At 34.0% G+C, this 141860-nt stretch overlaps 15 protein-coding genes and 1 pseudogene across 24 annotated transcripts in view; 6 read left to right on the top strand and 10 right to left on the bottom strand.

The window, feature by feature from the left end:
* Positions 1–8170, bottom strand: part of LOC129883242 (uncharacterized) — a 10299-nt gene extending 2129 nt beyond the window's left edge. Inside the window, exons 1-7 of the mRNA XM_055957864.1 lie at positions 7884–8170; positions 6005–6085; positions 5831–5919; positions 5670–5744; positions 5379–5473; positions 4971–5066; positions 4540–4737 (exon numbers count right to left, since the gene is read on the bottom strand). Of these exons, the coding sequence (XP_055813839.1) occupies positions 4540–4737; positions 4971–5066; positions 5379–5473; positions 5670–5744; positions 5831–5919; positions 6005–6085; positions 7884–8006 (757 nt within the window). The 5' untranslated portion in view covers positions 8007–8170. The remainder of the gene's footprint in view (positions 1–4539; positions 4738–4970; positions 5067–5378; positions 5474–5669; positions 5745–5830; positions 5920–6004; positions 6086–7883) is intronic.
* Positions 8171–10513: 2343 nt separating this feature from the next.
* LOC129883240 (uncharacterized) lies at positions 10514–20431 on the top strand. Its single transcript, XM_055957861.1, has 13 exons — positions 10514–10850; positions 11318–11467; positions 11644–11814; positions 12647–12790; positions 13213–13318; positions 13534–13682; positions 13768–13893; positions 14426–14569; positions 14793–14880; positions 16784–17157; positions 18104–18427; positions 19152–19373; positions 20070–20431. The coding sequence occupies exons 1-13, from the start codon at positions 10629–10631 to the stop codon at positions 20211–20213; spliced, it is 2364 nt and encodes a 787-aa protein (XP_055813836.1). The 5' UTR covers positions 10514–10628; the 3' UTR covers positions 20214–20431.
* A 125-nt stretch (positions 20432–20556) lies between these two features.
* On the bottom strand, positions 20557–27815 carry LOC129883241 (uncharacterized). 2 transcript variants are annotated; one of them, XM_055957863.1, is made up of 10 exons: positions 27728–27815; positions 25739–25847; positions 25525–25621; positions 24997–25140; positions 24594–24652; positions 23282–23349; positions 23145–23196; positions 21863–22024; positions 21174–21773; positions 20557–20902 (listed from the first exon to the last, which is right to left on the bottom strand). In XM_055957863.1, the coding sequence occupies exons 1-10, from the start codon at positions 27733–27735 to the stop codon at positions 20687–20689; spliced, it is 1515 nt and encodes a 504-aa protein (XP_055813838.1). In that variant the 5' UTR covers positions 27736–27815; the 3' UTR covers positions 20557–20686. The 2 variants fall into 2 exon arrangements, with proteins under 2 accessions (XP_055813838.1, XP_055813837.1); XM_055957862.1 differs by having other exon boundaries at positions 25525–25624; positions 27728–27814.
* Positions 27816–28316: 501 nt separating this feature from the next.
* On the bottom strand, positions 28317–35535 carry LOC129883239 (uncharacterized). The gene is made up of 2 exons (XM_055957860.1): positions 32854–35535; positions 28317–28840 (listed from the first exon to the last, which is right to left on the bottom strand). Exons 1-2 carry the CDS (start codon positions 34468–34470, stop codon positions 28499–28501), a joined length of 1959 nt encoding a protein of 652 aa, XP_055813835.1. The 5' UTR covers positions 34471–35535; the 3' UTR covers positions 28317–28498.
* A 15356-nt stretch (positions 35536–50891) lies between these two features.
* LOC129883238 (S-adenosyl-L-methionine:benzoic acid/salicylic acid carboxyl methyltransferase 3-like) lies at positions 50892–53059 on the bottom strand. The gene is made up of 4 exons (XM_055957858.1): positions 52922–53059; positions 51995–52399; positions 51641–51895; positions 50892–51541 (listed from the first exon to the last, which is right to left on the bottom strand). Exons 1-4 carry the CDS (start codon positions 52994–52996, stop codon positions 51191–51193), a joined length of 1086 nt encoding a protein of 361 aa, XP_055813833.1. The 5' UTR covers positions 52997–53059; the 3' UTR covers positions 50892–51190.
* A 6523-nt stretch (positions 53060–59582) lies between these two features.
* LOC129881896 (S-adenosyl-L-methionine:benzoic acid/salicylic acid carboxyl methyltransferase 3-like) lies at positions 59583–61181 on the bottom strand. Its single transcript, XM_055956011.1, has 3 exons — positions 60804–61181; positions 60389–60643; positions 59583–60111 (listed from the first exon to the last, which is right to left on the bottom strand). Exons 1-3 carry the CDS (start codon positions 61140–61142, stop codon positions 59761–59763), a joined length of 945 nt encoding a protein of 314 aa, XP_055811986.1. The 5' UTR covers positions 61143–61181; the 3' UTR covers positions 59583–59760.
* Positions 61182–64270: 3089 nt separating this feature from the next.
* Positions 64271–67996, bottom strand: LOC129881895 (60S acidic ribosomal protein P0-like; annotated as a pseudogene).
* A 1823-nt stretch (positions 67997–69819) lies between these two features.
* Positions 69820–71752, bottom strand: LOC129883237 (chalcone synthase 1B). Its single transcript, XM_055957857.1, has 2 exons — positions 71454–71752; positions 69820–70978 (listed from the first exon to the last, which is right to left on the bottom strand). Exons 1-2 carry the CDS (start codon positions 71629–71631, stop codon positions 69987–69989), a joined length of 1170 nt encoding a protein of 389 aa, XP_055813832.1. The 5' UTR covers positions 71632–71752; the 3' UTR covers positions 69820–69986.
* Positions 71753–76926: 5174 nt separating this feature from the next.
* LOC129883236 (sm-like protein LSM5) lies at positions 76927–80467 on the top strand. The gene is made up of 4 exons (XM_055957856.1): positions 76927–77067; positions 77185–77308; positions 79965–80037; positions 80132–80467. The coding sequence occupies exons 1-4, from the start codon at positions 77031–77033 to the stop codon at positions 80162–80164; spliced, it is 267 nt and encodes an 88-aa protein (XP_055813831.1). The 5' UTR covers positions 76927–77030; the 3' UTR covers positions 80165–80467.
* Positions 80468–81814: 1347 nt separating this feature from the next.
* On the top strand, positions 81815–92160 carry LOC129883234 (lysine-specific demethylase JMJ29-like). Of its 5 annotated transcripts, none has more exons than XM_055957852.1 (16): positions 81815–82216; positions 83173–83272; positions 83360–83501; positions 84044–84107; positions 84440–85175; positions 85923–86252; positions 86369–86827; positions 87538–87610; positions 87718–87803; positions 88615–88734; positions 89466–89527; positions 90211–90274; positions 90354–90533; positions 90633–90788; positions 90898–91062; positions 91148–92160. In XM_055957852.1, exons 1-16 carry the CDS (start codon positions 81882–81884, stop codon positions 91856–91858), a joined length of 3783 nt encoding a protein of 1260 aa, XP_055813827.1. In that variant the 5' UTR covers positions 81815–81881; the 3' UTR covers positions 91859–92160. The 5 variants fall into 5 exon arrangements, with proteins under 5 accessions (XP_055813827.1, XP_055813826.1, XP_055813829.1 ...); XM_055957851.1 differs by having other exon boundaries at positions 90208–90274; XM_055957854.1 differs by having other exon boundaries at positions 90208–90274; positions 90364–90533; positions 91148–91312.
* Positions 92161–94426: 2266 nt separating this feature from the next.
* LOC129881894 (lysine-specific demethylase JMJ26-like) lies at positions 94427–99512 on the top strand. The gene is made up of 10 exons (XM_055956010.1): positions 94427–95173; positions 95320–95421; positions 95590–96030; positions 96164–96236; positions 96342–96427; positions 96848–96967; positions 97502–97563; positions 98094–98157; positions 98250–98414; positions 98508–99512. Exons 1-10 carry the CDS (start codon positions 94427–94429, stop codon positions 99216–99218), a joined length of 2571 nt encoding a protein of 856 aa, XP_055811985.1. The 3' UTR covers positions 99219–99512.
* Positions 99513–101150: 1638 nt separating this feature from the next.
* Positions 101151–111310, top strand: LOC129883232 (uncharacterized). Of its 5 annotated transcripts, none has more exons than XM_055957847.1 (11): positions 101151–101415; positions 101730–101868; positions 102111–103079; positions 104002–104656; positions 104766–104849; positions 108304–108501; positions 109526–109611; positions 110002–110101; positions 110300–110398; positions 110482–110563; positions 110879–111310. In XM_055957847.1, exons 2-10 carry the CDS (start codon positions 101828–101830, stop codon positions 110542–110544), a joined length of 2295 nt encoding a protein of 764 aa, XP_055813822.1. In that variant the 5' UTR covers positions 101151–101415; positions 101730–101827; the 3' UTR covers positions 110545–110563; positions 110879–111310. The 5 variants fall into 5 exon arrangements, 4 of the variants coding, with proteins under 4 accessions (XP_055813822.1, XP_055813820.1, XP_055813824.1 ...); XR_008765886.1 differs by having other exon boundaries at positions 101152–101415; positions 110482–110623; XM_055957845.1 differs by lacking the exon at positions 110879–111310 and having other exon boundaries at positions 101152–101415; positions 110482–110851.
* A 710-nt stretch (positions 111311–112020) lies between these two features.
* LOC129883233 (3-ketoacyl-CoA thiolase 2, peroxisomal) lies at positions 112021–117234 on the bottom strand. Its single transcript, XM_055957850.1, has 14 exons — positions 117020–117234; positions 115237–115313; positions 114974–115058; positions 114737–114863; positions 114558–114656; positions 114385–114452; positions 114156–114263; positions 113999–114076; positions 113778–113910; positions 113603–113699; positions 113073–113196; positions 112893–113001; positions 112502–112585; positions 112021–112386 (listed from the first exon to the last, which is right to left on the bottom strand). Exons 1-14 carry the CDS (start codon positions 117113–117115, stop codon positions 112274–112276), a joined length of 1398 nt encoding a protein of 465 aa, XP_055813825.1. The 5' UTR covers positions 117116–117234; the 3' UTR covers positions 112021–112273.
* A 1408-nt stretch (positions 117235–118642) lies between these two features.
* Positions 118643–127569, bottom strand: LOC129883231 (uncharacterized). Its single transcript, XM_055957844.1, has 8 exons — positions 124595–127569; positions 124432–124518; positions 123443–123595; positions 120679–120842; positions 120387–120543; positions 120054–120176; positions 119873–119960; positions 118643–119070 (listed from the first exon to the last, which is right to left on the bottom strand). Exons 1-8 carry the CDS (start codon positions 127346–127348, stop codon positions 118889–118891), a joined length of 3708 nt encoding a protein of 1235 aa, XP_055813819.1. The 5' UTR covers positions 127349–127569; the 3' UTR covers positions 118643–118888.
* Positions 127570–129530: 1961 nt separating this feature from the next.
* On the bottom strand, positions 129531–132220 carry LOC129881893 (uncharacterized). The gene is made up of 2 exons (XM_055956009.1): positions 131981–132220; positions 129531–129921 (listed from the first exon to the last, which is right to left on the bottom strand). Exons 1-2 carry the CDS (start codon positions 132147–132149, stop codon positions 129728–129730), a joined length of 363 nt encoding a protein of 120 aa, XP_055811984.1. The 5' UTR covers positions 132150–132220; the 3' UTR covers positions 129531–129727.
* A 4845-nt stretch (positions 132221–137065) lies between these two features.
* The window catches only part of LOC129883230 (histone deacetylase 19), a 7952-nt gene continuing 3157 nt past the window's right edge, over positions 137066–141860 (top strand). The window contains exons 1-3 of the mRNA XM_055957843.1: positions 137066–137170; positions 138454–139011; positions 140749–141189. Coding sequence (XP_055813818.1) covers positions 138484–139011; positions 140749–141189 — 969 coding nt within the window. The 5' untranslated portion in view covers positions 137066–137170; positions 138454–138483. The remainder of the gene's footprint in view (positions 137171–138453; positions 139012–140748; positions 141190–141860) is intronic.

The raw sequence follows: 141860 nt of genomic DNA, 5'->3' as shown, positions 1-141860 counted from the left end.
TTCTTCCAAAAGATCACCGAGAAAGGCATTGTGAACATCCATTTGATGGATGCACCAACCTTTAGATGCAGCAAGAGCAATAATAGATCTAACAGTAACCATCTTTGCAACAGGAAGAAAAGTCTCATCATAGTCCAAGCCTTCCTGCTGACTGAAACCTTTTGCCACAAGCCTAGCTTTAAATCTTTCCACCTCCCCTGAAGCCTTATATTTCACCTTGTACACCCACTTACAACTAATAGGTTTCTTACCAGGAGGCAAATCTACCACACTCCATGTATTGTTGTCCTACAAGACAACAATTTCCAATTCCATCACATGAACCCACTTGGGATCAAAAGTTGCATCCTTATATGACGTAGGTTCAGTAATAGCTGAAAAAGCAGCTAGAGCAGGACCATAAGATAGAGACAAATGAGCATATGAAAGATTATCTGAGATAGGAAAAGAATACGAGTTGCTCTTGGATTTAGTGACAAAGTCCTGAAGCCAAATAAGAGGTTTACTTAGCCTAGTAGACTTCCTGGAAAGGACAAGAGGATCATTTGTCTGAGGAACAACAAGAATTGCAGGAGAGAGAGAGACTGAGCAGTTGATGGAGAAGGATCAGCTGATGGACTTGAGGAGGTAGGTGCAGAAGAGGAAGTTGAAGGAAATGGACTAGGAGGTAGAGTAGTGAATGGAGAGGGACTAGAAGGTGAGTTAAAAGTAGCTTCATGATGTGGAAGCACCATGGTAAGAATAGGAAATTTAGGATTACTGCTTCGGCTCAAAGCGAATAGGCTGGCAGTCTAAAAGCAAATGAGAATTCTTTAACTGTTCGGTGTCGGCATTTTTTCCTACCTGTCTAAAATAATTCTCTTTTTTTTAAAGCAAATATTTGTCTTGTAGACCTTTTATTAATCAATTTAATGTCTGGGCCGAGTGTTTGTAGCCGAGGACAACAAATCCTCAAGCTACAAGCTACCCTCTTGGCCACCCTTCCTTTCAGGATTTTACCAAGAGGGACTATGTGCGACATCCTTTTCCGATTTATTTGTTTTGTATTGAAAAGTAATGGATATTGACTCTTCCCACTATGAGGGCATTCGTATGGCTTTGATGGATGAAAAATCCCCCATTTTTATGAAAATTTTTACATGGGAAAGTTTTCTCGCTGACAACAATGCTCTGCTCGAAAATGTAATTCATAAAAAGAGCTAAGCGCTTGGGGGAGAGAGGGTATTACATTTCGAAGAATAGTATAGAAAAGGCCTGTTACGCCGATTATTGATAGTGCTAGCACGGAACTAGCTTAGTAGAGATTTGTAGATCTTTGAAAGGAAACACTTTCTCTTTAAACACAATATTTCTATTGACAAACATGGATTTGGGTTGTGCAACATAACATAATGAATATAGCCTTTTTGAATAAGAGAATAACCCATCATGACTGCAGGAATAGCTCTAGGAGAAAACTTGTCAAGAATCTTGGGTTGTGCAACATAACATAAGCACCCAAAAATCCTAATGTGAGAGAAGGAAGAAGGGTGCGAGTATAACATTTCAAAAGGAGTTTTATAATGAAGAAGTTTAAAGGGAAGTCTATTTAGAAGATACACAGCAGTAGAGACACACCTCAAAACTTTAATGGAACAGAAGCCTGAAACCTGAGTGCTCTAGCCATGTCTAAGATGGTTCTATGCTTCCTTTCAGCTATACCATTTTGTAGAGGTGTTTACACACAAGTACTCTGATGAAGAATACCAAGAGAGAACACAAGAGATTGAAATGCAGTACTAAATTACTCACTACCATTATCAGTTCTGAAGATCTAACATTGGTAGAAAATAAATTGTGAACTTGTGTGAAAAATTGTCTCAATACCACTATAGCATCAGATTTAGAAGCAATATCCAAGTAAACATTGAGAAATCATCTACAATAGTCACAAAGTACTTCATTCCAGAATGAGTAGGAATCTTGTGAACCAATTCAAACACAGTTTTAAAAGTATGAGAGCTGACAGGGAAAGGTAGCTTAGTTTGTTTAGCTAAGGGACAAACAATACAAGGACCATGCATTGTAGTATCTACAACAGTATGGCCAAATGACCTCTTTATTATATCTAAAGGTGCATGTCCTAATCTCTTATGCCATATGGAGATAGAAGCAGTCTGAGTTGGTGATTCAACAGGGCTAGTAGCTGAGTAAGTTGAGTGAGCAGGAGCTAAGTTGGTTGGACTTTCCTTGAGGATGTAGAGACCTTGATCTTCTCTACCAATCCCCCTGACCTGTCCATTGGAGAGATTCGGAAAAATACAAAAGTCGAGAAAGAAAGCTATCATGCAATGAAGCTCTTTGGTAAGCTTTGCTACAGATAACAGATTGCACTTAAAGTCTGGAACAAATAGCACATTTGTAATAGTTTGATCACCAAGGACTTGAGTGTTGCCAATATGTGACACTGGTACTAAATTACCAGTAGGCAAATGAATTTGTCTTTTCTCAGAGTTTGGCACTGGTGTGACCCTTTCTAACACATCAAGTCTAGATGTTATGTGATTAGTGGCACCAGTATCAACAACCCAATCCTTATCAACATATTTGGAGACTAAGGCAGATAAAATACTACCTACAGTAGATGATTTGGTTGAATGCTCTCCTTCACTTTCACTTCCTTCAGACAACATCTGCATGATCTGATGATACTGATCTTGTGTGAAGAAAGTTGTTGAAGCTGGTGGATTCAGACTTGTAGTAGCATTACCACTATGTGCAGGCTGAGTAACTTCAACTTGATTTGCATAGGAACTAGAGTTAATGTTCCACCTTTCTTCTTTGACTTCCAGCCACTAGGATAGCCCTTAACTTTGAAGCACTGTTCCTTAGTGTGTCCTCTATAACCACACACTTCACACATAAGCAGAGGTTTCTTTGGCTTATACTGAGTATCATAATGTCCCCTTGCTGGATTACCATCACCTCCTGGTTGATGTCCAAAAATACCTCCACTATGAGCAGTAGCACCTCTTCCTTTCTGACTAAAAAAAGTTGTGCTTTCAACAACTCTAGAAAGAGAATTGTCTTGACTATTATGTACCAAATTCCTTTGACTATCATGGCCTATGATAAGGGAGAAGGCTTTTTTTAGGTTAGGAGTAGGAGTTTGTAGCAGGATTTGACCTCTAGCAGCTGAATATGACTCATTTAGAAACAAGCAATCTTTGATACTCGCAATGTTCCTTGAATTTTCTAGATTCATCACATGAGCACCCTGGACAAGGCATGATAGAATCGAATTCATTCCACAAACTTTTAAGAATAGTGTAGTAGTCTGTAACAGACATAGTTCCTTGACTAAGACTGTGAATTTCTTTGTGAAGTTGAAATACATTTGCACCATTAATTTTGTCAAATCTCTCCTTCAGATCACACCAAACTTTGTAAGCATCACCACCATATACTACATTACTAAGTAAACCTGGTCGTACAACATTCATAATTCAGGACAAAACTACAGCATCACACTACCTGGAATGTCACTAGGTTGTAGATACAACGGATGATTGTGGTCTATAACTGGAACTGTATAGGTGGTTATTCCAGTAGTTGTATATGTTGTATTCGAGTTTGAATTGCTAGTTTCCAACGATCCAGATTCAACTCCAGTTGTGTTTGCCATTGCTTCCAGCTTTGAACCTTGATCTTCTAATTGGATGCTTATTCACGATTTAGCTACTGCTCTGCTCTGAATCTAAGCACTCTTAGCACAACAGAACTCGAATTTCACAGTGTTTATCTAGCCTAAGATACAACAAGGCTCTGATACCATGATAACTCCATTAAAGGAGCTTGAAGAACACGAAATTAGTAGAGAAGAAAATGAGAGAAAGCTGAGAGATGTATTAGAGAGAGTAGTTACATGATTAGAATATCATAGCTCATCATTTACATGTGTACAGAGGAGTATTTATAAGCTGTGATGAACGACTCCTCTTTAACCAACTCTAACTACCTTCTAACAAACTCTAACAAACTTAGTTGGCTTCTCTAACCATGATAGCTTGCTTAACCATATTTCTTGGTTTAAGAGTTGAGGCCAAGTTTGAGTGTCTGTTTATGTATTACGACTTTTTTTGTCGGAGGTTATGGTAAAGGTAATGTGTTTTTTCTGCAACAAGGAATAGAATTACTTGTTGACAAATTAAAAGATGGAGAACAGACATAGGAACTAAACAAAGAGCCATTACTTTCGTGTTGGCCTTGACTATGAAGGGAAGAACTAAGCTAACTTCTAACATGAACTGATATAACAAGAAAACCTAGAGATCTGTGCTGTGTAATCTTTCTGAATTTCGCCTCCAACCCGATATAGCTGACAAACTTTGTTGTTTACAAAAAGTGCAATATTTGAGATGACTTTCATAAGCCTCAAAAATCAAAATCCACTGCAAAGTTGAATCATAATGTGACTTCTTTATAAAACAAAATGTACACTCTATTTTAACTTTTTCCCTTAATCTCAAGATATTATGGAAGCATAGAATATAAACTTACCACGGTATCCCCAACCTCTGCCCCGACCACCACCTCGACCTTGATTATAATATCCACCATTATCTGCAAATCCACCTCCTTGACCTTGATTATAATATCCACCATTATCTGCAAATCCACCACCTCGACCCGGGTTATAGTATCCACCATCATCTGCTAATCCACCACCTCGACCCGGGTTATAATATCCACCATCATCTGCCAATAGCATGTATTAGTTAGAGCACACGACTGGAAAAGAACCAAACATAAAAAATAAACAAATAAACAAAACATAAAATTGACTAAAACTTATATCCTGGTGGTACTGGTTGCATGGATTCAAATTTCAGTGTCCCCCTTCCCTTTTCTATTCCCAGTCCTCTATGCAAAAGAAAAAAAGAAAGGGAGGATTGAAATCAGCTACGTAGAAAACTTATACAGATTAATACCTTGGTAGTAGTTTCCATAACCACCCCTGCCGCGACCCCTTCCACGCCCTCTGCCTCTGCCCCTACCTCGGCCTCGACCACGGACACCGTAAGAATCTGAATATCATGTTTTGTAAGAAAAGAAATAACATTAAAACAGCGGCAAAGTATTTTTTTGCAATGTAATGCTGAAACGTAAACGAACAGCAACAACTATGCTTCAATCCCAACCATGAACATAAATGATAAACTTCACAATTGCTATGGACCATGCTTGAAAAATCTAATTGCTGAATGGCCATATGAAATGCCGATTATCCATGTGTAAAATCTCAACAATTTTTCAAAAACAATCAAAAAGAAAAATAGGAAAACAAGCAGCAAAATTATGGGTAATATGTAATCCAACTCATATATTAACAGATTCACCTTGATTAAAATCAGAAGGAACATAGGCTTGTTTTGCTTGCTGTAGTTGTTGATTCTCTGCTCCTGACTGATCAAAACGAGATGGAGCTTGGTAGCTAGATACACAGCATTTACCCCAGGTTAGAGAATATATATATATATACTCAGATCTTCCCATATTATATAAGAATGAGAGTCTTTCGACTAGATGTGCTCCTTTGGCTGGGTTTGAGAGAGTTAAATGTTTTCCTCAGAAAAAATGGAGGGAGGAACCGTCCTTCAAAATAAACATATAATGTTTGTAGAGCTTACCCGGGAGAGCTTTGATTCAACTCAGCAGTCGACAAAGTAATTGTTATCAGCGAGACCTGGCGAGTCATCTCCAAGCTACTCAAGCATACATAAGAGGTAAATCAACTGCCTGACTGAAGCACATACAAGTTGGACTAGAACCAAGAACAACATGCACTTACGGTTGTAGACCCTCTTCAAGGGGCTCATACGCATCAGTTATGGTAGTTGAGCTGATAGATGTATCTTGATGCAACCCAGGAATTCTCTTCTGTTTTACACATGCAAATCGTTCAAATAAAATCAGCTGTCACTCCTGTGCTTAGCAAATTAAAATGGCATAACAGTGATAATACCTTTATAATCTCTGCAATGGCAACTGTTTTACTGATAGCCTGTCCCATTGCCTTCAAAACAATTTCCTTTGTTCGTTGGTCCTGAACATGACGGTAGTGGTATATCAACAAATATCATGCAATGGAGAATAACATTTATTACATACCTCATAACATTGAGATAAGACAAACACTTTCAACAGCATTTAAATTTGAGGAAAAAGAAGGAAAAATGCTACCCAAAAAACACACAACTAAAATCCAACATCAAGTTGAAACTTTTCCAATTCCCAATAGGAAACTAGGCTCAAATCCAATTAGACACAAACATAGCAAGCCAAAAAAGTTTCTTATTATCTTCACCTCACTTGTGAAAAGGAATACGAGCAGTAATGAAACTACTACAAACTCAAATGCGAAAGGATTTCATTACTTCCCCAATTTTCAGAGCAGATACAACATCCCCAGGAAGCAGCCACAAAAACGGAAACAAAACATCAACAATTTGAAATCTTCCCAAAACCCCAGAACAAGAAAGAAACAACAACAGTAGCTACGCTCATATTCAATTAGCCATAAACATATCCAAAAAAAAGTTTCTTTTTACCATCTTCACATCACTTGTGAAAAGGAAAAAAATGAGTAATGATAACACTACAAGTTCAGAAGCCCAAAAATCTTCATTACTTTTCCTAATTTTTAGAGCAAAAACAACATCCCAACAGCCAAAAGACTGAACAAAACATCATCAAATTGAAATCTTTCCAAACCACAGATGAAAACACACTCAAACAAGCAAAAAAAAACATCAAAACTAGGCTCATACTCAATTAACCACAAACATAGCCAAACAAAAGTTTCTTTTAATCTTCTTCACCTCACTTCTGAAAAGGAAAAAGACAGAGCAATGATAACACTATAAATTCAAATACTATAATTATTCATTACTTTTCCCAATTGTTAGACCAAAACCAACATCCCAACAGCCAAAAGACTGAATAAAACATCATCAAATTGAAATCTCTCCAAAACCCCAGACGAAAATACACTCAAAACAAGCAAAAAAACATCAAAACTAGGCTCAAATCAATTAACCACAAACATAGCCAGACAAAAGTTTTTTTTAATCTTCTTCACCTCACTTCTGAAAAGGAAAAAGACAGAGCAATGATAACACTATGAATTCAAATACTTTTCATTACTTTTCCCAATTTTTAGACCAAAACAACATCCCAACAGCCAAAAGACTGAATAAAACATCATCAAATTGAAATCTTTCCAAAACCCCATATGAAAATACACTCAAAACAAGCAAAAAACAACAAAACTAGGCTCATATTCAATTAGCCACAAACACAGCAAAAAAAAAAGTTTCTTTCTATCTTCTTCCTCCTCACTTCTGTGAAAAGGAAAAAAGACAGAGCAACCATAACAGTACAAATTCAAATACTAAAAGGTTTCATTAATTTCCCCCAAATTTTGTAGCAAAAACAACATCACAACAAACAAACCCCCAAAACCAAAACCAAACATCATCAAGCTGAAATCTTTCCAAAACCCCACATGAAAATACACTCAAAACAAGCAAAAAACAACAAAACTATGCTTCATATTCAATTAGCCGCAAACATAACCAAAAAAAGTTTCTTTTTATCTTCTTCACCTCACTTGTGAAAAAGGAAACAAGACAGAGCAACCATAACACTATAAATTCAAATACTAAAATATTACATTACTTTCCCCCAAATTCTGTAGCAAAAACAACATCACAACAAACAAACCCCCCAAAACCAAACCAAAACATCATCAAGCTGAAATCTTTCCACAACCCCATATGCAAATACACTCAAAACAATCAATAAATGGAGAAATTAAGCAAAAAGAAGATAAAAGCAAGTACCTGAAGAAGAGTGGTGGCATAGCTAATGTAATTACGAATAAGACCTTGTGCAGTGACTCTGATCTCATTCTCCTTAATGGGTTCCTCTGGCCTTGGCTTCTCCACCTTCTGATACCTATCCATTCTCTTCTTCTCAACAAAATCACTCTCACTCTCTCTAGAGCTTTCTGTTTCTTTATTTAGGGCCAAATGTTACTGAAAGAGAACGTGGTAGAAATATAGGGAATTCAGAATTTTATATTTAATACTCCTGCAAAATATTTTTTTAATTTTATTTTAGGAATATTGGTAAATGTATGCATTAAAAGATTGTGCTATATGCTTGAAGTTTTGTACTTTGTTGTGTTTATTTAGAAAGTTTACCCTAGATTTATTTCTATTTCTAGCTGCTTGACTTAGGTTATAAAGAATGCGTGAGAGTAGCTTATGAGCTTAATAATAGGTATTAAGAAATTTTTAAATAAAATTTGTACTTATGTTTTCTAATGATGAGATAAAGCATTAAGCACTATGAAAAAATTATCAATTACACATTTAAATTATGTGAGAGTCTTATAGTTTTCTTAACCGTTTTTTGTTTGTATTATTTACTCCATTCACAAATAGAATTAGTTGAAGTGTAACTCTTTTTTTTTTTTTGCCTTTGATCTAGCCTTCTTTCGTAAAGTTCGGAATATAGAAGTTTTCATGTCTCATTTCGATAAGAAATCGTAATGTGAGTGAATTCGAAAACTTTCATTGAAGGCATTTTTGAACTCGCAAGTCTCACAGTCCCTTTCTTTATGAAAGGAAAGAAGATAGGTCTAAGCTCAATCAATAAGAAGATTCGAGCTTGTTCAAAACTCAATCCCTAATTTTCCATATTATTGAAATCAACAACAAGAAAAAAGGACCTGCAAGGTCTTGCTTATCAATAATTTCACTGAAGCGCGTATTCATGAAACATATTTAAATTATAATAAATTGTCAATTAAACACTTAAACTATGTAGATTGATTGATTTAACTAGCAAAAATATACACGAAACAATTAAATTCTACCCTTTTTATGTTTTATGCACTTTAAATTAATCGTGTATTGTAATTTACTTCAAAAAAAAAACTTTTTGATAATTCTGTTTATTCGATTGATTAATATCTTATTTATATCATAATTAGAATCCATAATATTTTAATACATCTTATTTACCACTAAAAATTCTCTAATATATTATACTGAATATTTCTCTCATGTATTAGAGTCTTCAAGAAATCAATAATCTTATAGTTTCTCTACTTAAAATAAGTTTTATTTCAGTAAAATAATCTCTATCTCAAAATAAGTGTAATCTTAAAAATTCAAGATAAAAAATAATATATTTTCAACTATATTCTTATACTTTATTTCCTTAAACTTTTTGAAAATTTCAATTTGTCATTTATTGAATAAGACCAATTTAGTAAACTATATATTGTATGCATTAATTTATTAATGGACGTAATTTATTGTAAGATGACATTTATCGTGGGACGAAAAAAGTAGTATACCAATTTTCAATTTTAGGTCTCTCTATATATACTAGATATAGCAGTCTGTACCAGCACGAACCCAATATATGTTACTTTCTATTTTCAATTTATGCGACATAGATGAAATTTGAAAAGTCCAACCAAGATTTTTAATTATTTTTTCAAATATTTTAAGTTGTCAATTTCTTTTATGAATTTTAAATATTTTTATTATTAATTATTGTAATTTAGAGTATATTTTACATAATTTTCAAATAATATATGTTATTTCATCTATTATGATTTATGTGACCCGATAGAGAGTCAACCATAATTTTTATATGTTTTTAAAAATATTTTAAGTTGTTAATTATTGTGATTATAAAAATTTTAGTGTAATCTTCAAATATATAATGTATTTTGAAATTTTAAGAGTTGTCTGCTTGTAGTATCTTATTAGATAGTGAAATATTTTATACTCTTAATTATTGCAATTTATAGTACTTTTAAAGCAATTTTTCAAGTATATAACAAAAAGATTAAATTGATAACTATTGTGATTTATAGTATTGTTAACGTAATTAATAAATCTATAGCTAATTAAAAAAATAAAATAAATTAAAACAGAAAAAAATTAAATTTTTCAAGTGAGCCCCTTTGAAAGTAAGCTCAAACAGATACGTCCATCATGAACTGCGAGCTTCAAGCCTTTTCTGTACAGTAGTAACTAGTAATATATATATATATATATATAATATCTTTTATAATATCTTTTATAATACTTTTAATCCTCGTATTTTCACATGATCAATAATGTGAGCAAGTACACACATGGAAAGTTATCAGAGAATTCTTTTATTTAAACAAAAAAAAAAGATAAAATAAAAATCGTCGTCCACAAGAAAGGATACAGCAAATAAAATAAAAAATAAAACCACAGAACCAAAATAACAACCAAAATGAAAATAAGGACCAAATAGCAATTTCTCCAAAAAACGAACGGCACATAGTTATGTATAGATCCCGCCAAATAAAATTTCATTGTAGTCCCTCAAGTCCAATAAATTTTACTTGTTCCACATTCTTCCACGTATCTTTTCAATTACCATATTACTCCTCATAATCTTCTTCTTCTTCTTCTTCACTCTTCACTGCAACTTCTCTGCAATTCGCTTCACTCTCAAACCTATAAATACACATAATTTTTGTATATTTTCTTATATATATATATTTTTTTTGAAGCTTTGATTTTGCTATAATGGACGCAGCTGCGCAGCTGGTATACTGTGGAATCGATCCTTTGTGTCGATCTTCACCGCCGTATCGTGGTATCTCTTCTTCTGCTTCGTTGAATAAATTGAAGATTCGGAGGAAAAGCGGCGTCGTTCGGGCAATTGCGACTGAACCTAAGCCGTCGGAGTCAAAGACAACTACTAAGTCGGTCAATGGCAATCGTAAACCAATCAATGGTTCTTCTACAGTAGGTTATGCTAAGTCAATTTTTGAAATTTTTGTTTGAATTGAAGTGTGATACTAATTTGTCATGCTGTTCAGTAAAAAAAAAGGAAATATTTTTAGTGTATTTTTATTGGTTATTAGATTAATTTGGCAGAAATTAAAGGAAAACAAGCTGCAAATTGATTATATAGTGTAATTTTATTAATCAGTAATTTCATTATTTATTTGATGAAGCAAATTTTCACATTTTTTCTGGTGAATTAGCAAATGTACCTTCGATTGGGTGAAATGAAATCAAGTTCTTTTTCTTCCATGGAAGTAAATTGACTAATTCAGCGAAAACTAAGAAGTAAAAAATGTCTCTTTTATTTATGAATTGAAACTCACTGAGTTCTATAATGTTGTTCTGGAAATAAGAAAGCATTTTGGCTCATTGCTGATTGAATTTCCGTTTGGCTGCTCAGGAAGCTTATATTTGTGGGTTTGCAGAGAATGCAGGATGTATCGCAAGAGATCAAGAGGGTGAGGGCACAAATGGAAGAAAATGAGGACTTAGCCATACTCATGAGGGGGCTTCGAGGTCAAAACTTGAAAGATTCCTTGTTTGCCGATGATAACATTAAGCTTCGCCTAGTAGAGGTCTGTTTGTTTGACTTTCTTATCAAAGTATATCATGATCTTTAGCTTTTGGCTTGGAAAAATATAAATGGATATTCTGTTGTATCTAAAAATCTTTTGCTTTTGGTTGGCTTGGGAACAGCTGTCCTTAGGCAAAGAATACATATTTTAATGTTTCCTATCTTTGAATTCTTCAGGTTGATGAGAGCAGTGAGTTCTTGCCCTTAGTTTATGATCCTGCTAGCATTTCTGCATATTGGGGTAAACGGCCGCGTGCTGTTGCTACCCGTATAGTCCAGCTAACATCTGTTGCTGGAGGTTTTCTTTCCCGTCTTGCCTGGGATGTGATAAATAAAAAGGTTAAAGAGGTAAGCTGCACTGGATGCTTATCCGCTTTTGCTGAAGTTAGTGAATTGCATGTAGAGCTACATATGATTAACTTTTGAAATCCTATGCCTGTCTGTGGGTGCTGTGTGGTTTGCAGTCCTGTAAGATGGATTTTTTGCCTTTCTGTAGTATTCCTGATTGAATGATCAATAAGGAGCTTCGAACTGGTTATCATTTTCTTCATTTCAAATTCAAGCATTTTAAGCTTCTTTTGGATTCTTTATTGATCTCTTCTCTGCGGAGCTTCATTCATTTGTTACCTTACGGTAAAATTTTACTACCTAAGAAGAACAAGGATAAGTTGATACTGAGACAATGGAGTTGTGAGGTATGAAATTCAATCAAGATAGAAGAGTAATAGGAGACGAAGAAGTGATGAAGTAAATGAAATTCAAAATGAATTCTGAGGTTAAAGTTAAACTATTAAATATAGTTATTCAGAATTTTAACATGTCACAAGGCCAGTGTGTAAAACAAAGTCTTTCCCTTGAAATGGTCACTAAGCAGTAACTATTTTGGGTTGAGCTTTCCTAATTTCTAAAAGGGACATTAACAAGTTTGCTTGCTCTGCACCAGGAATCAAGATGTGCTGGAACCCTGTAACCTTTAGTAGAACTAGTTAATTTCATGAAATTTCATTTGGAAATAGGTAAACTTCTTTATGTCATCAAAGAGAGTTCTATGAGTTGGAACAGTTGTGTGGTGAACATTGAAATAGAGCTTTGATGCATTCATTTATTATGATATATTCATAAACCACTCATCTTTAATTGTTTTTTCATCCCATAACTATTGATCTTTTCCAATCATTAGAATGAGGTTGCTCGAGCAATTGAGTTGAGGGAGATTGTAACATCACTGGGTCCAGCATACATAAAGCTAGGGCAAGCATTAAGCATTCGGCCAGATATACTATCACCTGCTGCGATGGTTGAGCTGCAGAAACTTTGTGATAAGGTCAGATTGAAGTCAGCAGCATGACTTATTTCTTGTAGTCAACTTTAATTTTCAGGAAGCCATTATATCTACAAACTTAAATCGTACAGTACTTTTTATCTTAGTTTAATTACGTTGATACCTGAATGGTGGATTGTGCAAAATTCTCTTGTTGCTTTTCCCTAATCATATATTTGTCTTGATGAGACCCAATTCATTTTAATGCCATCTACCTTTCTATGTGATTGTCCTTTAATTGGAGACTAACATTCTTGTGTACAGTCTGCACTGGAGACCTTGTGACTAATTCTGGCTAAGTAATTTTCTTTTTGGGGGCAGTTTTTGGGGGAAGGGGCTAAAAATAGACAAATGACAAAGTAGTGTAATTGAAAAAACTCTTTACTGTTGCCTTTTGAACTTTTAGCATTTCACGATTGCTTCAGGTTCCATCATTTCCAGATGATGTAGCTATGGCCCTTATAGAGGAGGAATTGGGAGAACCGTGGTCTAACATCTATTCTGAGCTTTCTCCGTCCCCAATTGCTGCTGGTAATCTTTCTTGTTATCTCTAGAACTCTCTTTTGAATAATATGATGTGAATTATTTCTTCATTTTCACCATCTATTTCCTTAATCTTCCTCGTTTTGTTGGGTTAGCTTAAACGTGAGTGCTTCTTTTTGCACATTTTTCTTCTGTAAAATGTAAAAAAAATAGCTAATTTCTAAAGAATCTTTTTCTCTTTGTCTTCATCATGGCATTGGCAGCATCCCTTGGGCAGGTGTATAAGGGCCGGCTGAAGGAGAATGGAGACTTGGTTGCTGTTAAAGTACAGAGGCCCTTTGTCCTTGAGACAGTGACAGTTGATTTATTCATCATACGGAACTTAGGGCTAGTTCTTCGCAAATTTCCTCAGGTATTGATTGTTCAGTTATATTTCCCCATGTTTTCTAATCGTTGTTAGTCTGGAAGAAATAATGCTTGTTGCTTCTGCTTTTAAGATTTCCATTGATGTGGTTGGATTGGTGGATGAATGGGCTGCCCGCTTCTTCGAAGAACTTGATTATGTGAATGAGGGAGAAAATGGAACACTTTTTGCTGAGATGATGAAAAAGGACCTTCCTCAGGTATCACCGATTCTGACGTCTACCTCACACCTCTGTCCCAAATGAATAAAAACTGAAAATGATTAGAAATTAAACAAAGCGAGAAATAGCACTTCTCTCTTTTCCCCCCAACCTCCAATCACTCCATGTAATAATAAAAAGTAATTTTGTCTCTAACCAGCAATGCGCCTTGTTTCAAAATAGGAGAAACCCTCCCTACGGAGTGTGCTCCAGTTTAGACAAGGACATAGAGATTTTGTTGCTGTAAATTTATTTCCTTAAAAGCTGGCTGCAATAGGCTAAGCTAGATTATGTAATTCTCTACCTTAGGGATTAATGAAATTGTTTAATTACCAAAAAAGAGAAAAGCAATGTGCAATTTATTAACTTTTTCAGAAAAAAGGTAAAGAGAAGTCTCTAAACTTACTCATTGAAGAGTACATATATGCCTATATTCTTATAGATGTGTTAAAAGTACAGATTTCTTAAACGGAAATTATGATGCTTGCCGTCTCTAACAATGTTGTGATCTGTCTTGGGAAACCTTTTTCAGGTTGTTGTCCCTAAGACGTACAGCAAATATACTTCAAGGAAGGTTCTTACAACAGGATGGATTGATGGAGAGAAGCTATCACAAAGCACAGAAAGTGATGTAGGTGATTTGGTAAATGTTGGAGTCATATGCTACCTTAAGCAGGTGCTTTGCTTAAACTCTTAACAATTTTTATGTTATAATATTAATTAAGCTTTTGAGTCTCATATCTTGTAAACATCATTAAGATCTTGTTTTCTTGATTTTTCTGTTTTATACTGCCTTATCCTTGTACTCCAGATTGATCTATGTGGTATTTTTTCAATCGACATCCTCTTGACAATTAAAATTTTGTCTCCATCGTATATTTTATCCTTTTGGTATGCAGTTGCTTGACACTGGTTTCTTCCATGCGGATCCACATCCCGGGAACTTAATACGTACGCCAGATGGAAAGCTAGCTGTACTTGACTTTGGTAAGGAGCCTTCATTTGGTGTCCTCTTTTTCTGATATTTTATGGAATAGTTCATGAAAGTAACTCTATGGAGAGAATTTCATCTGATGAAGAACTGTGTTGACAAACTACCTTCAGTTTATTTGAACTTAATTTGATTTGGCCCTTTGCAACTTGTTACAAGATCGTACATTCTCTAGATTCTGAACTTCTCACTGTTAGCCATCTGTGTCTGTGTATGAGCTACAGTTGTGAGATGCCGTTCAACGAGAACGACATGAAAGCATTTCAATGTTCTTGATTAAAAAAAATGAAAGCATTTCAATGTCATTGGCTCTTTAGTGCTTCTTGGCGCTTTAAGTTGTCGCTCATTGGGATGCAGTAATGGATGACTCGTAAAGAATGTCTAATTGCTTAGTAGTCGAGTCATTAGATTGAGAGTCCATGCTCATGTGCACAATACTACATGATGCTTAACCTGCCCTGATCAGCATATCGTTTTTGGAGTGCAATATACTTGTTTAGCATATGACCCTTTGGTTAGGTATAATCCAGATATTTCTCTCGCATGGAAAAGCTTAACTAGGGTTTGCAGAACTTGGAAGTTGACATTCATCCCGTCATTTCGTGACAAGTAGCTTATAGTTGATTCTTCTTATCATTACTTTGAAATTAATGATAATTCTATAAAATCATATGATAGTTTCGTTCTCTGCTAGTACACATTAGATCTACAATTTCCTCTAATACACTGCTGTTAATTGATGTGTTAAGCTGTCGTATCCATAACAACAACAACAACATACCCAGTGTAATCCCACAAGTGGGCTCTGGGGAGGGTAAGATGTATAAAGACCCCCCTACCTTTGTGGGGGTAGAAAGGCTGTCTCCAATAGACCTTCGGCTCAAAAAGAGAAGTTATTCGGATAAGGGTAGCAAGAAAAAGATGGCAGGAAAATATCAAGATACACAAAAATGAAGCAACAGATAGCAAAAAAATATATATTGAAGAATAAAAAACTACACGATTACTAAATACTACTACAAATAAGGAGAAGAGAATATGGGGCTAGCCACCTGCCTCTCCCACTTAATGGGCGACCACACTCGGCTACCTAATAACCTTTTACCCTAATTCTTAACTTTCATACCTTCCTATCTAGGGTCATATCCTCAATAAGTTGAAACTGTGTCATGTTCCGTCTGGTCACCTACCCTAGTTCTTTTTCAGCCTACCTCTACCTCTCCCAACTCTTGCTACAACCAACCTCTCACACCTCCTAACTGGTGCATCCGCGGACCTTCTCTTCACATGCCCAAACCATCTCAGCTTCGCTTCCCTCGACTTGTCCGCCATGGATACCACACCACCTTGCCCCGTATAACTTCTTTCTTGATCATGTCACCCTTAGTGTGTCCACACATCCATCTGAGCATCCTAATCTCTTCTACATTCATCTTCTGAACGTGCGCGTTCTTGATTGACCAACACTCTACCGCATACAACAATGTTGGTCTATAGTTGTTGTATCCATGACAACCTTAAATCTCTACCACCCGAGCAATAATTAGTTTCTTCATTTCTCCTGAAGTTTGATGTTTTTCAACTGTTGAATATCTACCTTGCGTTTCTTTGTGGTTATCCCTCATTTTTTGGGGAAGGGAGGGTGGCGGGTAGGGGAATGGAGAGGGGAGCAAAACGGGTTATGGTGCTTATTTCCTTTGTAGTTGATCAGTTTATTACTCTTTGCTTGCTACCTTGCGATTCTTTGTGATTATCCCTCATTTTTTGGGGCAGGGAGGGTGGCAGGTAGGGGAAGGGAGAGGGGAGCAAAACGGGTTAAGGTGCTTATTTCCTTTGTAATTGATCAGTTTATTACTCTTTGCTTGCTCTAAGTTGACTCGTGTTATTTTACTTTTGCAGGCTTGGTTACAAAATTAACAGATGATCAGAAATATGGTATGATTGAAGCCATAGCTCACCTTATTCATCGAGATTATGGTGCCATAGTCAAGGATTTTGTGAAATTAGGTTTCATTCCCGATGGGGTCAATTTGCAACCCATTTTGCCTGTACTTGCCAAGGTTTTTGACCAGGCACTTGAAGGTGGGGGAGCAAAAAATCTTAACTTCCAGGAGCTGGCATCAGACTTGGCACAAATAACATTTGATTATCCATTTAGAATACCACCGTATTTTGCTTTAATAATTCGAGCAATAGGCGTGCTGGAGGGGATTGCATTGGTGGGGAACTCTGATTTTGCCATAGTGGATGAAGCTTACCCATATATAGCACAGGTGCACTCATACGGTTCCACAGTTCATTTATTCTCTATATGTTTCATTTACATGGACCCAAATTGCTATAATTGCATGAAACAACAATTGCCATCTCTGTGAGCGTACTTTGGTGATCTATGTGACAATGTTAGCAGAGAGCATTGTTTCAAACTTGCAACCTACTAACCTTGGAGACTAAATATGGTTGTGCATTTGAGTCTTACCTGGGAGACTGAGACATGTCCTTAACCAATTTATACATTTCCTATTGAGGTTTTAATCTGGTTTTAAGAACAAATGAGGTTCTCTGCTGATAATCTCGTACAGAAACCAAATACTTAAGACATTATTTGACTTGCTCAACCTTTTTTGCCCTTGCTGTTTGATTGTGTTAGAATAAGGCAGAAGCTGATTTTTTTGGAGCACATAAGGTTCGTAGTGGCAGCTGCGTAAAACAATCCCTTCGCGTGTTAAGCCCACTGAGGCTCTCTGCTGATAACTTTTTGCAGATGTCAAACTCTAAGACATTAGAAATTAGAATTGCCCAACCTTCTTTTTGGCCCATGATTGCTTTTGTTCGAGAAAAGGGGAGAAGCTGTTTTTTTTCTCCTTAAGAGCACATAAGGTTGGCAGTGGCTGTGCACACACATCCACTCATGTGTGGGTTGGATATTTTGTGTATGGGCAGAGCATGAGGAAATATAACCTTTCTTTTCAAAGTAAAAGTAGGAAAAACTAAAATGAGAAACTATTATGGCTAGGGTAGTGGCATGGACCTCTGTCTACTACACCACTTGTGATAAATGACATTCCTATAACTCATCTGAAACTTAAACTTCAAGGGAGATTTTATTCATTGATTTGGTTCTGCAAAACTTAGTTCGTCCGTTGTCGTCCTTCAGGTGTCACTTTTAGATAATTTGAATTCTCATTGTTTACACTATGTGCATTTTCTTTTCCTCAGAGACTGCTGACGGATGAATCTCCGCGGTTACGGACTGCTTTACGCTACACAATATATGGGAAATCTGGTGTTTTTGATGCTGAAAGATTCATAGATGTTATGCAAGCATTTGAGAATTTCATAACTGCAGCTAAGAGTGGAGGTGGGGAGAGTTTGAATGGGAGAATGGCAGAGCTTGGCATTCTGCAAAGCCAAACAAATAGCATTATTCCTTTTCCATCTTCAAGTGCTTATCAAACAGAGCAACCAATTCAAACCAGAGCAGCATTAGCATTTCTGCTGTCTGATAAAGGGAATTTTTTCCGTGAATTCCTTTTGGATGAGGTATGTGGACAGATTTGGGAACAGTCACTATTTTATGATCTTGACAGATGCTGCTCTTTCTAGCTGTATACTTGATTTATATTCCATCATACTCCACCTAACCCATTTCTGGTGTCCTAGTTTGACTAGGCACAGGTTTTAGGGCAATAGTCAAAGTTTTGTTGTAGTATTTAATTAATAGTGGATCCAAAACTAGAGATGAAATTAACTTTTAGGAATTGGACGCTATTTTGCATAAAAGTGAGTACCATGAACAATTTTTTCAAGGAAAAGGTACTGAACAGCATAAAAAAAGTATTGAGCGGTATGTGGAAATTTTTCCCTTTCAGGAAAGTGAACATCTTCAGGATAGAATAGTAAGATACTGGTTCGTGACAGTCAAAGATTAATTGCATAGATTAGACTGCTATGAATAGCATCTGCTTTGCAAATGGACTTCAAATGATCTTCACCTTTTTGTAATGTATAGTAGATGTACTTGCTTTCTTGTCCTTTATGCCTGAGCCATTGTAAACTAAATATATTTCTTAGTCTGCTTTTCATGTAGCAGTTGATCTCATTTTCTCTCTCACACAATACAGAACCACTATTAGAAACCTCACTTTCAGTTATCACAAGAATATAAGAATGTGCTGTCGGAAATCCATTTGTTCTAATAAGGTCATACTTACTGGACCATACATGTGGCATTTCAACAACTTAATTCTCTTCTTAATGCACACAGATAGTGAAGGGCATTGATGCATTAACAAGGGAGCAGTTGGTCCAGATAATGGCATACCTTGGAATTGGAAACGCAATTCCAGTATTCAGTATGGTTCCTGCTGCTTTCGTACCTATTAGACCTGCTGCACTTGTACCATATGTAACTGAGGAGGACAAAATCATATTGAACAATGTTCAACAAATTATCCAATTCTTAACTGCTGGAACTGCATCTAACCAGGTATCCCAAGTTTATATTACTTCAAGTTTATCTCCAGAGGAGAACTACGTACTTCATTTTGCACACAACAAAAGAAAAAGAGGTTGCTCCTCTGTTTCCTCTGCCGGCAGATGAGTTGCAATTGCTCCTGTGCTAGTAGGCTTAGTTAAGCATCAAATCATGTTACCAATGTCTCGTTTCATCTTGAATTGATCATTGTTAACTTTGGTATCTACATGGAAAAGAATTATTTGTTTGTGGTTGAGGCCCTTGTGGGTGATAGTGGTATTGGGCAAGTCTCATCCTCTCAAGACTAGGAAATTTCTTGCTAACTGCCTCTGCATCATCAAAAAGCCAACGTCTTGAAAATCATCTGCTCATGGAAATTTCTGAGATTTCAAATTCCCATATATGTTCTAGATGTGTTTCCTGAAATCTTTAACTCCTCTGAGTGTGTGCTAGAGTCAACTTCTCATGGACACATTATTGGTAGAAATAACTGTAGGATGTCATAACATTTCACAAGCAGGTTAAAGAAAAGACATAATAATCTACATCTTAAAACACTTGCATACTTTTGCAAAATATACTCTCTGTCTGAATTCGAACACAAGGTGGACTTGGATTCTGAGTAGTTTGCCAGAAATTAGCTTGAGTAAACTAATTTGCATTTCCATTTTGCTGTTTAAAAGCATCATAACTATATTTCATTCTCAGGGTTTGGAGGGAGCAAGTGTCCCTAGAGTGATCCAGGAGCTTCTTCCAGTTCTTCCAGGCCTCTCAGCTAAGGTTCTTCCCGAGATTCTTAGTCGACTTACTTCTCGTGTGATGGCACGCTTGATACGAGATGCACTGTTGTAATTCCGATCCTTCTAACCTTACAGTTTCCACTTCTTGAATTGTGCATATATCATTCACAAACTTGGGAGCAAGTAGAAATAGAAAAAGTATATTTATTGTACCCTCTTGTGAGGCTTTACCAATTATACTGACTTATATAGTTTCTGTACTTTTATCAGAACAGATGTAAACTTCCATATATCAAAAGAAATATGATACTAACAGCAATTCCTTTACAATCTGTTCACTTCTCTGGATTCACATATTGCAAGCTACTCTATTAAATTATAACTCAGACGATTAGTATTTGTATTCTGTGGTATGCATATGGTGATGCGTACAATATAGGGAATCAAAGACACTGTTAAACGGTTAAGATCTCACCATGATTCTTATAGAGAGTGAAAACGATTGTTAAAATTATTTATTCATATCAACAAACAAAAGTTAAAAGACATTTCCACCAATATCATTGGAAAAATCCAACAGTCACATCATGTGAAAAGAGGAGGCAACTGGTTGCCTGAGGCATATGAAATGATCTTCCTTTTAAGTGGAGAAATATATTGTGCCCCATTGAATGCAAGAGCCCTGAGTACATTTATTGGCATGAAGTCAATAGAATATGCCTTCTGAAAACCATCTAGGATTGCCATCATTGTAATGTTTGCAGCTTTCCTCTCTGATTCATATCTCTGTAAAAGAGTTACCTGCGGAGAATGAAATTACCATTATAACATGTAACAGAGAGATAAAAAGAGCCAGCACTGTCGTAAAGGATGCCCAGAAGTTGTAAGCCAATGACACTATAATCAAATTCTTTCTTATTCTGACAATAATAACCATCAACGTTAGAAAGAATTTGTTGTAAAGGACATTAAATTTTATATTCCAAGTGATTCTAGATTTAACCAGAATAAAGAAGCTTTAGGCCATTACATTTTTGGCCTATATCTACAGAGAGAAGGATAAGGAACATACCTCCCCAATGTCAGATCCGACTGCAACGCCTTCAGCGAGGACTTTAGAAAGACAGAGCGCATCTGCAAATCCCATATTAACTCCTTGGCCAGCCAGCGGATGAACTGTATGTGCTGCATCACCAATAAGAACTAGACGTTTTGATGCATAGCTATTAGCATGCATTAAAGACAAAGGGAAGGCCATTCTATGAGAGGCTAGCTTAAGAACTTTTGGTGGCACTTCAAAGCCCTCATGTGTTGATGAAGTGCTGTCAGCTTTGAGCCAAGAAAATACATTTCCACCCTCAAATGATTTGGATTGTGGATGAGGACCATATCCACTGTCCAGTGCGTAGTTCACTGCTTTTACAAAGTCATCCTCTGACATTGAATTCCTGTCAACAGATTCCTTGGGGTCCATTGACCAGACAATATTGCTGAACTTTTCACCAATGGGCAGAAGTGCAATTGGACCATTAGGAAGAAATCTTTGCCAAGCACAGAAGTTCTCTACTGCATGTTCTACAGTACAGATGATCGCGCTTTGCGGGTACTTCCATCCAGTTGTTTGTATTCTTGCCAGTTCCCTAACACATGATTTTGACCCATCAGCTCCAACCTGTGACATGTTATCTAGGTCATCATTTGTATTGAAGATATCCTTCAGAACATTCACAGTTGGTGAAACATAAAACAAGTTGAGTTTACCACTAACTTCGCATACATGCTGTTTCCATTATCCAGTTCCAACTTTGCTGAACTTCCACTAGCAGATGATGATGTGCTACTGGAGCTTGTCACTGATGACCTTGCGGGAAAGGTTATTGAACTTAACCTGGATGAGTATATTGTCTTCTGAAAATCCATATTCTGTTCAAATTATCAACTCCAGTCAAAACATATCACCAGGCAATCATTGACATAAATCAAAATGAAGAATCTCAGGAGTTCCAACAAAATACCAATAAGCACAAATTAGAACTAGAAACAAAAAGTTTTAGCTTTCCCTTTTACACCAATCTATAACTCAAATTCTGAAGGTAAAAGTCATCACACTTTTTTTCAAGTAACATCAACAATCCAGTTGGAGCATCTTTGTGGTTGGTCTTTTCGGCAATAAGGGAGACAGAAATAGCTAAAATGTTGAAGCATCTATACCACAGCAGTTTGAGTCTCACAACTAAAATGACATTTACATGGATAATTTTGATCTGAGATGCACATGCTAGGTAAGGAATTATGAACCCCGACAGTTGAAGAATAATTGAAATAAAAAAGAAATGCTAAAATTTATGATCTCAAGAACATTTGATACAATAGAAAATCACATGTAAAAGCAACTTTAGGATCAATATGATTAGAGAAAGACCTTGAATCAGACACTGATACATCATCACCACTCACACATCCTTGAAACAGTTCTCTTTTCATTTTAGATTTTTGAAGAAGTAATAACTGCATTACCCAAATGGGTTAAATTCCGTATACAGAGATAAAGAGCATAAGCAAAAACAGGGTTCTCTACAAGAAGCAACAAAGCATGATATACAAGTGCAATACAAAGATAGGGGGGCCATATCATTGAAATAGATTTCAAGCTGCTTAACAACAACCACCATAATAACACCAGCTACGCTTCAATCCCAAGCTACTTGGGTCGGTTATATGAATCCTCACTATCCATTTCGCACCATTTGAGGCCATGTCATTTCAATATTCAACAAATTAGGTTCTAACACTACAAGTTCTCTATATTTTTTATTTTTTGCTGAGCCTACATGCACTCCAAGATATTGTAGCAAACTTCTTACAAGTAGACTTTCTCTTTAAATTTTTAGGCAATGGAGGTGGGCCTCTGAATAGTGAATAGAAGGCGGCAGAAGAGTGGAGGGGTCTTTTAATGGAATTGAAACCTTACACCTAATTGATGCAAGGTGGAGTTGCATACCACTACACTGCATAATAAAATTTGGAACATATGCTCAAATACCTGTATGCATGATAACAGGGATTTGTGTAGCACCTTATTCTCCACCACGCACCTAAAGACAAAATCAACCATCATCTGCAGTCGAGAACGTCATAACTATGAAAGAAAGTTGTTACCTCAATAAAAGGAATTATTACCCAAGAACATCTGCATCAACATCTCTTGCATTGTACCTTGTATAACCCAGACCAGTATAATCCCAGACCTATAAAGAAATAAATTGCTAATGTATTAAAAGTGAAACTGTTCCATGATGAATCCCATAAAAATGAGGTCATTTTGATGTCATGATGCAGTTTGTATCAAGGCAACTTAGCAATTACAAGAATGTATAGCCCCATCAAAGACAAATGTCAATTCTCACAAGCAACGGCTTTCCAGATCTTTTCTTGATAAATATATGAGGAGAAGAACTTGTTAGCAACAATGTTCGTCCAACCTTTATATTTCTGAGAACTAAGATATCTTGATGGTTGAAAGCGCATAGGCGCTGAGAAGTAAAGCATTGGAAGTTTTTACAGTTTTAGCTAAGACGTGCTTTGCCATTTACTTTGAGGTGTCTCTTAGTTAAATTTATTGGTGTTACCATCTGCTGCCATTAACATGACAGGGATGAGTAGAGACATAGATACTGAAACAAACAAAGACAACCATTTCCTTAGCATACATTCAGAACACAGATCCATACCCCACTTTTCCCCTTCTTATTAATTGGAGATGGGCTGGAGAAGAGGTGTACTGCTCTTGATCACTGACAAATCTTTTTAGAGACCCTTCATCCCCCCACCCTCCCTTTTTTTTTTCTTTTTGAAACTGGTAAATTTTAAAAAAATAAAAAATAAGATGTCTAAAGGTAAGTCCCATTGCACAGAACTAAGTCTCCTTCATGATCAAACTCTCTTCCTCCTTGCTAGGAAGGAGTTCCTTTCTTCTACATTGCTAAAGGCTATATATCACTACTGAACAGTAAACATAAATACGCATCTTACTTGCTATAATTTGAGAAAGTAGTCACTGCAACTCATACACATTGAAAAATTTGCTGCTAGGTTCACACTGATTGAAATTTATGTGACAAAAAGTTAAGATGTCTAAAAGCACGCTTCAAGTATAGTAAGACATCCTCGTGCTGTAATAAATTTCTGATATGCATGCATCTGTGGACATAAATTATAGTGCTCCAAAGAGAAGAATTTGAGGAACACATAATATGGAATAACTATAGTTAGAGTTTGCAATAAATTAAACCTTTTCTCGACGCACATGACAAAGACAATGACTGTAGAGAGTTAAAACTGGGTGTTTATATCAACACTACGTACCCCATTATACTTATTTTTTAAACTGTGTCCCCAATATCGGCATTTATAGTAATTATTCCCACAGAGAATGGGCTTAAATTATTTCGTAGAAAACTTACAAGAATGAAAATGTAATTGACAAACTTACCTGCATTTTATCGAAGTAAGCATGACGGTGCTGCTGAACAAATTTCCATGCACCCATATCTGTAAACCAAACGTTCTCTAATGATTATCTGACATGCTTTCCATTAACAGGTGATGATGTTTTCAGCAAATCAAACATGTTCAAGCAGAAAGTAACAACTACTGATACATGTACAGAATACGTCACATAATGTTCTTTTGATTCGAAAAGTAATAAACTTTGGACAAGTCTTTCATCTTTTTCTGACCGTTTTTCAAAAGCTTCACTAACATAGGAAAAAAAATCCTTCTCTTTAGATGCAAGCAATTAATGTAATGGCAGATAACACAGATCAAACCATTATCAGTACAGACAGAAAACTCTACAGAAATATCAGAAAATAGACTGATAAGTTTGAGGATACCTTTGAAGAAAGAAATGGTGGCAGGTGTGACCGTACTGACCCGTGGATCTGGGGGGTCCTCTTTCTTGATGTGAAAGTTATTCAACAAGGCAGGATTACTGTCAATGATGGCAACACTTAGTTGCTTTGTCAATGGCATAGTTGCTGCAGAATAATTAACAAGTTAGAAGAAAAGTTGTCATGTTGACAACGAGTTTAATTTGGCACACTATATATTCAAATGATTCACATACTACCGTGGCCATCTTTTACCCCTTCTGGACTGCCATTCCCAGAGGGTTGATTAACTTTTTATAAACTAGTATTCAACTATTGGCCACAGGCTGATTATCATTGCAGGTAGTCACTACCAGGGATAAGCTTTTCAAGGAAAAACAGAGTAGCAAGTGCAAATCGAGCAGATGACTGAAATTTCTAACAAAAAGAATTTCTAAACCATCTTATTTCAACTAGTAACTTAGAGGACACCTTTAGCGCTGTTCAAGAATTAAAATTCCAATTTCAGAAGGTGAAATAAAACATACTTACCTAAGGAGCACGCTAGAGCCATCCCAACCATACCACCTCCAACAATAGCAATATCATATTGCGGCATGTCATCTGTTAACCCAGGCTTGTCCAAAGGCTTCTATGCAGTTAAAAGAGAGGCAGATAAAAGTGAAGACTCAAATTGATACAAAAAATCAAAACGAAAAGAGATCAGAATGTACAAACACTCAAATTGATAGTACAAGAATAATACCTTTTCACTGACAAAATCGGGATTTTTAACACCTGTATTACTGCATAAAAGCCTCTGCACAGATCTGAATCCATGAATATTCGACACAATTCTTCTGCTAACAGAAAGCCTAATACAGGAATATATTAGACTACATAATCATTACGAAATTAAAGATTTAAGGAATAATCAAATATGACAAAATATTTTTTATACTTCACTATCGGCACATATTATATGGTATCTGTTAAAGTTTCCACATGCACAACCACAATTTTGAATAATGTACAACACTGGAGTTAATCTACACACTCATACAAACAACACTGCCCTCTAAATGAATATATTCCCAATCTCCTGTTTCTCTACTGTACACAGGCAGGTTATTTCCATCAAAAGGAACCAAAAGTTCGTTGGTAAAACGAACAACGTTACTAGGATATCCAAGCAATCTATCTGCCTATTCCTACATGAAGTTTTTCTTCCATAATCATAAGAAAGACACATGCATTCAGTCAATTGTATTGTCTTTCTCTGACAATAGAGGGATGCTCCAGTGGTAGATCCCTAGGAGGTCAGCAGTTTGAGTTACAAAGTGAGAAAGTGGAAATTCTCCACTGCTGATCTCTCCAGGGTGGTGCAAGAAAATAACTAGCCAAAAAAATACATGCACTCTCCATAAATCCCACAACAAAATCCTTTTCTGTTACTTAAATTATATGAATCAAAGCTTCAAACAGCTCTGGAATTCCATTCTGTAGCTCTGCAGCTAAGTATAGAACTCCAAACCAGAAAGACCAAAGACAACTTTCAGATATATAAGCACGCATCCATTACCTAAACACAGACATCATTTAGTTCGCATTTTCTTCCCTGCCTTCTTTTCTAACATCAAATTTACTCTATATCTAGTTATCATTATGCTCTTAAAACCTTAGTTCCTTTTGTCCATTTGAGACTATGCAGACCCAATTTGTAACTGAGTAAAATTACTAACCCGGAAAAGAAAACAAAACAAAAGTTAAGTGTCAACAAATATTGGGCGGATATTCAATTAGCTTTCCTTACAATTTCACTTCATCCTCATAAAAGTTAACTTCCATCCATTACATAACAGAAGTAAGAATTCGACAGAAAACAAGTCTAAGAACCTGTTCAAGATTTACATGAAGGAAATACAAACTAGAAAGCAAGACTTTTCGGCCAAGTGATCCAGCATTGTGGGAAGAAGAAAAAAGAAGAATCAGATAAAGCACAAACCACACAGGGGCTTAATTTCAATCTGAATTACACTCATTAATTCCCAAGTACAGAAATCAGCTAAGGCACTACGAATGTATGTTGGGAATAATGAAATTCATTTTCCGGGAAGTTATTTTCTAGTGTATAATTACCTCAAAAAAAATTATTTTGCACCAAAGGGGAAACATGACTTCTCTCACTTAGGGACGGAGACATTTTCCTTACAACTATAACTCTCAATACCGAATCACTCGCTCCAATCAACAGTAGACATTATTATTATCAATCTATACTAAATAAATCATCAGACACTATAAAATTTGCTAATATTATTATGCCTTTTAACACATTTATTTAGAAAAAAATATTTTTCGCCAGCCAAAAACCATAAAACATTATATAAGCCAAAGAATTCAACTTTACCATTTTGATTAAAAACATTTCCCAAAATTTAGAGGAAACCAAACACTAAAAAACCACTTTGCAAGATTAAAACATTTTGTGTCATACCAAACACACTTAGAAAAAAAAAAAACACAAGATACATAATAACTTGAAATTAAGACTTCCCAATCCAAAGCACTGCCAAAAATTCAGTCTTGGAAAAAACTTACAAGAATACACAAAAGCCTCAGCAAAAGAACAATTTATTTTTTTTATGATTTAAAGAGCACACACAGAATTAAAAGTATGTATAACCTGTTCATGATTAATTAATTTTAAAATTGTAAAAATAAAAATAAAAACAGATCAAAGAAGATTGAGTACCTGTTCATGTTTGCTTGCGTTGCTACGTGGAGAAGAAGAAGAAGCTATTTCTTTAACACTGTTTTGGAGACTTGCAGAGTTTTATTGGGCCCAATTTTAGGAAATATTTGCACAAGTAGCCTATTTTACATAGCATTATTTAAGGCCCAGACACCTTTTAAAAACATGGACAAGTTTGTGTCCATAGCCGGTTCAGGGTTTTCAACATTAAAATCGTCATGTATTTGAAATTTGGATATGAAAAATGAGTTTAAATTAAGTAGTGTTGTTGGAAAAGCTTGTTCTCTTCTTCTAGCAACTCTTATATACTATATTTCATGAAGTAAATTAGAACACTGTCGAAAATAACATTTTTGTTGATTTAGCAAACCAAATTTCAAAGGCGTATGTCTGAATTTGAGACCCACACGACTAAAGTTGTTTTAAAGTGGCTAAACTAGCAAGATTATGGCTTAAATGAGGATTTTGAAATCGGCTATTTTTGCACTTGTTCCTCAGTTGTTGCGGTTAAAAAGAACATAGTTGTTGTAGATTAAGGTATACATTTGCTATGTCAAAGCCAACAGGGAACAGAATTAAATCATGCAACTGTGGGAACATTCACCTGAAGCAAAAACATTTGTTCCATATTGATCACAAGCATTTTGGAAGAATCGTGAATTTCAACTATTATACCACCCACAATAATTTACTCAGATATCGAAAAATACTAACACAAGATCAGTCAATGAAGAATGTAACAAGTTCTCGTAGTGAACCAAGTTGCTTCAGCTATTGTTTCCTACTCTTTCCTTTCTTTGCTTTTTCCTTTTCCTGCATTTTCTTTCTCTTTGCTTCTGCTGATATCCAGGTGTAATCTTGAGGGACTGCAAAGGGATCTTGAACGTTTTCGATCCTATTACTTGGACTGCCTGCAGAAGAACTAGGACGTTGATATGGGGCTTTTATCCACTGAAACCATGATGAACTTGAGGGCTGCGCCCCTGATGGACTTTCCCTGCCCGAAGCAGTAGGGCTGGAAGGAGGAGTTGCAAACTCATCTAGTGGCTGCAGTTCTTCAAACTTAGTGAACGTCACCAGTACTCTAATCGTTGGAACAACCGGAATCGCCACCTGAAACATAGAAATGGATTCTTAGTAGAGTGGAACTTAACATATAGGTAATAAACATTGTAGAGTGCAGGTTCCTTGTGCATGTGTATATCCAAGACACAACAACAACATACCCAATGTAATATCACAAGTAGGGTCTGGAGGGTATCGAGTACAAGAAATCAAAAATTCCTATAGCAAATCTTCAAGAATTTCAGTCAACATCCATCAAAGGACAGTCAGTTATACTCACAAATAGGCAATAGCTAGTCTAAAGAATACCATGGTGAAAACGTTTCTATAATACTGACTAGTAAAAATAAAAAAAGAAGTTCCCACAATAGCAATTTCTGGGGAAATTCTGCAAGAATCTTCCTAGTATGAGTGCATCTATCTAATGATTCATTTTCTAGGAATAAGTTCCACTTTCATTCCAAAGGGGATTAGGCCAGCCTTACTACCATCTGGGTCAAACTCCTCTATGCTAATGTACTCTTTTGCTCCAAATACCATTGCAAATTACCTATGCAGAGCTACAGGGCCTCTTTTACTGCATGTCAATTATTAAGTGGCACGATACACCATAATAATTCCTAGAAAAACTACATCATTTGTTCCCTCACTGTAGCTAAGAGCAAATGCAATATACAACATTCTAGGTACAAGTCTTACCAAAACGTAGCTTCATACAGCTTGACGATGAAAAACATCAACAGAAATTATGCCTATCTTACATTCAATTGCACTTGTGTTACTGTTCAGCTTCATTAATGATTTGTTCATGTCAAAAGTTACAAATCCAATCCTTAAAAGTTAAATCATGAGTACCTATAGAGTTCCGCACTTACGTTTAATGGTTGCACGCGCCATGAACTTACAAAGGTTTGCTCCTGCATTGATGCTTATTAAAGTTCTATTGCATTGTGATCCTGTTTCTACACATTATGTTTAATTGGTCTGTATTGGAAGTTCACTCCAATCCTCTTTTTGTCAATCCTTCAACACTTCTTAATCATGAGTACCTAGAGTATTCAAACTTATGGGTTATGGTTGCACAGCTAACATAAACTGATACATAAGTAAATATTTTGGTTGATAGACTGATGAGAGTTTTCTAACAGCAGACAACCACCAGTACAGTGGAGCAGGACAGAGCAACTATTTTGGACTAAAGCTGGTAAGATTTTAGTAGGAGTCTAGTTGAATCCATCTTCCCCAGGATTTTACATCTTTATGGCTCATGGAAAGGGGGAAGGGGGTAAGTGAATCTGAAGCTTCAGGATCTACAATGGCTCAAAAGGAGGCTGATTATACAGGCTTAGTTTCAAGCACTTAAGCCTTGAGCATGACACTAATATCAAAGATGATGCCCATGAAAAGAGAAGTGAATAGGAAAAAAAGAAGGTTTTTCCATTAACAAAATACAAAGAAGCTCCTTAATTAGAATATTCCTAATTGCTATGACGTAACATTAATAATATTTTACACATATTCCATAAATATCGTTTCATTTTCATAAATCATAATCATCAAAAATATTCTACATATATTGTTAATGAAGTCATTTGACTTTGAACATGCCTCCTCCAACTCAAAGTGGTTAAACACCTCGAGTTACAACACAATTGAAAATCAAGTTGGGGCAATCAGTTGAATAGTGTCACTGAAACAGTATGCTGGAAATAAAATTTGACTTTGCGTTGCCATGAGAATGCCTAGGCCATCGCACTATGATGTCAGTTTGATTTAGGTTGTTGACCAAAACAAATATGTCGCCAGCGGACCACAATGTTGTCAAACCTATGGCGCTGACTAAGGGATTATTTGGTGATGACATGACGCTGTTTGGGTATTGAAATGCTTAAGATATGGCATTGATCACCACAGTTTAAGATGTAAACTATTGGTTGGACAGTACACTAACTGGAAATTCCAGCTAATATGGACTATTGACTAGATAGGACAGCTAGACCACTAACTTTTTTTTTGGGGGGGGGGAGTGGTGGCTGTGCCAGCTTGCGCACACCTCGACTATTCCACCGGGTACTTGCCACCTCCCACATAGACTGCAAACTTGAGAGGTTATCTAACGTAGACCAAAGAGAACAAATGTGGAGTGCTGATTTGATAGGTTGGATGAAGGGAGTTGTGATCAATCAGCTTCTGACAAATCTGGACTGCTGTATTTACGGATCAACTAACATGGACAGATGACAAATGGGAACTGTTGAAACTTAGCACAAGGGCACGTGGAACAGATGCGCCACTGGATCCTAAACTGCATATGGAGGACTTCAAGGATTGTCCTCCTCTGCCTTCACTGCTGCCCCCGTCCCATACAACACTTTCCTCTTCTTATATTAGGTTTCACTACGGGGTTATGGTTTTGGAAACATAGGTCATTTGTACTCTCTCTGTTCCATTCCAAATACAGGCAAGGAATAGTCTGACTACATCCCATAGTTGCAATTCACTAGACTTTGTTCAAGCATACTAGATGAGTATCAGGGGTTTAAGTTGCATCCACTGTGGCTATAGTCCACTTTGCAATATAAAGGGTCCCTAGGTACTAACTAACCTTGTGCCTTATAACCTCATCCCTGTGAATTCTTTTTGAAAGGGTCTTTCCTTTTCTTGAGAAGGCTTCATCATTCCTTTTTTAAGAAAAGGCCTCATCCCTGTGAATTCTCATACCAATAAAGTTACAACTTTTCTATAGATAGATATGATACTCTATGATAGACACACCCAACTTTCTATACCAAAAGGAACCTTATCGGTGCACCAAAAAGATGGTAAAAATAGGAGGCTATCCCTCATATGTATAAAAGCCATGCACTTTCCCTTCAAAACTATCATATTCTCCCTCCATACTATTCGCATAAGTGCTACTGGAGGAATATTCTACACCCAACATCGTCTCTTCTGTCCTCTAAAAGGCCCAACTAAATATTGCATCCTTTGTAATACTCTGCCTGAAATAGGTTGAAGTTATTTATCATTGTACAACCTCAAATCCATACGAAAAATCAGCTTTGTGCCTAATTTGACCCATATTTCTTAAAGCACGTCAGAATAACACCTCTAGCCTTTGTCTCAGAGCCAAGTCAACTAAGCAAACAAATCCAAAAAGGGAGTTTCAGAAGGGTTAAAGGTCATCATGTCTAAAGTTTTCCTTTTTTAAGAAAGTAAATACTATCCTATGAACAACATTTAGTTAAACCAAACCTTAATCTTCATAACTACATGAACTAATTCCTCTACGACGGAAAGATGATTATTGTTTGCAACTGCAAACTTTTATATCCAGTTTCCCATTACATCCATATATATAATTCTTTTTGAAAATGCACATCCACATATATTCTTAAAGATTGGATGGCTGAGTTCCAACAATACAACAATAAAGCACCATTCACCCCTTCAATAACCACAACGAGCTGGTTGTCGCTAAATATTATATACTAGGCAAAAGAAGAAAGTATCTCTTTCCCATCATTTTAGAGATCCTTGGAGCCACCTGGTTGTCTCCACCTTACTGTTACATTTCTAAAAATATGCTGTCTCCAACTTATCCTAATACAATCTTCCTTTAACATTTCCTTCCACCAGCAGTGGAGATTAATGTCTACTATATTTTATTTCTTTATCATGATTCAGACTCAATAACATTCTCTTCCCACAATTAAGATTTTCAAATGTTCCCTTAGTTCAATTACCTATATTCTCAAGAAACTGTAAAAAACGAATCCTACATTAGGACATTTACAGTTTACTACTTATAGAAAAAATATAATTACGATTGGCAACTTCTAGTTCCAGAGCATGATCAAAATACAAAGTGGAACACAAAGAAGACCAAAATTTACTATTTAAGTTTTTAAAACTCTTTTTTTTTTTGCTCATGGAGAATGGATAAGTGTCAGCTAGGACTATAATACAAACATATCACTATTCAAACCTAACGAAAATTCAAAATCACATGAGTGCTGGACTAGGAGTTAAATTTTTAACCACAAGTACATGATGCATACCTTAACTGGGAAGGTTCCTTTTGGAAGTTTTGTTGTGAGCATTTCCCTCAACCGACGGATAGCTTTAACTTTGTTAGCTAGAATGTCTAGCAAAGGAAGGAGCTCTTCAGTTCTCAACGGGAAATCGGGAGAAAGCCAAAGAACAGGCCTCAGTCCTTTCTTATACTCATTTTCTCGGCTTCCATCTTTGCGTCGATTTCCATTTTCAGCATTGCTAGATGTAGAAGCCTTTGCATCTCTTCCTTGTCTAAGCTCGTCCCTCGTCACCCTGACATCCACAGAATGCCTTCCAGGCCTAGTTTCATTTAAAGGTGGAGAACCCTCAAGATAATTGCCAACCTTCTCCTCGACACATACGGAACTTCTTGGTGGGACAACTCGTTTCTCCCCTTCTGCCTTAATATCTCGTTTCCTCCAGCTGTTAAACCATCGCTTCTTTTCCTGTTTATTATCATCATTTCTGCAACCATTTATCTCCTCAATGGGAATATCTCTTTGTTCATAACAACTATGGCGATGTGCAATGATCCCATCTCCATTCTCATTGCTTAAATCTGAAGAGTCAGACTTGAGAGCAACTTCAAGCTGCCTTCTTTCCTCCTCTGTCAGGATATCATCAAACTCTTCACTCTCTGTTTCATTTTCATTGCAAGAATTGAAAAACTCATCATCTGTCATAGCTCCAGGAACCCTCCTTGATTTTATGCTGACAACCACATTATGCATATCATATACTTTAGCTTTCCAGGAACCTACCATCTCTGTTTTCTCTTGGCGCCTCCATGTTGTTTGTGGCAACAGAACTGCTTCAGTGACATCAATCCCAGGCCTGAATATGTTCGTTTGAGACATTGCAGCAACTTCTTGCTGTACTTCTGCATCAGTCGCTGGAGCACCAGCACCGTCTAAAGCATTCATAATTTCCTTTTCTTTATGTGAGATCATGCAAAGTGATCCAGGAGCGACTTTACCATCCTCAGAACCATCACCAAGGAAAAGAATGCTCTGATCGGATCGTTGAATTCGGAAGCCATCAAAGCCAGCGAGAGTCATATCAGCCCTTAAATTTGCACCCCGCTTCCAAATCTTATATGTATCTGAAGGGGCAATCCTAGAAATGAAAGGTATAACAGAGCTCTCAAAGTGAAATGTTATTTCCATATAAAAATCCCTCATCCTCTTCATTGTCCCAATCAACCGGGGTAACCTTCTACACCATTTTGCCCAAGCCAAAGGCTGGTAATGCCTAACTATGATCTTCGCAATCCTTTCTTCCCTGTTACATATTGCCTCCTGCAGGGCACTCCAGCCATGTTCATTCTGCAAGCTCCAATCTGCACCAGCAAGCATAAGCATCTCGGTTGCAGTCTCATCACCAAGTTTAACAGCCAAATGAAGAGGGCTATCCCGGTTAGGAACATCCCGTCGATCAATCACTGCAGAAATAGCTTCAGACTTAGCTTCCTCGGCCAGAGATACTGCTTCAGTATGAATCTCAGCAGGATCACAAAGCCGAGGCAGCGCAGCAATTATCTTCCTCAGAGAGGCATAATCTTTCAAGACTATAGCTTTATGCACGGGGCTATGTGCATATTTCGAAACATCAATACCAGCCATGCCTCAGAAGTATTCAAAGGCCACACCCTACACTACAATTACACTGCCAAACCCAACTCAATCATCAAAAGCCTGGAAGCAATCACAAGCAAAGCAGTAAAGCAACAACTCTCTCCCCCCTCCCCCCAAAATCAACAGTATATAGACAGCCACAAAACAGAATGCCCTAAAAGAATCATTTTTTTCCACTTATACCACAACATGTACCAATTTTTCCCAACACCCTTTACACAAAACAAGACAATAACTCACATAAAGTCTTTCCCCAAAATCATTCCGACCCAGTTCAAGTTTAACACCAATTAAAACCAAGAAACAACACAACACTCAGAAAAGTACCTTTTTTTACCACAAACAACAGAGGTATCGAATCTTTAAGAGGGACCCAAAGAGTAAAAGTCAAGAAATCACACCTTATTGTTCTTGTACAAGCACAGAAAAAGACCCAAAATTGGTTAACCAAAAAAGGCACACCCCCTTAGCTCCTGAACCCACAAAATAACCCCTTCAAATAAAAAATGGGAGATCTTGGTGATCCGATCCAGATCAGACAAACCCCAAAAACATGCATGTGGGGTGGTGCAAGAATCTTGAAACAAAAAGGGAACACTTTTTTTTCCCCTTTTTATTCTTTATGAAGAATTTTATAAGGAAATTATGAGGATTTTTTTGGGAGAATCTTGTTAAAGCAAAACCCAAAACTGAGTCAAGAATCAAAAGGGAAGAAAAAATACACAAAAAAATATTTCAAAGTATAGAAACCCCACTAGTCAAGCAAAGGGGGGACACAAATTGTTTCACATAAAAATGGAATAAAACCACACACTCATGACCAAAAAAAAAAAAAGAGAAAAATGGAAAACAAGAAAGAAGTTAAAAAAATGGCCCTTTTTTCCCCTTTGTTTATTACCTCTAGAGTGAAAGAGAAATTGTGAAAATGGGGAAATTTTGAAGTAACAAGAAATCAAAAAAGGAGGTTTGGGGGTATCCGTTTTTGTGCAGGGGGTGGGAGTCTCAAAAAGGGAAAGTTCTGCATGTGAGCCTGAAAAGAGGGAACTTTGCTTTCCCATTTCAAAATTTTTATTAAATGACATTTATTTCAAATATATTACAAAAATGATAGAAAATATTGAAGTTGTTTTCAATAAGACATGGACTTAAAATAAAGTTCAAGTAATCCAAAAAAGAGAATACATAAATTATTTTTCATTGGCTTAAAATATTCTTCTTTCAAAAAAAAAGTAGTAGTTTTTCCTTCTTATTAAGAGTAGATAAAATTTTGGAAATTAAATTAAATTTAAATATAAGAAAATATTCTTAATTTGAACAAATTAAAAAATTGTGTTATGTAAATTATGATAGAAATACTATATTATAATATATTTTTGAATGAGGAAAGAGAGATGCCACATGTTTAGATGAGGGCTCAAGAAGAGTGGAGTAGGAGTAGGATAGGTCTAACAGGCTTGCAGATGGTTCAGATTCTTTTTGGAAAGTTAAAATAATTTAATAAAAATAAATCAAGTTAAGAAAAATCTAAGTGAGCGTTTGGTCTCAAGTAGTTTTTTAAAAAAAAATTGAAAAATATTTGAGAATTTGTGTTTGTTCATACAATTTGTCATTACTTGACAAATATATTTGGCAAAATCTCCAAGTTCCCAAGTTCTAAAAAATTAGAACTTGGGAACTTAAAAAGTTTTAAAAATTAAAAAATAATCTCAAACTTTTATATTTTATAAAAATGTCAATTATTTATTAATTTTAATAAAATATTTATCTACCAACTTACTTCATTAATATGATCAACCAATACAACTAATCCCTCTTAAATAAAATGAATCTATAAAAATGTCTACCGACCCTCTTTAATGAAACTTCTTTCAATGAGCCAACAACTGTATTTCTATTAAAAGAGTGAGATGTCATTTGCAAGACTACAGTGGAAGCGAAAGAGAGTCTAAGAATGGCAAAAAGCTATTTAACTATAGATCAGGCATGTCTTTTTGCGTAATGTAATTGAAAGAACATTTGGTGCGTAGAAAAGTAGATTTAGAATACTACGACAAGGCATGAACAACTATGACTTAGACATGCAGGTGAAAATAGTAGTTGTTTGTGCCGTATTACATAATTTTTTGCATGAAATCAAAGTAGTGATAGAATATTCACTGAATATGAAAGTGATAATATGATCGTTGATAAAATGATGAATAATCGACTCAGAGTAACAATATTACTTCGTCTTCTCGGTCATTTGATCTAGAAATGAAAGCTTACCGGAAAGAGATTGTTCGTAGAATGTGAGAAGATTTTATAAAAGAATAGTTTGTTATTATTTCATTTGAAAAAGAATAGTTTGAGTGACAAGATTGAGAAAAAAGAATAATTTATTTTTAATTCGATTAATGTATTACTCTTGCCTATATTGTTATTTTGTTATTGTTGATTGTTATCAATTATGTTATAAGGTTTATTTTAACAAAATATGTTCATTATAAAATGATAACACAAACTTATGGGTATTTTTAATAATTTTTAAAACTTACAGGTACAAAATAATATTTTTTGAAATTTCACCAAAACTTGAAAAAATTTGTGATCAAACGCATAATGAAACTTCACCAAAGTTTCTCTCAAGAATAACTTGACAAGAATATTTGGAAACTTAAGACCAAACGGCACCTTATCAAGTTTCTATTTTGGCCGTTTGAATTAGTATAATATAATCGTTTTACTCCTTCCGTATAATATTCTAATAAGATAATGTTTATTGTTACATTTCTTTTTCATCACTCTATAATTGAGAAACTGTCGAAAACGATCTTTATTTCATCACAAAATAAAACTAAAGTTTGCACGTATAAACTATCCTCTTCAAATTTTAATAAATTTATAATGAATTTATTGTTATTATTGTACTATTATATATATATATATATATATATATATATATATATATATATATATATATATATATATATATGTTTTATAGGATATGGTTGGTAGAATGAATGGGTGAAGAGGAGTTGATCCACGACTGCATGGGAAGGCAGAGAATTTAATTATGAAATCAGGATAGTGACTACAAATAAGCCAACGAGGTAGATTACTAATAAATCTCTATTTGATATTTAAATTAAAATTATTTTAACATATTATGATTAAGTAATAAATTAATGCAATGTAAGGCGGTGTACAATAGACTCTTATGGTCGGACTCTTCCTTGAACCCTGCGCATAGCGGGAGCTTTAGTGCACCGGAATGCCAAAAAGTAATAAATTGAAATGTATAAATATTTATATTTGTGTATGTTGATATGATTTAGTGATAACAATGCATGTGAATATAAAGATGAATATAGCATATTTTTATCACGGAATTGATTGAGTTTGAGATTTTTCGTACTAGTAACATTTTAGCAAATATTGAAATTCAAATTCATAATTTTAAAAGTAAAATAAGTTTGATAAATATTTGATGAAGATTGATTTGAGGAGCGCATATAACATGATGAAGTGTGAATTCTTCGTGAATAAAACATATTGAATGAGTAACTAAATGACATTTAATTGCAAAAGAATAACATTTGACTTTGTCTTATGTAACGCTTGTTGTCTTCCTTCAAGTGCTTGAACTTTGATCCAATTTTACTCTATTGGATTGAATTTTACGTACTTACTTTCTTTGATGTTTAATTATTACACTTTTAACCTTCGATGTATCTTTAATTAATTTAACCACTTATCTTATATATTTTTACCCTATGCGATATTCTTTCATGCCAAATGCACCTTTAAAGCAAAATGTTAAAATAGTAAAACATGAAGACGACAATTCAAACTTTTGACCCTAAACTTTAGACAGAGAACAATTTGAGTTTTTTAGTATATGACAACAACGTAAGCAGGTAACTACTCCCTGTTCTTTAATAATTAGTAGTTAATTAATTAGCTTACGTTGTAAATTAAATAATGTTTTTTTTACCAAAAAAATAAAAAGTCAAAGAAGGTAACAAAAGCATAATGTTTACACAAGGGATAATATCATTTTGATCCTCAATTATTGATGAGTTATGATTTTGATCTTTATATTTGGGGGTTGATAATATTCATTTGAATAATTTAATGTGAGTAACAGATTACGTCGTACTCAATTAATTAATAGACACTAATTACAATTTAAATTGTCTCCCCTTAACATTTAATTAAATAAAATTTATCGACATTTCGAGGAACTAAAAGTGCTAATTTTCCTTTACACAAAAGAATTAATTAATAATAATCATATCACATGATGGTCATTATTTTGTTTAGTCAAACTAGTTAATTACCCTTTTCTGCCGACATAATGGTCTGAAAAGTTGGCACCTAAAGTTAACTAAGTATATCGTACGTAATATTAATAATATAACATGATTCAGTGGATGTAAACAAAAAACGACAACACGGTTTATGCATCATCAACTTATTAGAACACAAAGAGACAAAACAATTTAAAATAATATATGCATATATAAAGGACATTTTAGTGAGATTAATTTAATGTTTATGGGAAAGATACATGTGATTAGACATGTTACTGTTTGGATTATTAAGCATACAATAATAGAGAAAAATATAACATTGGTAAGAGGAAAGATCATGGTGTTGTGTAATTCTTTGAAGAATACTATAAAATGTGTTAATAGTTTATTTTATGAATGTAAATATTATTATGGGAAAGAAAGAGAGAGTAAATTTAGACGAGATATCATGAGCCTGTTGTGAGTAACATATTATATGATTTAATTGGACCAAATTATTGGAATAACTATATATTATCCTATTGCAATAATAGAAAATAGGTTTTAATTTTTACGAAAATTTGAGTGGTAAAATCGCATCCATCATGAATGAATAATAAAGGTTTTGGGTTTTAACTTTTTAGATAAATGGATAAAAAAAAAGTTTAAATGTATTAATATATTTAATTGAAAAAAGGGTGGCACGTAGATGTTGCATATGAAAATTAAGGTGAGACAGAGATTTGATGCAATAGGGATAAATATAACCCTTTTTTTAGAGTAAAAGGCAAATATAGCTCTAAAATTGAATGAAAAGTATAATATATACTTATAAAAATAACTCAGGACAAATATAACTTATTTGTAACTTGTGAAAGTACAAGGACAAATATAAATTTTAATCTTTTAGTAAAATAATATAACATAGCTTGTCAAAAGTTATAGAAAATATACATTGACTAAACAATCTAGCTTGTCTATACATGAGTTATACACTGACTATACATTATGATACAAATCAAAAAACTGAATATAGCTCAACTATACATGAAATATACATTGAGTATACGTGAAGTATACACTGACTATTCAATCTCGATCAGCTCAAAATCACTACTAACAGTCCCAAAATATAGATATGAAATCCTCTTGATATTTTAAATCTTTTGACATATAAATCGATTGAAACGATTCACGTTTGCGGTATGTCGAATTTTTTTAAAAAAGAAAGAAAAAAATGCAAAAGAAGAAAACAAGGAGGAGGAGCCATTAATGGTGAAATTGAAAAGAAGAAATAGCAAGTCGGCTAATTTCTGTAATTTTAAAAATAGGCTAATTTTGCTATAAAGCAAAGGGCCGAATGGTCACTTTTCATAATTTTCTCTAAACATTCTTCATCTTATCGTATAAAAGGCCAGAGATATGGACCCTCGGCCCAATGTGTTCAACATAGTATTTGGCCCAAGCCCATATAACCTTCCAACCCAACCAGGGAGTACCTTTTAAGATGGGTATAAAAGGCCCATGAACAAGAGTTTATAGACAATATAATAGGGTGGGACTACACAAATTCCCATTTAATTAGTCTCTATTTCGAAAATAACCAACATTTACAAAAGATTTTTAAGTTTAGCCATTTCAAAATTAACTTCAAAGATACGGATATGAAGTTAAAGTCACGCATCTGAAATTGAAATTTTTTGGACTATCATATTTGAACTCGAGCTTTCTCAACGCCTAGTTTCATTCCTTAAGTATGAAGAGTTTGAAATTCGAAAGAAGTTCAAATTCAAGCCGTTTGTCTGAATTTGAAAGTTCAAACTTTCGAATATGTAGTTAGACTAGGCAAAATACAACATCGATTTTCAAAATCAGACCTTGAAAAATCTAACGTCAAAACACAAAGGTATGAAGAAGGAGAAGCAACGATAAGTAATCTTGTTGCGAGAGGCCTTAAACTACACTCTCAAACTACATTCTTTAATAAATATGTCCTAAGTTTCAAATAGACATACGTAGTGTGGCAATGAATTTTATTGGAAGTCATGGTTTAGAAGAAATAATCTAAATTGTATCCATTCAATTGCTTAAAGTAAAAATAGTCGGTATATATATAATTAAGAACACATCATCACAAGTTAAAGATAATTATATTATAGATTTCAATATATACAAATGTACTTGTTTTTTTTTTTGGAAAAATTATTAAATTACACACCTTATATTCCCATATTTTCAATTATTCTCTACCATTTGTAAAAGTATAAAAAATCTCTCTTCTGATACATATGAATGATGCTGATACATCGCAATTTGATACATAAGTCTTTTTCGATACATCGCTAGTTGATACAAATCAAACACAAAATGTATCAGTAAAACTTATGTTTTACTGCTATTTTTGTTGCGTTCATGATATATTAGGTGTTTTAAACTGATTATAAGTTTTATTGATATTACAATGTTTAGTTTGTATCAACTAGCGATTTATCATGAAAAGGACTTATGTATCAAATCGCGATGTATTAACGACATTCGCATGTATCAGAAATTTGAAAAAAAAAGAGGAAATTCGGGTAATTATCAAAAAAATCGGGATAAATTATAATTGGGCTTTTTCACTAGGAAATTTAAGTAAAATACCCTTTTTTTTTAACCAATGCAAACACACAAAATTAAAAGTATAGTATCCTCCATCAAATAATCACATGTATATGTAATTTCACTTTTTCACATCTAGCTAATTATAATTAACTATGAATATTTTCTTCATCACAAAAAATGTATCATACTATTAATTGCATATTTTATATTTCATATCCATATTGCACGTCGATTCCTGCATGAAGGGGGATAGGTATCATGTTTCGCTTTATATGATCTTCAATATTTCTCACGTTAATTTTAATTAATTTTTTAGATTAAATTAATTAAGGTCATTTTTTCATGATTAAGAAATTCATTCAAAGCCCATCCCATTTTTTTATTTATCCGTGTTTTACTCCCATTTTATATTGTCAACACTTTAAATATCCGTCAGACATGTAGTAGAAGAGGGGGTTGGGCATATTGAGTCTCGCTGTAGATAGAGTCTCGCATCCATGGAGATAGGGATATTGTGTGCCTCTTTATATGGTTTAAGATAATTTCCACCTTATTATGAGTTAACGTTTAACTTTTGAGGTTAAATTATGAGAAGAAGATCTATCTTGTTATAAAATACACTAACTTAATAAAATAAGAAGGAGAGAGTAAAAGAAAAGAAAGGAGAACAGAGGAGAGAAAACGTTTGTAGGTTGCAGTATCTCACTCTTGAGAGCTTGGCTATATTTATAGCCACAAAAAGATGACAATTTGATAGGCAAGTTGCCTAGTGGGACATCCACTAGTGCCAACTTTCAAAACACTCCCCCTTGGATGTCCACGTGTAATAAAAAAAACTTTACAAGAAATAATATACATAGTTATCGTGAATACTCATAGATGTTGTACCTCGTTAACACCTTACTAGAAAAACACAGTGGAAAAAAGCCTAATGAAGGAAAAAGAGTACACACATCTGGTAATACACCTTGATTTCTGCCTCATTAAAAACCTTGTTAGAAAAACTCTGTAGGACAAAACCTAGACTAAGGAAAAAAGAGTGCAGCGTGTATTATACTCCCCCTAATGAAGACATCATCTAATATCTCGAAAATGACGCATTCCAATCTTGTATCTCAATTTCTCAAATGTTGAAGTTGGCAATGCCTTGGTGAACATGTCTGCTAAATTATCACTTGAACGAACTTGTTGAACATCTATTTCACCTTTCTGTTAAAGTTCCTGAGTAAAAAAGAATTTTGGTAAAATATGTTTTGTTCTGTCTCCTTTGATGTATCCTCCCTTTAATTGAGCTATACATGCAGCATTGTCTTCATACAATATTGTTGGAGTATCTCTTATCAATGAAAGGCCAATATTTCTTGAATGTGTTGAGTTATTAATCTTAACCAAACGCGTTCTCTACTTGCTTCATGAATGACTATTATTTCTGAATGATTTAAAGAAATGACAACCATAGTTTACTTTGTTAAACGTCATGATATAGCTGTACCACCACATGTAAATAAGTAGCTAGTCCGCGATTGACCTTTATGGAGATCAGACAAATATCCTGCATCTGCATAACCAATCAATTCTGACGTGAATTTATTTGTGTAAAACAATCTCATATCTGTGGTCCCTCAGAGGTATCTGAATATATGCTTAATTCCATTCTATTATCTTCGCGTCGAGGAAGAACCAAATCTCGCTAACAAGTTTACTGAGAAAGCTATATCTGGTCTAGAATTATTGGCAAGATACATTAATGCACTAATTGCACTAAGATATGATATTTCAGCACCTACAAGCTTTTCATCATTTTCATGAGGTCGAAATGAATCTTTATTAATAGTAAGAGATCTCACAAGCATTGGGGTACTCAGTGGGTGTGTTTTATCCATGTAAAATCTCCTTAAAATATTTTTTGTATATGTTGATTGATGGACAAATATCTCATTTGCAAAATATTCAATTTGTAGACCAAGACAAAATTTTATCTTTCCGAGGTATTTCATTTCGAATTCTTTTTTTAGACATTTTACTGACTTTGAAAGTTATTCAGGAGTTTCGATGATGTTTAAATCATCAACATATATGGCTATTATGACAAATTCAGATCCAGACCTTTTCATAAAGACACAAGGGCAAATTGGATCATTTTTATATCCTTCTTTTAGCAAATATTCGCTAAGAAGATTTCATCACATTCGCCCTGATTGTTTTAACTCATATAAAGATTTTTGAAGTTTTATTGAACAAGTTTTCCGAGAATCTTTATATATTTCAGGTATTTTAAATTCTTCAGAATTTTCATAAAAATATCATTATCTAGAGAACCATAAAATAGGTTGTAACGACATCCATCAGATGCATGCCAAGTTTTTCATGAACTGCCGGATTTATAAGATATCTGAAAGTGATTGCATCCACCATAGGAGAATATATTTCTATATAATCAATGTCGGATCTTTGCGAAAATCTTTGTGCCACAAATCGTATTTTATATCTTACGACTTCATTTTTCTCATTTCTTTTTCGCATAAAAACTCATTTGTACCCCACTGATTTTATACCTTCAGGTGTTCAGACTATCTGTCCAAAAAATTTACGTTTTTCAAGCGAAGCTAATTCAACTCGAATTGTATCATTCCATTTCAGCCAATCATTCCTTTGTCTACACTCTTCGACAGATTTTGGTTCAAGAACCCTATTTTGTTGCATTATTTCAATAACAACATTATAAGAAAAACTATTGTCGACAATTACATTATTTCGATTCCATATTTTTTCTGATGAAACATAATTTATTGAAATTTCTGTATCATTTTCATGTGCCTTAACCTCTTCGAAGGTTTTATCAATTGTTATGTCTCCTCGCTCTTCTTGAGCAGGTTCTTTCATATCATGACCATCTTGATTGTTTGCTCTCTTTTTTTTCGAGGATTTTTATTTTTGGAACCGATCAATCTATCATATTTTAAATGTGGTTTAAACTCATTTGCATTAATTAATTGTCCTACTGGTACATTAACTCGAATTAAAGCATTAGCAACTGGAATATGAGATTTAATAACTCTTGATAGGTCAGTGAACGCATCTGACAGTTGATTTGCAATATTTTGCAAATGAATTATCTTTAGAACTTGCAGTTCACATTTATTTGTACGAGGATCTAAATGAGATAGTAATAATGCATTTCAATCTATTTTCTTTTTCAACTGCTTATTTTCTCCTCCTAATGCTGGGTATATTGATTCATCAAAATGACAATCAACAAATCTTGAGGTAAATAAAATCTCAAGTCATTGGTTCCAAATATTTTATGATAGAAGGAGATTCATACCCAACATATATCCTCAATCTTTTTTGGGGTCCCATTTTTGTGTGTTGTGGTAGAGCAATTGGAACATATATTGCACATCCAAATATTCTAAGATGGAAAATATTCGGCTCCTGACCGAAAGCCAATTGTAATGGGGATACTTTATGATAACTTATGGGTCTGACCCGTACAAGACTTGCTGCATGCAAAATAACATGACCCCATAATGAAATGAGAAGTTTTGTTCTCATAAGCATTGGTCTAGCAATTAATTGGAGACGTTTAATCAATTATTCTGCTAGACCATTTTGAGTATGAACATGAGCAACCAGATGTTCAACTGTTATCCCAGTAGATAAACAATAATTATTAAATGCTTGAGATGTGAACTTGCCAGCATTATCAAGACGAATTGTCTTTATTGTATAATCTAAAAATTGTGCTCTTAACTTGATTATTTGAGCAAGTAATCTCGTAAATGTCATATTACGAGTTGATAATAAACACACATATGACCATCTTATAAATGCATCTATTAAAATCATATAATATTTAAATGGTCCACGTGATGGATGAATGAGATCACATATATCACCTTGTATACGTTACAGAAATGTTGGGATTCATTTCCCACTTTGATTATTGATGGTCTAGTAATCAATTTGCCTTGAGAACATGCAGCAAAAGAGAATTCTTTAAATTGAAGAATCTTTTGGTTCTTCAAAGATTGTCCATGTGAATTCTCAATTATTTTGCGCATCATATTAGAATCGGGATGGCCCAACCAGTTATGCCAAATAATAAAATCATTTGAGTTAGTAAACCAAATACTTGTGAAGTTAGCACAACCATGCTAATATTTGTGAAGTATAAGCCGAATGAAAAAGCGGGTAACTTTTCAAGTATAAATTTTTTGCCCGACGTCATTGTAGTAATGTAAATATATTCATTCTTTTCATCATTTGTAGTCTCAATATGATAACCATTTTGACGAATGTCTTTGAAACTTAATAAGTTTCTTTGAGACTTACTAGAATAAAATGCTTCATTAATTGTTAAATTTGTTTCTCCGACAAGTACAACTTTAGCTTTTCCGGATCCTTCAATTAATCTTGTACTACCAGATATTGTATTACCATTAGCTTCTTTCATAATCAAATAAGAGAAATATTTCTTATCTTTTAAAATAACGTGTGTTGTGGTAATATCAATAAGACATATATCATTATAATTGTTTTTGGATCCAATTGATGACTAGGGTATTTCCATATTCTTCATAAACAAAAAGATACATTATAAGAACGTGAAAAACTAATAACATAAGAAACTTTAAGAAATTGTACTGTCTTAACAAACATTTTACGAAGGATAACATAATATCAACATAATAAAAAAATAATAACTATTTTTATCCCCAGTTAGATGATCAATTCTTCAGTCAACATTCATAAAATCTTCAGCTTCCAAATGAGTAATATTTGGAAGATCTTCGAAAGAATCATCTTTATAAGCAAGATTCGCCTCAATATTTTCATATTTATTTGAGGGAGTTGCTTCATTATCATCATTCCGAAAATTCAAGTGTGCCTGTACATTATTATCTCTTCTTTTGAGAGAGGCTTGATAAAGTTTCATAAAATGATCGGGCGTACGACATTCACGTGCTCAATGACCCTTCATACCACACCGGTGGCAAATATTGGATTTACCTGTGGAAGAATTATTTTAAGGAACTTTATTGTTCTCATGTTTATTTCCATCGTGATGACGATAATTGTTTTGTTTTCTTCCACGTCCTCTTCCGCGTCCAAGATCACGGCCACCGCCGTGACCGCGTTAATTATTTTGTCATGATTCAAACTGATTATTTGCTGCTACAAAATTCCCTTCAGGTAATAGAGTAGAGCCAGTGGGACGGGCTTCATAATTTTTTATCAGCAAAATATTATTTTTCTCAGCTACAAGTAGGCACGTAATTAATTCAGAATACTTTTTAAATTTTTTTTCACGATATTGTTGTTGTAGCAACACCTTTAAAGCGTGAAAAGTGGAAAGAGTTTTCTCAAGTAAGTCATCATCAGTAATAGTATCTCCACATAATTTTAACATGGAACTTACCTCGTGGATAGCAGAATTATACTCTGTCACACTTTTAAAATCTTGAAATCGAAGGTGTATCCAGTTATATCGGACTTTTGGTAACACCGTAAGTTTTAGGTGGTGATATCAATCGTTCAAATTAGTCTATAATTCAAGTGGATCTTTCACAGTTAAATATTCAGTTTTTAATATTTCATGAATATGATGACGGAGAAAAATCATGACCTTTGCTTTATCTTGGCTTGATGCTTTATTTTCTAGTTTAATAGTATCACCATGATCTTTAGAGTCAAGGTGAATTTCAGCATTAAGGATCCATAATAAATAATTTTTTCCGGAAATGTCAAGTGCCACAAACTCAAGTTTTGATAAATTTGACACGATGACAACTGATATAGAAATTAATTTAGAAATAACAAAGACAACTAAAATAAAATTTCTTCAATAGATATACCTGATATAGAAGTTAATTTGTCTGAAGAAAATGAGAGATTCGTGCTGATAACGTATTATAAAATACATTAACTTAACAAAATAAGAGAAAAAATATCTGTATGTTACAATATCTCACTCTTTAAAACTTACTATATTTATAGCCAAAAAAAAATTTGCCTAGTGAGTAGTGGGACATCCACTAGTGCCAACTTTAAAAACATATCTCACTTTAATCAGAAGTATATTCATCTTACTGTGCTCAATTCCGATCCAATCCCAACATAAAATTGTACTTTATGCGACATTTCATTCCAAATATTGATTAAACAGTAAGGGCTGGACCACCAATAATACAATTTTCATCTCAAACTATTTATCATATTTTTCTTTTTAACGCATTAAGAAAATATTAATTAGGAGTTTTTTTAGATTATTTTATTTTTATTTATGTCTCAAGATATAATATCTCTTTATTGAATATTTGCTTTATTTATACTGTGTCATTTTAAGGTATTTGTAATATTCAAAAATAATTACTATTAAAAATAATTAAAATAAAAAAATTATTTAATTTATTTTAAAATTTTATGATAAATAAATTGAGACGGGAGAGTGATGATTTGATGCGCATTTCAAGTAGGTGGAGTCGCTTTAATTCTTTCTAGACATATTGATCACAATATTGACACTTAAAATAAAATAATAATAATAATAATAATAAAAATAAAATATATATATATAAGGTACCTTACAAAGAAAGGAAAAGAAGTACAATGATGATACGTCATATCTCTTTTGAAACTTAAAATAATATAATACATAGTCGTTTCAATATTATTGCTAACATTTTGAATATGTGACGAATTATAGCACTATAAAAGGAGAAAAAACTGAACAATACAAACCATATTGCTTCTGCAGTAATATCACATTGAACCAAGTGGAGGAGGAACATGGGATGTTGAAATTATCGTTTCGAGAAGTGAGCCTTTGCAATATATGAATTCGAATTTAATCGAGTTTCACTGTATATATCGAAGAATGAGGGATCAATATACAACAACAACAACAACAACAATGATCCAGTGAAATTTCACACCGTGGGGTCTGGGGAGGGTATAGTGTACACAGACCTGACTCCTACCAAGGTAGGACGACTGTTTCCGAGAGATCCTCGGCTCAGTAATAGCAAATAAGAAAGAAGTCATATAAGAATAGGAATACGGAGTTCAAAGCGCTATAGAAAAGTAAGATAGGGCAATCAAAGTACAGAAAATAATGAAGGTAATAAATGATAATAGATATCAGACTATAGGGGATTATAGGAATCAATATAAAATGTTAAAATTATTGCCTTGAGAAATGAATCTTGCAATAGTGAATCCAAATTTAATCGAGTTTCAGTGGAGATATTGAATAATGAGAGGGAGAAACAAAAAAAAAATGGTGGAGGAAGTCTTTTAAGATTGGTTACTTGAAAGCCTTAATTTGAATAATAATTGGTTAAAGTTAACGAAAATATTTGGAAAAAAAAGTACTCGACGAACATGAATTTTACTTGAAATAAAAATTTATTACTTGTGAATGAAATTAGTTTATTTGAAACACTTATCAAAATAAGGACTTGTAGGGATGGAAAATTATAATTAAAGACACCTTTTAAATTTATAAATTTCAAATTTTAAGTACATATTTTCAAGTGTCATAGTTTGAAGTGGATTCATAATATTCCTCTAATGATGAGCATTGATGGAGACATGATGATCTTTTCACCAAAATGGTTCATTATTTACTATATAACATAAAAAAAAATTGACCTAGTTATTTATAATGTGATATTTCAGCGATCAAATTAATGAATTTCATATGAACTCTCTTCCACCCTTTAGCCCCTCTAGTCTACGTTGTTGTTGGTAAGAGTGCAATACAAAATATGTAAGTTAATTAGGCATACTTTACTCATTCGAATCTTGATATGAATAACAAATTTGATATTTAAATAGAAATAAATAAAAGCAGATTATTTATTTATTGAGTTTTGAACTTTGCATCATAGGATTCAGAGGATCACTCCGCCTAAAGAAAAGAACTAATATTAAAATAATGATATAATTAATGGTTTTGATTAATTTAATATTTTAAAATTAAAATTGAAATATTTAAAAGCTATAAAAAATATTATAAGTTATATTTCTTATCATATTAATATGGTGGGAAAATACGTCTTAAAATAATGATCAAAATATGATAAGTATTTTGAAACAGAGGCAGTAGGTAGCTGAAATGTTTCTAACATCTTTCGAATTGTTGTTTGGTAAGTGAAATAAAGTGAGATATCTCCGAATTAAATTTAGAATAATGTTTATATTGTGTTTGATTAACAAGATAAATTTAATTCACACCGTTAATCAAACACAACATAAATTTTATTTCAAACTAATATTAGATATCTTACCTTATCCTATCTAACTTAAAATTTACTTATTCAACCTTCCAGATGAGATAAATTAGCTAGTCTAAGAATTATAATTTTAAAAACTATAAACTCAAAATAATTTAATATGCAAACGAAGCGATCCACATTTACTGTTCCCCTTTATTATGTGACATGTTTTCAATATTGCTTTTTACCAACATGTATCATGCTAAAAGTTCAAGTATGGAAAAGAGTCCACAGTATCCCCAAAATTATTGAAAAAGGAGAAATCCCTACTTTTCTAAAATATTGTGTCATATTGACGTAAGAGAGAGAGAAATATACGCTACAAAAAATAAATACGGATTTATATTTAACTGCAATATTTATTGCCACATAAATATTTAAGAATAATTAAGTTAATGTCATTGTATTCAATCTCGTAAAAGTCTTTAGCGATATTTATATATAGTTATAAATATTTATATTTATTATTGTCGCTATTATATAATATAACAATAATTATATTATTACCGCTAAATAAAAATTTTTGTTAAGAAAACTTAAAATATAAATAAATACACATGAAAAAAATCTTTAATACACCATCACCAGTTTTTCCATTCATCATGAATAACAGAGAAATATATCCCCTTTCGTACAAGATTTATTAGCCAGACATATCTACAAGTACCTTTAATACACTAGACAATAACTACATAAAATTAGCATCTCGACCACACACATATGAAATGCTAAAAAAGGAAGAAAAAAAAAAGGAAATTGGTTGTCATCAAACAGTGAATTCAGAATAAAATTAATAGTTTGTCTTATAGAAATCTTTCCTTATAAAATTTGATAATTAATTAACCCACGGACTCGCAAATTTATTAATACGAGGGATGCTTTATGTCGAAGCTAGATATAAGCGTATTACGACATCAATTTAGTAGTTATAACCAATTATTTTTTTTTAGTTTTATTAATTTAGTAGAAAAAGAAAAATTAATCGAAAAACAAGACTCTTATAAAATTTAGGAGTTCTTAAGTGTTAATAATTAGGACTTTAAATAAGTAAAATTATTTTTTCATGTTTAGTTTTTGCAAAAAATTGTTAAAAGATAATGACGAAAGATAAGTAATGTTGATTATTTTTAGAGTTTTTTTTTTTTTTTTAGAATTTTAAAGATCTCAACATTGACTCCTTGATATCAAACAAACTTATATCTCGATAAAAAAAGACTTCAGTTTTTATACGTGAATTAAATATGGTTAATGCTTTCAATAAAAACAACACAAGCACCATTTTTTCTATTGATCATGAATAACAAAGACACTAGGATACATTCCCTTGGGTACAAGATTTATTAGATAGACATCTAAAAGCACCTTAAATACATTAGACAATAACTACATAAAATTATCACCTCGACCACACACATGACATGCTTAAAAAAGAAAGAAAAAGAAAAGGAACCCGGTTGCCATGCATCAAATTGCGACAAATTCAAAATTTAATAAAATTGACTTTGCAAATTCACTGAACTTGCTGTGAATTCGTCTATAACCATATGTCACTTATTTTTTCTTGGTCAAGGAGACAGTAACATTTATAAACTCGGTTTTCTCTTTAGCCATGCACTGGGAAACAATCTCTTCGTATTTTTGAAAGACTAAATCCATCAATTTTGGACTAAATTGGCTCACAAGCAAAGGCTCAGCCACAGCTCTCATACACCTTGACACATTGTAACCATCATTATTAATATTCTCATTATTATTAGAAGCATTATTCCAATGGACTCTTGTAGTTTCCAATCTATTAATAGTGAATGAACCTTCTTTATCAACTATGTACTTCACTTCTGCTTGTGATGGTGTATATTGAGGGATGTTAAATGAATCCACTTTCTCTTCTTCTATCAATCCCTGCATTAATTCATAAAGAATTTTTACATTATAAGTACAATTCATTAATCGATTATATTGGATTATATGTCAACTTAACTTGATAATTGAAAAGTTTACCTCTAAAACCAATTCATTAAGAGCCATGGATAAAAGCTCCCAAATATAACAACATTCTTTGCTAGAAGGATCTTCATTTTCTCTTCCTAAAAATGTTAATACCATTTTTCCACCTTTCATCAATTCTTCAGAACGATATTTCAGAAAAATTGAAAAATCTTTTTCAAATTGCTTGTAATATGCTTTTATAACACTTGGTGGACTTGTATTTGCCATGTAAATATTCCCCTTGTTCTTTTCAATTAAATTAGGAACCTGATATATTATAGGCAAATAAAAAAATAAATAATTAGTAGAAGATATAATAATTTAATTTGTATAATAACTTAATTAATAAGTATAAAATGAACTTACTTGAGATAGCCACATGAGACTATAGGAGGAGTGAACAAAATGCAAACTTTTTGAAGGGAAAAGTCTAGTATAAAATGAACCAGGCACTCCACTAAAAAAACATGGACCAAGTTCTTCTCCAATTTGTTTTCTCAAATTTTGTTCAAATTCTCCCAATGACTGAAAAATCGCGTTAAAATCATTGCCAGGAAGATCATTGAAACGAAAATAAAACTCTGGTGATTGAAGATTGTGTTTTTTTCTTTCTTTTTCGATGATTTTAACAAACTCTGATACCACTAAGAAAGTGTTCGCTCCAGAAGAACAACCCAAATCAGCAATGCATAAGGTTTCTGGGAAATGACTACAGTAGAGATCACTTATGGCTTCATCTGTTATTGGTTTTGTCATCAGAATCACCTTTCTCTGTTCATAAAACAATAAATATCACAACATTAATTTCTAAATATTATAAGGAACTATGTAAATTCACATATTAATAAGAGTAGTTTTTAAAAAAAATACTATCACGTTATCTAAAAGATAATTACAGTTAGGTTACTCAGAGTCTTAAAGAATATCATTTTGTTTTTTCTAGTTCTTCAAAAGTTATGCATTTTTTGAGGACCCAACATGTGTATGTACGGCCTTAAAGACAGTTTATGTATGAAACTTTAAAAAAAAGAATAATGTAAGTGTATTTTTGACACTTATCTCTAATAACTAGGTTTACTAAATGTTATATAATAAAGATTGAACAAAAATTATTGAGTTCACGTGAATCCGTTCATGAGAATGGGTACGATTCAAACAACATACACTACAAGTAACTGCTCAAAATATATAAGAATGTAAGTTCTATATAGTGATAGATAATATGATGTAAAAAAGATTTACATCGTTAGTTGAGTAATTATTCCATTCAACGAATAATTATATTTATGTTACCTGAACCAAAGAATTGTTTGCATAACTAATATCTCCATTTCCTCCATTCATGTGAAGAACTTCAACAACCTTCATTTCTGCTTTTTAATTCTTTTTTCCCCTCTTGATTTTTTTTAATGTGTGATATATATCACTGGTTGCTTGGTGTAAAATCTAAATAATGTATCACCTATTTATAGGAGGATGCTAGTGTAGTTTGTACATTAATATATTGAACTTCCAATATTGTCCCTGACATAGATGGCTCAATGCATAAATAAGTGGTCCAAAACAAAACTTTGCTTAACTTGTTGGCTGGGTGTGCTGCCCCTCAAATTGTGTCTTCCCCGTCTTCCAAACGTGCTCGGTCACTTGTGTATAATAGAATTTTCATTGAAGGGGCAGGAATTGAGCCTGCAAATTGGGAATAGTATTCACGGCTCAAGTTGCACAATCTAATATCATTGGTTATTTTTCTTCTTTTATTTAGGTGATTCAAAATTAGTATATGTACAAAAATATAAAAAATCTACCCTATATATAGTATATTTTTTTGTCGAGAGGGTTCGAGTGAACCCCTTTACACCCACTTAGGTCCGCCCCTGCTTCTGTAGCCCCATTCCAACCACCCTCACACCACTACCCCACGCTCACCTCTCATAATAGTTATCTCAATTATATACAAATATTTTTAGAATAATATTTTTTGCTTATATAATGCACACAATTTTTTTCTTAAACAAAAATCTACTTTTTCTTTTTTTAGAAAATGTTTTTAGCGTTTTCCTTCACACATCCTAAACGTCATACACTCTCTATGTGACATGTGTTATGGATCTTGTGTAATGCATTAAAAAGGTGCTCGTAATTATTTTCGTACGACTTATTCGTAAGTAACGATTCGTTATAATTGGAGACGTGTTTTAATGCGTAACCAATCATTTGACTTATCAAAACTTGCATGGAGAATAAAATTATTTTTGATAAAAAAACGTTTTATTCTTAAAATATGACTTTTTCCAAACGCAGTTCAAACTAATGAAGCACCACAATAAATATCGTATATCAAAGAAAAACAAATTTTATTTAAAAACAACTGAGACAAACAAATTAGAAATCTATGTTGTTATATTAAAATCATATACAGTATTGAAAAAAATTCATCCCCTAAATACATAGTATATATGACAAAAATACAATTAAAATAATATTTTTTATTTTAATTTATTTATCTTATTTTAACTTGATCCGCAATTTAAGAATATACCGACCAGTTGCATTGATTAACAACGTTAAAACTCCGACTCTTGATTAGTATAAAACATTGACCTCGTGAGACTTGGTAATTGTGACTCTGCCAACCTTAGTGCCAAGTGTAAGACTTCCTACAAGACAAAGATATAACAAACCAAACTTTGTCTCTGTGTTCATTTTATATAAAAAAATATTAGTGTAGCTAACAACATAGTACATAAATTAGGACAAGTTGTTGAAAACCAGCATGATTTGCCGTAGGTTTTTGTAGCTTTTTAAAAAGGAAAAACTACATGATTAGGCATACTTTACTATTAGAGGTGGACCTAATTGAGTATATGGGGTTCACTCGAATCCCTCAGCTAAAAATTACACAATATATATAGGATAGTTTTTTTTTTATTTTATATTTTTGTACATATATTAATTTTGTACCACCTAAATCAAAGAGAAGAGATAGCGTAGTGGTACTAGACTCCCAAACTTGGGCCGTGAATGCTATTCCTAATTTGTAAGTTTGATTCTTGCTGGGTGAACATGCTGCCTAATTTTTTAAAATTGAATTCTTTGCTGGTATACAATTACTATTTTTTAAAAAATAATTGATGTTTATATTTGTACTCAAGTTCACACATTTTATATTTTTATTTTTCAAATCCTTTGAGTGAAAATCGTGGATCCACCACCGTTCACTACCTTATATACTATTATTATTTATACTTTTAAAATATTACATATCTTACCACTAATTAAGAGTTTTCTATCATATATGGAGAAATATATGAAGATACACTTAGATACATGTCTTTTTGCTACCAGATACACTAAAATGAGGAGAGAGGCGAGTGAGATGGGATGGAGGTGAGCGAGATTCGTTATATATATCCCCAAATACATGTGAATCGCATTAGATACATGTATCTGGTGTGATTCACATAAATCTGGGATACCAAATATATAGAAGAGTGGCGAGCGAGATAAGAGAGGGACGAGAAAGACGAGCGATTGTTATGTATCTCAGAGACATGCGAATCCACGTAGATATAATGTATCTAGAATAAATTACACCTAATTTTGACTTCATGTATCCCGAGATACATATATCTGAACGTATATGGACGCACCCAATCTAATAAAATATATAATATTGCAAACTAGAGCTCCTAAATTAGTGAAATTTAGATAAGTTTTCTTTTTTTATATTTTATTATTGATACATGGTAGATAGGAAGGATTACAACTTTTTATTTGTTTATTTATTGTAGTACCAACCTCGATCACTTTTTCTCTATGCATCACTCAACTAACACTTAATTTTTAGATACATACGTTTAATATAGAAACAGTATAAAATTATTTATAGGATTTAACTTTTTATTTATTTATTGTAGTACCTAGATTTTGACTCTATGCGTCATTCAATTGATGTCATTTTTAGATTTTATATCATACGTGTGAATTGTAAACTAAAGTCTATATAGTAACAATACAATGATGTCATCAAAATGAAATTGTCAATACACTATAAAAGATTAATTACAAATAAAGTTTTGTAGCTAAATAATAAAAATTTCATACTAATTCATTTAACTATTATTTAGCAACGAATTAGCTGAGAATTATAGATAATTCCGTAGCAATAATGCCTTGTTTTGTATTAATGATATAATTATTATCTTTGTTCTTACTGTCCTGACGGAGACTCCTTACAAAAAAATCATCCATTCTTCATAAATATTATTTCATTCAAAAATCACGCTAATGAACATATAGCTTACATTTCTTTTTGGTATAAGTCTTCATTAAAAAACTCTTGCCAATATCAATGATATTTACTCGACACCTATTTTATTTCACCAAATAATATCTCTGGTTTTTGTGGAGGTAAAATGCTCATTTGAGGAATGGCTATAATTAAAACTTTTAAAATTTATAATTTTAAATATATTATAAAATTTTTGTGGCAATAAAAATTTATCATGGTACGTTTCATAACATGGACTTGGTGATTAATGATTATAACCTCGCCTGCATATAAAAGACAAAGGTATAACAAACATTATAATTTATTAATTACGACAATTTGATTTCGTCTTTTTGATATATGCATTATTTGGCGTAGTCTTTTTTAACTTTCAATAATATGTAGTACATTGATTTTGACTCTATATATGAAATCATTCAATTGGTTATCATCTTTAGATAATGTATCATACGTTAAGAAGTGATGTCAATATAGTGATCTTATATTCACTGTTGAATTATGTCAGCATTTGGCGTAACTTTTTATAATAGTACCTCGATTTTAACTCTATATATGAAATCATTCAATTTTCTATCATCTTTAGATAATATATCATACGTAAAGAAGTGATTTCAATATTAATAAATGCGCCACAAAAATAATATTTACGGTAACATCAAAAACAAAAGGAGAGAAAAGAAGAGTGAGGCATCACAGAGAGAAATAATTTGTAAGGAAAAAATAGAGAGTGTGAGCGATATTGTAGTGATGTGGAAAAATCAAAAAAAGAATATTATTAAATCCGTATTTACTCAGACCTACAAGTGTATATATCCTTGCTACAGTGATATCTGTTGTTGCTCTCGACCCGTAATTTTTTCCTTATTTAAAAGGGTTTACACGTAAAAATCTTGGTGTCATTATTATTCTTTTTATTCTTGTTGATTAACTATATTATATTGTGTTTCACTTTTATTGCTTTTATTATCGCAAATAATTATTTATGTGATGGATTTATTCACAACAAATATACTGAACTTATTTTTACTTTTGAATTATATCAACAGTAATATATATAATCAATAATATTGTTAATTATTGACCTAATGGAGATCTTAAGAACAAAGCAAATCATAATTAGTCAGCATTATATATAAAATTACAAGATCACTAGTTGATGTTCGGTCAAAAATACATATATTTAGTTATTATTTATCTTATATTTTTGTACTTTTATGGTATTTTTGTTTATTATTTCTAGTGATTGTAACTTCAACAATCAAAGCTTTGATAAATGGAATTCCAGCTAAATTAAAGTTTAAAAATCACTTTTAGGTTAAAATATTTCAATAGCATATACAAATAACACGACAAAACCATTTATTGTAGAGTCAATGAATTCAAAATTATAATGTTGATGGATCACTGAACATGCTCTGTATTCGTCTGACTTCTAAGGTTTTTTGGTCAATGAGGTAATGACATTTATAAACTCGATTTTCTCTTTAGCCATGCACTCGGAAACAATCTCTTGGTAGTATTGAAAAAGTAAATCCATCAATTTTTGATCAAATAGGCTCACAAGCAAAGGCTCAGCCACAACTCTCATGCACCTTTACGAGCTCTATCGTTGAAATTATAAGATTATAAATTATAATTAAAAAAATAAAATAAAAAAAATAAATTCACTTCTTGGTTGAGGCGCGGATATCTAGTTCTTTTTAAGGAAATTCAAGTCCACTTCAGTAAATTTTTTCACCGGTCCAACAGTAGTTCTCTTGACTTGTCCCCTCTAGGATACAACACTCTTATCACAAAATGTAACTCAACAAACTCTGAACAAGAGTTGAGTTTAAAACTCCACAAATAAGAACACTTCCCTCAACTTATAAGAACTCTTTTTTATTCTCTATTTTTTTTAACAAACTTAATCTTATCTTATCTTTTTTTCAAAACAAAGAAAACCTCTCTATTTATAAGAGAGAAAATCATTCAAATATGAAAAAATAATGGAATGCCATCATTATCATTAGTGCACCACTTATTAGTGATAATTAGGTTAAAAATACATAATGGAATGAATAATCTTACACTAACGAAAAATGATAATGAAAGACATTTTTATGCATTGAAGAGAGAATTATAACATATGCCACATATGCAAATTAATATCACTCACTATTGATATTAAAATGCTAAAACTAACAATCCCCACTAATTTTAATATTATATAAGAGACTTTATCAGCTGAAGGAAGACTACCATACATAATAAATGTGTGATTTGCATTGAACCTCCACTTAGTGAAACAATAACATTTACTCCAGAGTCGTAGTGGTCTCAAACTTGAATTACGACTGCTTAAGGGACATAAAATATTACTACTCACACATAGTAATCAAGGTGTTGTCACGAGCTTTATAAGCCAGCACATTACGGCCTTGTGTTATCCCGATTTTATGAGTGCTTTTGAGAATAAACTCAATTCTCATAGGGAGCGGCCTAATTCCACACTCACATAGGTGAAATCTGTCTAGAGTGCTCCTATAAGTTTAACACTCCACCCATACGGACTACAGATTTTCATTAAAAGTATTTTTAAAACTCAACCTCCACAATTCACAACAGGAAACAATGCACTCACATCATAGGGAGGGAATAAAAAATAGTGCATTTTTTCACAAGAAGTCATCATATGATTCTTTTTTTCCATTGAATAGATCCTAGTTCAGAGTTTCTCCAAATTATGTAAGGAGAAACTCTTCCTTGTTTATGTTTTCTTAGGCGCTTTGTATCGAGAGGAGTCCTCTAACTTATTGCTTAGCTACATAGGGGCCATTGTCTTCCTTTCCTACTCTTGTGCAGGTACAATATAAATCTGTAGCACCCAACAAGTTTATCAGATCTGCAGCAGTTGAGCTTTCCTTGGAGCTCTTCCAATGCAAACAGATACACTGCAAAGCTGTACCTTCAACAAGAAGTCCCTGCTGAGGAGCTGTCTTCAGAACTTCCAATACAATCATTCTTACAACTTTCAGTTTCCATCAAACTACAACATATTGCACGGATGCAATGTGTACACTAAAGAGCTGCAACATTTGATCCAAGTTTGCCTGGCTGGACAGTTGCAGTTCTCAATTGTAACTCTTCAGCATCTACACCATGCAACACACTGCAGCAGCTGAACTTCCTTCTTGTGGAGTTCTTCCAATGCCAATATTTCTGGAATTTCTCCAATGCAAACATGTATCCAACAAGGTCAAGAAACCATCTCTAGACTTTCCAATACAATCAGACTTGGAATTCTTCAGCATCCAAGAACTTTCTAGTAGTTACGACTAATTTTGTAAAAGGGAGAGTCTCCCTCATTTATCGCTTTCCTAGATATTTTGAATTGAGAGGAGTCCTCTCCTAGGGTCTTACTCTTTTCTTGTATTTAGGAGGCACTTTATTGTATCGCGACCTTAGTAGGTTAGCCGACTTACGAACTGGAGGTAATGTTTATGTCCCCCTCATTGTATCTTTCTGATTTTATCTATAATAAGGCTTGGGGGTGTGCGGCTCAACCCCTGACCGTCACGAGGGGTGGGAGCCTCGGGGAAAGGTCCGTTTCCTGGAAAAAAAAAACCTTCACTTCACTTAATATAATAAAAACAACACAACAACCATTTTCTCCATTGAATTAATAACAAAGACATGAGATATTCTCTTTGGTACATAACTTTTAGAGAGACAAATATGAAAACATCACTACTCCACAAGACAACATAAATTAATTAGCACTTTATAATACATATATATGTTACTTAAATTGATAAATCAACTGAACTCGCTCTAACTTCGTTTTCGAAAATAAGTGCCCTTAGTTTTTTCTGGTCAAGGAGACAGTGACATTTATAAACTCGGTTTTCTCTTTAGCCATGCACTCGGAAACAATCTCTTCGTATTTTTGAAAGACTAAATCCATCAATTTTGGACTAAATTGGCTCACAAGCAAAGGCTCAGCCACAGCTCTCATACACCTTGACACATTGTAACCACCATTATTAATATTCTCATTATTATTAGAAGCATTATTCCAATGGACTCTTGTAGTTTCCAATCTATTAATAGTGAATGAACCTTCTTTATCAACTATGTACTTCACTTCTGCTGGTGATGGTGTATATTGAGGGGTGTTAAATGAATCCACTTTCTCTTCTTCTATCAATCCCTGCATTAATAGATTTATAAAGGTTATGAAATTGGTACCATATATTTTTGGTTCATATTATCTCTTTTAAAATTTTGTATGACGTAATTTAAGAAAGACATTCAATAATTTTAATTATAAGAAGACAGTAAAAGAGTATATCATCTGAGTAACCTCCTCTTTTCAATAAATATATTATTTTTCATATGTGCTCCAAAAATATTTTTCTCATTCCTAATCATCAAAGACCATCACATAAAATAAACACATAGGACAAATTAATCAACAAAGAGTTTACCTCAACAACCAATTCATTAAGGGCCATAGATAGAAGCTCCCAAATATAACAACATTCTTTGCTAGAAGGATCTTCACTTTCTCTTCCTAAAAATGTTAATACCATTTTTCCACCTTTCATCAATTCCTCTGAACGATATTTGAGAAAATTTGAAAAATCACTTTCATATTGCTTGTAATATGCTTTCATAACACTTAGTGGACTTGCACTTGACATGTAAATATTTCCCTTGTTCTTTTCAATTAAATCAGGAACCTAAAATATGAAATAATTAGAAGAAAATATAATAAATTGAAATATAAGTAATTGATACTAAGAATAAAACATGAAAAGAAAATATAGTTTTCGCTCTTGATACGAAAAGGTGAATATATTTTTTAGTATAGTTGATAAGTAAAAGTGAACACAAACATACCTGAGATAGCCAATGAAGACTATAAGAGGAGTGAACAAAATGCAAACTCTTTGAAGGAAAAAGTCTAGTATAAAATGAACCAGATACTCCACTAAAAACACATGGACCAAATCTTTCTCCAATTTTATTTCTCAAATCATGTTCAAATTTTCCCAATGACTGAAAAATGGTGTTAAAATCATTGCTAGGAAGATCATTGAAGAGAAAATGAAACTCTGGTGATTGAAATTCATGTTTTTTTTCGTTCTTTTTCGATGATTTTAACAAGCTCTGATACCACCAAGAAAGCGTTTGCTCCAGAGGAACAACCCAAATCAGCAATGCATTGTCATGACTCATGAGAATGGCTACAATAGAGATCACTCATGGCTTGTTCTATTATTGGCTTTGTCATGAGAATGGCCTTTCTCTGTTCATAAAAAAGAAATAAATATATCATTAGGTTAATTTCAAAATATATTTTTACACTTCCAGATCAGCAAAAAGATAATTACAAAGCTATATTGCTTGAAATTTTAAGTAAGGTATATAACTGTGGGGTGTATGCTGGATCCTTTAATTTTTTATATTTCGATACATGGCGGAGTCAGAATTTTAAATAAGAGAGTTTAAAATTTGAATAAGTAGACACACGAGCTAGTCGAAGGAGGTTCGACATCTACTTTATATACATAAAAAATTATTTAAACCATATATAAGTATTATAATTTTCTGTCGAAGGTGATTCGAATGAAACCCCCCTCGGCTCAAGGTATATATGCATTATGTCTAAAAACTATTATTCTTGTAATGCTGCATGTTACTCTTTTTGGATTCACTTCCGAGTACGATGACATTTTTATGCGATCTAAATTGAATAGACTACAAGTAATTGTTCAAAATAAATAAGAATATAACTTTTATATAGTAATAATGCTATATGTAAACAAGATTTACACTCTCGAATCACTTTAAAGACAATTACACATGATTTAATTTGATATATGAACATTAGTTGGTAATTTATTCCATTCAATGAATAATTATATTTATGTTATCTGAACCAAAGAATTGTTTGCATAACTAATGAACTTTTTTTTTTTTGTCTTGATTGATCTTTCTGTTTCTTTTTTCAAAGAAAAAATGTGGGAAATCACTATTTGCTTGAAAAAGTCTATATAATGTGTCCACCTATTTATAGAAGCTGGATGCTGCTGTAAGATTGTCCATAGAGCTTATTTACAACAAATAAATGATTTTGTGATAATTTATATATAATTTCGCTATATTATATTTAACGACAGTAATAAATATGGATATTTATAATTAGAACCTTACATGAATGTTGCTAAAACTAGCCCATAAAAACATAACATGCTTAATCCGTTCAAGTTTAGATGGGTTATTGTCCCGCCCAAATTTATCATTTTAGTCTGTTAAAAATTGGAATGATGTGCAACTTAAATTGACCCATAAGAAATTTTTATCAAAATATTTTTGTAAAAATAATCTTTTTATTTGACATGTTATATATAACCATAATAAATAAATAAAATAAATTTTTAGATACTAAAAAATTATAAAGCAACAAATAGAACAGTTAAAATTTTGTAAAAATAAATTGAAGAAGCAAGAACCAAATAATACCAATGGCAATTTTGGTTATGTGACAAGTTAACAACATTTGGTTGAAATTTTAATTTAACTAGTCTCTCTCTTCTGTATATATATATATATATATAAAGATCAATTCATTATTCTTCTAATCAAGGGCAATATTTCTAATTCTTAATTCTATAATGTTGAATAAAAATCGATGGATCATTTGATATAATTTATGTACTAGGTGTGATTCATTGATTTTTTTGGTTAGGATTAAAAAAGACGAGCCCCTTTCTTTTTTTAGATAAAGACTATTTTTTTTCTTTTCAAATGATAAATCTTTTTCAAAATATGCTGTGTGGATCAATGCCGCACATTAAAAGAATATATCCCACAAAAAAAGTGTCTTTTATCATCTATGTCAGCTATCATGCAAGAATCTAAACTCCATATATGCTTATACAATAAAAAAAAATTGATTCCCTAAAAGATGAGATTAGTAAATGACAAAAGCTTCTAAATCGTTTGGGAACCCTTTAGATTAATTAGCTGCCCCCCTGGTCTGGTCCCTCAAAGTCCCTACATTATTAATGAGAAAATAAATCTCATACAATATCTTGTGGACATTATATTTTCTCTGGAAAATTAAATTATCTTTGGTGGACATTTATGTGTTTCCTGAGGATTCTTATTTATTTTTATCATTTATTATGTTTGCAACGTTTATGCTCTTGAAAACGTGCTCATAATAGTTTTCTCACAAATTTGGAGTCGGCAATCATAAATCATACTCTTTTTATTTCGTATTAATTAAATTTGCGAGGTAATGTATACTTGCTAAGAAAAAAAATTAGAACATAAATTGAACATCATTTTTTAATTTTATCTTTTTAGTAATTGTTAAACTATTCTTGAAATAGAAGTAATTTGAATTAAAATCATAAATATGAGCAATTAACTTTTTTGAACTTATTACCTAGAAAATGTAAATGAAGGGCAAAAATAAAAAAAAATAATCAAACATTTATCTTGAATTATGAAAAATTCACTTATTTTGAACTATGAAAATCACTCAACTTTATTTTATGACAAAAATATCACTCAAATATTAAATTAAAGTCACTCAACTTTCTTTTATGACAAAAAAATCACTCAAATATTACAATTTCACCTTACAAAATCACTCAACCGTTTGTATTTATGGCTAAGACACCAATAAAAATTCATATGCTCAATTCACCACTGCATCACAAACTCTACAATGAGCCAAGCAAACAACAACCTTGCAATTGTACTATCCTTCTAAATAGACTACCCACCAAAAATTCCTATGCTCAATTCACCACTGCATCACAAACTCTACAATGAGCCAAGCAAACAATAACCTTGCAATTGTACTATTCCTTTAAATAGACTACCCACCAAAAATTCCTATGCTCAATTTACCACTGCATCACAAACTCTACAATGAGCCAACCAAACAACAACCTTGCAATTGTACTATTCCTCTAAATAAACTACCCACCAAAAATTTCGATGTTCAATTCTCCACTACATCACAAACAGCTACAACGAGCCAAGCAAACAACAACATTGCAATTGTACTTTCCTCTAAATAGACTACCCACCATGTGACAAGGTTTTAAAATTGTTGGGTTTAGTTGGTTAGATACTGTCATAGTATTTTAAAGAAAATTGCTTATATCAATTTAATTTGGTAATTAAAAAATTAAAAAAGAATAAATAAATAAACGAAAATATGATAATTGAGTTGGCTGAATTGGATTATGCCATATTGTTAGGGCCAAACAAATTTTAAACAGGTTAATTGATTCAATCGTTTTAACTTAGGAAAATATAGCACAAAATACTTTAAGGGATCTACATCATAAAAATTAGAAAGTCATATTAAACTTAAAATAACATTGTCATACATAACATAACAAGTAATATAATTAAGCACACAAATATGTAGTACGTAATTAATTGTTTTTGACACTAAACTAGAAAGATTAATTAATTTAATCGTCAAAAAGCCCAAACATGGCATCATCCTCCTCAGACTCAGCTTCTTCTTCCTTCTTATTACCCTGATTAGTCTCAACAACACCTTGAACAGCTGCATCAGACTCAATAAACTCCGCAGTTGCAACTATAAACTTGCTAGGATCCTACAGTAAGATTAGGCATTAATAGAACAAATACTAAAAGGAAAAATACAATTGACAATTACATAATGTTAACTACTACAAAATAACATGGATTTAAGCATTAATTAGTAAAATTATAAAAATGCTAAATGATTAATGTGTCATTACATGTTTAAAATTGTTCTACACTGATTATGGAGAAATTCTAACTCTCTAATGCATATTTAGATAGTAAATTAAACACAAGATTTTGAAAATAATAGAGTGAGAATAGTACCTTTATAATTATGTAACAAGACAAGATTGTGGAGAGTACATCTAATAATCTATTTATTTACAAGTAACAAAAGAGAACAAGACTACAACAACAATATCTGAAAAGAATATGGGTAGGCGGACTAATCCCTAACTTATAAGAATAGAAAAATTATTTTCAATAAACAATTCCGTTCAACTAAAGTAAATTATATATCAAAACAAGTAGAAAAAGAAATACCAAGAACAACAATAAATAATATACTACAAGAAGTATATATTAGCATTTGAGTTTAGTTAGATGTACTTAAAACTCTGAGAAAAAACATAATGAGGTCACTTATGAGGTAATTCTTAGTAACTTCAAGTGCTAACATATGTTACAATCCAAAAAATTATACGATAACAAAATTGTATACTACAAGAAATATATTATTACCATTTGTTTTTAGTTAGATGTATATAAACTCGCGAAAAAATATAATAAGGTCACTTGTGAGATAATTCTTAGTAACTTCGGCTGCTCACACATGTTAGCATCCAATAAATAATACGATAACAAAATTGTATACTAGAAGAAATTATATTATTACTATTAGATTTTTATTGGATGAACTTAAACTTGTGAAAAACATAATGAGGTCACTTGAGAGGTAATACTTACTCCCTCCGTCATATTAGGATGGACACTTTCTATTTTATATGCTGAATAAGAAATCATTAATAGATTGACCAACTTTATTATTTTGCTTTTTGTTCATATCAATGAACATAAAACTAAGAAAAACTATACCTAGAGTATAGGAATAGCTTGTATTGGGAATTGTTCACATTCTAAAAGGTCATATTAATTATAGGGGTAAAATGAGAAAAAAACTAATTTTATCCTGATTTAGTAAGTGATCAAGTAATATATGACAACTATTTTAAATAAGATGCTCATCTAATATTGAGCGGAGGTAATAGTAACTTCGATTGCAACACATGTTAGCATACTGTCAGTATATTACTTAAAGTAAAAATAGGAGTCAATTAAATAATTACCTTGAGATACTCTGACTTGTTGAGCTAGAGGATAATCATACTCAGTCTCAACAGCAACAGCCAAAACATTTTTGTATCCATTAATGACCATATGTGGTGCAGCTGCAAGTGTAGGATAAGAAATAGCCAAAGACAAAGTGGTTATCATTGCAACTCCAGTAGCAAATTTCTCAACAAGGTCATCTTCAGTTAGGTCCAATACGTCTGGGCTGAATACTGATCCATTATCATAAACTGAACTAACTACAAGCCCATAAGAAAAAGGCCTTATTCCAAGTTTGGATAATAGGGCTGCCTCTGATGAGCCCACTTTGTCACCTTTCTTGATAAGTTCAACTGGTGTTATGATTTCAACTGTTCCCCTATTAATCTTTGTAGGAATGTTGAGCACCTAAGAACAAAAAAGTATTTATAATTTTATCAAGAATAAATCTTGAATAATATAATTTGAGCTATCGAGTTTATATATTAGACTATTTCACATGCTTTCAAAATTTGTTTATTTTGAAAAAGTATTTTTCATTCAAAAGTGTTTTACCAATAAAGATAATTTTGGAGAACAGCACTAAGTTTGGGTAATCAATTCGAAAATAGGTACATTTGTTACTATTAGAGAAGCAATTTGTGCATATGGTTATAGCAAAAACAAATATACTTTCTTAGCTTTTGCAATTACTCAAAAATCCTTAAAAATTAACCAAATACATAAATTTACTATAAGATTCAAGCTTAACCAAATAAACTATAAATAATCTAAATTTTTAAAAATACTTTACCCATATTTAACGGGTTAAAACACATTGATATTTTTTATGTTAATTTGTATAAGTAAAATTAATTTTAAAAAAATTACAAAAGAACCTGGAAGAAGGAGGTTTGAGAAGGATCAAGCCCAGTGTTCCCAGGAGGGACAATGACATCAACTGGAGCAACTAACCCAACACGTGCAGGAGCTCCCACCTATTTGCAATCACAATAACATACATAATAATAAGGTTAGTTTTATGAAATATAATTTGGGTATAATTAATATATATACATTATATACTTGCTAATTGTTATGACTAATTAAGACCTGGTGGCTAAAAATAATAAGATCCAATTTCAATTTAATGGATTAGAACTTAATATTTGTTATACAAAAAACATGAGTTACCTTGTATTTTGCAACTTCCTCCTTTATCTCCTTCAAATCACCCTTGGTGAAAATCAAACCAACATTCCCCTAATATTTAACAGGCCAAAAAAATAAATTAGCAACAAATAAATAAATCATATTTTTATAATAAATAACGAAATTAAGAGATCACAATTTTTTATTTTATTTTTATTAAAAAAAATAATCAAAAAGCATAGACATAGTGTAACTTCATATGTACATTCAAAAATCAATAAGAAAAATAATTTCTAAGCTCTAAAGTATGGTTCACAAATAAATAGGGGCCGCTCTATGCCTTAAAAGAGGTATGGTCTTTTCATAATTGTAATGTTGTATAGTTTAATAGTACAAGATTCAAAAGATTTCTTTTATAGAAAAAGATAATTTTTTCACATATAAAAACAAATATACAACTTTGGATCTCAAAATAATTCTTTAAGAACAATTTGCATCTTACAAAGCACACTAGAAGAATAAACTTTAAATGTATTATTAATTATTATTCAAAAGTTTAAGGCCTCCAATTTATTGAAGTATGTTATGTCTATCAATGCAAGTACAAGTATCGATCAAGTTATTATTCCATAAGACAATAACAAAACTAGAAAAAAGACGAATATAACAGATATCTTTTCACACAGGCACGATCAATTATGTTGAAAGTACTCACGATAAGAAGAGGAATAAGACTAAGAAACACATCATTTCTGGTTCTTTCTGCATGGATCCTAACGGACCTCTTCATCATCGTATTTTTCCCCATAAGTACAACAGAGTCACCTCGTAAACCCTTACGAATACTCTGCATTTGCGTTGAACCAACATTATCGGCGTTGACGATCAATATTTGATTATATTGATCAAGATATTTGCATAATTTTTGATCATATGCAACTTTTTTTTGGGTTTTTGTTGGTTTAACTGCCATTGCTAAAAATTCTTAGAGAGAAAAAAAATGAGAAAAATGGTGTAAGAATAAACCCTAGAACTAATGTGAGCTTTATATATACAAAAAAAATAAAAAATGGTAGAGGTACGTAAGTAACGTAACTGTCCTTTTTGAGTTTTTTTATTTATTTTTGGGAAATTGGAAGAAGTTGTAGTAGTTACAAATTAGGACTCAAATCAATGAAATCCTTTTTATTAGGATTGCTCTATTTCGAACCTAGTTAACGCAGGATATTTTGTGCATTTTATTTTTTAAAAAAAAGAACAAACGAAATAGTATCTTGGGTCCATTATTGCTGATTTCGATTTTTGGTTAATATATATAACTTATAATAAGTAGTATTTTTGGTAAATTTTGATTTTGTTCGATCATTGCTGATTTATACATTTAATTTTTAGTTAATAATTAGTAGTATTTTTTGGTAAATTTTGATTGTGTTCCACTATAGCTAATTTCGATTTTTGGTTAATATAAGTAGTATTTTTTTATTTTGTTCCGTTATTTGTGAATATTCACAAATTTACTATAACAGTTTATCACTTAATTACCCGTGCTTAATGTTGAGATTGAAATGGTAATTGACTTACTTAATAATTGAAGATAATATAATTCTACACATATTGTATTTCCTACATAAAGAGACTAAAAACACACATTTAATTAACCGTTGGTCACTTTTGACGAATCATACATTATATATAACGTTGATGGATCGAAGGTGCTATTGTATTTCAAAAAAAAATAAAAAAATTGGCAGGCACAAGTTAACTACTTGAAGTCTTTATCCTTATTGGATACTTGGTGCGTCTCAATTTATGTGAAGATATTTGATTAGCTAGAAGTTAGAAGAAAATATATATTTTTTAAAATTGTGGCATTAAACATGTAGATACTTTCATGACTATAAATTCATAATACCAATGTTAAAATGAGATTTAAAAAATTAAATATAAAAACATCACATTTATGAAACGTGCACATAGTGTTTCCACAATTTACGGAGTCAAATTGTCTTTTTCTGATCGGGCGTTCCCCAGACCAGAACGTGTCTGTTTCGGTACGGTTAATTCACTGGGAGGATCGTCCTCCCAATTTTACGTTTGCAACATAAATAAATGGTCTTAATTGCATAAAAAAATGATAGATTTTTTAATTCCTAAATTACAAAATTAAAGAGACTAATTTAATTACAAAATGATTCGAATTTTAAAATTATGGTAATCATCTAATTCTTTTCCAAATAGAACTCCAACAAATCTAGGAAGCCTAAATTGGGGTACCTTTTGTTATCGTGAATGCATGGGTGTATTCCGTACGGTGGAAAATATTTTAAATTTTTTTATGTTCGGTTTGTTTAAAATAATTAAATATATTTTTTTTAAAGAAAATTAATTTATTAAAAGTGAGAAAAATGATTTTGAAAATATGTTTCACAAGTGGTATTTAAAATGGTGCTTTCTTCATCCCCAACCCAAAACCCACTATACCCTCACCTCAACCTCCCCTATTATTTGTCTTGATGATATACAAATATTTTTAGAATATTATTTTTTTACTTACGTATCAAATATAAGAAAATAAATTTAAAAATTCAATTATTTTTTAAAGAAAACATTTTCATTCATACCGAACACAACTTATTACATAATAGCTACAAGCATGTCTTTCCTTGTTTATCTTACATAAAATATATTGAAAAATAAAAGTGATGTATATGCAAGCGAATTTTTGGGTTTCTATATTATAATCCGTTTTTTTCAAACTTTTAGAAAATTAAAACTCAATTGAATTAGAAAAAAATAGAAAAATGCTTAGTTTGGAGAATAAGTATTTTTGAGAAGTAGCAGAATCATTTTTATCAGTTACGATTGTGAAGAAGCTGAAATTAAAGTGATAATAAATTATGCAACAGAATTACATAGTTTTCATTACAAATATAAAATAAAATAACAAAATAGAGCAAATACCTTCATAGCATACAAATTAAATTCAAATTCAAGCCCTAAGAAATTAAATTGTCTTTCCCACAGTATAAGCCCAGCCCACTAAGTAGCAACACTGTGGAGGACAACAGTCTCAACTGTAAGCCCAGGCCCAAATCCAAAAAGGACACCCCATTCAAGCCCTTCACCAGTAGTTCCTAAGCCTTGTTTTGTAGATGCCTTTCTCATTTCATCCAAAATAAACAACACACAAGCACTTGACATATTGCCATAGTTACTCAATACTTCCCTTGTAGCCCTAAGTTTCTCAGGCTTTAGGCCCAACTTTAATTCAACTTGGTCCAAAATTGCAGGCCCGCCAGGGTGAGCGATCCAAAATAGAGAGTTCCAATCAGATATACCCAGAGGTTGGAATGCTTCCAGAAGGCTCTTCTCGATGTTTTTCGAGATCAGCCCAGGAACATCCTTGAGTAAGTGGAATGTAAGCCCAACCTCACGGAGATGTCCATCTATAGCACCTTCGCTATCGGGGAGTAGAGTTTGGGCTGCTGAGACAAGTTCGAATAAAGGCATCTCAACCCCTGAAATTGGGTCTGAACCCATAATGATGGCGGCTGCACCATCACCAAAAAGGGCTTGGCCAACTAAGCTATCCAAGTGAGATTCACTGGGCCCACGGAATGTGACTGCAGTAATCTCAGAGCAAACAACAAGGACTCTAGCGCCCTTGTTGTTCTCAGCCAAGTCCTTGGCTAGCCGGAGTACTGTTCCACCGGCAAAGCAACCTTGTTGGTACATCATGAATCGCTTAACCGATGGCCGAAGACCGAGGAGCTTAGCAAGTTGGTAGTCGCAACCGGGCATGTCCACACCACTAGTTGTACAAAAGATCAAATGGGTAATTTTAGACTTGGGCTGGCCCCATTCTTTAATGGCCTTTTGGGCTGCCTCTTTGCCAAGTTTAGGCACTTCAACAACAACTATGTCTTGTCTGGCGTCAAGGGAAGGTGCCATGTATGCACACATATTAGGGTTCTCTTTCAAAATTTCCTCTGTTAAATGCATGTACCTCTTCTTAATCATTGATTTATCACCTGCATATATACCCAAAAAAATAATCATGTCAAGATATCATTTGGACAGTTATTATTAGAAAAATTGTAAATTTAAGCAACTTTAACATTTGTTGTATTCAACTTATTAAGGAAAAAGTAACATAGGATATAGTCAATATCACAAAAAGCATCTCACATGTGATGCTATTTAAGGAATTAACCTACTGATTATCATTATTATACGATGAAAAAGAGAGAAACAAATTAATCTTCGTTAATTATTAGCTTAACATAAGGTAAAGTCACTTCTAATTATCAAAATTCAATTGGATTAATAGAGTTTCAACCATTAATCTACAACTCCAATATACATTACTATTCATAGGCCATCCTATTTCAGATCAATAGGTATGGAACTAACTTCTTGTACTAATTCGAGCATAAGTTCTTCAAAAAAAATACGTGTTAGAAAACTTAATAAAAACAATAAGACAAGGGGTTTAATTTATCTTACACATGCGCTTAAATTTCTCCTTGAGCTCAATCTTGTGTTCACTATTAGTGATACGAAAATAATAATCAGGATAAGTACTCTGATCAACACAGTTGGAAGGCGTAGATGTTCCAATGGCCATGACCGTGGCTGGACCCTCAGCACGTTGCGCCTTACGATACTCCTCCACGGTGACCATTTTCGCCGGAAAAAATGGTGGATAATATGCTACGTTTTTTTAAGGTAGTACTAGTACGTGGAGTGATAAATGTGTTATGTTTTTTTGCATGGGGGTTGTATAAACTATAAACTAGTGTGATATATTTATATGTGAAGTCCAAAAAGAAAGAATGGTAGATAGAGATCATGTGCGTCAACAACTAATGGCACGTGATATTTTTTATTTTTTTTTGGTTTTCCTTTCTAACTTATTCTAAGCCTCTTAGCAAACCTTCTACACTATAATAAATATTAATTGAACTGCTACCTACTTTCTCAAAATCAACGGTCGTAGATTTTAGTCAAAAAATTTTTTAAAACTAAATGACGGTGTTGATGAAATCTTACATAAGATTTCTGTTATATTATAACATCAGCTTTGATTAGCTTTGGCCCTTGGATAAGAGTTTGACACGTAAAACTATATCAAGAGCACTTTAGGTTAAAATTAGACGCGAAAATCAATCTCTCTACCTTCATTAGTCGGAAGTCTAATGAAAACATTTTTTTTAGCTACCTCTACAAGGTAGGAGTAGGGATTTCCGTATATTCTAGCCTTTTTAGACCTCACTTTTAGAATTACACGAGATATGTTATTGTTATATGCAATATAATTTTCTGACAAAAGAACTTTGGAGAACCGCTCATGTTGCGTCTATAGCTCAACTTCAAACCCTAATACTCTTTGAAAAATCAAATATATATCACTAATAGAAAACATAGAATTAGCGCTACATAATTTGTCGGTAATTTCTGGTTAATCCATCGCTAAAAATCTCCTAGCTAATTGAATTTTCTTATAATTCATCGATAATCCATATCTAAATGGGATTAGCAACATGAAATTTTTCTTATTTACCCGAGAAATTGTATTCGCCGCTAATTCATTAGAAACTAGTTGTGAATTATGGCATTTTAACGTATGTGTTATGAATTTAAATTGTGGAATTTAACATTTTACAGCACATTTTAAAGAAATTTTGAACATGTAAGTTTGTCCTTACCAAATTAAGTAGTCATTATTTATATTTACACTAAAAGTTAATTAGATGTTTTGATTTTTCGTATTTCCAACAAGTCGATTTTTTAGGACAGTAAGTTCACAATGACTGAACGACACAAACTGTCAAAAAGAATCAATGCAGTCGAGTGTCAAACATATTATGTGTTTTCACTTTTTTAGTCTTAAGAGGTGGCCACAAAAAGGGACATTGTTAGCAGTAGTGTTAGATGCATGAATGAAATGAATTAATGTTTTGATCACTATGATAGAATCAGAGATCTCGGATTTAAGTCCTGAAAGTTTTGAAAGTGATCGAAGAGTTTCAAACACCGGATAATTATTTGTTTTAAGGGGATAATAGCACTTTTAATTCCTTAATTATTGACAGATTTTAATTTTGACTCAACATATTTAAACTTCAACTTAATAAAATATGTATTTTTAATTCTTTATGTCGAAAAATGTTATATTCAGACTAATTTTTACTTTTTAGAACTACATTAATTACCCTCAAATATGATCAATAACAACACACATTTTTATAATACATGAGTAATTACAAAATTTGAGAATATATTCACAAGCAAAGGGATCACAATTGCACATTTTAATAAATTGAATGTTAAATATGCTTAGTCATATATAATTTAACTTAGAATTTACCTAATATATGAGGGACCAAGAGAAATGCTAGATGCATGAATGGAGTGAAATTTGATCAATAGCCGGATACAACGAAAACAGTAAAGATTCCTTTATTTTCAGACAAAGGTTTCGAATTCAACTCATGAAAATGATTATTTTTTTAATAAGAATTGAAGCATTAAAACATCTCATAATAAATTTTCGACCGTTTGAATTTAAATTAATCGGGCCAATAAGTTCCGAATGCATGTTTGGTAAAAGGAAAGGTAGTTAGAATGTACACAACATAGGCAAACATCTAATGTGATATAAATTTTGAACATTCTTTGGTTTGGTTCTAATTATGGGAATGTACTGCTTTGATTGTTAAGTAGGTAAGTTGTGTGGTGTTGGAATACTGACTTTAACGTGTGGACAACAAGGCTATAACGTTGTACCTATATTTGCTTTTTTTAACTTTTACAAGTTTTCCTTTTGTCCATAAATAAATAATGCACACAATATTTGCCTAAATTCATTAATTGTTTGATCTACTACTAGTATTTTAGGTTGCTTTGTTAAGTACACGTATGTACGAGGTGACGAGCATTGCATGCATAATGCAGAATATAACTATAGTACGTTAACTATCAACGTAAAAAAATAATATTATAATAAAGTCTTTTGAACATTTTTTTTGTAGTAATGTTACAAAAAATAAAGTAATTTTGTTCACAGAGTATATAACAACTCTTACCCTCATCTTCAATCCCTTCTTGCGAATTTGATTAATTCTCATCTTTTGAATTGGCTTTCGGAATAGAGTTGAGTTGAGTTCAGTTCATTTCTTCATTGTCATATCAGAGCTAATAATGATTTACCCCGATTGATGTTAGCTCTCATTTTACTATCTCGTTCTTTCATGTTCTAAATGTTCAATTTTGAGTGTACGTGAGTACTGTCAAATATCCCACATCGAATTGATATAGATACTTTGATCTTTTTATACAATCTTAGATGATTTTTATATTCTACACTAATTTTTGTGATTGAATAAGATCGTGGTATGCTTAATTTTCCCAAAGACAAGAATGAAAGATACTCATTTTGCCAAGTCACTATGAATAAAGACATTTCTCTTTTTGCACAAACATTTAAGGCCAAATGTAGGTGTCTTTTTCGTGCCGTTCAAAAATTACACTTTTTCTTTAAATTATCCCCAAAAGTTTGGAAAGATGGGGGGGGGTTGATGATATTTTAATAAAAACAATTAAAGAAAAAGTATATTCCTAGTGGGAAACTTTAATACTCTTTAATTCATATTAAATGAATTATTGGTATGATTAGGAGAGTATATAATCGAATTTTCTCTTTAAATACCAAAGCAAGTAAAACCAAGGCACTAATCATTTTTTTTTCCGATTTGCGGTTTGGTTTGATTTCTAGTTCGATTTCGTGCACCCCTAGATATGACATATCTTTTAAGAGAAATATTTAAGGACAAAAATTAAAGGTTGCTTCCACAATTACCTTTTTGATTATTCCTAAACTATTCTCGTAGAAAATATAAAGTAGTTAAGAACCTAGTTAAAAGAAAGGTGTAAATATGGAAAAAAAAATATAACGATTCTCTTGAACTTTAAAACATTCACTTGTTTTAAACTATACAAAAATCACAGCAAAATTTTCGATTCCACTCCCGGACCCCATTGTCAATAGTGTTCTTTAGCGGGAGGTATGTCTCGACTGTTTGATTAAGTTTCTAAAATTTGTTTATTTTTTAAAAAATATATTGATATAAGTTTTTTTTTTTAAAAAAGTACTTTGAATAATTAAATTTGTTTGGATGATATATTTGGAATTTTTTTTTTGCTAATATTATTATAGCAAATTGCGTTTGGACATGCTTTTAAAATATATTTTTCAGAAAAATTATTTTTTTCAATTTTTTAGAACAATTTTTACTATTACCAAAAATATTTTATTTTTCATAGAAGTTTGATCAAACACATCAACCTTTTAAAAAAAACATTTTTTTTAAAAATAAAATAAATATTTTTAATTTCCTGAAAGTTTGATTGGACAAACTATATCAGCTAATAAATTTCGAATATTAAATAATTACATAAAAATAGGGAAACAAGAAATGGATCATTTCATTAATTTGAGTTGCAAAGAGGAATATAATTAACAAAATTGAATTACAAGGCAAAATATCGTGTGAAAAGGTCCCTCCCTGGCCAAAATCATACCTCATATCCTACCTAACTTTTTTCACTAAAGCAAAATCATTAAATATGAATTATTTATGTGTTTGATATGGAGGAAAATATTTTTCAATTTTTTATGTTTAATTGAACAAAATATTTGAAAAAAAAATTCTCTAGGAAAACCAGTTGCTTAAAAATGAGGAAAATTCCTCCCCTAATGAAAATAGAAAAAACAAGTTACATAAGTGACGTTGTAAGTTTATTGTCTCCTCCCCACCAACATATCCAATCCCTCTGTCTATCTGTATTCCTAACATTTTCCTAAATGACATATAGGTGTTAGTGAGATAACATTTTTTTGTTTGCTTACTAACACTATAAAATAAGTAAGAAAATTAACTTATTTTTATTAAAAAAAAATAGAATTTTTTTGGTCCTATTAAACACATAAGTTTGAACTCAATGAATTTTTTCTCAAATTTAAAATATCAGTAATTTTTTTCATATAGGTTGTGAAAGTAAAGTTCATGAATTGTTTAAGGAGTTTGAACTCCATGAGTCATTTGTGGAATTTGAAATTCTTAAAAATTTTCACTGTGATTTCAATATTCAAATAAATTTCACGCCGTAATTGTTAAAAATTAAACTTCATAAATCAATCATGAATTTTGAAGTAATAAAAGATTAAACTCCATACTTTTGAATTCTAAAGTTCCATTACTTTTGAATTACGTTTCAAATATAGCTAAATAATATAAGTGGTATGAAAACTGACCATTCGAACTAACTTTCACGATGACCATGATAGTTTGTTAGGCCAAGCATGTTTGATATAAAGAGGCGGTTTATTTTTTTTAGACCTATATTAACAAAAAAATACATTAAATGAAGCTTTCACTTAAGAAAATTCATTAGGCAGAGTTTTTATTATCCATCGAACATAGGTTCTATGCAAAAATTAATTTTGTCTATAGAAAAGAATTATAGGATATTTCGATATAATGATCTGATCAATGAATCATAATTTCTGCCTTTTAGGTAAAAAATATAACTTATGTCTGATAGACAAATTAAACATAGTTTTTGTTGTCCATCAACATAAGTTTAGTTTTTGCATATACGGTAGAAGTCGAGAATATTTCAACATCGTGAACAAAAACTATAACTTATACCTGATGGCAACATAAGTTCTTTCTAACATTTTTTTTCAAGTTAAAGTCATTTTAAAATTTTTTGTTAAGAGGAGATAAAAATTCAAGACCACACACTTTTGGAGACAAATTCTCAAATTTAAATGGGCCAAGCCCATATACTGAAGAAAAGGAAAGAGTACCTCGAGCCCATTATTAACAGTCCGATATTAGGCCTTTGGCAAAATCCAGGCCCAATGGCTCAAAATATAAAAAAATATCAATTTCAGTCCTCTAACAACGCGCCCTATCACAAAAGTCCCTAAAGTCCAACTGTTCAAGCTTTTTCACTCACCACCATTAGAATTTTGCTAGCAAAAGAGAAAACCTTTGTGAAATCTCCATCTCAGCTATGTCTTCGAACAACCCTTCTCAGCTTCTTCCTTCTGGTACTTTCTTTAACTAGAGTTTTTACCCTTTTATTCTTTTGATTTAGTTCTTGTTTTTTAGGGATTGGGTGTAATTGTTTTTGATACTTTTCTGAGATGGGTTTTTGAGTTTTGCAGAGTTGATTGATCGTTGCATTGGTTCCAAGATATGGGTAATAATGAAGGGTGATAAGGAACTTGTTGGTACACTTAGAGGATTTGATGTTTATGTTAACATGGTTCTTGAAGATGTTACTGAATAGTAAGTCTTGTTTCTTTCTTTCCTACTTTTACATGTGTGGGGCAGTTCTTTTTTTTTGATAATTTTGCCATTGTTTTGTCAAAGATTGGAACTTTAGGGTTTTAGTACGTTATAATTTTGCCATTGTTTTGTTAAAGATTTCAACTTTAGGGTTTTAGAATGCTAAAGGAATTTAGCATGTTTTCAATTGTGTGCATTGGAGTTGGAGCAGAGATTGATTAAGTACACCAGTTTTGTATACTCAGCACAGCGTCTTTTGGAAACAGCCACTCGACTGTGGCATTATACTGAGTCTGTTGTTTTAGAATTACAATCTGTGTACTAATAAGAAAATTGGGGTTTAGCGTCCTATGTAGTTAAAAGAGATTCAAGAATAAAGTTGTGAATTTTTGGTGAAGTTCGAACCAACACACTAGTTTGTAATGTGGGATTGGGAAGTTTTTGAGTATTGATCTCAAATTCATGTCCTTCTAGTGAGTTTAGTAAGTAATGCATGTTCTTTTTGATGCTCTTATCCTAGTATATCGTAGCAGCTGTTGGATTTTATTGTCATGGAGCTGGGAATTGGGAACCATCATGTTAATGTAGTGAAGTAATGTATGGTCAACTTGGTATGTTTTTGCAAGTAAAATCACCTATGGTGATTGCGACTTTAGTTTCACTACTTTAAGCATATTTTTCTTGCTGTAGAACTCAAGTCGACATAAGTTGGTCTTTTATATCAATGCTTGCAATAGTCTGATGTAAATTTCAATCATCTGCATTCATGCAAGCTAGTTGACATATCATGAGTAAATTAATTTGAGTCAAGTTTTTTTTTTTTTTTAAATTAACAGATCTATGATTGGTTTATATGAAATAAGTACCTTTTTTGCCCCCCCCCCCCACCTCCCCCCCCCCACCTTCACCCCACCCACATCACCACACGTTAGTATTGCTTGGTTATGGATTTAAACTTTAAAAAATAATTTTAAAACTGTACTTTTTTCTTGATGTTGCCTAGTTCTTTGGCTCCTTAATATTGATTGAAGAGATGGGTTTTTATGTATGCACCTGTAATATACATGAAGTTCTGGTACACCAAAAATGCACCTTCTCCTACTCAAAATTTGGGTCCAATCTTTACCGTCTACTCTTTATGTGCACTTGTTTGAAATTTTGTTTGGTGGTAGCTACTAAGTTTTGCAAAGATTCTTTCTTTGAGCTGTGTCTTCTGCACAGAATTATTCTCTTCTGCAAAGATTCTTTCATTGAGCTGTGTCTTCTGCACAGAATTATTCTCACATTCTTTTAGAGAGCATAGTTAGTTATTAAGATTGGAGGTTTTAGGCTGCTTTTGCCTGGTACGTTGACAGTTAATTGGTCTCAAACTCTAGTTTAGCTCAAGCAGGTGAGAGTTACTCTCTATAATAATTTTGCATGTTAGTCTGCCTAAATGTTAATTCCTAAATATTGATGCTACACAGTGTGTGCCATTTGAGAAGCTACTCGTCCTGCTTCCACCCTCATAACTCTGCTATAAGCTATAGTTGAAAGGATATTTCACTGCACAGCAGTTTTCCAATATTTTTTCACTGCCATTTGCCAATTTCTGTATCACATTTTGTATTTTTGGCACGTTGAGGCTTGATCTCTTCTAATGGGCTCTGAAATTGAGCTTTGGTATCTCTATTAGAGTGAGGATTTAGTTTTATTTTAGTCAAACTAAGATGATGCGAGTCGAAAGTTCTCTGTTTGTCTATCTTAGATGATATTGTTGTTATCTCTCATGGTGAAAGAAGAAGTAACTTTTAGAACCTCAAAAATGGATAATTTTTAGTATTATTTAGGGAGCCTGATTTATATTTCCCAAGTGCAATTAAAATGCTTACACAGAATACTGAGAATGCATTTAAATTATGGCCCTCTTTACCTCATCTTATCCATGTGGAGTGGAAGCTGCTGTGCTGTGGAATCACATGGATAAAAGAAATGTAATTGACGGGGGGATGGGAGGGAGGGGGGGGGGGGGTCTGCCTGTTTTGTCTAATTGTCCCATGGTTTGGAACTGTGGATGGGTAGCTGGCGAAGACGAAGGGAATTTAATGTCCAGATAACATGTTATTTGCATATTCTGTCTTACAGAACTAAAAGAGACGATTGTATTCAGTAATAATTTCAGAAGTTGACACCTAAAACATGCTCCTTGAGTGCTGTACCATTGCATTCTTGGCAGCTTCGTTGTTTGTCTTGCAACTTTTGATGCTGGCCAATTCATTCTTTTAGGGAGCACCAAAATATAATTTGATATAAAAAATATTTCTCAAAAAAACTATAATTAGGCATTGAAAATGAAGGTTTTAGGCTGCATTCATCTGCTGTATTGATGAATTAGTATAAGATGTGGTCTCTCTTTAAGTCTAGTTTAGCTCCATCAGGTTAAAGTTTCGTCTATAATTTCCATGTTAGCCTGCATAAAAGTTAGTAACTCCTAAATTTTCAATGGAACAAACTATATCTGCTATTTGTAAAGTTCACATCCTCAAAAAAGAAAAGAAGTTCATGTTCTTCCTCAACACGGGATGTAGACTGGCTTATTTTTCCCCATCATGGGCTATATAGTTGGAAAGAGCTTTTAATCAATCCTCTGCTCAACAAGTTTCCAATTATGTTGCAGTGAGATCACTTCTGAAGGGCGGAGGATAACAAAACTTGATCAGATATTGCTAAATGGAAACAATATTGCTATCGTGAGTATAATCTAGCCTTTCCAAATAAAATCTTTCTTCATTTGTATTGTTATTCTCGTATCTGAGTATGAAATCTATTGATCCCTTAACGCAGCTGGTTCCTGGAGGGTCACCACCTGATGAGTGATAATTGCTATGCAACTTGTGCTGTTTACTGAGAGTAGTTGTTGAAGATTTCCGCGAGATATCGTCAAGTCAATCACTGTTTTCAACATGTATTTTCAGTTATTCTGATGTACAAGCTTATAATGAATCATCATTGACAAGTTTTAGAAAATTATGAGTGTGTTCAGCTAGGCTCTACTATTAATTGTAGTTGCATTATATTGAAAACGTCATGGTACTTTGGCACTGGAGTTGCTAAGCTGTTGGCTTTAAACTGTGTATGGAGTTTTGACAAAATGGTAAAACTCAATTGGATCTTTGATTACTATTACGATACATTTTAGTTGTCTCCGCGCCCGTTAATGAAGCGTGTGCAATGTTCAAATTACAATACAAATGAAAAACACTAGGTGGTTTCGTCTCCTCTGCCTAATTTTAGTAGGCGTTTGGATGTGTGATTTCATATTTTGATATGAAATTATGAGATGAAATCAGCGTTTGGACATGCGATTTCATATTTATTAACCATTTATTTTATATGTAAATAAAATTTATTATTCATATCATTACTTTTTAAATTATTTATATCTCATATAACGATTATTCTCATCAACATAAAATTTATTACTACTTCAAATCAATTCATACTTTATCATTTTATATTCACAAAATTAATTACTCCATCTTTTGTCAATTTTTTTTACCAATCAATTTTTTTACTACTTTGTTCAAATTTATTTTTTTATTTAATTAAAGTTTGACCAATTAATTTTTTATTTTTAGAATAGTTTTGTGATAGTGTATTATACGATTTTATAATTTTTTACTTATTTGGTAAGATTGTGTAAAATGTTGGGACGATTTTAGTAGTTTTACAACTTATAGAATTTTTATATTTATGAGAAAATTTACACATAAAAAATTTGAATTATATAAAAAAAAAAAAAAAAGGGCAGCCCGGTGCACTAAAAATTTGAATTATATATCTACTCAAAATTAAAACTGCAACTTAATCTCATGATTTTAAATTGCATGACCAAACGGCGCTTAGTGTAATAAAACAAGAAGGGACGATTAAGACTCTTGCCTTGCACTTTGTTATTCAAATGAACGGATAAATTAATCATTTTTTTAAAAATATGACAAAAAGTTTAAATGATCAGAATATATGCATATTGTAACCTTCTCTATTTTGAAAATGGTAAAAAAATACTCTACCGTTTTTAATTTATTTGTGTTTATTTTTTCTTTTAATCAATTAACTTTTTAAAACTCTTTTCTCTTTTTCTTTTATTTTTAAATAACTCTCTCTAATTGTAACATTCCACTCGATATATTTAGGATCATAAAATTAAAGAATATTTTAGTATCATAATATTCAAAACACTTTTATTTATTTTTTAAAACTTTGTGCTATATCAAAATTAAACAAATAAATTAAAGTAAATCACAAAATTAAAAAATATTTTAATATAAATTATACAGAAATTCAATTTTTTTATCTTCTTAAACTTCTCGTCAAATTAACATCACACAAACAAATTGAATAGGTTTTATGTACATAATTCAATAATTTTTTTTTTCTTATTTTACGTAGAAAAGAATTTAAAGTTAATATGTAAAAGTGAACGGAACGACTACCTAAGTAAGGCATGCTAGACAAGACTTTCACTGTACTTAGTATTGGGGTTTGGGAATAGAAGCTTAGCTGAGAATTTTCTTGTTGAGAAAAGAAAAAAATGCAAAACAAGAGAATGAAATCAGATATTCCGATTGTGATCGTAGATAGTAGTACTAGTGAGGAAGAAGATGATGTTGATTACTTTGATGATAACAGTACTAGTGAGGAAGAAGATGATGTGGATTACTTTGATGATAACAGTACTAGTGAGGAAGAAGAAGAAGATAGTTATGGTAATATGAATAAGAAGAGGAAGAAATTCATGGTTTATTCTAAAAGCAGGAAAAAGGAGTCCAAAATGTGTCATCAGTGTCAGAGGTGTGATAAAGACAGAGTTGTGTGTTGTTCCAAATGTAAAGTTAAAAGATATTGCCTTCCTTGCATCAATAGATGGTAAGAATTTAGAAGCCGATTTAGGATTTAAATTCTCTAATTGACTTATTTAGCCAAAGATAGAAACTTTTGATGATGTAGGCATATTAATCCTAATTTTTGGCTTCCTCCCAATTTACAGTTTGACTTGATATGGACTTTAAGAAAGAAAGAGTAGTTTAAAGTTAAATTGTTCATGAATATAGAAATGTGTCGTTATTTTTGGGACCGACTAAAAAGGAAAGTGAGTGATATAAATTGGGACAAACGAAGTATTTGAATGTATTATGTGAGAGTTTTTGATGAAATTTTGGGATGATCTTTTGCATGAATAGCAATGGGGGCAGAGAGGAAGGGAAAAGTTCTGGGGAAAAAGCTAAAATGGGGCAGGTCAGGGCTGGCCGGGCTAAAACTGTAGCAAGTTAAGGTGTGCCCTTCTCTGTCCCCGCCTCACCCTGCCCCAGTCACAACTTACATCCCTATTTTTTGCTAAATACTTGTGCTTTTTGTCCATGGTAGTATTTTATTCAGTTTTGGTAGGAAGTGATTCTTTTTTTCGTTTTTTTTGGTCATTGAGGTTGATGCTTGAAGACTTGGATCTTTGACAATCATATGATATAATAGTGTTTACGTGATCGCATTGATGAATTAGCATATTATTATGATCAATATCAATCAAAGGCATAGTATTTTTTCCGGCATATTGCTACCTATTTTGAATATTTACTCTGTTAATGAGTTTCCTTTACTCAGCCATTTAAAGCTGAGATTCCTTCCAAAATAGAGTAGTAAACATACCTCTATCTATCATGTTACATGTATAAATCATACATAATTTGTATTTAAGAAGAATAACAGATATAAGTAAATCAAATGTAATACATTATACATGTAATCATTGCTCCGATCTCCTCATATTTCTTCCGACTACATCTGTTCATCTGTAAGACAGTTTCTGATGCTCATCATTTATGTAGGTATCCTGGGATGCCAGAGGAGGCCTTTTTAAAAGCTTGCCCTGTATGTCGTAACGTTTGCAACTGCATAGCATGTTTGCGGTTATATGGGCCAGCGAAAGTAGGATTCTTTCAATTCTTCTCTCTGTCTAATGCTCTAAAAACATTTATTATTGCAAATTGAGCGGTTCTCTTGTTTGCAATACAGCATTTGATGGATGTAGAAGTGAATTTCAGTGATGAAGAAAAACTCGAGTACTCTAAGCATATTGTACATGCACTTTTGCCTGCTTTGGAACAATTTAATACAGAGCAAATGATTGAAAAGCAGATTGAGTATCAGATTCAAGGTATTAAATCTCTCCATTTGATGGTAAGAATGTTATAGATTTATAAAGAGGTCGTGTAATTTAATAGATTGTAATATACTGTTGATAACACGAACTATTAATGTGAGTGACTCAATGTGATTCTGCAAATGCTGGCAGCATACGAGCATTCTAAGAATAACTTCCATTTTAAGCCGAGCGTCTATTGGAAACAACTTTTCTACCCTACGAAGGTAGGGATAAGGTCTGTGTACATCTCACCCTCCCCAGACCGCACTTGTGGGATTACACTAGATATGTTGTTGTTGGTCATATGAGCATTTTATTCAATGACAAAGGTTTCTGTTGTAATTATCCTTTTGGTAAATAAGTAGGTGTCTCCTGAATTCCTCTTGTTAGGAACAAAAGTAGGCCAGTTTCTACTTTGTAACCATAAAAGTTTCATTCTTATTAAATGGAATGATATTTGATATACAATTAAGAAGGCTATGAGTTTTGCGGCTTTGTAATTCTTCAAGAAAAAGATCATTTCATTGAGTACCATTTCTTCTTTCTTTGGGCAGCATTGCCAGATTCGGAGGTTAAAATACACAAAGCAAAATACGAGAAGGACGAGTGCATTTATTGGTGAGCATTCATATTTACTTTAGACTGTAATTACTCCCTCCATTCCAAAATAACTGTTGCTTTAACTCATTTCACGCCCATTACGAAAAACAATAAATGTAAGGTATACTTTACTTAGTTACCCCTATTTATTAGATGTTTTTGAGAACGAACACTATTAAGAAGTAGTTCTTTAATATAAGGAAATAGTTGGAAAGAATGATTATTTTTGTCTTGAATTCCTAAGGCAACACTTATTTTGGGACAATTTTTTTGTTAAAGCAACACTTTTTCGGGACGGAGGGAATAGTTGATAAGTTCACTTAATATTCAATGTCATCCGTTATTTGCAGCAACTATTGCAGTGCTTTTATTGTTGATTTTCACCGGAGTTGTTCTAGTTGTTCCTATGAACTTTGCCTTACTTGTTGCAAAGAATTAAGGAATGGCAACCTGCAAGCAGATGCATCCGAAGTGAGGATGCAATATATTGACAATGGACCAGGTTATTTGCATGGTAAAGGTTGTAGCATAACTTCAACCAAGAATGAAACTTGTGCCGGAACTAACAAAGTTAAAATAAAGGATCAAACCAAGGTGGTAATGACAACTAAATGGAAACCGAAGGAAAATGGTACCATTCATTGCCCACCCAAAGATATGGGAGGCTGTGGCAAAGGAACCTTAAATTTGAGATGTATATTTTCTGAGAATTGGATATCACAGCTGTTACTGAAAGCTAAAGAAATAGCTCAAAAATGTAAACTGAAGGAAACACATAATGATTCAGAACTGCACTACTCCTGTTCAAAATCTAAGGATGAAAATGGTACTTCTGGTGGCAAGCTACGTAAGGCAGCTGGTCGGGAAAATTCTGATGATAACTATGTATTCTGTCCAGCAGCTGTGGATACTCGGCGTGCAAATTTGAGGCATTTTCGTCTCTATTTAGCTAAGGGTGAACCAGTTGTTGTAACTAACGTTCATGATAATGCATTGGGATTGAGCTGGGAACCTATGGTAATGTGGCGTGCTTGTCGACAAACCAAGAAGGCTACTGATGTTTTAAATTGCTTAAATTGGTGTAAGGTTTGTCCAGTCATCTATTCTTGATCTTTGAAACACAAGCTAATGGCGTTACATCTTATGCTATGCCTGAATATCCTAATGCTGCATGACTAGGCAAACATACTAATTTCTCCATTCTGGTATTGGTCTAGCCTTAGCTATGTAGTTCAATGTCTTCATAAAACATAATCCTGTCCTAATATAGCTTAAATTTTTTAACTTGATGCAACTTAGAAGTGACGATTGGGATTATTGAGTTGTGCTATATATGGTCTCTTTTTTGTTTTGATCTGGTTCAGAACTTGATCTCATTGTTATATTTGTCAGCTTTATAACTTGTTCATTACGTTGTGTGAGAGTGAACTTTCCAAATTGACAATTTTTTGAAACTGGATTGAGAACACTTAAATCCCAAGAAGACAAATGTTTAGATCCAAAACTCGAACTTATGCGACTGAATTTACACCTCATTATACGTTCTGGATGAATTTGTGGTTTAAAAGAAACCTGTCAACAAGCAGTGCTACTTGTTCTGCATATTTATGTTATTAATCATCAAGGAGTGACTCCTGCTTCTTGACATGTTGCTTTCCATTGAGTTTGTTTTAGCTCAAGTGCAGTATCCCATTAAGTCTCTAATTAAGGAATTGACTATTTGAATTGTATAAACATGCTTTGTCAAAATCTGAAATAATTGAGGTGTAGGTTCTGGTATATTATATTTTCCTTGTTCTTATCTCGGTATACTTTATTGTGGATACCATGCAGTTGGAAATGAACATACACCAGTTTTTTAAAGGATACATGGAGGGTCGCTTTGACAGTTATGGGTGGCCTCAACTCTTAAAGTTGAATGACTGGCCTCCATCAGGTCTATTTGATGAGCAGCTGCCGCGTCATGGTGCCGAAGTTTCTAGTTGTTTACCATTTATGGAATATACACATCCTCAATATGGCTATCTCAATCTTGCTCTAAGACTTCCTGATAACTGCACGAAGCCAGATTTGGGGCCTAAGGCATACATTGCTTATGGTTTTTCTAAGGAGCTTGGACGTGGAGACTCAGTCACCAAACTACACTATGTTGTGACTGATACGGTATGTTGGGATCCTTCAAATGTAGTGTAACAAGCTGCTGGTACTGTAGAGATCTAGATACTCGGAAAAATTAGCATGCAACTCTTATTTTTTTATAAAGTTTTTGTATGTTTTAGGTCAACATGTTGATGCACACTCAAGCAGTGGTCCCAACAGTTGAACAGCTCTCGGCCATAGAGAACTTGAAACAGATTCACAAAGCACAGGATCAGAGGGAATTTGTAGCTGATGCTAAGAGGATGCATGACAGCATTAAGGCTAACCTGCCTAATGAAAATGGAAAATCTGTTCTGAAAGGGATGAACTTTTCTCAGGAGAAGCAGAACTGTGTGAATAAGAAGTATCGCCAGCAAAGTGTTAAAGATGATTGTGAAACAAATAAAGACGGAGAAGAATACCAACACAGAGAAGATAGTAGTTCTCTTTTTGGGCAGGATAAGACTGAAGGATTTGAGGAAGCAGATGGTGGTGCTCTATGGGATGTCTTTAGGAGGCAAGATGTTCCTAAATTGGAGGAATATCTCAGGAAGCACTTCAGGGAATGTAGGCACATATATGGTTCACCATTGCCACTGGTACAAGATAAGCGGGCAACTTTCATTTACTTCTCCATTTTGAAATTTCTAAAATAATTTTATCTTAATCCATGTTGTCATTCAATGTTGCTGTCTCTTGGCTTGTCACATCTCCATAGGATGAGTCAAATTTCAAGTCTCTATTTATATTAACCATCTTTTACTTTAATAAAAGGCAGTAAAATTAAAGCTCGACCCTTATACTCATCAGTAAAGATTTTTGGGACCTTTTCGTTTAGCTTTCTTGTTACATGAAAATGCTAATTCGTGACTCGGGTTTAACTAGACTAGCAACCATTTGTTAATATAGAGAACCATTAACTGAGCGTCTGATATTTGCTATGCGGTGATGGCCTGATATTTTTCGTCTTGGTGATTGGCATTGTAATTTCTATAATGGTGTGATGTTAGTTATTGGTAATTCTCATAATAATCACTTCGATACTTTAGTGTGAAGACATGTAATGTACGTTATAGTACTTCGGCTCTGTTGTTGGATGTTAGTTATGGTTTCTTATCTTTTATGGTTCAGAAATTACATCTCTTAGCTAGCCAAAGTTACAATGGAAATTTGATACTGCATTAAACTCCAATATATTTCACCTGATATCCTCATTGATTAATCCAAAAATATATTGATTAAACTCCAATAAAGTTACCATTATCAAAAACAATATTGATTAATCTCCAATATATTTTTTCCATTACAGGTTGTTCATCCCATTCTTGATGAAACTTTCTACTTGAGCACTGAGCATAAAAGGAGGCTAAAGGAAGAATATGGTCATCTTACTCACTTATTCATTGCCATTACACCTTGCATGTCTCGTGTAAAAAGCAGATTCGGAGTTTGCGTCTTGTGCTCACTATGCTTTCATTTCCTTTTGCAGGAATTGAACCATGGACATTTGTTCAAAAATTAGGTGAAGCTGTTTTCATTCCTGCTGGATGCCCTCATCAAGTTAGAAATCTGAAGGTATGCAGTTAGTTCATATCTTTATTCCACGTCATCCTATCGTCCTTTTTTATAGCAATTTTTTGTAGTTTTAGGGAAGTCCAGTAGCACATAGAACGTCATTTTCTTTTCTTTTCTTTTCCAGCAATGTCTGCTTTTAGATCCCTGCCATAGTCTTTAATACTCCCTCCGTTTCAAAAAGAATGTCTCGTTCCTTTTCTGGAAACTCTTTAATTCTAACTTTACACATGGCATGTTTAAGACCACAAGATAAAGGACATTTTTGGTTCATTTGACATATATTTAATTTAAGACCACAAGATTCAAGAATCTTCTTTACTTTTTAAACACCGTGCGAAGTCACAACCAGACAATCAAATTGAAATGGAGAGAGTATTGCTTTAGAAAGTATCATCTATCCTATACAGCTTCTTGAATGGCACCTTTCCTACTGCTTTATGCAGACAAAAAACCCCCGAAATTGAGTGTCTACAAAAATAGATGCTACTAAGGTGTGGAAGAAAGCTACACATCTGTACGTTATCATGTTTGTCTTTGTTGTCAGAGGCCGTTTTCATCAGTTCTAAGGACGGAGGTAAAAATCAAGATTCTGGCTTGAATGAAGCCCGAAAAATTTATTTTTCATCAAAAGTTGAAATAGATAACTATGTCTTCATTTTCTCAAAGTACACAACATTTGGTAGGCATGTTATTCTTATGGATTTATCTTCCTGCGCTGATTTACAATAGTAGGATCTTAGCTTAGTGAACCATAAATCTAGTACTTTTATAAGCTCAGCTCGGTGACTTCTGGTGTGTTCATCTTTTACAGTCCTGCATTAACGTTGCTGTTGATTTTATTTCTCCTGAAAATGTGAATGAGTGCATCCGTTTGACCGAGGAGCTTCGCAAGCTTCCCAGAAATCATGATGCTAGGGAAGACAAGTTGGGGGTATATGGATCCTTATATCTTCTTCTTTATTTATGTTTTTTATTTTTTATTTTTTTGGGGATAAGAAGTGCTCTTGACATGCTTCTACTCCTCTTAAGCATCTGTAACTAAAAAAGTTTCTTCCTCGTGGATATTGTCTTCTTTTCCTCAAAAACATGGTCAAGAGAATTATCAATAAATGTGGATTTTAAGTTTTAACCATAAGCACCTAAAGAGCACCACTCTGTTGAAAAGTTTACGGAAAGGTTTAATTATCTTGTGTCGCATGTTCTTATTTCATTGTTGATCACCTTTTTCCGGTGATTTTCTTTATTCATTTTTATTTATAATTGTTATTATTTCATTTATGTTTCGGCATGGAAAAGCTATGTAACCATTTTCACAGCATTCTTCCTTTTATCTTCTTACCATGTAGCATGGCATGCCTATTTTGGTAATGTTGCAATCAATGTGTTTAAACAGTTACACTGTTGTGCAGCCTTTTGTATAGGAGTTCAACACACACCTCTGTTGAACTCCTTAGTAATTACTTTGATTATGTACCTTCTATGTTTTAAGATTTCATGTCTTATGTCTATATTACATTTACAAGCATTTGCAATATGCACTACATTGATGTTAAAATGGTAACACTGGGTATGTTGTTGTTGTTGTTGTTGTAATATTAGTTTCTCTCTAAAAACAGTGTTTACATGTGTAAAGATTACTAAAATCTGTTCGTGCCACTTCAGGTAAAGAAAATAATCGTTCATGCAATGAGCCAAGCAGTGAATCAATTGGAAAAGACGCTATTGTAAGATTGCTGCTCCTTGTTTTCACGAGGTTATGCCGTTACATATTTCACTGAAAAAATGAACTTGTATAACCTCTTTTTTCCTGTCTCGTAAAGTTTTCGTGTCATCTCTCTGTGCCCTGCATAAATCTTTTGTGTTTTGGTCTTATTCTGGATTTGCTTAAAGAACAGTTCAATTTATACTATTGTCAGCCATGGAATTTTTATCATCTGGTGTTTTCATTCTAGACATGCTTTTATCTTCTGTCGAAACACATATGACACAACCATTTAAAGACAAAAGGTAAATTATGCTAGTTGCGTCGATGCAGCGTAATGCGTTCGCGGGAAAAAAACATTTGGAAGCTCTCCTCAGTGAATTTCAAAAGATAAACAACTTCTATCTCTGTCCCAATCTATATAGCAAACATTCCTTTTTAGTTTGTCCCGACAAGAATTACACCATTCTATATTTAGTGAAAATTTAACTTTAAAATTCTCATTTTACTAATGAGATATTTGTAGTCATACAAATGTCTATGACTTATTATACACAAGTTTCAAAAGTCTTCATTCTTTCTTAAACTACTTGTCCGTTCAAAGAATGTCATTGCTTCTAATGCTCTCCAGAATGCTAAATACCCTTGTTGATGTACACTTCACGTTTCTTTCTCTTTTTCTTTTCCTTCTGTGGATGCAAGTAGGAACTCTGAAGCGGGCATCGCTACAGGATTATCCTTATCAAGTTCGATCAGCAAAAGTATAAATGTGAGAACAGTCCCTACAGCTTTCAATTCTAAGTCAAATTTCATTATTTGACTTGTTTTTCTAATTTCCTCCTTTCTAGTCTATGCCAGGACCAGGTATGCCAAAATCTTCGTCCTCCATTTCGGAAGATCTATCCAGTAGCAGGACTGCCAAAAGAGAAGAATATGTTACTTCAAGTGAGAATGAGAAACCAAGAACTGCTGAAGTTAATCTACGTTCCCCGCTTCCAGTTCTTAATCATCTGTCTTCAGCCAACAAGGTCTACTCAAATTACTGATATCTCAACAGTCCCAATAGCTTTCATTTTTAAGTCAAAACTTCATTATTTGCCTTTTTTTTTTCATTTCCTCTTTTCTAGGCTATGCCAGGACCAAGTATGCCAAAATCTTCCTCCGTTTCGGAAGATCTATCTAGTAGCAAGACTGCCAGAAGAGAAGAATATGTTGCTCCAAGTGAGAATGAGATACCAAGAGCTGCTGAACCAGTTCTTGATCATCTATCTTCTGCAAACAAGGTTTACTTAATTGATTACTGATATCTCCACTATCCCAACATCTTTCATTTCAAAGTCAAACTTCATCATTTGGCTTTATTTTTATTTGTTTCCATTTCTTCTTTTCTAGGCTATGCCAGGACCAAGTATACCAAAATCTTACTCCGTTTCGGAAGATCTATCCAGTAGCAAGACTGTCAAAAGAGAAGCATATGTTGCCCCAAGTGAGGATGAGAAACCAAGAACTGCTGAAGTTAATCTACATTCTCCGCTTCCAGTTCTTTCGGCAAACAAGGTTTACTCAATTGACAACTGATATCTTTCCTGGTTTAGCTTTTCCTTGTTATTGATTTATGTACAAGTACACTTTATGTTGTCAGGCTCAAGAAAGCACGTCGGTTCCTAGTCAAGAGTTGAAGCAGCCCATCAAAATAGAAGATGTGGAATCAACTTTCCACACGATTCAGTCATTCTTGAAGTCTTTACCGGAGAAGTATTCCAGCCAACAAACAGGCCTCCAGAGCAACAGTACTTCTTCAGCTTCAACACTTGCAAAGTTAATATTTGAATGCTCAATCAGACTCCCTTTGGAGGCATTGGCTCATGACCCGATGAATGAAAAAGAAATGTGTGGTGCAATTGTTGCTTTAAATGAAAATCCATCATCGTTGTTTAGCGATGAACAAACCAAGCAATTGGTAAAACTCAAGTATGAATTCCCTGTCATGGTTAAGAAATGGAGGGACTTGGCACGAGCCGAATCAAGTTACCAGGAATTCTTGACCAACTTCGAAGAGGACAGGAAAAAACTGGATATTTGGATTAGATCAGAAGAAAGGTTGAAGGCGGAGTATGATAAAAAAGAGGAACAGGCTATAGAGTTGGAAGCAATACTTCAAGATATAAAGACCAGGCAGAAAGAAATCATGGACGAACGACAAGAAGGGTCTCGAGAAGCTCAAAAACTCATGTTGTTAGCTCAAGAAAAAGCTGGCAAGATAAAAACCACTACCAATGAATTGGTAACAACAAAGATGCAAATGGATGGCTTGAGGAAAAATTGGTCCAACTTTCAGTCTACATTCCCCTAGGTGTTACATTCCGGTCTCTCCTTCTGTTGTCAGGAACCACAACTGTTTTAACTTTCTTGACTTTATGGTTCTTAGGACTAGATACATTTTGGAAGGTGGAGTTCTTCTGTAAGTATAAATTGTTGGAGGTTTTTGGCTGCTTTTGCCTGGTACGTTGACGTTTTTGTAGAAAATTTGGTCTCGAACTCTAGTTTAGCTCTAGCAGGTGAGAGGTTACTCTTTATAACAATTTTCCATGTTAGCTTTGCATAAATGTCAATTTCCAGATATTTATGGTACATAGTTTGTTCCATTTGAAAAGCTACCTATCCTGCCTCCTCCCTCATAACTCTGCTATGAGCTATAGTTGAAAGGACTATGATAGCTTTAAACTGAGTATGGAGGTTTTTTACAGAATGTTAAAATTAATTGTTTCTTTGATTTTTCTTCCACTTCAACTTGAGAAGCGGAAGAAAGAGGAGTAGGAACAAGAGGTTGTCCTCTCATGCAAGAAAGAATCAATTGAATAGATAGAAAGTCCGGTAAGCCTATCGATTTCAAGCAAATATGACTAGTTTGAGTGTCACCTTAAAGACTTCTAGAAGCGGGGTGATTTTAAGTCCACGGTCCTATTCTGGTTGTAGTGTTGACAATTATGTTAGCAAACTAATGAATCAATAGACTTTACTCTTGCCTACACTTCCGAGAGGAATTCTTGGTAGTTTGAAGTTGAAATAATGGTTTCACTCACAAAATTTCCAACTTTCCTTTTCAAGTTAAATTCACATCCAAAATACAACTAGTTTAGGATGATTAGTTCAAAACACAAAACTGATAACTTAATGTAGTTAAATGTTCAAAGATCACACATTAATTAATGAAAGAAAAAGAAATTAAATTCTGACTGTTCACATTATAACCTTTCATATTACAAAAACATAAAAATAAGATAGAAGGCAGGGGTGTTGCATTTTATGCCTCTCTTTATTCTGATATCTTTAAATTAGTTTTATATCTTTTTATAATAGCGCCATATAAAGAAATAAATTAAAAGATATCACCTTAACTTTTATTGTTAATTAATTATGTATATAATGTAATTATAAAATGTTCATTTAAAAATTACATATGTCCATATATATCAGAATCTAAGTTATTTTTAGCCCCTCACATTTCACATGCGTTCAAGAGTGAACACACTCTTTGTGCCACCTCAATGCGCTCTTTGTGCCACGTCAGCATGTAGGAGTGTATTTATTTATAACATTTTTCAGACAAAAAACCTAAGATTGCGGCTAGTAAGACAGAAAAGAGTAGAAGTGCACCTTAGAATTTTGTTGAAAGGAAAAAAATGAAAACCAAGCACAGAAAATCATCAGATATACCAGTTGTGATCATAGATAGTGAGGAAGAAGAAGTTGCTAACTTTGATAATTCAATGGAGAAGAAGAATAAGAAGAGGAAGAGAGGGGAGTCCAAAATGTGTCATCAGTGTAAGAGGAGTGACAAAGACAGAGTTGTGTGTTGTTCCAAATGTAAAGATAAAAGATTTTGCCTTCCTTGTATCACTCAATGGTAAGAATTTAGATGCCGATCCAGGATTTAAACCTGAGCCATTAATCCTAGTTTTTGGAGGGAATAGAATATTTGAATATCTCTGGGATGATCATTTGCATAAATGGCAATGGGGGCGGGGCACGTTAGTCAAAATTGTGGAAAACTTTAGCAAGTTAAAGCTAAATGGGGCACGGCAGGACAGGATGGGCTAAAACTTTAGCAAGTTTAGGCTCACCGTTCATCGTCCTGCAGAGTTACATCCCTATTTTTGCTAAATACTTGTGTGCGTTTTGTCCATGGTAGTATTTGCTAATGACAGTTTTTGATGCTTAGCTTAGCCATCCTTTATTACCACAAAATATGTCATCATTAGTGAGTTTTCTATTTGTCCTCTTTGTAGGTACCCTGGAATACCGGAAGAGGCCTTCTTAAGAGCTTGCCCTATATGTCGTAACCTTTGCCACTGCTTAGAATGTTTGCCATTAGAGGGGCTACCGAAAGTAGGATTCTTTCAATTCTTCTCCTTGTCTATTGATTACTCTAAAACATTTATTTATTGCAAATTGAGTGGTTCTCTTGTTTGCAATACAGCATTTGGTGAATATAGAAGTGAAGTACACTGATGAAGAAAAAATCGACTACAATAAACACTTCGTACGAGCACTTTTGCCTGCTTTAGAACAATTTAATACAGAGCAAATGATTGAGAAGCAGATTGAGTATCAGATTCAAGGTATTAAATCTTTCTATTTGATAGTAAGAAGGTTATAGATTTATAAAGAGGTCGTTTCATTTAATAGGTCGTCATATACTGTTGATAACACGGATTATTAATGTGAGTGACTCTACATAATCAAAAGTTAAATAGTTCAATGTCTTCATTTAGTACCATTTTTCTTTCTTTGGGCAGCATTTCCAGATTCAGTGGTTAATATTCACAAAGCAGAAAATGAGAAGAACAAGTCCATTTATTGGTGAGCATTCACATTTCTCTTAAGACTGCAATTAGTTGATAAGTTCACTGAATAATGAATGTCACCTGTTATTTGCAGCAACTATTGCAGTGCTTTTATTGTTGACTTTCACCGGAGTTGTTCTGGCTGTTCCTATAAACTCTGCCTTACTTGTTGCAAAGAATTAAGGAAAGGCAACTTGCAAGCAGATGCATCCGAGGTGAGGATGCAAAATATTGACAATAGACCGGGTTATTTGCTTGGTAAAGCTTGTAGCATAACTTCAGCCAAGAATGGAACTTGCGCTGGAATGACTGAAGTTAGAACAAGGGATCAAACTGAGGTGGCAATGGAATCTAAATGGAAACCCATGGAAAATGGTGTGATTCCTTGCCCACCCAAAGATATGGAAGGCTGTAGTGAAGGAACCTTAACTTTGAGGTGTCTATTTTCTGAGAATTGGATATCAGAATTGTTACGGAAAGCTAAGGAAATAGCTCAAAAATGTAACTTGCATATTGATTCAGAACTGCACCACTCATGTTCAAAATCCAAGGGTGAAAGTAGTACTTCCGGTGGCAAGTTACGTAAGGCATCTGCTCGGGAAAATTCTGGTGATAACTACGTATTCTGTCCAGCAGCTGTGGATACTCAGCGTCCAAATTCGAGGCATTTCCAGCTCTCTTTATCTAAAGGGGAACCAGTTGTTGTAACTGACGTTCACGATAAAGCATTGCGATTGAGCTGGGAACCTACAATAATGTGGAGTGCTTGTCGACAAACCATGAAGGCTGCTGATGTTTTAAATTGCTCAAATTGGTGTAAGGTTTGTCTAGTCATCTATTATTTCAGCAGTTATTGTTTATTTAGATTACTTTAGTTCTATTCGTTTAGAAGTCTTGTTAATTTCTCTCAAACTCTATTTAATACACTTTCTGCCTTCATTAATAAAGTGTATTGTATGTCTTCCAGCACGTACTCGGCCTTTATAAGGGAGAAATTTGTCATGGTTTTCCTAAGGAGCTTGGACGTGGAGACTCAGTCACCAAACTACACTGTGCTCTGACTGATATGGTATGTTTGGCTCTTTCAAATGTAGTGTAACAAGTACTGTAGAGATCTTGGTACTCGGAGATATTAACATACACTCTACTCTTTTGGGGTATTTCGGATGAAGTTACATTGAGAAACTTACTAAAAAGGCATATCTAAGTTCATGCTCTTAAATTATGTATGTTTTAGGTCAATGTATTGATGCACACTCAAGCAGTGATCCCAACGGTTCAACAGCTCTTGGCCATAGAGAAGTTGAGACAGATTCACAAAGCGCAGGATCAGAGAGAATTTGCAGCTGATGCTAACAGGATGCATGAGAGGATTAAGGCTAACCTGCCTAATGAAAATGGAAAATCTGTTCTGAAAGGGTTGAACTTTTCTAAGGAGAAGCAGAACTGTGTTAATAAGAAGTATCGCCAGCAAAGTGTAAAAGCTGATTGTAAAACAAATAAAGACGGAGAAGATAGTACTTCTCTTTTTGGGCAGGATAAGCCTGAAGGATTTGAAGAAACAGATGGTGGTGCTCTATGGGATGTTTTTAGGAGGCAAGATGTTCCTAAATTGGAGGAATATCTCAGGAAGTACTTCAAGGAATTTAGGCACATACATGGCTCACCGTTTCCACAGGTAACGATGTTAGCTATGTTATGGTTTCTTATCTTTTATGGTTCACAAATTACATCTCCTAGCTAATAGCTAGCCAAAAGTTACAATGGAATGTTGATACTGCATAAACTCCAAGATATTTTTTCCATTACAGGTTGTTCATCCCATTTTGGATAAGACTTTCTACTTGAGCACTGAGCATAAAAGGAGGCTAAAGGCAGAATATGGTCATCTATTTCTCTTATTCGCTGCCATTTCCTTGCACGTCTCATGTAAAAAGCAGTTTCTGAAACTGCATCTTGTGTTCACTATGCTTCCATTTCCTTTTTCAGGCATTGAACCATGGACTTTTGTACAAAAATTAGGTGAAGCTGTTTTTGTTCCTGCCGGATGCCCTCATCAAGTTAGAAATTTAAAGGTATGCTGTTAGTTCATCTCTTTATCCGACATCATCCTATCTTTCTTTTTTATAGTAATTTCTTGTAGTATTAGGGAAGTCAACTAGCACATATATAGAACCATCATTTCTTTTCTTTTCCAGCAATGTCTGCTTTTAGATCCCTGCCGTAGTCTTTAATACTCTTTCAGTTTCAATTTGTTTGTATTACTTCCCTTTTTAGTCCGTTCAAAAAGAATGTCTCTTTTCTCTTTTCTTACATAGATACCTATGTCTTCATTTTCTCAAAGTACAGATCATTTGGTAGGCATGTTTTTCTTTATGGATTTATTTTCCTGCGCTGATATGATTTACAATAGTAAGATCTTAGCTTAGTGAACCATAAATCTAGTACTTTTATAAGCTCAGCTCAGTGACTTCATGTGTGCTCATCTTTTACAGTCCTGTATCAACGTCGCTCTTGATTTCATTTCTGCTGAAAATGTGAATGAGTGCCTCCGTTTGACCGAGGAGCTCCGCAAGCTTCCCAGAAATCATGGTTCTAGGAAGGACAAGTTGGGGGTATATGACTTTTTTTTCTCCTTTATTTCTGTGTTTTTTCTTTTTTGGAATGAGAAAGGCTCTTGACATGCTTCTGATCCTCTTAAGCATCTGTAACTGGAAAAGTCCCTTTCTTTTGGATATTGTGTTCTTTTCCTCAAAAATAGGTCAAGAGAATATGAATAACTATGAATTTTAATGGAAAAGAGCACCACTTAGTAGAAAATTTTATGCAAGTATAATTGGCATGGGAAATCTATGTAACCATTTTCATAGCATTCTTCCTTTAATTTTCTTACCATGTAGCATGACATGCCTATTTTGGTAATGTTGCAATTGATGTGTTAAAACAGTTCCACCATCTGTGCAGCCTTTTGTATAGGGATTCCTTGATGTTTGATCCTCTGTTGAAATCCTATGTCCTCATTACATATTACAAGTTTTACAATATGCACTACATTGATTTCTTTAAAATTCTGTCTGTAATATTAGTTTCTCGCTAAAAACAGTGTTTGCATGTGTAAAGTTTACTAAATTCTGCTTGTGTTACTTCAGGTAAAGAAAATTATTATTCATACAATGAGCCGAGTAGTGAATCAACTGGAGAAGACACTATTGTAAGATTGCTGCTCCTTGCTTTCACAAAGTTACGCCCTTACTTTGTTATCATCTGCTCCATGCTTCTATCTTCTGTCGAAACACATATGGCACAACCATTTAAAGGCAAAGGTAAAATATGCTAGTTGTGCCATTGCAGCATAATGCCATTTTGAGGGGAAAAACAGTTGCGAACTCTTTCTCTGATCCAATTTTTGTCACACTCTCCTTCTTAGTCAGTCCCCAGAAGAATAACAGCTTTCAGTATTTAGAAACTATTTAATTATAAATATTCCATTTTACTCATTACCATACAAATTCCTATGACTTACTATACACCGCGAGTTTCAAAAGTGTTCTTTCTTTCTTAATCTACGTATCAAGTCAAACAATGCCATATAAAATGGAATGGAGAGATTATTATTTGTTGCTCCAAGGAAATCCCAGTGGTGATGTCATTGCTTCTAGTGCTCTGCAGAATTCTTAAGTATTCTTGTTTATGTACACGTCATATTTCTCATTTTTCTTTTCCTTCCTTGGATGCAAATAGGAACTCTGAAGCAGGCATCCGTACAGAATTATGCTTATCAAGTTCGATAAGCAATAGTATAAATGTGAGCCACAGTCCCAACAGCTTTCATTTCTATGTCAAACTTCATTCTTTGGCTTCTTTGTTTATTTATTTTTTTCATTTCCACTTTTCTAGGTTATGCCAGGACCAAGTATGGCAAAATCTTTCTCTGTTTCGGAAGATCCATCCAGTCGCATGACAGCCAACAGAGAAGAATATGTTGCCCCAAGTGAGGATGAGGAACCAAGAACTGCTGAAGTTATTCTACATTCTCCACTTCCAGTTCTTCCAGCAAACAAGGTTTACTCAATCGACAACTGATATCATTTCTGGTTTTGCTTTTCCTTGTTATTGTCATAGAAATTTCTGTAAAACTATGCTTTATGTTGTCAGGCTCAAGAAAGCACATCGGTTCCTATTCAAGAGTTGAAGCAGCTCATCAATATAGAGGACGTTGAATCAACTTTCCACACGGTTCAGTCATTCTTGAAGTCTTTACCAGAGCAGTATCCCAGCCAACAATCAGGCCTCCAGAGCAGTAGTTCTTCTTCAGCCCAAACACTTGCAAAGTTGATATTTGAATGCTCCATCAGACTACCTTTGGAAGCATTGACTCATGATCCGACAAATGAAAAGGAAATGCATGGTGCAATTGCTGCTTTGGTTGAAAATTCCTCATCGTTGTTTAGCGATGAACAAGCCAAGCAATTGTTAAAACTCAAGTATGAGCTCCCTGTCATGGTTAAGAAATGGAGGGACTTGGAACAATCTGAATCAAGTTACCAGGAATTCTTGACCAACTTCGAAGAGGACAGGAAAAAATTGGATATTTGGATTAGATCAGAAGAAAGGTTGAAGGCGGAGTATAATAAAAAGGAGGAACAAGCTCGAGAGTTGGAAGCATTACTTCAAGATATAAGGACCAGGCAGAAAGAAATCATGGACGAACGACAAGAAGGGTCTCGAGAAGCTCAAAAACTCATGTTGTTAGCTCAAGAAAAAGCTGGAAAGATAGAAAGCACTACCAATGAATTGGCAACAACAAAAATGCAGATAGATGGCTTGAGAAAAAATTGGTCCAACTTTCAGTCTTCATTCCCCTAGTTGTTACTTTCAGCTCTCTCCTTCTGTTGTCGCAAACTACAACTGTTTTAACTTTCTTGACTTTATGGTTCGTGGGACTAGATACATTTTGGAAGGTAGAGTTATAGTTCATCTGTATGTATAAATTGTTGGTCTTCCAGCCAACCAAAAGGTAAATATTCCTCCGTCCTTAATCGGATGTCTCGGATTCAAGCCCCTGTTGAGTCTTTGTTAGGGACACTTTACCCCCTAATGTGGAACTTTCCAGTGTGGATATGAATTAGTCGAGGCCAAAGCGAGTACTCAACACTCCGTGGGAACCAAAAAAGAAAAAAAGAAGGAATCTTTGGCTTCATCATTTCATTTTACTGGATCCCAAAACCTTTAGAATAATGGATTATGCCCCTTTGAGTCAAATGAAAATATCACCTGAATATATGAGCCTGTTGCACAAATCTGTAACGAAATATATCTCCTTACAAATAGACTTCAACAAAGTAAAAATCTTTACATTGATAATGAGTCAAAAAGGTAAAACAAGCCATTAATAGAGTTTTTTTTAAAAAGTGGACTTTATATTCGAGTTAATCTGCAACATATATGTACAAAAATTAAGAGGAAAAGGGAACAAATGTTCAAAACAAATATTGCCGCTAAATGTTTTTTAGCAATTAAAGGAAAATTTGTTACCATAAATGTTTCTTTTGTCATGTGATAAAAGATGTATCTCAAATTAAAGCCTTAGAGGTAAGTTTTATAAAGTGGTGTATACGTTGTATGTAGAGTGTTGGCTGATCAAAAGTTCACATGTCCAATAATAAGAGTAGCGAAGATAAGAATGTTGAGATAGATGTGTACACTTACTAGGAAAGATAGGATCAGAAACGAAGGTATTCAAAATAAGGTGAGAGAGACTTCCGTGTTGGATCGGATGAGGAAGGCGAGACTGAAATGGTTTTGATATGTGAGGAGAAGATTTTACAAATGCCCATTGAAGATGTGTGAAAGGTTAGCTTTAGTGATTGCGTATAGATAGGGCAAAGAAGACTTGAGGAGATGTGATTAAATAGGACGTAACTCACCTACACCATACCAAGGACATGACTCTATTGAGGAAGATTTGTAGGTCGAGAGTATTAAGGCAGAAAGTTAGTAGGTCGAACGTTGTCTAGTCCCTCTTTAGTATTGTTATTATTACTCTCCTACTATCTTATTCTTAGATTTTAGTATTACTTTGTTGTTTTTTTTGCTTCAATTATCGTATTATTTCGTCGATGCTATTGTGATCTTATTTATTGTTTTCAACATGACTTTTTTTATGTGTTTTACTTAAGCCAAGGTTTTATCAGAAAGTACATTAGATATGAGATTATACTAGATAGGTTAATGTTATTGTCTAGTTTTAATATATGGATAATTTCCTTTCTAACTAGCAACTAGACGATCTTTCATTGTTAGCTAGAGTTATGCAAATATTAATAATGTAAAAATCAATTATGTAGAGTTTATTCATATATTAGTTATTTTATCATCTACTTTAAATAATACATAGATTCTTCATAATTGATATACGTATTAGTTATACATTTTTTATGTTGTTTAATGTATTTCAATTATCGCACTATTTTATTATTGTTTTGCTCCTTTTTGGTAGACTTTGCACTACTTATGTCTTGCTATATTATTTTTTATTGTCTCCTTCTTTCTTTGAACTTAGATTTGTGTCGGAGGTATTTTGGAAACAGTCTATGCACCTCCACATTCTACTCTTTCCAAACCTCACTTACCAAATTTCATTATATAACTTATGCTAGATTATGTGAAGATTATTTTTACCAAGAGAGTGAAAAACACGTCAAGTACTTGTACTTTGTGTGAGGGTGCACGGTAACTAATGAACCATAGACAATCAAATCATCATACACATTACACTCACCCCTTCAGCAAGAGAGTGAAAAACACGTACAATCTGATCTAAACTATCTTTGACTCATTAACCATTCACATCAGCGCGTGTCATACACTTTCATTAAGTTGCGACTGGAGTTATCTCTTGTCAAATTCAAGAACGTCTAAGGGTAGTTTGGACATGGCAAACACCACCACCTCCGTCTTCTCCCAAATCAAACCCTAGCGTTGCTTTTTTGGCTCTTTTTTCATATCAAGATTGAGAATTTCTATACATAAATTTTTGGGGTTTGTGAATTATCCTTCAAAGGTTTGTTCTTTAATTGGATTCTTGATTCTTGATTATGTTATCTTTGATTTTTCATATCAAGATTAAGTTTTTGTATACATAAATTTGTGGGGTTTGTGGATACTCTTCAAAGGTTTGTTCTTTACTTAGATTCTTGATCATGTTATCTTTGATTTTTCATTGATTTACTTTTTGGGTAGTTGTTTTCTGCTTGAAACACAATTATTTGAATTGGGTAAGAAGAAATGAAGAATGTTTTTCCGTTTTTCATTTCTAATGGGTAAGCAGAATCTTTCAAATTTCCAGATTTTCATTTTTCATTTTTCTGATTGTAGCCTTTGCTGAAACAAGGGTCATTAATGGACTTGGGAGATTGTGATTTTGTTATCTGAAGTAGTATCTTGTGTATGAAAGATTTAATCGTTGTGGTTATATGTGGGGGGTCTATCGGAAACAGCCCCTCTATGTCCCAAGGTAGGGGTAAGGTTTGTGTATCCTCTACCTCAGACCTCACTTGTGGGTTAAGGATTCTTATAACCCACCCCAACTTGTTTTGAGACTGAAGTATCATTGTTTTTTTTTTTTTGTGTGTTTTTTCCATTGTTAGTTATGATATTCTGACTTGATTCTGCACCTTATATGATCTGTGGGCTAGTTTTTTATTTGTTACATTTGTCCACCAATGTGATACATCCATTTGCAGCTGTGTTGTGCAGATTTATGGATCATGTGAGTAGTGATAATCAATTGGATATTCCTGATACCCCTAATAGATTAGCTGCTAAGGATCTGAATGGGAGGAGGTATGCCAATGTAGAGAGTGATTTGTCTGCATCAGGGAATTCAGGATATGGGAATGTTTCTGCTGAGAATGGGAATCAACCTAATGTCAATGGTGTTGGAAGAAAAAGATTGTTTATGCGTCCTCCAAGAAGAATCCCTAGTTCCATGAAAACTGAATGCCATGCTAATTCATCAGCTTCTAGTATGGGAGATACTTTACCTTTAAGAAATGGTGTTCCATTCAAGGATTCCTCCACTCCTAATTCCAAGGAGAAACATAACTTGCATCTTGCTAAAAGTGGAATCACAGAATCAAAAAGTCAGCTAGACCGTTCTGTCATAGACCTGACAAAGCAAAGTGGGTCGTCAACTTGTGTATTTGTTAAGGCTCCTACATTTGGAGTACAGGATATTGCTGGAGATGAAAAATTTAGATTGCGATCAGCAGGGATGAATGAACACTCTCATTTGCACAGGATAACTTCCACACCATCCAGCAGTACCAGCAAAGGAAAGGAAACTGCTGATTTAGTTAAACTTGGTTTAAGTAAATCTCATGGAGAAAAGGATTCTGCTATTGATGCACAGGTTGGAGCTCGGAAGGAGGGTTCTGCATCTCTTGCTAACTCACCAAGAGTAATTGGGCAGAAAAGATTGGTCCGAAATGGATGTATATCCCCTATGAACATAGCTAAGGCCAAAAAGCCAGCTGGGATGGAGAACCACAGTATTTTAATCCATGGTCTAACTGATACCAGTCTTGCAGCATCATCCGCTGGTACTAGCTCAGATAGTGCTAAAGAAATGATATCTAAAGATGGTATCTCTTCAGTAAAGGGTAAGGGGGTGGTAATCCATTCTTCTCCTTCAAAAGAACGTGGCCCTACACATACATCTAGCAGGTATGTATTTGGTGAACATTGTTTATATATTCACATGAAAGATAGTTTTCATTCTTTTCTGTCAGCAGTTCACATCAAATTTACTAGGCTGTCCAAAGGGAAAAAGGACTTCTGTTTTACATCATGCGTGACATATTAGCATAGCATGCATGTCAAGACGTCCTATAGTGTAAGCTAATGACTTCCCTACCAAGGATCTACACTTTGATAATCAACGTGGAACCCAGTTTAGCTTGTTTTCGTGTATGGATTGATGCATGGATTCAAACATCTGCGCAACAGATGCATCTAAATTCAGATCTGCATTTGGGCTTATTTCCTGTGCCGGAATTTATTCAGAAAAACTTATGTGTTCTGTGCGTAATTCTGTTTTGGCTGAAATGAGTTTTTTTGTAAGTGCGTGCTGTATGAGATATTACTACTCCTATGTAAACTTAGAAATGATATGTGACGTTATTCTAGTCATTTTACATTATTACTCATAATCATACCTCTCTATCCAAGGGTGTATCGGAAACATCCTCTCTTCCCCACAAATGTAGGGTGAGTTTTGCGCACATCCTACCCTCCCCAGACTCCAGTTGTGGGATTACACTGGGTATGTTGTTGTTGTACACATAATCATACCTAAGTTTGTGTGAAGCAGTTATTTTACGCTTGTCCTCTTCTTGTCAATGTCATAAAAGCTTGCTATTTGGTTAGGTGATTTAAGTTGCTTCACCATTCTTCATGATTTAGAGATACATATTCTTATTCTATGTTGTTAAGAGTTGTGATGTTTTTAATAACCTGCTAGAAATTTCTGTTTCAATTCAGTAGCATAACTTTCTGGGTTCCTTTACTTTTGACTGTTAATTAATCTCCAACAATTAACTATTGTCCTGGTAAGGTCTCATCAGAAAGTTTTTTCGTTGGAAACCAGTGATTCCAGTAGAGATGTGTTCAGAAGCTTTGATGAATCCGGTGGATGGAAAAGTACACGCAACCGCAGTTCGAACATGAACTTTCCATTGCCCAATTTGCACAGGACTTCAGAAAGAGATAGTGCACACTTTGTCTCTCATCCCAGTGGGAGTAGGGTGATGAGAAGAGATGATGCAACTAGTTGTCAAGATTCGGCTTCTAATAATCAAGATTCAGCTTCTATTAGACATCTTTATGGTGTATCTGCAGGGACGAAGGGATCCCCTCTTGGAACTCAATGTCGCCAAATTAATGGACATCGTACTGCACAGAGCACAGTTAAGAAAAGACCAAAGCAGGGACCTGCCTCAGGAAGCCATTGTAAATGTTCTACATCGGTCTCTGATGATGTAGACATCATTTGCCTTGCCTCACCTGAAAGTAGGGTTAATACAAGGTCCACCAGAAACCCAAGTCATGTAGGTACAGCCGTAGAACCAGTGATTGTAGCAGATAGTCCCTCCTCTACCACAAGATATGAAGGCTCTCGTGTTGTATGTGGAAGTAGTAGGAATGAAGATGCTAGAGCCAGTCAAGTAGATGCTGATGAAAGGCTCGCACGGGAACTCCAAGAACAGTTGTACAATGAGGTCCCTTCCTTCGGCGTTGGTGAGGTGGTATTCTTTATGAAGAATAGTTTTAGTTGTTCATGATCTGTATTTAGCTGTTCTTGTCTTCACACCATACTTCGATATTTGATAATTTGTCTCTTCTTCCCAACAGATTGATGAAGATGTAGCCTTGGCTTTAGTGCAGGAGGATTTCCTACATGCTTCCTCTGGATCAGAGAACCAACTACCTGGTCTTGTATGTTGGGTTTCCTTGCATTTTATTCTCCTCTTAAACTTTCCATCACTTAGTAAATATGTGCCATATTGATATTGTCATCTGACATTCAGATATTTATACATGACGTTCGTGTTTGAAAGCTTTATTATGCAGTGTTTCAATGAAAAAATTGGTTTTTAATTTCCTGATAAAAATAGATCTTGGGACACTAGGTTCTTTTTCGACATTAATTGGTATTGAAACTAGAGTCTTTTGCTAGTATCTGTACTTGTGGTGGTGCAATGTGCATGTGGACCCAAATTCATATTCTCAAATGCGAGGTGTAGCATTGTTAGAGGCTTGCTTGCTGGGCACTTAAACCTTGAAGCTAGAATTAGTGCAGGCTGGGTGATGCTTAAGAAGTAAAAAATACATATACTTGAAGAAAGTGATATATGAAAGTTAGAAATTTAGTAATAGAAAGTACTCACTAAAATTGAATTGGAACTTAAACTTCGTCATTGCTTATAGAAAAAACCTTAAACCACATTGTTACTTCCATCTTTGCCTGGCTCGTTCCCACTTATGTTGAAGAAAGGTTTGAAACCCTGTCGAGAAAGAGGGGGTCTTCCTTCTACAGTTATACTGTACAAGTTATGAATGAAGTCCATCAGTGTCAAAAATATGTATATTTTTTCAGATTACACCAAAAAGTTAAAGATTGTACAAATCTAAATTTTATGAAACTTAGTGTGTCTGCCTTAGTTAAAACATCTATTGTTGCAAGCTATCCAAACTGCCCAGAACGAGGATATAGAGATAGTGTTTCAAAGTGTTCTGAGCTGCTTCTAGATTTTCAGCCCTCCAGCTAGCAAAAGTATTTCTACCACTCCAAGAGATTAAGGAACTTTCCCCATCCTGGTATGCATGCGTCAGACATGCTTCACACTTAGAACTTTCTTTCTACAGTATTTCTAGGACCATGGCTCCAGACTTGACGAGTAGTTTGTGACAAGACTTCACAGAAAGTAACCAGCTTTCTCTTTTCCTTTGGTGGGAAAAGATATGTTACAGGTTTTGTTCCAATGTGTTTTCTGATAATGCTACAACATGAGAGGATGTTACGGGTTTTGACCAAGGGAACAAGATATGTTACAGGTATTGTGCACTGGGACCTTCCATACTCCCTTAACATACCTAAAGACCTTGTTCGCTCTATAGAACTTGCATGGCCATAAAATATTCACCTATTACTACACAATTGCATCTCGTATTGATAACACCTTGACCATCTTCCTTCTTAGATGCTGCCACTGCTTTCCACTTTGGCTAGTAGAATTCCTTTTCAGAATCACCTTCCAATATAAAATCAGTTCTAAATTGATTTAGCTTCCTTTTCGCTCTTGCATAAGTGGGGAATAACATGGCACTATCTAATGTTTATGAGTGTGGGACCTCATACCCAAAGATTCAAATTCTTTGTTCCAACGCGGCTAGTTGATTTCCAAAATTTTGAAGAATCCCTGCTATAAAAGCTTCTCTGTGCTTTCCTTAAATACTCCGTGAGAAATATTGGAAAAAAATATTATTGAATTGTGTATCTACATTATTACGCAGAGTTCCTATTTATAGACACTACAATACATTCCTGTACCAAGTAGGATACTATTTACTATTTCTATTTCTATTTCTATTCCTATTCCTATTTTAAGTAGGATTGTATATATCTATTCCTATTATAACACCCCCCCTCAAGCTAGTGCATACAATTCATATGTACCTAGCTTGTCACAATTAATACGAGGAACGATGAGGAGCTTGGTGAGATATCTGCAAGTTGATCACTCGACTTTACAAAATTGATAGTCAATCTGTTCAGTCTTCTCATGAAATACTAGATTTGATGCATATGCCGGTCAATCTCAATATGCTTGGTTTTCGTATGAAATACTGAATTTGATGCATAATGTCGATAAAACACAGAGTGATAATTTCCTGAATAAGAATCTTCCCAAACCAAGCTTGAGAAGATTGCTTTAGACCATAGAGTGACTTACACAATCGACATACAAGGCTACCAGACTCCCCCTAAGCAACAAAACTAGGTGGTTGCTCCATGTAGATTTCTTCACAATGTAGCAGTCGTCGGAAAATGCTCAAAATCTAGTATAAAATATGTGGATCGTCTTGGAATCAATAGAAAAGTCGATATTAAACAAGAAAGTCATAGAAAAAACTAGTCAGAACATACTCATGCGTCGGAGTATTAGATTTGATGGCTGAAAGTGGTAACAGTCTGAGAAGTAAATTATATGGGTAGGGTCGGAATGATGATACAATCCTATTGGAAAATAGAAATTATGTGTAGGATTGGATTTATGGCACGACCCTACTGAAAAAGAGAAATTATATGGGTATGATCGGAATGATGACACGACCCTACACAAATAAGAAAGTGGTCACCAGAAAGATGGCACGGTGCTACACAAATTGGATATGAAAATATAGTCACCGAAAAGATGGCACGGTGTTGCATAAATCGGATATGAGAAAGTAGTCACTGAAAAGATGGTAAGGTGCTATACAAATTAAATATGAAAAAGTAGTCACCGGAAAGATGGTACGGTGCTACACAAACACTGACAGATATGGGGTTGACACAAAACAACCCTAGAAAGTCACTGAAATTGGCGCACTCTGACTTGTCTGACTGAGTTTTCTTCCCTTGAATATGAGATTCATACATATATCATTGACCCCACTTTTGTTAACATAACCATTGGCCAAACAGATGGCATATATGAGTAATAGCCTCCCGCCAACAGCAGAAGCTCTTTGATTCTCTACCAAGATTGTAGAGGCTCTAATGCTATGTGAGAAATATTGGAGAAAAATATTATTGAATTGTGTATCTACATTATTACGCATTGATCCTATTTATAGACTCTACAATACATTTCTGTACCAAGTAGGATACTATTTACTATTTCTATTCCTATTCCTATTCCTATTTTAAGTAGGATTGTATATATCTATTCCTATTATAACATACTCCAAAAAATTTGTAAATACTTCTTACACATGAATGTGCAAATGTTGGATATAGCTGTGATCAACGATCATCAGAGTTGGTACTGGGTGGTGCATCTGTGCAGATTGATTGTTATTACGTTGTTATATAACTTTCACTTGCAGCATTGACCAGGGATACGATAATCTAAGGTTTTCATTCTGCTCTTTAATTTGTTGCTGTTGCAGTATTGTCCATGTTATGTGTCTTTTAATGTTGAATATCACTGATGAGTGAAGAACTTTTTCTCATTAATCTCCTGGTTTCAGAGTGATCTTATATCAATGTCTTTCAAAATGTGCATCGAAAAAAGGCCTTTAATTCCTATCCTGATTTCTTCCTGTAATGAGTGTGCCTTGATCTATGACTGAAATTCTCTCTTTTTCCTCGTCTTATTTTTGGGATGTGGGGATTTTTGTTTAGAATGGATCATCGGTATCAAACTTACGCAGAAGGCAACCAAGAATTGCTTCCAACATATCTCGTAGAGCTTCTCAAGCTCGGGCGTCTACCTCGAATAGGATGACTAGGTTGAGGAACAGTTTCCCTGGACAACCTCGTACTATCTCATCAGCTAGAGGAAGAAATTCACTGTTTCCTCCTAACATGGATGTGGACATGGTATTATTACTTTCACTTTTCCTCATGATTTTGTTCAGTACTATAATATTTAGTCAGCTGAAATTGCATTTCTTGTCATTTCACATGCTGCTTGTGTTCATTTGGCTACACGCGACGACTTTTTGAAAAATTTATTGATGAAGGTTACACGTGATGACGTTTAGTTTCTATCCTATTGATGTTGCTCATTTTGCAATAGGGAAGACTGAGATAGTGGTAAGTAGCTGTGTTGTACACTAGCAAAGAAAGGATTGGCAATGGGACAATTGAATCTGTATCTCAGTTTTGAGAGTCACTAATCTATAGAATTATAAACAGTCAAATAGTAAGAGAGGAATAGATTTGTCTTAGGCAATGACACGAAGTGCCTTTAGCATTTGAAGGAAAGAGCAATGAGCACAAAGGTACTCTCGCTTCTATGAGAATATACATATATATGCGTATGGATTAAAAAATATTTCTTCTAATATTTGGTGCACCCATGAATTTTTTTCCAAGTGACTTTTTGTGAGGTCCATATGGATATGTAGATGTGAATGGACAAATATAAACACTATTTTCGGGGGTGACTGGCATTGCCTAATAACTTCACAACTTTGCCCTTGCAGTGAAAAATATAGCTTTAAGAGATCTTACATGTGTAATTAAATCTATCAGGAATAGTTCAGCCAATTCTTAGATTATATAATCCTTAAAAAAAAACTCTTGGCATGCATTTTATGTTAAGAGGACATCTCTCATGGGACCAAAAACTCGCTTTAGAAGCGCTTTATACTCTCTTGTGGCCTGATTGGTTCTTCTGGTTTCCCCTTTATGTTCTATACTTCTTTCTGAAGACACCGTCAGTTTCTTCCGAACAGAACTTCAGCGTCAAGGAGATGCTCTTCTACCTAACTTATTAAATGTATCATTTAACAAAATGATGGAAATGGGAAATGTTTAATTGCTGACCATATATTTGCTTTAGTGTGTGTCCATGTTAGATAACCGAGACTCTATATATTACCTTTTCTGAATACTGCAGAGGATGCATATATTGGAAACATTAGAAGCTTTCAGTAATATGGATGTTGACAGTAACCTCCTTCAGACGCAGCGCGACTTCAATGAGTAAGATTTATTATGTTTATCAGTGTTCATGTGTTCTTTCTGATAATGAAATTAATTTTTGTTGCATTAAAATGTAAAAAGAGCCATTGGTGACTGAATGCTTAATACTCTCAAATGTATATTTTTCTGTGGTATCATTAGACATTCCCTCGTATATCCTAAGTAACATAATTTCATCCTTTCTGAAGTTAAGGTCCAAGGGTATGGGTAATTAGAGGGAGTTTTTTTTTCCGGTGAATGTAGTATCTGCGTGGTGTTAGCTTCTTTGTTGTTTTATGTGATCCACCCTAATACTGGTGGTATTACTATTACCTCTTTTTAGCATTATTATTTTGGTCCAGACAACCTTTTCTGTGCTGTCTAACATGTGTTCCTTTTTTTGTGGTTTAGGAATGACTATGAAATGCTATTGGCCCTTGATGAGAACAACCACCAACATGGTGGTTCATCTGCACGACAAATCAACAACCTGCCACAGTCAACAGTTCAGGTAACTACAATATCCTTACAGTATTGAATTCTTACCTAAGATCAAGCTGTTATATATCGCCTTGATGTATCACAAACCAACATCTGTTATCCACACTACTATAGTATTTTTTTAAGTATAGATATTGGTTTGCGTGCTGCTGCTTAAAGCCATGAGCAGCTGAATTGCATGTTGCTTACCCTCTCTAGCTCCTTGCAGAATGAGAGTCTTCAAGAACCGTGTGCTGTTTGTCTCGAAACTCCTACCATGGGGGACGTTATCCGCCATCTCCCTTGTTTACACAAGTTTCACAAAGACGTAAACTTCTGAATTTTCTTTTCAGAGTGTTTTATTGTTTCGTTAAGCAATCAAATTTCTAACGTTCATTGAACTTACTGCAGTGCATTGATCCATGGCTGAGCAGAAAATCATCATGCCCAGTTTGCAAATGTTTGATATCTTAACCTGCTTTAGAGATGATAGGTGGGATTCATGCGAGTTGCAGCTTAGATTTTGATACAAATCTTGTACTTTATGTTCAAGGTTGTTTAGAACAAGTGCTCTCTTTTGCTATATGGTTTTCTTCATTTACTTTTCTATACTTGATAAATGCATAGTTTAAGGTTTCATTCAACGACGTAAAAATAGAGTATTACATGTTGAAAATTGCTTTTGTGGTAGCTCATGATCTATTGATATTGTGCATACACCCTATTACATGTTCCTCGACCTTGAGGGCCACCCTTGAAGCGTGGAATTTCATGACATTTCTAATTTGTTGTCTTGTATTTTTGTTAGGTTTTCCAATAGTTGGATGAATTTGTCAACTATGGATGGCACTTTAACCATTCAACCATGGATGCTTAGCAATAAATGGTAATACCATTTCGTTAGATAGGAACAGATTTGACAGATACCGTTTAACACGAGGGAATGAGGACAAAAAGACCCAATAGATAATGAAACTGTTAGTTCTATGTACTGGGTATATTGACTCCAAGCTTCTCATATAAAGGGATCAAACTTTTTTGCATAAATCAACAAAGGAAAAGTTAGCCTAGCACTACCCTGTGATGAACAACTTAGAGCGGAGCTTGAAGAGCGAAACGAGCTGTGCTAGTATAATAATGGCTTGAGTTCACTTTGATGGTTTTTTGTTAGGTTGCCCGAAGTCTATATAAATTTGATCCGAATAAAAAATAATTAAAAAGTAGTTCCATTATTGAAGTATACCAGCCATCTATTTTAAATATTTTAAATATTTTAATTTCTAACTTTATTAATAATTGTGTCCAATCATACCCTTATTAATTAGTGTACCGCCCCCTCCCCCTTTTCAACCCTATTTAATATACTAGTATATTTTTATCCGAACCTTAGCCCCTCTTTAAAATTTTCCAAATCAGCTTAAGTGGGTTTAAGTTTTTTCTTTTTAATTTTAGTAATTCCAAGTTAGGTTTAGACATCAAGATTTAGGAGTAATATTGAAGTCATCTTCCTGATCTATTTCTTTCAATTGTTAATAAAATTATCTGAGTAATTTAGTTAAATATATATTGCATAAAACAGACTTAATTCTATCTAGAAAATGTCAATTCATTATGAAACTAAAAGTATCTATGAACTAAATTTGGAGAATGGCAGTTATACTTGAGCCAAGGAAAAACAACTTCCCGACCTACACAGACCTAAGCTGCTTCTATGCTGCTCGATCTTTCTTGACGAAGAGAATGGCATACTTAGGTATAGGGGAAAGGTCTAGTCATGCTTGAGCAAAGAATCTATTAAAAACAACCTCCCAATCTACAAAGGTTGGGGCAAGATCTATGAACGCCTCACTCACCCCAAACCCACTTATCAAACTATACTAGGTATGTTATTGTCATTGGCAGTAACACCAATTTTCCAGAATCTGTATTTGCAGGAGAAGACTAAGACGATTCATATGCTCTTTCTCCCCCAACAAAAGGGTAAGTAAGCTGCTTTTTATTATCATCTTCAAACCAAATGAAAGGAACACAACTGTTCTCACATTAAAAATTTAACGGAAAACAGACCATGAAATACCAAAGCAATTTACCAAATTAATGCAATTCTAGAACTCATTTCTTCAAGAATCTGTCTCAAAGCTACACTTATTGCTGTTCTCTGTAAAATACTATTTAATGAAACTACTGTGTATGCCTTTCTTCTTTAAAGAGCATCTTTGGAGAGAAGGTGGTTGTGGCTGTCAATTTTACGGGCATTGAGTAGCTCATCGCAGGAATCTCCTCTTTCAAAGACAGCAGCAGCACCCATTCCAGTGCCTGTTGAGAAATGCAAAAGAACAACATGAGATAACCATTCCTAAGGTTTGATGAAGAATTTCATTTTGGGCTTTGGGTATGCGAGAGAGCAGAGGAAGGAAGCGAAAAAGATTACCTATGCACATGGACACTACACCAAAGCGGCAGTCTTTTCCACGACGCTTCATCTCATGTAACAGCGTTGCAACACACCGCGCTCCTGTTTTGACATAGAGAAAGCATTTCTCATCAGAATAATCATTGATGTGAACATCTACTAAAGCTAACAAGTGCATCCAATTATCCAGAGAACCATCCCAATTCTGTATTAAGAGTGGTTCAAATGTGGAAGAGGCCCATGTGTACTTTAACATTCATTGATCTGATAAGATTGTTGTTGGAGCCAACTGAATGACAATATATCATGTCTAAACTCACAACAAAATAGTCATGGTACAAGGCATACTCATAGATGACACTTTCATTTAAGAAATGTAATTACTATTGGATGAAACGGTCAAATTTACCTGTAGCACCCAAAGGATGCCCGATGGCCATTGCGCCTCCATTGACATTGATCTTCTCTGGGTCAAGTTCAAGCTTCTTCCGGCAATACACAAATTGTGATGCAAATGCCTAAACACGAATCATAGTCAAGAAACTGTCCAATGCATTGAAGACGTAGAGATGATGAATTTATGGATTACCTCATTTATCTCGAAGAGATCAATATCTTCAAGTTGAAGGCCTGCAGATTTGACAGCAGCTGGAATTGCAACAGCTGGACCAATTCCCATAATGGCAGGGTCTACACCCACGGCAGCAAAGGTCCTGCATGAACAGTGGGAGTTAGTTCTCTTTTAAGACGAATACCAATTAAAGAACAAAGATGCAAAAACTATACTATCTTTACCGGACTAAGAGGGTGTTTGGATTGGCTTATTTTAAGCAACTTTTGAATTCTTTTTAATTTTTGGAAAAAACAAAAATGCTTTTAAGCACTTACTTTTAGGCCCAAAAAAGTAAAAAAAAAGAAGCTAAAAGCCAAAAGTTGGGTAGGACCAACTTATGACTTTTAGCTTTTAGCTTATAAGTTACTTTACAAAGCCAATCCAAACACCCCCAAGGTCAGGCATGAGAAGGAATTGTAAGACATAAAGGAAACGATAAGACTTTCTGACTGTAAGTAACGTTACTGCAATTACATATAGCATGTGAGAATTAGCAAGGGAAAAACCTGAATACACCAAGGATAGGAAGTCCCTTTTGCATTGCAACACTTCTTTTCATAAGAAGTACAGCTCCAGCACCATCAGTAACTTGGCTGGAATTCCCTGCAGCAAAAGAAGAGAACTTATTAACCAAACTCGAACTTTAAATTACATTTCGGACTTTGAAGGCTATCAAGTTACCAGCAGTAGTAGTTCCACTCTTCTTGAACACTGGTTTCAATTTTGCCAAGTCTGACACACTGGCATTTGGTCGTATTCCATCATCAACAGAGATGGTTACTGGTGTCTCATCTCCGGTTTTTGGGTCAACAATCTTTAGAGAAAACAGCAGAGCGTAAGAGGGTATAGTTGATATTAGCTATTACTGGATTCCAAGTGATCAAAATTTAGACGGATGCTACCTTTGTGGCTACAGGAATTATTTCATCCTTGAATTTTCCAGAAGCAGTGGCCGCTGCAGCCTTACGATGCGAATCAACCTAGCAGCAGAAATAAAAATGAGATGTGAATATATGCCAGATAGACATGATCGTAAATTGAAAGGTCTACTTGACTTACCGCAGCCTGGTCTTGTTCCTGCCTTGTCACACCAAAACGATGTGCAACATTCTCAGAAGTAATACCCATAGGAAGAAGACAGTCCTGAGCTTGTACCATTGTCTTAACCTGAGATCAAATGTTACAGGTTATGACAATCCTTCCAATATGACTCATCCCCAAAGAAAATAAGCCTGACAATATATAATAAAAAGTGCAACAGTATGCTATCGATAAAACGAGGACATACTTTTGGGTTGACTGATCCTTCCCAAGCCATTGGGTTTGTGGTCATAGACTCCAATCCAGCACCAATACCTGATTTATGGGAGGTAAGTCAGCCAAACACTACAATTGGGAGAAACACGGTATCCATGGGATACAGTTGCAATACACTTCAGCAAAAAGAAATAATGAACACACCAATGTCATAAAATCCAGCTTTGATAGCTGCAGCTACATCAGCAACTGCTTGAAGGCCTGATGAACATTGCCTGTTTACAGTTCTAATTGGCACAGTTTCTGCTCGAGAGAAAGAGAGATTAGCCTCTTGAAACAATAACCTCATACATGAAATGATGAGAACTAAGAAAAACACCTACCAGGAAAACCAGCATAAAATGCAGCCATCCTGCACTCGCTTGCCCTCTGGGAACCTGGGGCCAACACTGAGCCGACAACAATATCCCCAACTTCACTAGGGTTCACATTAGTCTTTTCAATCACCCCCTGTAGTGAAGATTTTAAGAAAGAATAAAAGGTAAATATCTTTAATAATCTTGACATCAATCCACACTAGGTTTAGTGTGTCAATCCACACTAAGTTTAGTGTGACCCACCTTTAAAACTGGAGCAAGTAAATCATCAGGATAAGTATCCTTGAAGCCTCCTCTCTTTGCTTTGCAAAGAGGAGTCCTATATGCACTGCAAGGAACAAATAGGTTTTCACTGTAAGGATACAGCTCATTCATCCAAGAAAACCACATATGTTGGCAAATGAGAAGTTTTGAAATTTTTTATGAAAAAGCAAGAGAGCAGTGCAAAGTTGACGACATTATCTCGGAAACTGAAGCTACAGATGTCATCAGCTGTAACAACTTACGCAACTATGACGACATCATCTCCAAAAACAGAAGTCCTCTGGTAAGCAGCACTGTCTCCAGCAGAGCATACAGATGCCTGGTGAAAATTAAGAGATCATAAGGAACAAAAAAGATATAATGAATTGCTTTTTAGGATACCAGATGTTTGAAAATAAGACGACTCTATTTGTCATACAACAAAACAATAGACGTCTCATGAAACCTCTGATTCACACTGAAAGAAGTATTCAAGAACAAGCCAATTAACAAAAAGAAAAAGACTCAAGTATTACAATTAATATATGCCATAAGATCAACTGAACATTCTTGTAGTTAACATATAATTGTCATATTTTGCAACAGGATCGAACATGATAAAAGGCACATCCACCATTGGACATCTAGGATTCACCACCTTTTAATCGATCAATCACAAAAAGTATTTCCTTATATCTAAGGAGGACACAGCAACTTGAGATGTCCTTATGTAGTTACTAAATTTATAGTCTTTTTAAGTTCAAAAGACCAATTAATGCACCACAAGTGGTATCTTCATGAAATTGGTCTAATTAAGCAGAGGGACAGTCAAAAAAAAAAAAGTGTGTGCGGTGGTGGTGGTGGGGGGGGGGGTTTAGTATGTGTTCTTTCACACAACACAAATCAATTTGTCAGGAATTAAAAAAGATTCTTCTTCTGTTTTTCCCAAGACACCAATTAATATACTTCTGAGCTATCTCAGAGAACCTGTTAAACTATCATTGAAATTGTAAGTCAAGCTATGTATATTGGAAAATGACTTCCTTAATGCAAATTGAGAAAATCAAGTTTCACAAGAGAGATTCCAAGTTAATCGTCTCCTCCACACCCACCCAACCTGTTCCCAACCACCACCACCCCGAGGCCCCCCCCCCACGACAGTATTTTGGTAGATTACTGAATAAATACTTGCTTTTTGGAATTTCTTACTTATCAAACACTAGAAAATCACTAATTTTCCAAAAAAAAACATTTACTAGGAAAATATTTATGAAAAAAAACATTTTGTTTCATACCAAACACAGCCTAAAAGGAGAAAGGGTATACCCTAATTGAAAGACACTAACTTGAAAAGAGCTACTTTTTCCCCCCAATAATAGTATTCATTACCGCTGACCAAGTTGCAATTCCCAAAAAAAAAATAATAGGCCATCAGATCTGGGCCAAACATAATTCTACTAATAGTATAAAAACGTACTCAATAGCTGATCTTGCCCCCCTACACAAACATGAAACAATTAATAGCTTCTTATGGTTAGACCTTTCACCTATGAACCAAATTGAGCTAAGTACCCAAACACAAACTACTACAAACCATAGCCACAAAGATTTAAACTTTCCAACAACAACAACAACGCCACGATAATCACACAAGTGGGGTCTGGACACAAGTGGGGTCTGGAACTCATAGAGATAGATAAGCTTAAAGACTTGAAACTTTCTATCAAAACATATCCAATAAAAACCATCTAAAATCTGAAAACATAACTTCCTCTGAAAAATCAAATCGATCAAAATCAACCACACCCACATCGAAAAAACGATCGTGAACACTCCGATGAATACAATAAAACAAATCGAATTCAAAATTGAATTGAAAAACACGAATCAAAACACACCCAATAAAAAAGGAAACTGAAACTCAAGAACAAATACAAATCGAAAACAAAAAATGGACTAAAAACAAAAAACAAAACACATCCACATCACTAAATTGAAATTAAACAACAAAACCGAATCCAATTTTTTTAAAAAAAAAAAACTCACAGAAATGGATGATTCGATGTTTTCCAAGGAAGAAGAAGTCTGTAAAGGACGAAGATGTTGAAGAAGAACTCTTTGTCTCTCAATTGCTTTGTCCATAATTGATTGTTTCTCTGATTTCAAGAATTGATGATCCAATACAATGAGCTGAATTTTCTACTCTCTGTCTCTCTCTCTCTCTCTCTCTCTCTCTCTCTATATATATATATATATATATATATATATAGCGAAGAGAGAGGCGGTCTCTGTATTGGGATTTGCAAAATTGAGTAAACGTGAAAGTTTATCTAAAAAAGGATGGGTAGAATGAACAAAGATAAGAGTTGGTGACGCTATTCAGATATTCTTTTGGGACTTTTCAAATATTTTATTCGTAAACTCAAATAATTCGTCTAAAAATAATGTTAATTTATTTATCTATTTTGATAAATAAAAAAATAATTTTATTATTATTTATATTAATTATAAGTTATCTCAATATTTAAAAATAAATGGCATTTAATAACAAAGGCAGAAGAGATACAAATTGATAAATTATTTTTTAATTTTTTAAATTGAACAAGTAAAATTAGATAAGTAAAGATAAACGGAAAGAGTATATTAAAAATATATTTTTTTACTTTTTACATTTTTAATTGACACTTTAAAAGTATAATTGATAAATAAAAGTAAACAAAGTCAGTAATTTGGATTAATTATTTTTAACAATAGGAACAATTAATATAGAATCTATTTCTGCAATACGATACAATAATAAAATTTACATTTGCTATATTCTCTCGAGACTCCGCTCGTTGAATTCCACGCGCCATTGGGAACGTGATAAGTGAATGTCTTGAGATGCGTGCCCCAGTCCGATTTGGCTAATGCGGACAAGATTAATGGGTCTGATTTACTAAATCAGTTGGAAACAACCACTAACATAGATGATTAGGGACAGCTCTTTCTATTAAAAAAGTTTGACCATTCGGTATCAAAAATTTATTGATAGGATTAATTTAAATTTTGTCACGCAAATCATTTTGAAATGATTTGTATAGTGTTAAGAAATTTTCACATTTCAAATGCCTTTTACTGAAGATTTAAAGTAATTGTATGTAAAATCAAGAGTAATAGCATGATGAATCAAAAAAAAATCGGGATTTATTGTTAAGAATAATGAATTACTCGTATTATTTTTGTTAACAATATTTAACGAACTCGCCGATTAGATGCTTTGACTCGCGTTGAATGATGGGTCACTCGTTGAAAATAAGAGTGCATCGAACTCATATATGAAATTTTATTTTATCATGAACGGATTATATTTATTGAGCAAATATTCGAATTATTCAGATGCCTGATATATATTGAAAGGATGGGTAATATTCAAAATCTATAGGATCTCAATAGAGAGATATGTAAAAAAAAAACATATACAATTCTGCGTATTTTTTAATTCTAGATGGAATGTAACAACGTAGGAAATCCATGTGTAAACATCAATCTATTTACATAGGTTTGAATGATCCTTCCGATAATGAGAATGTATATAACCGTATCCATGTGTAAACATTGAATCTATTTGATAGGCAGTTTGCACTATCGCATACCAAATTAAACACAAAGCAAGTGAAGTAATTTGGAGAGGTAATCTTGTATATCAAATCTTTTGGAAAAAGCCTCTCTACCTCCATGAGGTAGTAGTAAGGCATGCGTACACTTCCTGTTGTTGTAATCTTGTACATCAATTATGCATCCAATGTTCAAAATGATGTGCTATTTCATCATTTACACACAGAGGAAGCTGAAAGTTTTAACAGAAAGGACAATGACTATACTTTTTTTCTTTCCTATAAAACTACTCTTTACACAAGCATGGGCTGTACAATTTCATGTCCTTACTCGAGTCTTTGGCTGGAGCGCTTGTGACATGACGCGAAGTCTGTTTGTTATCTCCGTAAATGATGGTCTTGCTTCTGGATCAGGCGACCAGCACTCTTCCATCAGTTTTCCCCATTCAGGGTCACAACGTTGTGGGACGGGAGGTCTGAGTGTGTTATTTACAATTCCACCTTCATCCACAATTTGTAAAATTAGTTCAAATCTTCAAGCTTGCACAAAAACTCTCAAATTGTCATGCAGCAGAAGGGAAAATGTAATATTTGTTCATCTTCATGTGTGTGGAATGTTATCTTACAACGTAAAAGCAGAAGAAAGAACAACGATTCCATCTGTCCCAAAAAGAAAGGTGAGCAAGGTCATAGCGTCTAATTTCTTGTGAGAAAGGAGATATTGAAATGTTTTACGGTATATTCCAAGTTGTTTATCGTTGTTACTCTTGTTTCCTAATTCAATTTCTTTGAAGTTTCACTAAATGACGGACGAGTTTGGTAGTGCAGAGTACTGATGTTTGACTTCCAGACTCCAGTGAAACGCGTGAACCTTCTTTATTAAGGGATAGTCACGATGAAGCAAATATTTCAATCACCTACTCTCCTCAAAAGAAGTGAACAGAGAAAAAGAGAACAACAAAGAGGAAAGGAGGTGAAAGATGCATACAGAGAGGAGAAATGGCTCCTTCAAAGAAGTGTTTTTTTACCATTGAAAACCGTCCCGTGTATACTTATATGCATTAAAGCAATGATCAGATAGGTATACGACAATATAAAGCATGACAGTAAACAGAATTTCTTCTATGCTCATCAGCTTATGGGAGGGTAAACCAAATTTTCAAAGACAGAAACAATAAGAATGCAACTTTGGAGTTATTGACAGTGTAAAAACGTGCTTTATCATCGAAAGGCAGTTCCAAGCATATTCTTAGAATTCCATAATTAGGCATGAAATTAGTTAGAGTACCATCTAGAAGCTTACCAATAATAGCACCACAGTGCAGGTTTGCATAAGGCTCCTCTCCTGTCAAGATCTCCCACATTGTGATGCCAAACGAAAACACATCAACCTGCCAAACAGATTAATGACATTACTTCATCTCTGGGATAATAAAGTTCTTCATGGTCCAGTTTGAAGTTGCATATTAACATAGAGATCTTACCTTTTCTGAAACCCGACTGCTGTTCCCATTCAATAGCTCCGGTGCCATCCATGGAAGTGTTCCTCTAACACCACCCGAAACAAGGGTATTTCTCTTAATCCGTGATAATCCAAAATCACCAACCTGAAAATTTAAGTGTCAGGGTACATGTTTAGAAGGAACACTGTTAACCAAATCATCTTGAAACTAATACGTTGTAATAGACATGAACCACTTTTCATCTTCCAGAACTTAAAATTAAATTTGCTGGCTACAGGCTATATACCAGATAAAGTAAAACTTGAAGAGGAGCTTGGTATTTTATAATCAAAACAGACACATTTGAACCTTTACCTTGCACACGGGGCGCTGTGGATCTCCCAAGTTGACTAGCAAGTTTTCACATTTCAAATCGAAATGAACAATATTTTTTAAATGCAGGTACTCCATGCCAAAAGCAGCATCTAATGCAAGCATAAGTTTTTTTCGCCGATCAAGCGCTCTGCAAGAACTGAGTAATTCCATGGGTCATATTCTGGAAAAAGGCAACTAGTTTCTTTGATCAAATTCTTTGAATGTGACTAGTTTCATGGGCCCAAAAATATTGAAACTACAAATAAGTGGAATTGAGAAGCAGCAGACGCACCGGTCCTTCCTAGCCAGGACATTCCTTAGTGACCCATTGACCATATATTCAGTAACTGTAGCCACGGTTCCACCAGGTCCATCTGGAACCACCCCATAGAGTGCCACTATATTTGGATGGTGTAGTTTAGATAGAATCTTAGCCTCTCTCCAGAACTCTTTGATCTGCAAAATAATAAGGCATTTACCAATAGAGGATTACAAGTAAAAAATATTCGGGGATGATCGACCTAGGATCAGATGGGGGAATTTGACCACAGCTAGTGCCCTGGAGATGGGAGAGAAATTGAAGGACATGGGGGCCTGGGATAGTAGTGGGGATGCGACCAGCATGTGGGATAGGATGGCTAGTTGTATTAGGGTTGTAGCAAGGGAAGTGTTGGGAGTCTCGACAGATAGTCGTAGTCGGCATCGAGGGGACTGGTGGTGGAATGGAGAAGTGCAAGGGAAGGTGGAGGCAAAGAAGATGGCGTATGCGAAGTTGATAGAAAGCACGGATGAGGTGGAGAAATGGACGAATAAGGAACTTTATAAGATAGCGAGGAAGGAGGCGAAGTCGAAGTCGATGGTTTCGACGGCAAAAATGGCAGCTTTTGAACGTCTTTATGCTGAACTAGAAGAGCAAGGTGGAGATAGGAAATTGTTCAGGCTAGCCAGGGCGCGGGAGAGAAGGGCACGCGATGTAGATCAAGTGAAGTGCATTAAGGACGAACATGGAAAAATATTGGTAGATGAGACTCTCATTAAACAGAGATGGCGAAGGGGACAGAGACTTCGTGTTGGGAGATTTGGAGCATACAGGGAGGCATCACGATCTTGGGTATTGCAGGAGTATTACGGTCGAAGAGGTTAAGAGTGTTGTGCGTAGGATGCATTGGGGAAGAGCGATCGGACTTGACAAGATTCTTGGGAAATTTTGGAAGAGCGCGAGCTCGGTAGGTTTGACGTGGCTGACTAGCTTATTTAATGTCATCTTTAACACGACAACGATGTCCGAAGAATGGAGGTCGAGCGTAATGATCCCTCTATACAAAAACAAGGGGGATATCTAGAGCTGCAACAACTATAGAGGTATCAAACTTCTAAGCCATACTATGAAAGTGTGAGAAAGAGTGGTGGAGATGAGGGTGAGGAGAGGCGTGTCTATTTCAGAGAACGAGTTCGGATTTATGTCGGGGCGCTCAACTACAGAAGCCATCCATCTTATGAGGAGATTGATGGAGCAGTATAGGGAGAGGAAGAGGGACTTGCATATGGTATTCATCGACCTAAAAAAGGCTTACGATAAAGTTCCACGAGAGATACTATGGAGATGTTTGGAGGCTAAAGGTGTACCTATGGAGTACATTAGGGTGATCAAAGACATGTATGAGGGTGCCAAAACCAGGGTAAGGACAGTAGGAGGGGACTCAGAGCACTTCCCAGTTGTGATGGAGTTGCATCAAGGATCAGCTCTTAGTCCGTTTTTATTTGCCTTGGTGATGGATGCATTGACGCGATAAATTCAAGGTGAGGTGCCATGGTGTATGCTTTTCGCAGACGACATAGTCCTGATCGATGAGACTCGTAGCGGAGTTAACGCTAAGCTGGAGGATTGGAGACATACCTTGGAGTCTAAAGGGTTTAAACTGAGTAGGACCAAGACAGAGTACTTAGAGTGCAAGTTCAGTGAGACACCTCATGAGGTTGGCGCGGAAGTTAGGCTTGGTGACCAAGCCATCCAAAAAAAAAATAGTGTCAAGTACCTTGGGTCTATCATGCAAGGTAGTGGGGAGATTGATGGCGATGTCACACATCGTATTGGGGCAGGGTGGATGAAATGGAGGCTCGCTTCCGGTGTGCTATGTGACAAGAAGATGCCACCACAACTTAAGGGCAAATTTTACAAAGTGATGGTTAGACCGGCTATGTTATATGGGGTAAAGTGTTAGCCAGTTAAGGTCTCTCACGTTCAAAAGATGAAAGTTGTCGAGATGAGAATGTTGAGATGGATGTGTGGGCATACCAGGAGCGACAGGATTAAAAATGAGGCTATTCGAGACAAGGTAGGAGTGGCCCCGGTGGAAGACAAGATGCGGGAAGTGAGACTGAGATGGTTTGGGCATGTGAAGAGAAGAGACACAGATGCCCCAGTGCGTAGGTGTGAGAGGTTGGCCATGGATGGTTTCAAAAGAGGTAGGGGTAGGCCGAAGAAGTATTGGGGAGAGGTGATTAAGCAGGACATGGCGCAGTTACAACTAACCGAGGACATGACCCTAGATAGGAGGGTGTGGAGGGCCCATATTAGGGTAGAAGGCTAATACAAAGTCTCGTTATTCTGCCTTATTAGTAGGCGTATTAGCGCACTATAAATTTTTTGTGCTATGATTTTTGTTATTATTTATTACTCTTTGTACTTTCAGTATTCTATTTTATCTGTGTCACTTACGTTATTTGTTTTTCTCATATTGCTTTGTACTTCTTAGTCGTATCTGACCTCTTTTTATGCTTTTATTGAGTCGAGGGTCACTCGAAAACAGCCGTCCTACCTTGGTAGGAGTCAGGTCTGGCAACACTTTACCCTCCCCAAACCCCACGGTGTGGGATTTCACTGGATTGTTGTTGTTGTTGTTGTTGTTGTTGTTGTTAGAATTATTAACTCGACAAAGAATAAGTCAGTACGTTTGATTTCTTTACGAGTAACTTCTCTTAGCATGCTTTAGGAATGTGATTGTTCCATCCATATCTAAATGTAACTTGACTCTATGAATCTGAGTTGCACCTACCAGTCGTTCTTGTTCAGATGAACTCCCAGCAAAACAACTTTGTTTTATTCGCTTGATAGCAACATCTGTTCCCCTCCATTTCCCATAATATACTGTTCCATATGTTCCAGATCCCAATTCTTGTAGCTCTTCAAGATCACTGTTTCTTATGATCTGCGAGTAGTAACTCACTGATTTTAGTTCAAATTAAGAAAAAACTATCTGCAAGTGATGTAAAATCTTAATAAGGGGAAAAATGTAAATAAAAAGTTAAACTTTTCCATTAATTGAGTTATGCACATAGTAACTAACTATGGCAGTTTATGACCACAAAAAGCTTAAACATAAATGAAACAGAAGTTTCTGAAAAATTAAGTGCATATTATAACTGTGTATAAAAGGAAAAACACTTTCAGAATTCTTGAAAAGAACAGTCTCATCTGCATTTTATTGCCTTAGTCATGCTTTCTTGTTTATAAAATTTGACTGGAAAATGAAAAATATAAATGTTATTCTGCAGACTTCATCATGTGCTATTCATATATGGTATCTGGTGTAGTCTACTCCCAGGGATGGATCCATGAAGAGGTGTCAACTGAATCCCTTTCGTCCAAAAATTATACTATATAAACAAGTAAAATATTGTTTGGTCGTATACAAACGTTTGAATCCCTTTGACATAAGGAAAGATTCTAGTGTAGTGGCAAAGAAGTTTCAAAAATTGCTTTAGAATATAGGTTCAAATTCCAAATGTGATATTATAGTACTTCTTTTTAGTCCCCTTACATAAATTCCTGGCTCTGCCACAGTCTACTCCTGCTTCATTCACTATGACATAGTAGGTAAAGTATTGAACTTGAAAGATCAAATGCATAAAGTACACAAGATATCAGACTTTGTGCTTCAGGAAGCAATCATTTGTATTTAGCAATCCGGGATAGCAAAAGTAGCATCACTACATATCAAAAACAAATATTAGATTTCATCTTTTGATGAAATTAGCTCTGGACCTGTAAGCCATAGATCCCGGCCTCCTTTTCAATGATCGCAGAATCAGAGACAGATTCTTTCGTTCCATTAGAACCATTTTTGCCATCCTACAGATTCATGAACTGATCAAGTTAGTTTCAAAAACCAAATGAGAACTGATGCCAATGACTCAAGAATTATTACCTCATAATCAGATTCTTCAAGAACATTCTCGACGTCGGTTTCTTCTTCAGCAGATGGCAGCCCATCACTAGGTTCATCTTGCACATGTGGAACTATTGTTGAAGATAAGGGTATATCAGGAGGCACACTATCGGTTACATCTTCCACAATAACAGCAATTTCTCGTAATTTTCTGTCGTATGAATCATCTGATTGCTGCAAATGGAGAAACGAAGCATTCCCATATGCTGCCTTTTCATAAGCAATTCTATCAGCACTTCCCTTTTCCTCAGACTTATGAGGACCATCCACAAGTTTCTGATGGAAAGAGACCTCATGAGTGTAAGCCACATCTGCAGCTGAATTTGGAATTGATAGATCACCAGTCAGGGGATTTCTCCAATCCAAATAAAAACTACACTCATCAGATGGAAATGGCACAGATTGTATGTTTTGGAGGTCATTACTATCCTTTATTATAGAAGGCTGCAGCTCATAATATCTGCAGGAGTCCGTTGTATTGCTCATTGTTGTAGCCACAACATGATGGTCATGTTTGGATTCCTTCTGGTCCTTAACGAGACATCCAGGTGCTGAAGGACTTAAGTTGTAATTAACATATCTCCCACCAGTAATATTTGTTGAATATTCATGAGAAATAGATGGTACAGCAGTTTTTGTGCCTCCACAGGCTTGAGTATGAGGTGCTGTTATTTGAATTATATCATCATCTATGTGGTGCTGTTTGGAAGTGACCAACGAATTCTTTTGAGGGATAGGTGGTGAAGAAGTGTGTTTTTCCACTTGGATTTTGGGATCTGATGATGATGTGTAGACACTAAGTTCCGGCTCCGAGTAGCATAGAATTTTTGGCAATTTCAACTCATGTTCCAGGCCATTAACAGTTGATATATTGCTTGCATGAACCTCAGAGCTTCTACTGCACTTGTTGAAAGGAGGACATGCCTTCTTTATCCAATTTGTTGTGCTTTGACTCCATTCAGCATACTCTTGGTTGCGTTCTCTGGCTTCTATATTTGGCTGATTCTCCTTCTTGGCAATTGGGTGATTTTCATCTCTCACCTCATGCTCTTTTGTTAACCATTGTTGTGATGAACAAGACATTGCAAGTGATGGAGATTTTTCTGGTAGAAAATCTAAAGGGGATGAGCTTATTGATTCTTCTCTTGATAAATTGGGCCCCTCTACCAATCGTGATTGATCAGTGGCATCTTGATGCATGCTGAAAGCAGATGTAGCTTGAATATCAGATTCAGGAGACATTCTTATATTTTGAGAATGGTTTAGCTTTTCTAAATGCATTTCCCTTTTGTTTGACATTAATCTCCTAGAATCCAACTCTGTTTGACCAAACTGTGAAGAAGACACAGACTGTTTACTAGGGTAATTTGTCCTTGGAGTGGTCTCAAGGGGACAATTATAATAGTAGCCTGTGGTATCAACGTGATAGGAATTTTCATATAGTGGTTCCTCTAATGCATATGGACTACACGCATCAGGAAATTCAACACTTGCAACATTATCATACATAAGGACATGGGAACGGTTGGGATCTTTGATCTGAAATGTTGCTGGAGATAAAGGAGATGATTGAACATATGAAGTAGAGGGGACCTGAGATATGTTGACATACGAAGAACTGGGATTTCGGAGCAGAAACTTCATATTCATTGAATTACCTCCATTACGGTTCTCAAACGGGAGATAAGTTGGGGAATCTCTTTGGCAAATAGGGCTACAGTCCAAAGCATTTGCAAATTGACTTGCTTGGTTTGCAAAGGTCTCTCTGCTAGAGCTTCTACGATGACCTGGCTCAAGCATTCCATTTACTGCAACAACGTACTGATAGTCAGCTTCTGTTTGCTGTAATGTCATTCCTTCAAAGGAACAAGGGCCCTCAGAATCAGCACAAGGCACAAGAAACAACCGTAGCCTTTGAGAACTTTTTCCCAAGTCATGATATTCCTCAATCATGTGCTGAAGATCCTCATCGGATGAAACGGATACAAGTGCATCAAGATCTTCTTCAGGAAGTTGATACTTAATTGTATGAGGTTGATTACAAATTGCTGTTGTCTTTTTTACAAGCTCGTTGAAAGTTAAGTTCTTCCTAATTGATATAATTCTCGTCTCCCCACCCACATATCTAAGCTTCCCATCATTCGGCCTTGGTAAGATTCTACCCCCATAGCTGCAGAGTAATCTTATCTTTCCATTGCCACAACTCTCAGAAACTCCTGCCTCGGGGTTATGGTTTTGATGTGAATGAGGGGACTCTGATGCATGAATGTCTCCACCAGTTGTGCATGGAGCTATTATATCTCTAGACCTCTCATCTGAGAATCTTGATGGTTGTTGTCCACTGACATTATACTCCCTGTTACATCTGCCTGTTGTATCAAAATAAGTCTTCTTTTCACCTTCCGGTGCATATGCTATCCTAGGAGAATAATCCGAAAACTCGGCACCAGAGTCTGAATCACTTCTCTTTATCCCAAGGAGGTCATGGAGCTCCTTAGAGACAACATGGCAATTTTGAGATGGATTCGAAATACCTCTAACTGACTGATTTTGTTCTACATCTGTTGTTATGTTTGCTTTTCTCAGTGTCAAACTTTTCCTAAGAAACTCTTCCGAAAACTCTTCGCCTGTCTGCATGGATACATTATGTCTATACCTGTCATCATGATTTTCAGTACGCGGAACAACATTGCCAACGTTTTGGCCTGAAATTCCACAAGACTCACTAGTCATGGTCTATACTTAGCTGTACAATATCCTCTCCTTATACTTTCACCTTTACTTCTCATACATTTAACCAAATTCATAACCAACTGTACAGGAGCTTCTCGAAACTTCTGCTACGAGCTCGCTCGTGACCCCAAAATAAATTAGTCTATGTACAAACTCAATCCAAAAGGGTATTTTGTGGGATTAGCTTCTATGCTTCCAACACTTCAAACACCACATGAGAACCAACTGAACAAGCAGAAAACAAAAATGTTATTCACTAAAAAGATTGGTCAACTAGAGTCTAGATTCATTACAAATATTTTTCATATTCACAACACAATGTAACTCCTCTTTCTTTTTAGTTTACTTGAGCCGGACATCTTTCAGAAACAAAATCTCTACCTCCATGAGGTAGGAGTACCGTCTGCGTACCCTCCCCAGACCTCACCTGGTGGGATTACACGGTGATGTTGTTGTTGTTGTTAATGTAAGTCCTCCTTTTTTACCAGCAACTACTATACATACCTACAATTCAATTACCCACAAAATATTTTTCATATTTTCACAGCACAATGTGTGAGTCCTCAGCAACTATACATACCTAAAATACAATTACCCACAGAAACTGATCAATTATCACATAAGAAAGGACAAGTTCACCAATCACAAGAAAATTTTAAAGTTTCAATAAACATTACGACAAAAGGTCGGCTAACAATTGATAAAGACACAATCTTTTTCAAACCCCACAAACATAAGTTGCAATATGAACATTCCCAATTTACAAATGAGGATTTTTTCTTCTTTCTTCAAAATGGGTAAAGGATAAAAATTAGTTCTTTAACCAAAAAAGTACCTTTTTTTTGGTTCTTGAAATTGAACCTGGTTTTGAGCCTTTGAAGATTGCTCTATTTTTGGATAAAAGGGGTTCCAAAAGATGCTAAAATGGAACATGAAAATGGTTTTTTTTATATATATGAGGTAAAGGTTGATGATGAAGAATGGGAGAGAGAAGAAAGGATGTTGTAAAAATGCAGAGCTTTCGGAATATCAAAAGAGGGAGAAGTGGGAGAGCACCATTGCTTAGAATTACGCGGCATCAACTTAGGACCCAACTATATTATGAATATCCCACCCCACCCCCAATAGCCGTCTCGTTTGTGTCTTAATTTTAAGGAACATAAATTATAAGAATATTAAAAAAAAAATGGTTAAATTTTTTAATCTTAAGGCTTGTTTACTTTTATTAAGATTTAAGAATTTGAATCTAGATACACATCTATAAAAATTATTTTTTATATAAAATCTAATAAAACATTAAATATTAAAAAGTATATATATGATGGTCGGTGGAGGTGGAGGTAATGGTTAGTGTTGATGGTTTTGGGTATTGAGGATGATGTCATGACTAATGATGGTGGTGTGCCTAATAGTTATAGGTAATGGTGATCACATTATTGGTTAGTGATGATGATCGGTGGGAATGATTGATAGTTTCGTTGGATGATTGTGATGGTTAATAGTGTAGGTAAATGACAGTGATTGACGTTATATAGTGCTGACCAGTGATTGTGTGTAGTAATTTGTGGTTATTATGGTAAGGGTGATTATGATTGTAAATAGTGGTTAATGCTAGTGATGACTGATTTTAGTTATTGGCAGTAAATGACAGTGATTAACGTTATTAGTGATGACTGGTGATGGTAATTGTGTGTAGTAATTTGTGGTTATTATGATAAGGGCGATTATGATTGTAAATGATGGTTAATACTAGTGATGACTGATTTTAGTTATTGACAGCAATGAAGACCGTGTGATAATAGTTGATAATGATGGGTGATGGAGATAAAAATGAATGAATAAAATCCATTTATTGTCATTGTTGTAGAAATTTTTCAATAAACATCTTGACAATACTAATACTTTGTTCTAAATAAATATTAATTATTCAGACCTACCTATAAAGTAATACGGAACAAAAATTATTAAGATCTGAATAATTAAAATTCGACCCTAAAGCACAAATAGACTTAATTAATGGTTGAGATCTAATTAAGATTGAGCTCTTCATTGAGTATAAAAAAATGAAGCCTTAAAACTAAAATTTGTGTAATATACTAAAAATATCCTTCACATTTTTCATAATACGCAATTATGAAAGATTTGCACCAAGATTTCAGCAGCAAATTAATCACACACGAGAAACGGAAAACTTCAAGGCAAATAACATTAAAATTACAGTCAAGTAGAGCATATCTAAAGATACTTATAGTACAGCCAGCTGTTGTACATCTTTTGTACATATGATACCTTCCCCCAACCCTCCGAAAGAAGAAAATGAAAACAAAGAGGCCATGGAACTAGACGTAAACCAAAAGACCGGAACAATGCAGAAGGGGGCTAAACGCGACCATCCCACAGGGACTCATTCCGAACCTTTCTAGACCTTAAAAGGTGCTCCACGTCTGTTGGAGGGTTCAAACCAAGTTTCTTGGCACGCTCCCACCTGTCCAGTCTGCTCATTCCAAGGCATGGCCCATAAACCATATTCATGTCGAATTGCCTCAACACTTCCTCACTCTGATCATAAATATCTGCAGATTTGGCAATAGTGGTACACAAAAGTAACGTCTTTCAGATCACGAAATATATTAGGGAAAAAAGAGAAAGAGAAAGAACATTGACTTTCAGAATTTGAAAATTTCCCACATTTTTTTTGTAAGCTCACTACCAAAAGAACAGAAAGATTATGTGTAGTGTCCGTAAATTGTACATTCCTTATTAAGCTTCCGAAGCTATGAAATCCAAATGGTCGGCAATGAAACAGAAAAAATCTCAGTGGTCACTTCCCTTGCATCACTATATGAAAACCTTCCATCACAATACCTGCTAAAATTTTCTGAAGGAAATTGCTAATGGTGATATAGTTCCTAGTCACTTTAGTAAATAGTATTTCATGCCTAGTAGGCAGATGTTTCCATTCCTACCAGGTTGATTATATCATTCAGCAACTCTTCTAGCACATTATTTTTTATTTGAAGTAGTGGCAAATTCCTTTTTGCTAAACCATATAGACAACGTGACAAGCCAATTTTAGCAGCCACGTTTTTAATACATCTATTAATAAATCATTGTAAAAACGAGAAAATAACAACTTTGACCTCTTCAATCCCCTCCAACCTGGAAAAGAATATAGCACATTGTTCCATACGATATCATTTTGCCCAAAAAATCTTGACAAATTGGATCTTTTGCATAAATTGCATATAGGATGTCGCTAGTTAATCAAAAGTATGAACTTCTAATGTTAGTATGACAAGGCATATGCACAAGGACTAAGCCAAGCATTCAACAAGAGAGATACCAGTTTTTTAGCGATTTCAACATCATTACAACAACAACAACAACAACCCAGTGAAATCCCACAACATGGGGTCTGGGGAGGGTAGAATGTACGCAGACCTTACTCCTACCAAGGTAGGACGGCTGTTTCCTGGCTTTTTCAACATCATTGAATTGACAAAAAATAGACGTGTTTTTCTACTGAAAAATTCTGTGTATAACATTCATCAAGCATTTTTCAATTATTCATCACGAGCATATCATATTTTAGAGGAATAAAGTATCTTAAAGAAGATATTCAAACAAAATGAAAGAAGAACAATGAGATAATTGGCTGTAAGTGGAAGAAACGGAATAGTAATTATTCTATCTCACAACAATCAGATCTTGGGAAAAGCTATCTTACTACCTTGGGGCTTGGAGTAAATCTCCTTTATACAACCTTTTTTTACCAAGTGACTACAATACAAAAAGCTTCTCTTTTTTTAAATAACGGTGGTGTGGAGTTGAGCTTTAGCACACCTCGACTATACCACCTTACTTACTGAATGAATATTATACAACAAGTTATTGAGTACTCCTAGTCCCTAGTCGGTCAATACTGATACTAGAAGAGCTGCACCTCTAACCAACACGAGAGTAGGTTATAGAATATAGACTATCCACTATCTCGCTTGAACCTTAGCTTAAAGAGATTTGCCAACTCTAATGAGTGAAAATATAGTATAGTAAAACAGTAAAACACAAGTATCAAACTCCCAAAAAATTTAAAGAACTCGAATAATGTTTTCTTCTTTTCCACTTTTTCTTCCAAAACTATATCAAAGTGAACAATTTGATAGGCTAGACGCTAGTCGAAAGTCCCTTCTCAATCATATCTCAAGGAAAAAGTTGAAAAGGTGTCCCTTTTCTCATAAAGCAAAACAACAAAGTACATACACATCAAATTGTTTGAGACTGAGGCGTAGTTATTGTTGTCTTCGCCGTTTTAGTCTCATAGTAACTCATTAAATCTCTACAATGAATTTGTCTGTGATTTTGGTTTTGCAACAAAGTTAAGAGAATACCTAGTTGCAGGAACCCCTAATTTGTAATAGAACAAAAGCAAGAGTCCAATAAAGGGCTAAAAAGGGTCACCAAACCTCAAAGCACAAACATGTGAACAAAAGAGAACTCCTAGTTTACCTCAGAAAAAAAATGCACAAAATTTAACAAACCCTAATACCAAAATTAAGAAGTACCCAATACGCAACAGAGTTAGAATCGAAAAGGGGTGAAATAAATTTGGGCTTTAGATTGAAAAAATCTGACCTTGCAAATCGAGAGAGCCATGAGAGATGAGTGCTGAAGGCTGAGTAACATTAGAGCCAATAGCTGCAGCGTTTTTTGGTTTGGTAGATTTTGATTTCGATGGTTTTGTGATGCCGCCACTCTTCTTCTTCTGCTTGTAGAAACCTTTCATGCTTGATTTCGACGCCATTGTTTTCCCTCTGAGATTTTCAAATTTTGAATTGGTTCTTAGTTTTGAAGAAGAGGAAGATTTGTTGAGTATTTTTGAGTTGATATATATGTTGGATTTTGGGCCACAATAATGAGTTTGCATTGCATTTGGAAATTATTTGGGCTATATTTGCATGAAGCCTTGGGCCTCTTCCTATAAAGATTGATGGGAAAAAACACTTGAAAAAATTACTACTTTTTAATAAATAATTACTAATTTTAGCAATACTTTTATTTATTATTATTTATAGCAATACATAGTAATACAATGATACTTTTGCATTATATATTAAAAGTAAATTATGCATGTGATATAAATGTATTATAAGTGTTTTTAAAATATATTATGCTTGCTTTGTAAGAAATTGACACAATGTATTATAAGTATATTAAAGTGTGTGATAAATATATTATTCATCAATAAAATTTGTATTATAGATGTTTTATAAAATTTTCTCTGTAATATGTATTAAAACTGTATTATAAGTGTTTATTGAAAATAAAAATGTTATTGTTATAAATGATAAGTATTTTTTTAATATAGTGTATCTATGTAAGTTTCCCAAAACACTTAGTATTGAAAAAGATAAACTATTTACGAGTGGTTATCCCCTTATTTTCATACCCCTGTTTTTAACTGTTAATTCACGTTTACTGTTTGATGGTATCAAAGAGGAAGATATAGTACTTCAGTGAAAACACTACTCCGTTATTCTTTAATGCCATTTATATATATATATATATATATATGTGTGCAATATTTCAGTGAAAAGACTGGTTAATTATTATTTGATACCATCAAAGTATATAGATATTCATCACGGTATATAAATACCATCAAAGTATATATATATAACCTGATTTTATCAAGAATGAAGAAGCGGTGGTTCAGTGAATAAAACAAGGAGACAGTCAGGTAAATAGTTTAGGTCGTGGGACCAATTAGGATAAGTAGTCTAGGTTAGGTCCAATTAGGATAAATATTTTACCTAATGCGTCTAATTTGTGTATTTTTCCCAAGATTGATTGGGTGATTTTGCATGAATGAGGTCTATAGACGAGTATAAAATACAGAAATCTCATACATTTGGGAGCTAATTACATTCCATCCCAAAAGTTTTTCCGATTATAAAAAAAATAATTTTTTTCATCGCTCTCAGATACATTGTTTGGTTGTCTGATACATTGCAAATGATACATTACTTAATGGGGGACGTGTCCGAGAGGAAAATTTTATAATTTTTTTTAAAATGGTAGGTAATTTTAGAGATTATGATATCGTAAGTTGTGTATTTATATAATTTTTCCTATATATTATAGGGTTAGTTTTGATTTTTTTGTCCTGCTTAGAAAATATTCATCGTATCAATTTGATTGTCATGATTTGACTTGACACATAATTTTTTTAAAAAAAAAAAACTTTGAATCTTCTGCTTAAATTAAAGATATGTGGAATATAATAAAGGAAAAATTACCCTTTTACACATATTCTAATACCATATTTACTTGTATTTCCTATTATACCAAAAAATATCCAAAATCCCTCTTTTTCCTTTAACTCTCTCTCCCTCACTGATACATCACTCTTCCTCCCTAAATCCTCGCCTAAATTCGCTCCTCTTCATTAATTTTTGAGATTTTGAATTTCTGAGTACATTTGTTACTCAATTTCAAGGTTCTAACTAAGGTATATTTAAGTTTTTCCTTATTTGGAATCTCACTTCATCCCCATTCAATCTGATTTCTCCTAAAATTTGTACCGTTTGATTTCTTCTGTAAATCTTTGAAAAATCTTCTAAAATTGGTATCCTTTGCTTTCTTCTGTAAGTCTTTCTATTTTTTTAACTCATATCTTCAATGATACATATGGAATCTGTTCATGGTCTCACACAATTGAATAAAAATCAAAGAAAATCTTGTTTCACCTGGTTCTGATTCATCTTGGGAAGGTTACGACGAGGTTACATCCAAACATCGTAACGATCCAGCAGTGATGGATAACTTACGTGAGAAATTGAAGTCGAAAGCTCCAGTTAAACATGCATCCAAAGAACTAGACAACAAGATTGAAGGGGTTACAACACGTCATAATCTCCCAAAGGTATGGTTCAATTAAGTTTTTTTTAATGCCGTTTTTATGAAGGTTTTTTTATTCTGATACGTATTATTTATGTATCAGATTCTCATGTATCAAGCGTTAACGCTTCTGATACACAGTGTTTTTTTTTTAAATGACATTTTTTTTGGAGATTTACTACTTCTGATACATCATGTTTAAGTGTCAGTTTCTATTGTATCAAGTTTTAATGATTCTGATACATCTACATTTATGTATCAGATTATAATTTATGAAGTCTTACTGCTTTTGATACATCTTCTGTATGTATCAGATTATCATGTATCAAATATTTTAATGTGTCTGATACATCATATTTATGTATAAAGTTCAAGTGTATTTAATCATTTTTCATGTCAATGCAGGGAATGAAGTACGTCATCAAAAAGATCCCGTCTCACCCCTTGATGTATCAGATACATAACTTATGTATCAGCAAAACTAAAAAAAAAGTCAAAATCGTCTTTTTGTTTGAATTGATGCTCTGTTTTTTCCATTCGAGACGATGCTCTGTTTTTTGGCTTGAATCTTCATGAACATAACCGTTGCTTTTTTTAACAAATTAATCTCATTAATTAGATCAATAATTCATTTAAAGAACCAATCATACCTTATATTAAAATACTATTCATAAATAGCTGATGTGCATTAACTATTCTACAGCTAAAGTTAATGTATCATATACATAACTTATGTATCAACAAAACTGGAAAAAAAAATTGAAATCGACTTTGGTTTGAATTGATGTTCTGTTTTTTCCATTCGAGACGATGCTCTGTTTTTTGGCTTGAATCTTCATGAACATAACCGTTATTTTCTTAACAAATTAATCTCATTAATTAGATCAGTAATTCATTTAAAGAATCAATTATACCTTATATTAAGATACTATCCATAAATAGCTGATATGCATTAACTATTCTACAGTTAAAGATGATATATCAGATACATAACTAATGTATCAGCAAAACTGAAAAAAAAATTAAAATCGACTTTGGTTTGAATTGATGCTCTGTTTTTTTGTCTTGAATCTTCATGTACACAACTATTATTTTTTTAATCAATTAATCCCATTAATTAGATCAGTAATTGATTTAAAGAACCAATCATACCTTATATTAAGATACTATCCATAAATAGATGATCTGCATTAGCTATTCTACAGCTAAAGTTGATGTATCATATACATAACGAATGTATCAGCAAAACTGAAAAAAAGGAAAATCGGATAATTTTGGTAAGATGAGGGATGTATAATAATTAGACTTTTCCATTATGGAATTTAGATAAAGTTTACTATAATAAAATGTCATTTAATCTTGTGGTTTTAAATATGTTAGGTGAAAAGTTAGAAATAAATAGTTATAAAAAATGAAAACAAACATTATTTAATAAGTCATAATTGCCCTTTGTTTTACTTTTTCAAGATGTTTGTCTTTTTCATTCAACTTTAGAATCATATTTACTCACAAACTCTAAAAAGGTCAGATTTATTCCTACAATGTTAAATCACCGTGTCATCAATATATAATATTTGCTTTTTGTACTCTTAAAATGATCATATTTACCCCTACAATATTAATAGATATTAGCGTAATCTATTGAAATTAATGACAACTTAGACAAGGACATAACACAATAACTCAAGATCTAATGTTCCATATAGACATATCAAGTACTTTGATTTTGAGAACTAGTTATAGCTAAATTTTACGTATTAATATAATTTGAGCTAACAAATCTTTTTTTTCTTAAACGAGCTAAATAATTTTATTTTTGTATAAAATAAATATGAAATCTGTATGAAATTTAATTACGATAACCTCTATTAAGTATTTGAGGAAAAAGTAAATAGCATAATAACTTGACACAAAGAAAAGATAGTAATAACTTAGGAGAATTCATATAACTTAACTCCAATTAGCATTGAGATGTTATTAATTGATTAATAAAAAACAGAGAAATTAATTTTTATGAAATCTAATTACAACAAGTTCTAGAAGTATCCAAGAGAAGAGTAAATATCAGAACGACTTGGCACTAAGATTGGGTATAAAATATAGAAAAATGAATTATCAAATTGGATCGAATTTTTTAATAATTTGGTATTTGATAGTTTGGTATTTGATATGGAATTTGAGAGTAAAATTTTAGAATTACGATATTTGATTTTGGTATGAGATATTAGAACAATTTGATATTTGATATTTTTTGAATATCGAATTATTTACTTAACGAATGTCATATATCGCTCATAACTTATTAGTACAAGTCAAAGAAAAAAGTTAAAGACTAAATGTAAACAATCCAAACACATATGTCTTTTAATTGTGTTAATTACTTTTCTTAATGTTTTCTTGTTTGTTGATCTTCTATTATATCGTGCCTCTACGTAAAAAAAATAGAAATAATTGGAGCAATAATATTAACTTTGTAATACAATCGGTTATAACTTCAATACGATTTTATTGAATACTATACTGAATCGAAATTTGATTTAACGGTTACCGAATTATCGGACCAAAATTTAAAAATTCGGTATGTAATATCTACTTTTAACTACTAATTACCGAATTAACAAACTCTAAATTTGAAAATTTCTAACCGAATATCGAACCCCCATCCCTACTTAACACGAATTAAATTAAAAGTAGAAATAGCTTTGGAGACGATATTAATTAATTGATATTCGAAAAAAATTAGAAACTTATATTTATTTCTTTTTGGTAATTTTTTTTTTCGTTTTTATTGCATAATCAAAGCCCATTTTATATTTCTTTGAAGACACAAATTCACTACTATTTTACATCTAGTTCTTTCTTCTCTATTCAAAACCTTTAGCGATCTCTACAGTAGTGGCGGCACCTTCTGCTTTTCACTTCCAGGTTAGCTCTTCTACTACTCCACCCCCACCCCCACTCCCCACCCCACCCCCCATCAACCTCTTTATTTGCTCGACTCTAAATTCTTGAATTAACAACTGAGTAAGGAAAAAAGGGGAAAAAAGAGAGAAAAGAATGGTAAAGTTGTTGCCTTTACTGTTTTTCTTGTACAGATTTTTGGGTAAATGGTTTAGCTGAGTACCCTTCTGTCTATTTGGGTGTTTGAGCAAAAAAAATTGGTCTTTGCCATGATGGGTTAATTGGTTTTTGCATTTTGCTTATATGGGTCGTTTATAAGTGGGAATTATGGGTCTTTTGTTAAAATTTGGGTTGGAAAATTCGATATAGTTAAAGTAATATTGATTTGTCTGATGGGGTTTGTTGAATCTTGCTGCTTGTGTGTTTCTATCAAAAGTTTTGAACTTTAAAAACTCTAAAATGCTACAAAATTGAGCCTTTTTACTTTTTTTTTGTTGGATTGTGGAGAAGGGGGGTGGGGTCATGCTTGCATATTGTATAAGGAGCTACTAATTTATCCTAAGGTTTTGGATTCTGGATTGATTTGCTCACATCTACTGTTGAGAGGCTTATTTCTGCATTTTATATCTTTACTTGTGCCTCTTTTTTTTTTCTGTCTATGGAGAAGTATTGTTTTAATTATTTAGTATTAAAGAAAAAAAGTTTACTTTCTTTCATCGTGGTTGATGTACTTAGTGTTATAGTGATTGAATTCAAGCTTTAGTTTCTATAGGCAGGATGATGGGTTTTTTTGGAGGTGAAGAAAAGATAACATGTTCTGTGAGGTCACATAAAGAAATCATCTTGGTTGCTGAAGCTGACTAGATAGTATCATAGTTCTTCCCAATTGTTGTTTTTGTTGTCTTATATTGATTCGTAGTCTGTTGCTTAAATTTTCTCCATTTTGAAGCTTCTTTTTGACAAATTCCCTGACTAGTTTGGCATTGAGGCGAAGTGGTTTTCTTGTTGCTGTTGTTTTTTTGGGCTAAATCTTCCAATCTAAACCTAATTTGGCAAGTCATAGTGACTCTACACCCTTCTTAGTATTTGTTTATGGTGTTGTCTTCTGTTTTTGTATGGGTGTTCATATCAAATTGTGCCTTATTCATTGGTTTCTTTGAGAATGTATATTCTTTATTCTAAGAGAATAGATCTAAATTTTGGGATTTACATCAACCTCATTGGCTGGTTCCTGGTTGTCAATCTGTATTGAGATTTACTTTGCATTGCTGAATTGTCCTCCTGGCTTTGCTTTCCATTTGTTATAGGTTTAGCCTTACTGGTTTATAGCTTGGGAAATGGATGTTGGAGGAAACTCCCTAGCATCTGGTGCAGATGGAAAGAAGAGAAAAGTAAGTTATTTCTATGATCCTGAAGTTGGCAATTACTATTATGGACAAGGACACCCAATGAAGCCGCATAGAATGCGGATGACACATGCTCTTCTTGCCCACTATGGTCTATTACAACATATGCATGTTCTGAAGCCAAATCCTGCTAGAGATAAGGATCTCTGCAGGTTTCATGCTGATGATTATATTGCTTTCTTGAGAAGCGTAACCCCTGAAACACAGCAAGATCAGCTGAGGCAGCTGAAGAGGTTCAATGTTGGGGAGGACTGTCCAGTTTTTGATGGCCTTTATTCCTTCTGCCAAACCTATGCTGGAGGTTCTGTTGGTGGGGCAGTTAAGTTAAACCATGGACACTGTGATATAGCTGTAAATTGGGCTGGTGGATTGCATCATGCCAAGAAATGTGAAGCGTCTGGTTTCTGCTATGTGAACGATATTGTGTTGGCTATTTTGGAGCTACTCAAAGTCCACGAGGTTGGTGTCATTATTTCTGTTCTTTACTCACTTCCCAAATGGAGGTTGATTGACTGATTTAAATTCTTAGACAAAATTGGTCAGCACACATTTTTCACATTTTCTCAATATTCACTTACTTTTCATACATTGATATCTTGTCAACGAGCTATATTGTGATATTGTGATCAGCAATCGAACCATCCCATGGCCAGGCTATTTTATCATGTAGTCTTCAGGAAATCGCATTAAATAAAATAACTAGCCTCATTGGATTAGGTTAGTAAGTTGCTCGGACTCTTCACTTTCGGTGCAACACCTGTTTCGACATGACATGGGTGTGGGTGTGGGACTGGGATCCGTACCAGATTTGGTACTTTAACCAAAATCAACGAAGAAAATTTGGGACAGATGCAATGATTTCTGCAATCAAAACAAAAGCTAAGGTGAAATTGAAAGAAAATGGAGTATCTTGTATATAGAAATTTCCATGTGAGTCCTTTTCCTTAAATCACCTTCTGAGGAGATCAATATTTTTTCCTCATAATACCTTGTAATTTTTCCACATAATATCTTATAATTTCGAAATATAACTCTATTCTTAGATATTTGAATTATTTTTAGCCGAATCTCTATACCCGTATCTATACTTGGATCTGTACCCCCAAACCTTAAACTGACCTCAGTATTAGACACCCACACTGCCACACCCGAATTCGAGCAACAACTAGGAATTTATGAAATAGGAGGGATTTATGAAGTCATCCTTGAATCTCCTTGCTTGAAAAGCAGCCTATGTATAAATATGCTGTTCGAATCCATTTTATGATTGCTGTAAGGGTATAAAGTTATATTTCTATATTATCTTCCAATTTACCAAGAGTTGACCCCAAAACAGAATTTCAACTTTTACACCTTATCCGCATAATTGTTGGATTATTAATGACAGTAAATGCATGATTAGGCAATGCACCAAGTATGCTCTCATATGCTAATGGTACCACTGAGGATTGGTTGCTCAAGGCATCATATTTTTTCATTTGATCACCGAAGCTTCTCTCTTTTTTTGAAATATTCATTGAAGTGTGCTTCTTTATTGTTAAGTGGAGTAGTAATTATATAACAAAATTCTAGTTTCTTGAAAGCTTTTTTGGGTTGCCCAGCTATCAAAATATTTCTGGATGGTAGTTTCCATGAGCTAGAGATACACAAAATATGCAAATTCTAGTCTAGACCACTTGCTGATTGTTTTGGCTTATAAAGGACACATTCACATATCTTCTTGGACAACAAATAAAAGATGTACAACTGATGATGGCTTCAGTTTCTTGCCCATCTCGAAGTTCATTTCCAATGAAGCTTCACATGGGTAGACAGACTTATTGGTTTCAAGCGAGGTGTTTATCGTCCCCGAAGTTTTCTGGTATGATGGGAAGGGGCAGAAAACAAATTTATGTACTACTGTCAAGGGTAGGATAAATTTGTGTTAATGTTGATAATGTGCAATCCTACTCTTCCATTTCAGTTCAACCCATTATGACATGGTCTTAGTAGCTTTAGAATTATCAACTAAACAACATGATGTTAGCTTTACAATTTTTTATTTTTTTTGAAACTGGTAAAGTTGGTGTTATCTTTAGAATCATTAACAAAATGTCAATACATATGCATGCATCCAACACATAACAATCACATTTACATTCCTAGTCTGTATAAGTTCTTCATTGCTAATTTGGCTTGTTTATATTACTGTTGCAGAGGGTGTTGTATGTGGATATTGATATCCATCATGGTGATGGCGTGGAAGAGGCCTTTTATACTACAGATAGGGTCATGACAGTTTCCTTTCATAAATTTGGAGATTACTTTCCTGGTACAGGGGATGTACGTGATATTGGATATGGAAGTGGAAAATACTACTCTCTTAATGTTCCACTAGATGATGGAATTGATGATGAGAGCTATCAGTCCCTCTTTAAGCCAATAATGGGCAAAGTGATGGAAGTTTTTAAGCCTGGTGCTGTGGTCTTACAATGTGGTGCAGATTCCTTGTCTGGCGATAGGCTAGGCTGCTTTAATCTCTCTATTAAAGGTCATGCTGAATGTGTCAAATACATGAGGTCTTTCAATGTGCCTCTGTTGTTGCTTGGTGGAGGTGGTTACACAATTCGTAATGTTGCTCGTTGCTGGTGTTACGAAGTAAGCAAGTCCTTTACACTATCAATTTGAGCATACATCTAAGAGTGATGATTGAATTAGGCTGACTTTTCTTCTTTTCGGTATCATTTTGATTGTGAATATGTTTTGAATGAAGTAACCTACCGAAGAGAGAAAAAAGGAATTAAAAAAAAGAATGATCTTTTACTATAGTAGTTTGACAACATACAGCCCCATGCCAGAAAGTAGAACAGAAAAGAAAGACCATCAGGGGACAATGATTAAAAATCTCAAATTTAACTTGCCAAATTCTGTAGATGATTTAAAAATTAAAACAGCAACAACCAACTATGCCTCAGTCCCAATCAAGTTGAAGTCGGCTATGTGAATCCCCTCTTCTTCATTTAAGCTTATTTTATATCATCATCGTACTAAATAAGATTTAAATATTAAACCGTCAATAAAAAAATCCTATTTATTACCCATGAATAGGGATTTGCATGGTTCGGTTTGGCCGGTTTTTGGTTAAAAACAAAATCAAACCAAAGGCTCACATTGTTATGATGTTTTCATTTTACACAGCAAACATGCCAAAGTATGTGAGTTCTCATAAGTCTATTAACTGTTCGACATGTTTGCCTCTTGCTGTTTGATTTATAGTAGCGTGAATATAAATGGATACAGTGTTTTTCCTTACCATTTGACACCCTCAA

This window comes from Solanum dulcamara, chromosome 3 (assembly GCF_947179165.1).
Source record: "Solanum dulcamara chromosome 3, daSolDulc1.2, whole genome shotgun sequence".
Classification (NCBI taxonomy): domain Eukaryota; kingdom Viridiplantae; phylum Streptophyta; class Magnoliopsida; order Solanales; family Solanaceae; genus Solanum; species Solanum dulcamara.
The sequence above is the reverse complement of the archived record's forward strand: the minus strand, read 5'-3'. Positions and strand labels throughout refer to the sequence as shown.

Bases quoted from the DNA above. Each gene is read 5' to 3' on its own strand.
- LOC129883240 (XM_055957861.1), top strand. From the start codon at position 10,629: ATGGACGCAGCTGCGCAGCTGGTATACTGTGGAATCGATCCTTTGTGT. The intron at 11,815-12,646 runs GTAAGCTGCACT...TCCAATCATTAG, and splicing joins TAAATAAAAAGGTTAAAGAG to AATGAGGTTGCTCGAGCAAT. The intron at 17,158-18,103 runs GTGCACTCATAC...TCTTTTCCTCAG, and splicing joins CTTACCCATATATAGCACAG to AGACTGCTGACGGATGAATC.
- LOC129883241 (XM_055957862.1), bottom strand. The intron at 21,774-21,862 runs GTAAACTCAACT...AACATGTCACAG, and splicing joins GCATGTATGCGAAGTTAGTG to GTTGGAGCTGATGGGTCAAA. The intron at 20,903-21,173 runs GTATGTTCCTTA...CATTCTCCGCAG, and splicing joins TCGGATCTGACATTGGGGAG to GTAACTCTTTTACAGAGATA.
- LOC129883239 (XM_055957860.1), bottom strand. From the start codon at position 34,470: ATGGCTGGTATTGATGTTTCGAAATATGCACATAGCCCCGTGCATAAA. The intron at 28,841-32,853 runs GTATGCATCATG...TCTATGTTTCAG, and splicing joins AAGGAACCTTCCCAGTTAAG to GTGGCGATTCCGGTTGTTCC.
- LOC129883238 (XM_055957858.1), bottom strand. From the start codon at position 52,996: ATGAAGGTTGTTGAAGTTCTTCACATGAATGGAGGAAATGGAGATATT. The intron at 52,400-52,921 runs GTAACATAAATA...TTTTATGAACAG, and splicing joins CAAACAATTCTTTGGTTCAG to AGAAAGGTGATTCTGATGAC. The intron at 51,542-51,640 runs GTAAACTTTTCA...GAATTAATGCAG, and splicing joins TTAATGAATTGGTTTTAGAG to GGATTGATAGAAGAAGAGAA.
- LOC129881896 (XM_055956011.1), bottom strand. From the start codon at position 61,142: ATGAGTCATGACAATGCATTGCTGATTTGGGTTGTTCCTCTGGAGCAA. The intron at 60,644-60,803 runs GTATGTTTGTGT...TTCATATTTTAG, and splicing joins GTCTTCATTGGCTATCTCAG to GTTCCTGATTTAATTGAAAA. The intron at 60,112-60,388 runs GTAAACTCTTTG...CTATTAATGCAG, and splicing joins TTAATGAATTGGTTGTTGAG to GGATTGATAGAAGAAGAGAA.
- LOC129883237 (XM_055957857.1), bottom strand. From the start codon at position 71,631: ATGGTCACCGTGGAGGAGTATCGTAAGGCGCAACGTGCTGAGGGTCCA. The intron at 70,979-71,453 runs GTAAGATAAATT...GTATATATGCAG, and splicing joins GGAGAAATTTAAGCGCATGT to GTGATAAATCAATGATTAAG.
- LOC129883236 (XM_055957856.1), top strand. From the start codon at position 77,031: ATGTCTTCGAACAACCCTTCTCAGCTTCTTCCTTCTG. The intron at 77,068-77,184 runs GTACTTTCTTTA...TGAGTTTTGCAG, and splicing joins TTCTCAGCTTCTTCCTTCTG to AGTTGATTGATCGTTGCATT. The intron at 80,038-80,131 runs GTGAGTATAATC...CCCTTAACGCAG, and splicing joins ATGGAAACAATATTGCTATC to CTGGTTCCTGGAGGGTCACC.
- LOC129883234 (XM_055957851.1), top strand. From the start codon at position 81,882: ATGCAAAACAAGAGAATGAAATCAGATATTCCGATTGTGATCGTAGAT. The intron at 87,804-88,614 runs GTATGCAGTTAG...CATCTTTTACAG, and splicing joins ATCAAGTTAGAAATCTGAAG to TCCTGCATTAACGTTGCTGT. The intron at 90,275-90,353 runs GTGAGAACAGTC...CCTCCTTTCTAG, and splicing joins CGATCAGCAAAAGTATAAAT to TCTATGCCAGGACCAGGTAT.
- LOC129881894 (XM_055956010.1), top strand. From the start codon at position 94,427: ATGTCACCTGTTATTTGCAGCAACTATTGCAGTGCTTTTATTGTTGAC. The intron at 95,174-95,319 runs GTTTGTCTAGTC...TATGTCTTCCAG, and splicing joins ATTGCTCAAATTGGTGTAAG to CACGTACTCGGCCTTTATAA. The intron at 96,968-97,501 runs GTATATGACTTT...GTGTTACTTCAG, and splicing joins CTAGGAAGGACAAGTTGGGG to GTAAAGAAAATTATTATTCA.
- LOC129883232 (XM_055957847.1), top strand. From the start codon at position 101,828: ATGTGGGGGGTCTATCGGAAACAGCCCCTCTATGTCCCAAG. The intron at 103,080-104,001 runs GTATGTATTTGG...GTTGGAAACCAG, and splicing joins CCTACACATACATCTAGCAG to TGATTCCAGTAGAGATGTGT. The intron at 108,502-109,525 runs GTATTATTACTT...TGAATACTGCAG, and splicing joins CTAACATGGATGTGGACATG to AGGATGCATATATTGGAAAC.
- LOC129883233 (XM_055957850.1), bottom strand. From the start codon at position 117,115: ATGGACAAAGCAATTGAGAGACAAAGAGTTCTTCTTCAACATCTTCGT. The intron at 114,864-114,973 runs GTGGGTCACACT...TCTTCACTACAG, and splicing joins TACTTGCTCCAGTTTTAAAG to GGGGTGATTGAAAAGACTAA. The intron at 114,657-114,736 runs GTAGGTGTTTTT...TCTCTCGAGCAG, and splicing joins ATTTTATGCTGGTTTTCCTG to AAACTGTGCCAATTAGAACT.
- LOC129883231 (XM_055957844.1), bottom strand. From the start codon at position 127,348: ATGACTAGTGAGTCTTGTGGAATTTCAGGCCAAAACGTTGGCAATGTT. The intron at 123,596-124,431 runs GTCCAGAGCTAA...TACTACTCGCAG, and splicing joins CCGGGATCTATGGCTTACAG to ATCATAAGAAACAGTGATCT. The intron at 119,961-120,053 runs GTAAGATCTCTA...TCTGTTTGGCAG, and splicing joins GCAGTCGGGTTTCAGAAAAG to GTTGATGTGTTTTCGTTTGG.
- LOC129881893 (XM_055956009.1), bottom strand. From the start codon at position 132,149: ATGGCGTCGAAATCAAGCATGAAAGGTTTCTACAAGCAGAAGAAGAAG. The intron at 129,922-131,980 runs GTCAGATTTTTT...CCAAATCTGCAG, and splicing joins TGGCTCTCTCGATTTGCAAG to ATATTTATGATCAGAGTGAG.